This window comes from Miniopterus schreibersii, assembly GCF_964146895.1.
Source record: "Miniopterus schreibersii genome assembly, chromosome: 17".
NCBI classification, from domain to species: domain Eukaryota; kingdom Metazoa; phylum Chordata; class Mammalia; order Chiroptera; family Miniopteridae; genus Miniopterus; species Miniopterus schreibersii.
In genome coordinates, this window is record NC_138117.1 from 43,010,851 (window position 1) to 43,118,510 (window position 107,660).

At 56.7% G+C, this 107,660-nt stretch overlaps 1 protein-coding gene across 1 annotated transcript; it reads right to left on the bottom strand.

The window, feature by feature from the left end:
* Positions 1 to 9,823: 9,823 nt before the first annotated feature.
* TSNARE1 (t-SNARE domain containing 1) lies at positions 9,824 to 77,873 on the bottom strand. Its single transcript, XM_081116914.1, is given in 16 exon segments — positions 9,824 to 9,953; positions 15,076 to 15,175; positions 35,208 to 35,335; positions 39,285 to 39,343; positions 41,163 to 41,192; positions 49,138 to 49,239; positions 56,502 to 56,541; positions 56,545 to 56,581; positions 56,583 to 56,604; positions 56,607 to 56,713; positions 56,715 to 56,764; positions 56,768 to 56,832; positions 56,835 to 56,960; positions 57,763 to 57,900; positions 61,680 to 61,805; positions 77,819 to 77,873. Coding segments are annotated over 15 exon segments (1,164 nt in total). The 5' UTR covers positions 61,768 to 61,805; positions 77,819 to 77,873; the 3' UTR covers positions 9,824 to 9,881.
* Between the last annotated feature and the right edge of the window lie 29,787 nt (positions 77,874 to 107,660).

Genomic DNA, 107,660 nt, shown 5'->3' on the forward strand with positions numbered 1-107,660 from the left:
TATTTTGTTCTAATTTTTTTGGTTGTGATTCAGTGGAATCTTGTGTACACTGCCCATGGACGGCGTGAGGTGACTGTGACCTCAGTCTCCCAAACACAAGCGCTAATCCACAGCCAGCAGGCAGGAAACATCGCGGCGGCCTCTTGGAGATTCAGGGCTCCCAGAAGAAGGGCCACCCTGGGGCCCTGGGACTTCTGGTCTGGAAAAGAGAGCCAGAGCCAGGCACCATCAGCTCCCCGAAGAGGTAAGGGCTGTTCAGCAAAAAAGCCGTAAATGTCGGCATGTTCTGTTGGGGTCCTGCCAGCCTGTATTATTTCTGGTTTATGGACAATTCTTTCCGGTTTATGAACAACCTGCCCAGGACGCTGCTGAAGCCGTGGCACCCCGTTGGTTTGCCTCTGCTCCGCCGCGCCGGGCCCAGCGTCCGCGGAGCCTGCAGTCCCCTGACTAACGGTGCTGGCGAGGGCAGGACGCGAATGATCCCCCCCCCCCCCCCCCCCCCCCCGGGAAAGTGCATTCCGTTGTCTGCGGGCCCCGGGGCATGAGGCGGGACATTGCAGGTGAGCAGGCATGGGCCCTGCCTCTGCACAGACTTTGACTCTCATGAGCTGTGTGGCCCTGGAAAAGTGTCCTAACCTCCCTGGGCCACTAACTGTGACTACTCCTCTGCCTCGCTGGCTTGAGGTGAGAACTGTCATGAAAATGTCTAAACATCACCGTTGCCGCAGGTGCTCTGCGGAGCAGGGTATTTGACCAGAACTTGCCACGCCTGTGCCCTCCATGCTCACGGGGTGGGGCGTTGCTTCTGTTTGCCCAGATGCCAGGTACAAGACCACACTGTGGACTCAGGCTGAGACCCCACATGCCTCTGAGCCTTGACTTCCCCAGGCAGCAGGGGGCTGAGGGGCAGGAGGGCATCACTGGGCTCACAGCACTGCACACCAGGCTTGCTGTTGTCATCCCTTGGCAGGCCACACGGCCGGCCCCAGCACCAGCGTCCACCTTAGCAGGGCTGCCTGGCCTGGACGCAGCCAGCTTTCCTGCCAAGGAGCTGGGCCGGCCCCTTCCCACCGGGGCCCTCAGTCACAAGTGCCAGCATGGGTGGCTCCTGCATAAACACTGTCTGCTCCCTTCTCCATCTCCCCTCAGCCTGTCCTTGTCCTCCCCACTGGCTCCGCCTGGCACTTCTCAGTGACTTCAACCCAGGAGCCCCGCAGCCTGCCCAGCTCAGGAGGCGAGCAAGGGAGGTGCCAGTCCACTGGGGACTGGGCCGTTGTTCACAGTCATCAGCTGCTAAGTGGGAGAACTGGATTTGAACTCCACCTTCCACAGCTTGAAGGAGTCCCCAGGAGCGATTCTGGAAGAGGCCAGATCCTTCTGCCTTCCAGCCTTTGCCCAGCCTCCCCCCACAGAGCCTCACTTACAACATGACCGAACCACCCCAGTCTTTAATAAAACTGTCAGAACAACTGATCTGTGCAATATACATGGCTCTCTCGCTCGCTCTCTTCGTTCCTTCCAGATTCAATAAACCTGAAGTTGTTCCAAGAAGCAAGAGATTGATAGGAAGCATCAATTACACGTGAGAAAATGGGGCCAGGCAGGCAGGATGCCCTGTGCCAGCAGCACCATGCCCAGTGGGGAAACCCCTCGTAGAAAAGGTTAGACAACTGCTCTGGGCAGGGGGAAGGCCATGGGCCAGGGAAGCAACTCACAGGGCGCATGCAGGGGGTGAGAGAAGCTTCAGAGGATGTGTGCGATCAGGAAAGTCTTCCTGAAAGAGGAGACACCAGAATTACATCTTAAAGCATGAGCAGGAGTTTGTCCATGGAAAAGTCGGGAGAGGGAATTGCACACCAGAGGAACAGTGAGCACGCAAAGCCATGTGCCAGAGATCAGGGGCTGCCCGAGAGCTCTTGCGGTGACTGAATATGTGGCATATTGGGAGTCCAGTGGAAACCAGAGCTTGCACAGGGCCTGGATGCAGAGGTAAAGTCCCTGATGTGCATTTTGGGGTCACTTAGGGGCTTCAGGAGTCTCAGGAGGGGGGTTGGTATTAATCATAGGCACTGGGCCCAGGGAAGGGGGAGTGCCCCCAGCCCATGACCGGGAGCCTTGGTGCCTCCCTCAACTCAAGGAGAAAGTAGCCCAGGCCTTCCTCACACAGAGGACATGACTCCCCACATGCTGTCTGGGTGACCTTGCACTGCAGACCCGTGACCTGGAGCTGGGCCCTGTCCCTCTGCGTGCCTTCCTGGTGTCCTGTCCCAGCAGCAACTCTCAGGCTGTGGTACGTCCAGGCTATTCAGTGGGTGGTTATCTTGGATCATCCTGGTGCACCTAAATGTAATCACCAGGGTCCTTTCATGGGAGAGACAGAGGGTCAAAGTGAGGAGTAGAGGTGACGGTAGAAACAGAGCTCCGAGTGACACGACCACGAGCCAAGGAATGCAGGTGCCTGGAGAAGGTGGAGGAGGCAGGGAGCCATTCTCTCCTGGAGCTTCTAGAAGGAATCGGCTCTGCTGACACCTGGTTTTTAGCCCCTGACACTCATTTTGGATTTCTGACCTCTAGAAAAGTAAGAAACAAATATATAGTGTTTTAAGCCACTAAATTGGTGGTGATTTGTTACAGCAGAAACAAGAAAACAAATATGATGGTTTTGCATCCAACCTCACACTTCGTTTCATTGTTTTCCTTGAAATCTCAGTTCTCATCATAAAATCCTCCTGCTGTGGGATTTGGGGAGGGACCCCTGTCCCAGCTGACCCTGGGCCCAGGGTCAAGGACACCTCCTGTCCTCCCCGAACCAGTTGAGGCTCTTGTCAAGGTCTTGGTGGCAGCATTACCAGCAGTGACAGGTGTTTATGCTGAATGTTTAAGCTATTTTACAAGAGAGTTTGACACGGAGCATTAAGAACCATTGAGATCAGTCATATTTATTGAAGACATAATAATTGAACCCCATAAAGCTTACTGAGAAGCTGCCTGGTGTAAGGAGTCCTGAACAGACACCAGTTGGCCCCTGCCAAAGGGGGTGAGTGAGGTTCATGGGGCCTCCCTCGAAACAGAGACCCTCAGTAGGGACAGGTGCACCTGGACAGCTCTTGGCTCAGAGGGTCCTGGACCTGTCCAGAATCGCTCTCCATCCGGTGGTATCTTGGTCAAATATTTGGCTAAGGAATGGAGCAAAGGCCACAGAGATTAGAAATTTGATCCATGTGGCCGAGGGCATCTCATTGTGTCTCAGTGCTATGCTCTGAGTCCTGATCTTGGTCACATTCCCAGCCCTGACCTTGGTCACACTCTCAGCGCTGACCCTGGTTACACTCTGAGCCCCGACTCTGATCTGATCACACTCTGAGCCCTGACTCTGGTCACACTCTCAGCCCTGATCCTGGCCTCACACTGACCCTGACCCTGGTCATCAGACTCTTGGGTGTGAGGATCATCACAGGGGACACAGGTAACCCAGGATGAGTCCCTGGAACACACAGCCCTCATGAAGTGGGATTTCCCCGCCTCCCCAGGCCCAGGTGCTGGGTGAACGCCAATGTCTTGCCACCCGCTGGAAAGCTGTCCTCCCGGGCTCGTAAATCTGCCCCATTCCCCTCAAGCCAATACCCAGCCAGGCTGTCTGCACAATCCAATATATTTTACTTACAAGCTAGTCCATTACCCGATTCATAGCCAATCTGTCTCCCTGAGGGATCAATGTGTTCCTGGCATGTCCCATACATAACACCTGGTGCATAATTGAATCTGGCTCCCTAGCATCTCATTGCTCGAAGCCCCACTTGGGAGCCCCTCGGGCCCACTGCCCAGCTTGGAGCAGAAGTGCAGAGAAGGTGCCTCCTGGCTGCAGCATGAGGGCAGGAGGTGTGATCTCAAGGAGGACTTCCGGGGGTCACTTCAGTCCCCTCGGGTCCTTGCAGTTCTGTTGCAATCCCCACTTGGAAGGCCTCCGAGGCCTTCTCAGCCAGTCTGCCATGCCTGAGGGAACATGGGCACTCACCTGCTCCATGGACAGGCCCTCACCGTGCTGGGTGCCCATGGCAGGCAGGCACTGACAGACACTAACAGACATTAATTACCTACCTAAAGAGCAAATGGCATCTCCTCGAAGCCTTAGGGAGAAGTTCCCATTGTACAGGTCAGAAACCTGAAGTTGAGAACCTGACTTTCCCAAGTTGAACTGTCACAAAAATGACAGAGCTGGGCCTAATGACAGCATTAGGACCCAGGGCCATCTGCAGCCACTGCACTGAGCTGACCCTGACCATCTGCCACAGAAGTCAGCAGGCCGAGGGCCCACGGTGGACACCAGCAAAGTGAAACTGTGGAGACTGAGGCTCTCACTGGGGTTTGCATGCGATGGGGTGCATATTGGGTAGGGGGACCACCTAGTGACTGCACAAGGGGCTGCCCCATGCCCACTGCGGCCATGCCCTCTTGGGGCTCTTGCCTCCTTCAGCCCATGGGGTCAGCATGTTTCCCAGCCCAGTGGCTCCAATGTCCCAGCTGAGCTCACCTGGGGCCAATGCAGTGAGGCCAGCAGCCGCGGCTGGACGTCGTTCTCCACCCTGGACATTTCTGGAAGCCTGTGGGCTGGTCTTGCAGTGCTGGACTCAGCACGGGGCTCCCCTCCCTCGTCCCCACCCCCTTTCCGGCACCTCTGTTATTTATTCTTTTCACAGATGCGACACCGTAATGGAAATAGCATCTCAGCTTCCGTGAGGATCTATGTCCCAAAATAGCAAAAAAGTCCCCATTGTGAGAGAATTTTTCAGGCAAGGGCAATGCAGGAAGGAGTTATCGGCTGTTTCTGCAGGTGCCTAATATATGGCTACATCTATTCCTGGGATGCCAGGTAAATCTGCCCAGAGCCCCTGGGAAGCTGCTCATCTCCCTGCCAGGATGCCACCCCGAACTGTACACAGATTCACAGAATGTCACAGCTGCAGAGGCCCAGAGACTCTCAGGGCCACTTCACAGATGAGGAAACTGAGGCCCAGAGTGGAAGAGGCACGTTCAGGAATCCCCGGCAGAGGCGCAGGCCGTCAGAGCTGGAAGGGGCCTCCTGCCCCCTCCCTTCTGGGTGGGAAGTCCAGGGCAGGGCTGGGCAGGGGCAGGGACCAGTCCTATCCGAGCCCACAGATCAGAGCACCCACAGTGGAACCTCCTCTGGGGATACACTTTGCGGGGACTTCAGATCACAGGGTGTGGGCGGCTGGATGCAGGACAAAGGGAAGTGGAGCAGAGCCCTGAGGCTCAGCAGCAGCGAGGGCCAGCTGTGGCCCCGGGAGCTGCAGCGGCCCACCATCCCTCTCTCCTCAACGAGGGTGAGCTGGAGGACAATTAGTCTCAGAATCACCTCGGAGGAGAGTGTTAAGAGAAAAATAAATTAAAAAGAAATCCATTGAAGCTGTAATTGTGATACAGTGTATCATAGTCAATTGAATTGCAAATACAAGATGGTCCCTTGTCGATTGATTTCAGTGAGTAAACAATGTGGGTGTTTAAATTGGAAACTCACCAAGGGAAGGGAGCAGAGATTTGGTTAAAGGGAGAACTGAAAACTTCTGGCCAAAATTTGGCTCTGGACCTCTGATGATGCTGGGCAGCACGGGATTCTGGGCTGGAAGGAGGTCACATGTTCCTGCCCTGCCTGCAGCTCAGGGTGGCCTCCTCAGGAAGCCATCCTGGACCCCACCCAGAGCACCTGGCTGCCTGCTCTGTGTCACCTTTGTTCCTATGTGCCTCCCACAGCAGGTTGTGGCTCCTCTGTTTACACGTGTGACTCCCCACCACACTGGGAGTTTCTGGTGAGCAGGGTCCTTGTTTACTTCCTGAACAAAGCCCAGGTGAGAGGGGGCGCTTAGAACATGCAGCTGTTGGAATAAATGAATGGGTGAATGACAGGGGAGATGGATGGTTGAATGGATGAGTAAATGGGGGATGGTTGGGTGGGTGGATGGATTGGTAGATGGTAGGGAGATGGGTGGATGAGTGGATGGGAGATGGGTGCAAATGGATGAATGAGGGGTGGATGGGTGGATGGATGGGTGGGGATGGATAAGTGCAGGATGGATGGATGGATGGATGGATGGGTGGATGGGAGATGGGTGCAAATGGATGAATGAGGGGTGGATGGGTGGATGGATGGGTGGGGATGGATAAGTGCAGGATGGATGGATGGATGGATGGATGGATGGATGGATGGATGGATGGGTGGATGGGGATGGATAAGTGCAGGATGGATGGATGGGTGGATGGATGGGTGGGGATGGATAAGTGCAGGATGGATGGATGGATGGATGGATGGATGGATGGGTGGATGGGAGATGGGTGCAAATGGATGAATGAGGGGTGGATGGGTGGATGGATGGGTGGGGATGGATAAGTGCAGGATGGATGGATGGATGGATGGATGGATGGATGGATGGATGGATGGGTGGGGATGGATAAGTGCAGGATGGATGGATGGATGGATGGATGGATGGATGGATGGATGGATGGATGGGTGGATGGGGATGGATAAGTGCAGGATGGATGGATGGGGAATGGATGGGTGGGTGGATGGATGGATGGATGGATGGATAGATAGGCAATGGGTGCAGGATGGATAGATGATAGATAGATAGATAGATAGATAGATAGATAGATAGATAGATAGATAGATAGATAGATAGATGACAGATAGATAGATAGATAGATAGATAGATAGATAGATAGATAGATGATAGATGCAGGATGGGTGGATGGGGAATGGGTACAGGACAGATGGATAGATGGATAGATGAGGGATGAATGGGTGGATGGGTGGATGGATGGAAGGACAAATAGATGAGGAATGGATGCTTTCTCCAGGGCACCTGAGGTGGCTGAGAAGACAGTGAGAGAGAGGTAAGAGAGGTGTGGACTGGGGAGAAATAGAAGAGAATTGACTTGGATGCTTCAGATGCAATCTCCACCGAACAAATACCTCTGAGCCATCAGTTATGTGCCAAAACCCAGTCCTTCCATCACCCCAACCTCCCCAAAAGGAAAGTTCAACAATTCCAACCAACCTCTGGGTTCCCATAAATCATATCTGGCCTGAGAACAAGGAGATGCTTCTAATTGCCACTCTGCCCGACACTGTGTGAGAGGGAAACCGGATTTCTGTCTGGGTGTTCCCAGGAGGAGCAACAGGTGGGTCCTCCCACCAGTCCTGCTGGCTCTGGGAGCGGATACCGTGGTTACAGCTGGTCATACCAAACCCTACCCCTTCCTGTGACCCTAACCGCTGGGCACTCGCTGGGCAGGCCTCTCTGGCCGGGGCTGGCTCAGCGGGGACAGCCCCCGTGGCTCTCGGCCTCACGCGCTACACACAGTGCAGCTGAAAGTCACCAGACACCTTGAGGGGGAGGCTTGAGCCCGGCCAGGCAGTGGCATCAGCCTGACATCAGCACTGTTCTGGGCACCTGCCTTCTGGCCCCGCACTGGCCCCACACTGCCCTGAGTCTGCCAGCCTGAACTCCTCACCCCCAACAGCTGCTCCCACCAGGGCCACCAGAGAAGTGCTGACGGGCCAGCAGGGGTGCTTGGGTCTTGTGTGTCCCACAGGAGGGTTGGCTGGCCCCCCAGGATCTCCAAGGTCATGCAGCTCAGAGGGGAGCAAGGCAGAGCCAGGCCTGTGTCCTCCCAGCAGCACCTCCCGGCAGGTAAACCCATTCTCTGGGCTCAGTGTCCTCATCTATAAAATGGGGGCCACAGCCCCAGAGCAGGGACCTCAATTTACAGGACTCCAACCAGTGCCTCCACCACTTGGGTTTCCCAGGTCGGGGGAGAGAACTGGCCCTTCCATCTCCAAATCCAGGGCCGGCCTCCGCACAGCCCCCTCTCCGAGCCCCTCCTGAGCCTGGCCTGCACCTGCCAGCCTGTGGGCTCAGACGCTGAGCCGCCAGTGCCTGGTCCTCTGACTGTCCCTCATACCTGAGGCCCGGAGGTGTAAAATCCAATTTGCTCCTTGAACCTCCTGCAGACAGCCCCTGGGGCCCGGGCAGCTAGTGAGCCAGTGGCCATTGCAGCAAAGCTGTGGCTGCAGCTCCGCTGGGGGCCTGCCCCCGACACCCCCTCCCCCCAACTCCCCCCCAGTTCAGGCTGCTAGGCTGCACTGCACACACCTTACTGGTCCCTGGGGAAGAAAGAGCTTTGCAGAATCTTCAAAACCCTGAAGCCATGTCTGGGAAAAGCATCAGCAATTCCAAACATTTTAGAACCGTGCCCCAGCAGAGGACTGGGGCCTCGGCTGCAGGAGGGGGTGGCCGCCTGCTCCCGCCCACCTGAGCGGGAAGCAGCAGCCTGCGGACTCTTCTGGGGATGTGCCTCCCAGATGGGCTCACTCTCTCCCCGCCCCTGCGAGGTCTTGAGCTCTATGGGGACCTGGGAAGGACAATGCTGACCCTAGTGCTGTACTGATGGGGACCTCAGTCGGCCTGCCAGGCGCCCACTCCCCATAGCGAGAGGGGCTGCCTCCAGCCCTCTCCACCCGCAGCAGCTTCTCTGCCCCCCTCTTGTTTAGGGGCATCTCACCCACTACCCCTCACCCCTATAGGACAGGGTGTCTTTATTCCTGCCACAGCCAGGACCCGTTTATTCCTGCCCGTCCCAGGCTGGGCGTCAGGAGGCAGAGAAAATAGGATCTCAGGAGCTGCAGGGGCCTCAGAGCTGCCTCCAACCCCTGCTTTGTTTCCAGAAGGCCAGGGCTTGTACTTGGTCTCAGGGAGGAAAGGGCAAGGTCCCCGTATCCATCAATGCCGCAGGTCTCCCATGGGAGGGGTGGGCTGGGCCCCATGGCAGGTTACTGCCCTAGACTACCCCCATCGCACGATTCACACTCACCTCCAAGCTCAGCCAGCATGCTCGCACACACACACTCACAGACACGGAGCACTGAGGCTCACACACACACACACGCACACACACACAGGGACACTGAGGCTCTCACATACATACACACACATGGAGCACTAATGCTCAAACATACACATATTCACATTCACACACACACACTGAGGTTCACATACATACACACACTCACACAGACACAGGGGGCACTGAGGCTCACACACACACACACACACACACACACACGCTCACACACAGGGAGCACTCAGGCTGACACGCACACACGCGGAGCACTTAAGCTCACACACACATGGAGCACTGAGGCTCACACACCCACACACACTCACACACACACACAGGGACACTGAGGCTCTCACACACATACACACACACGGAGCACTAATGCTCAAACATACACATATTCACATTCACACACACACACAGGAAGCACTGAGGTTCACATACATACACACACAGGAAGCACTGAGGCTCACACACACACAAGGAGCACTGAGACTCACACAAAACACACACTCACACAGACACACACTCACACACACACTCACAAACATACACAGACACACACAGGGAGCACTCAGGCACAACACACACAGGGAGCACTGAGGCTCACACACATGCACACACAGGGAGCACTGAGGCTCACACACATGCACACACAGGGAGCACTGAGGCTCACACACATGCACACACAGGGAGCACTGAGGCTCACACACATGCACACACAGGGAGCACTGAGGCTCACACACACACATACACACACACACGGAGCACTGAGGCTCACATGCACACACACTGTCACACTCACACACTTGCCACCTCCCTCCCACCCCCACAGCCAGGTTCCATCTCAGAGGCCCCAGAGCCAGAAAGATGCCTCCCAGGCCACAGAAGGAGACAGACACAGCAGCGGGCAAAGCAGAGGCAATTTATTAGGGCAACACAGCCAGGGGCCGGTGCAGAGGTGGGAGTCAGCACCCAGGTTGGGGACAGGCAGATGCAAAGCTCTCCTGGGTCCATGCAGGCCAGGTGACAGCATCAATCTGCAAAACAATAGGCTCCATCAAGTCCCACTGAGAAAAGGGAGGCTCAGAGCAGCCGCCCTGCTCACCTGGGGCTGGGCCAGGCCAGGCAGCCCGTCCTTGGTGCCCTTTCCACGTGCCAATTTGAATGGGCCCCAGGGAGGTGGGCCCATTTCACAGATGAGAAAACAGGGCCTAAGAGGGAAGTGGCCGCCTCCCTGCCATCCCTAAACACCTGCCCCTGCCCTGCACTCTGGCCCTGCCAGCCTGTCCTTGCCCCAAAGCCCTGCCTGGGCCACTCCATTCTCTTCTGCTCTTAGTAGGGGCACCACCTTCCACCTGCCTTCAAAGCCACACACCCGGGAGCTGCCCTTAGCTCCTCCCGTCCTTCCCTGACCCGACCCCCATCTCTCACTGTCAGTGAACGGCGCAAACTCGGGCTCACTGAGTGCCCTCCTCCAGGTGCACCTCCTGCGGCCCCCATTCACAGGTCCCCTCCAACTACAGGCTGCCACGTGGCTCTGCATGTGGCCCTGTAGCATGTGGCCACGGACATGGGGTGGCTCTGTCACCTTCTCTGTTTTTTTCCATTTGTTTGAGGGGACATGCATCATTTTTGGACAAACAATAAATATACTTTCAAAAGAGAAAACTGAAGGCCTTGTAAAAGTCCAGCCAGGACACGATGCCCACTCCTGGCCGTGGGCGGTGGTAGCTGGAGAAGGGCTGAGGAGTCCATGGGGTCAGGAGGCCAGGTAGGCCTTGTCAGAGGAGAAGAGAGAGGAGGAATGGGGGACCCCGAAGGACCCCCGAGAATCCAGCTGTCCCTGTCGATCACACCAGGGCTGGGCTCTGACCCTGATCCCAGAGTAGCTTTCACAGTCACTGTAAATCGACTCCAGGGCCTCGAGGGGGAGTGAGGCTCGCTGGCACCATCCTGCCCACTCTGGAGACTCAGGGCCTCCGAGGCAGCAATGCTGCCCCACCTGAGTGGGCGCCTGTCCCGTGCAGGGTCACAGCCCTGTGAGCTCAGCAGGTTCTTGGGGGTGGCCGCACCCTCCCACGCGTGCACCCCACTCTTCAAGTCAGGGAGCCTGAGCTCCCCCTCAGAGGCCGCTTTTCTCTGCAAAAATAATAATCCCGTACGCTTAAACAGAGTCTTTCCGCCCTCCAAGCGCCGTTTCTACTCAGCCGCCATCTGCCTTTGTCCTCAGAGCAACTCAGCGGAGATGGAGAGGACACCCTCCTGGCTCCGCTTCTCTGCAGGAAACAAAGTCCCGGGCGCAGGGCTCCAGGCTCCCACAGAGCTCCTGGGAGAAGGTGCTGGGGTGCTGGGGCCGGTGTCTCTCTTTCAGGTCACATGCCAGCGACAGTGAGTCCCTTCCTGGGCTCAGGACTCCACCAGCCCCACAGAGCCCGGGGACACCCACACCTACAGACCCCACCAGACGGCCTGGGGTCTGGCATAGGAGCAGGACCTCCTGGTTTGTACAGGGTCTGAGCTGCCCTGCTGCCCTCTTCCTCCACCACTGCTCTCTAAGCTGCCGGGGCCAGAGTTCGCCTCTCTTGCCATCTGTGACCTTAGCCTTGCTGTCTCCCCAAAGGGACAGGGGCCATTGCTTATGACCAGACTGCTCCAGCTGGGGGACTTGCTAGAAAGGGAACAGCTGTCCCCACTGGGTCTGCAGGAGCTGGGGAGGGACCCCTGGGCCCAGAACGCATCCTTGGGTTCCCTCTTGCACATGGAAGGGGTCTCAGATCTGCCTGGTCCTGGGGTGGGGTCTGACCTGAATGTGCAGGGACTTGGGGATGAGCCTGAGCAGAGCAGAGAAGTGGGAAGCGGCTGGTGGCCCCAATCTCAGGAAAGAGGAGGGAGTTGGGGAACCTGAAGGGGAGAGGGTTCAGGCTGGAGGAGTTGGGAAATCCCTCCCACAGCTGGGCCTGCAGCTGGAAGCTGTCCCCACCCTAGATTGCAGGGACAGAGGAGGACCCTTCACCTGTCGTCTGGACCCCCAGGAGCTCTTGTCTGCTGGGCCCCCAAACACACCTTCCCATGCCTATCTTCCACCCCATAGCCCCTCCCTGGGGCCCTCTATCCTTCCCTGCCAGCCTCTTCTGTCCTTTCTTCTGACCTCAGCACGTGAGGGTGCCAGGCTGGGGGCCACACTGCCTCGCATTCTAGGGAAATCAAAGACGTTCCGCATCTGTCTAGCCCAGCGGCTCAGCCAGGCAGGGACCTGCCCACCTCTGGAGGCTGGATGAGCAGCCCAGGTAATACACGTGCAACACCTACACAGCAGGCTGACAATAACTGAGTCCCCCCCCAGCTTGTCCCCCATAGCCTATGCTCAGTGCAAACCAGAGCTGGCTACTTATTCTCCCAGGGGCACCCCAGCCCAGCCTCGGGGACAGAGCTGCCCAGGAAAGCCGCTTCTGAATTCCTGACCCACGGAAACTGTGAGGGAATAAGTGTCTATTGTTTTTGGACACTAAACTTTTGTTTTGTTTTGTCTTTATTTTTAAATTTTATTTTTGTTTAAAATATTACAGATGTCCCTTTTTCTCCCCAATGACCCATTCCACCCCATCCCATCCCCCTTCCCAGTCCCTCTCCCCACCATTGTCCGTGTCCTTGGGTTGTGCATATCTGCATATACATTCTTTGGTTACTCTCTCCCCCTCCACCCACCCGCCCTCCTCCATCCCTCTGACATTCGTCAGTCTGATCCATGCTTCCATGTCATTGAATCTATTCTGTTCATCAGTTTATTAAGTTCTTTAGATTCCACATATAAGCGAGATCATGTGATGTTTGTCTTTCTCTGCCTGGATTATTTCGCTTAGCATAATATTCCCCAGGTCCATCCATACTGTCCCAAAGGGTACCAGATCCTTCTTCTTTACAGCTGCGTAGTATTCCACGGTGTGAATGTCCCACAGCTTTTTATCCACTCATCTGCTGATGGGCACTTGGGCTGTTTCCAGATCTTAGCTATTGTAAACTGTGCTGCTGTGAACATCGGGGTACATATATCCTTTCTGATGAATGTTTCAGGATTCTTAGGATACATTCCTAGGAGTGGGATCACTGGGTCAAAAGGCAGCTCCATTTTTAATTTTTTGAGGAACCTCTGTACTATTTTCCATAGTGGCTGCCCCAGTCTGCATTCCCCCCAGCAGGGCACCAGGTTCCCCTTTCCCCACACCCTCGCCAGTACATGGCGTTTGCTGATTTGTAGATGGAGCCATTCTGACAGGTGTGAGGTGATACCTCATTGTGGTTTTAATTTGCATCTCTCTCTGTGTCTCTTGGCATCTGTGTGTCCTCTTTGGAGAAGTGTCTATTTAAGTCCTTTGCCCATTTCTTAATTGGGTTGTTTGTCTTCCTCTTGCTGAGTGCTATGAGTTCTTTGTACACTTTGGAAATTAGCCCCTTATCAGATATATCCTTGGCAAATATGTTTTCCCAGACCGTGGGGTTCCTTTTTATTTTGAGGCTGTTTTCTTTTGCTGTGCAGAAGCTTTTGAGTTTGATGTAGTCCCATATGTTTATTTTTTCTTTTGTTTCTCTTGCCCTAGGAGATGTATCAGTGAAAATTCCACTACGTGGGACGTCTGTGACTTTACTGCCTATGTTTTCTTCCAGGATTTTTATGGTTTCGTTACTTACATTTAAGTCTTTTATCCATTTTGAGTTTATTTTTGTGTGTGGTGAAAGTTGGTGGTCTAGTTTCCTTTTTTTGCATGTACCTGTCCAATTTTCCCAGCACCACTTATTGAAGAGACTGTCTTTACTCCATTGGACGGTCTTGCCTCCTTTGTCAAATATTAACTGACCATAATGTTGTGGGTCTATTTCTGGGGACTCTGTTCTGTTCCATTGATCTATATGCCTGTTGTACCAATACCGGGCCGTTTTGATTACAATGGCTTTGTAATACAGTTTGAAATTCGGTAATGTGATCCCTCCCACTCTGTTCCTTTTTCTCAAGATGGCTGCAGCTATTCGGGGTCTTTTTTGGTTCCATATAAATTTTCAAAAGGTTTGTTCTAGGTCTGTGAAATATGCTGTTGGTATTTTAATAGAAATTGCATTGAATTTATAAATTGCTTTGGGTAGTATGGACATTTTAATGATATTAATTCTTCCAGGACACTAAGTTTTAAGCTAATTGTTGCTCAGCAATAAATAACTCAGACGCCTGCCTAACATGCGGAGGAGACTCTGCACTGACACTCAAGGCACATTACCTGCTCTGTCCCAATTGAGTACCACTTCAGCTCCTACCCAGGGCCCCATGCTCAGGGAACACCCCACTTCCCAGCTCCCAATGTGCCTCAGTGAGGCTCCCTGCCTAAGTCTCCCAACCAGGGCCTCACTTTCTTGCTGGGGCTCCAGGAACACACCCACCACACAACCCAGCCAGCTCTGCTCCTTGACTGCCCAGGGGAATGGCCAGTTGTGACCTTACAGTGAGCACATACAGGGAGCTTCAGATTGGCCTGTCCCATGGCTGTGAGTTCCAGAAAAAGAAGGCCCCCATCTGCCACATTCCCTGCTGAGTCACCTGGGCCTAACCTGGGCCTGACACAGAGGATGGATGGATGGATGGATGGATGGATGGATGGATGGATGGATGATGGATGGGTGGGTGATGCATGGAGGGATGGATGGATGATGGATGGATGGATGGATGGATGGATGGATGGATGGATGGATGATGGAAGGATGGTGGATGGATAATGGGTGAATGATGGATGAGTGGGTGACGGATGGAGAGATGAATGGATGGATGAAGGATGGATGGATACATGGATGATGGATGGATGGATGGATGGATGGATGGATGGATGGATGGATGGATGGATGATGGATGGATGATGGATGGATGATGGATGGAGGATGGATGGATGGATGGATGGATGGATGGATGGATGGATGGATAATGGATGGATGGATAGATGGATGGATGATGGATGGATGGATGGATGGATGGATGGATGGATGGATGATGGATGGATGATGGACAGGTGGGTGATGGATTAAGGAGAGTGGGTGATGGATGAAATGAGGAAGGATGGAAAGACTAACGAGTGGATGATGGAGAGACAGATGGTGTAAGGGGAAGGTGGGGGCACTTACCACAGGTGGCATCGCTTTCAGATAGAGTGGTGATGATGAGGATGATGACCAGCAGAATGGCGACTCCAGCCAACAGGAAGTAGTACTTGTGTCTCTGGAGCTAGGAGAGAGAACAAGGTTGTTGATGTATCTCAGCTGCCAGCCTCTTATCCCAGGGGTGGGAATGGGGAGCACTTGGCTCATGCCTGCTGAGGACTCTGGCATGCAGGGGGCTGGGCCCACCCTGGAGGCAGGGTCCAGGCAGAACCTGTCCCTTGGAAAGGGCTCTGCCCTGAGCTGGCACACAAGCTCATTCAAGAACTGCTCTGGGCTAGCCTTGCAGCCAGGCCACAGGGAGGAGACTGCCCCAGCTCCAGAGGCAGAGAATGATGCCAGACTCCAGGGGGAAACATCTGAAAGCCTTAATTAAGATTATGCATGGCCCGGCCAGGCGTGGCTCAGCAGTTGAGCATTGACCTAGGATCCAGGAGATCGGGGTTCGATTCCCAGTCAGGGCACATGCCCGGGTTGTGGGCTCAATCCCCAATGACTCTCTCATCATTGATGTTTCTGTCTCTCTCTCTCTCTCTCTCTCTCCTATCCTCTCTCTGAAATTAATAAAGATACATTTAAAAAAAAAAAAAAAAGATTATGCATGGAGGTTACATAGCCTGAGGTCTGGCAAATACCAGACATGTAGACTTCATCAGATATTCTTATTATTCCTGTACATTGTTGGATTATTACTAATTTAGCAAGTTCTGAGGTCTACCATCAAAGGTCTCATAAAAAAAAAAAAAAAAAGACACAGATTTGTGCTAGGGACTCATTAGGGAGGGGTTGAGAGACCATGTGAAGAAAGTGATGCCTCATATAAGTCCTGAGTGGGCATCAAGGACTCACAGGCAGGCCAGGAGGTGGGAGGCCAGGTATCAAGGGAGAAACCAGGCAAAATGGAGCTTAAAATAATCGGGTAAGTCACCGAGTGGCTGGAGTGGGGGTAGGGAAGGGTAGGGAAGGATAGGGAAGGGAAAAGTAGATGGGCGAGACTGGCCTGCAGGATATGGAGGGGTTTGGACAGCACCCCTGAGATACCATGTAAGACTGAGAAACTGTAAGCCAGAGTGAAATGTTCAAGAGAGTGTTGGTGAAGAGGCCACTTGAAAACAAATGGGAGGATGGGTAAGAAAAGGGAGAAGAAACAGAGTGAATGGTTAGAAGGAAGACTGACCCATGGAAGGGTGGAGCCCAGAGCAGAGGAGAGAGGGTTAGGGGAACAGAGGCAAGACCAGGAGGGGAATCTTCAGAACCCGACTGTGACTAGATATGCGAGGGAGTGGAGTAGCAATGTCAAAGATGAGTACCCAGGTTGCCCATCGGAGTCATTAGGTGAATGTTGAGGCTTGTCATTCATTCATCCATCCATTATTCCACCCATCCATCCATCCATTCACCCACACTCCCCCCATCCACCCATCTATCTACCCACTCATCCTCCATCCATCCACCCACCCATCCATTCATCCATCCATCCATCCACTCATCTTCCACCCACCCAACCATCATCCTTCTACCCACCCATCCATCCATCCAACCATCGTCCACCCATCCATCCATCCTCCATCTATCCACCCATCCTCCATTCACCCATCCTCCACCCATCCATCCACCCATTTCCATCCATCTATCCTCCATGCATCCACCCATCTTCCATTTATCTATCCTCCACTCACCCATCCTCCACCCACCCATCCATCCTCCATCCACCCACCCATCCATCCATCCATCCCCCACCCATCCATCCATCCTCCACCCATCCTCCACCCATCCATACATCCTCCATCCATCCTCCATCCATTCTCCATCCATCCTCCATCCATCCATCCATCCATCCATCCTCCATCCACCTACCCATCCATCTATCCCCCACCCATCCATCCATCCTCCATCCATCCTCCACCCATCCATCCATCCTCCATCCATCCTCCATCCATCCATCCTCCATCCATCCATCCATCCATCCATCCATCCATCCTCCACCTATCCACCCATCCTCCACCCATCCACGCATCCTCCATCCATCCATCCATCCTCCATCCATCCTCCACACATCCATCCATTCTCCATCCATCCATCCATCCTCCACCTATCCACCCATCCTCCACCCATCCATCCTCCACCCATCCAGGCATCCTCCATCCATCCATCCATCCATCCATCCATCCATCCATCCATCCATCCTCCACCCATCCACGCATCCTCCATCCATCCATCCACCCATCCTCCATCCATCTACCCATCCATCCTCCTATCTATCCACTTTCTCAAGGTGGCCATAAAGTGGAGGTTGGTAGTAAAGCACAGCAAGGCAACCATGGGGAAAAGAAGAGATTGCTGGTGACAGGGGATACTGGAGAGTTGTTGTTCCTGGAGTAGGTGGGACTGAACTTGGGTTTGGGGGTTGGCATCCAAGTGTGTTTTGATGTGCAGATCCAGGTCTTGCTCTAGAGCAGGGTCTCATCTGTTGGGCACTGGTTGGATGACTGGCCCCATCCAGCTGCTTCAGTGTTTTTCCACTTTAGGAGGGACCCACACACCAGCCTGGCTTCCCAGTCCTGTGCTCCAGGCCAAAACACTGGGCTTGGAAAAGTTATGTGACCTGCCCATGGCTTCACAGATGGTGTAGGCAAATCTGAACCATACTCCTGAGCAGACATGCCAGCCATGTGCAGGAGTGGGGCATGGAGGGGTCAGGATGGGAGGCCCAGAGTGAATCTGCTCCATCCAGGAGCTCACAGATGGGGGTAGGCAGGTAGCCAGAAACCCACAGCCCTCCTGGGAGGGAGAGGGCTTGGGGGTCAGGCCACAGGAAAGGGGCTCTGAGCCTGGGAGCACTTCAGGACCCAGACAGCACCCACAGTCCATGTGCTGGGCCTGCGGGCCTGGTCCCTGTCCTTATGGCATGCCCACCACTGTCATCCCATCAGCAGGACAGCACTCTTCCCCAGCCCTTGCTGGGTGCCGAGCACCAGGTTGTGTGGATTCGCTCACCCCCACCCAGCCTTGAGAGGCAGGTCTTATGCACACCCAAATGCAGGTGAGGGCTCAGAGAGATAAAGTGACCAGCCCAAAACCACCAGCATTGTAGAGCAGAACTGGAATCCAGCAGCAAAGCCTGCTCTCAGCCACTCCCCGCCCCTCACAGAACGGTGTGCCCTGCATGTCCTTGCCCTCCTGCACTCCAGTTCCCTAAACAAAGGCTAATGCAAACTGAGCCCTGATGAGCCATCTGCATGCATCTGAGTGCCCAAGGGAGTCAACGGGCTAAAAGGATCAGGTGGGTCTGGCTTCAAACCGGTCATATATCAAGGCCTGACCAAGTGACTTGGGCGTGCTGCCCTGGCTCTCCCATCAGTGTGGCTCAGGCAGAGCCCAGCCGACAGGACCGCACACTGGCTTTGCCTCGCCATCTGTCAGAGTTGTGCCCACACCTTCCCAGCGTGGCCCAGATCTCCCTTCCTGGCACCATGGCATTGGCCCTGCGATGGACAGCAGCGGCGAGCTCCTGCTTGGGTGTGTGATCCACACTCAGGCCTTCCCTTCCTAGTCCCTCTGGTCTATCCTCCACCCCCACCCTAAGCTGAACAGAGGTGGGGAAGCTGGGAGCCAAGGAGCAGCCACAGGGCCTCAGCTGGAGTGGACGGTGATCCTAAGAGAAGCAGGACAGGTCACCTGGAGAAGAGGGGAGAGGGCACTTCCAAGCCTATGATCAGCTACCACCAAGCAGCTCCTTCTAGCCCCCTCCTCACCCTACCAGCAAACCTCACTGGGCCTCTCCAGGGACTTCAAGGGAAGAGGAGGGAGGGTGATGACAGGCAGGGCCCAGGGCTGCCAGATGCTCAGCTGGGACACATGGTGGAGGCGGAGACAGGTTTTAATGAGGTGCTTGCAGCCCCGGCCCTGCCAGCTCCCCTCCTGGCACAAGGCAGAGCACTCCCCAGCATCTCTGCTCCAGCCCCCAGCATCTGCACCCTCCCCAAGGGAGGGAGCTCCTGCTGTCCTCCCACCCCACCCCTGCAGACTTCATCCCTGGTCAGCCCCCAGCAGGGGAGGCAGAGAAGGAGGGGCCCAGGCCCCTCACTTGGCCTGAGGGGGCAGAGACCACACCTCACTCCACCAGGAGCACCCAGTGAGTTCGAGCCCCCTTCCCAAGCTCCAGCAGGCACGTCCCTGGACGCAGCCTGGACTGAGGCTGACCGTTCCAACTCCCTGATGGAAATGTACTGGCTACACTGGTGACCTGGGGAACTGCTGGGGAGTCTTCCTTCAGGTGGCAGTGGGAGTTTTCCTATTGAATACCCCATGTCTGACAGGGAGGGGCTTGGAAAGGCCCCTGGAACTGCTGAGAGCTGCCCCAGTCCAGCCCGTTTACAGGAGGTTGGCCTCGGTTTCTGAAGGTAGGGGGGCAGGGGACCCAAGCGGGGCCACTGGATGGATGGATGGATGGATGGATGGATGGATGGATGGATGGATGGATGGATGCGCCCATGTCCACATCATGCTTCACACCCTGTGCCGGGCAGGGACAGTGCTGCAGGGACATCAGGATGCCCATCTGATTGGTGCTGTGGGTTGAATATTGTTCCCCCAAAAATATGTTAAAGTCCTAACCCTGGGGACCCCAGAGTGGGACCTTACTTTTGAGGGGCCTTTACAGAGATCTAGTGATAGCAGGGTCACTAGGGTGGGCCCTGGCCCCATCTGACTGGCGTCCTTATGAGGGGGACGCTTGGACACCAGGACACAGGGAGAGCACCATGTGAACATGCGGATGGCAGTCTATAGGTGGAGGACAGGGGCCTGGAACAGACTCTCCCTCACCAGGGGGCCTCAGGAGCCAACCCTGCTGCCATCTTGGTCTCAGACTCCCAGCCCCAGATTTGTGAAGCCCTCAATGTCCCTGGTCCTGATCACAGCAGCCCAAGATAACAGATCCAGCCCAGTCCATCTCTTCCGCTGACCCTGGGGAGTGATGCCTCCAAGGTGGTGAGCCCCTGCACTGGGCATGTTGGGGCAGCAAAGAGCCGCAGTTCACTCTCTGGGAGCAAGGCTGGGTGGATAGCCAAGCCCCCAGACCTCTGCCCGGGGCCTGCTACCAAGAGGCTGTCACGAGGCCCCTGGGACTGTCCTGATGGCTGCCAGTCCTGGTCCCAACACGCTGGCCACAATCCCAGCGTTAGAAAGTACAGTTAGCCCACAGCTCCTCAGTGGCACTGGGACAAAGCTGCTCAGGGACCAGACAGGAGGGAGCAAGCAGGGAGAAGATACCACAGGGACAGGGGACAGAGTGGGGTGAAGGCCATTGTGGGAGGACATCAGCCTTGCTTCCACACCTAGGAGTGGCTCTCTGTCTGACCCAGCCTGGCTCCCCACACCCTGGGTGCCCCCCCCAGCAGTCTGTTGTGACTAATTATTCACAAATGACAGCCCCTCATTGAAGAAGGCTGGTGGGGGTTGCTGGTGGGGAGCCAATTAACCTAAGTTATGCTCTTGATTGGGGCCCAATTAGTGTCATCCGTGTGGTCCAGAAGCCTCCCTGCGCAGTACTTCTTGAGTTAATTCACTGGCTGAGGAAGAGCTCCACCTTCCAAGCCCAGAACCCAGGCTTGTTCCCAGCTGCTCCAAAGAGGCTACAGGCCTCCCCAGCTTGCTCAGCCCATCCCAGCCCTGTGGGACCCTTTCTTGTGCTCCTGCTGCCTTCTGAGCTCTTCACTTAGAGAACTCTCACTCTCTCTCCAAAACCAACTCCAGTGCCACTGCCTCCAGGATGGCTTCCCAGATGCTCCCCACTGCATTAGGCTCCCCCAGCCCCCTGCTTCCCTCTACATAAAACTTGCCTCTGTCACCCAGCTCAGCTTCTGCTTCCTTCCCACTAGTACTCTTGAAGATGGGGCTGTGTTTGGCCGACCACTGCCCTGAACTTGGTGAGGCTTAATGGAAACAAGGTGACCAAGAGGAGTGAACCAGCTGTCCCGATAGTGGGGCCCAGAGAAGGGCTCTGCAGACGCTGCCCTCGGGTCTCTGCGGGCTCAGTGTCCACAGCGAGGAAGGATGGACACTGGGCTGTCAGTCCAATGGGCCCACACACAGGTGCCACCTCTGCCTGGTCCCCTTCCACTAAGGTAAGGGTGCACGGTGTCTGAGACCTAGCCGGGCGAGGAGGGCAGGGAGGAGCAGGGCAGAGGCATGACCCCAGGCCCACAGAAAGCCTGGCTGAGAGAATCTTGGCCTACACCCCCATCGCCCCAAACGGGAGGACAAGGGAGTCACTCCCCTAGGACCAAGGCTGTTTTCCAGGAATTCACCTACCCTCAGGGAGAGCCTGGGGTGTCAGAGTTTCGGGGGGGCAGCGACACCAGCCAGGCTCACAGCACAGCTGCGGAGCCTCCAAAGACAAGAACACACCATCCAGCCAACTTCAACCTCTTAGGCCCCGGCCTTAAATATAAGCAGCCATGCAGGGACCCAAGCAGGTGAGGAAGACCCTCCCACAAAGGTGGGGAACAAACAGAAAGAAACCCAAATGGGACCCTGGGGCTCGGCAGCAGGGGCTCCAAGAGGAGGCTTGGGGATGACGGAGCAGAGATAAGGGGGGGCAGGGTGAGAGGGAGGTGGGGCTGAGGCTCCCTCCCCACACCTGCTGGTCCCTGAGGTCCTGGCAAGGTCCCCACAGCTCAGAGATGGGCAGGGACTCCCCCAGGGGCTCCCAGGGCGGGGACTGCGTGGGCACATGGGCGCTGGACTCTGACCCTCTGACCCACTGGGAGCCTCTGGCCCACTGGGACCCTCATTCTGCAGAAACCTCCCGGCCGACCCCGTCCTCAGTAGCTGTTTCTCATGTAAATATATTCAGAACACACGACATTTCAGAAACATCTATTTGTATATATTTAGACTCCACTTCAAAAGAATTATTCAAAATCAGAGCATTTGGGTAGATGGGTGTGGAATGGATTGTTTTTTAAGTGTTCACATCGAAAATGCCATGTTTTCTAAGTGGATTACAAATGCCAGAATTATGGAAACAGGCACTGGGAAAGTTATAGAATTGTGAGCTGACTTCAGGGCTCTGTGTCCTGAGGCAGGAGCTGGGCACCCACCCCAAGGATGGGGAATGGAGGCAGCAGAGAGCCCTCCAAAGTGATGCAAAGGTCCCTGAGCACCTCGCCTATGCCAAGCCGCAGGGTCCAGTGCAAAACTCGGGGCCTGTCCCCCAGGGGTTGCCTGAACCGCCAACGCCACCCTTCACCCACTCAAGTCCAGCCTGAAGACTTGCGCATGTCCTGGCACTTCGAGGGAAGGGGGGCAGCCTCTTTGATCAGGACGGATGAGCTTTCCTCCAAGACCACTCACGCCTTCTGGTGGGCAGGCTGTGGCGGGACCAGCATGTAAGGATCCAGCATGTAAGGTGTTCCTGGAGCTGCCCCATCTATGTGGTATGGCATGAAGGTGGTTCCCAAAGAACATGCAGGTGCCCCGCTCTGCCACTGAGCACCTCTGGGCGACCTGGCCCCTCTGAGCCTGTTTCTTTATCCACAAAAAAGGGTAACAACCAGGTCTTGTGGGATCAAGGAGGTGACGCCTGTGCTCCTTAGTGACTTCATGCTGTGAACACTCATGAGCTCATTCTTATTAAACTTCCCCAAAGTCGGGCATCGTGCTGAATAGTGTCCCTCTCGGGGACGCCACCAGTCGACTCCAACGGGAGCAGGAGGAGAAAACTTTGCAGACACTTCTTTCTGGCAACACCCAGGGCGAGGCCGCACCTGCGCAGCGGGCGAGGCTGCTGCTCTGGTGCGTGTGCCCGGTGGCTTTTCCCCGCGTCCTCCGCAGGGCAAGTGTCTGAGTCAGGGCGGAAGGCTGGTCCACTTCAGACAATCATTTGCTTACTTGCCCCTTCTCTCCTGTCCTGTCATTCGCCTGGGTCTTCATGTGTCTTACTGAGGGTGGCCGTGTGCCTGTCCTGCCTGTCTGAGGAAGCCCATCCATTTTATCTCATGAGGTGACAACCCAAGTGGCTCATTCATGGCATTTGTGCCCCGCTGGTCTTTATAGGCACCAGGATGCTGGCGTCTGTCACCCCCACCCCTTTCCGGCTGTGGGAATCGCCACCACCCTCACACTGGGTCAGGGCCGCGTGTCTGCGCACACAGGACGTGACTACAAACTGCACGGGAGAATGGGGCCAGCCCCTCCATGAGGCTGCTGTGAACTCAGTGTCACAGCCAGACAGGGTCAGGAAAGGAAGGAAACGCGGGGCCAACAGAGATGCCAAAGCCCTAGGCGAATGTGAGCGCGGCAGGCCCTTCAGTGCATGGAGCCATCGACTCTGAGCGATAGTTGCTGTTACTGTTACCGCTCTGGCCAAGCTGAGTCCCGTCTCTCAAGGGCTTTACTGTTAGGGAATCTCTAACTGGAGCTCAGCCCATGAACAAATTAAAGCAGAAACACTAAATAATCATCCAACAGGTAAAACAACTGATGAAACTGAACATCCACCCAGGATTTAGAAAAACAGAGCAAAGCTCTCGGCGCACCCTCAGCAAACCTGTCGGATGAGGAGCACGGACAGGGGGCTCGGACCCGATGCTCTTCGAGGGGTAACACTGCAGTGTCCCTATGAGGAACCAAACAAGGACGTCCCTGTCCCTGCCACGTGACACCTGCCAGGACTCCGGGAGCCAGGAACAGGAGCGGGAGGCAGAAGTGTGGAGGGGGAAATGAAACCGCTATTATCGGGAACAGCAGGGTCGCCATCGGAGGAAACAAGAGAACTCTCAGACAAAGGATCAGAAATGAGACTTTAACATTTGGCTGCCTGAACACTCACTTTGCAGAAATCACCCACATTTCCATCCACCAACTGCTGTTCTATATGCCATTTATAGGGACCAAAAATATCCATGCTTAGGATAAGTCTTTTAAAAGATATGAAGGCTATAGCTGGGGGAAATCATGGTTTGAGCATATGTAACACACTGAAGTAAGACATAAGCGAGCTGGGAGATGCACTGTTCACAGCAAAGGAGGCCCAGCGTCGTAGACAGCAGCTCTCAGCCAGCGGGCCCACGGGCCAACGCCCCTGCAACAAAAACGCTAACGGTTTGTTTCTGGAACCTGGCAAGGCGGTTCTCAAATATACACGGAAGGACAAAGGGCCAGGAAAGGTCAGGCACTCCCAGAAAATAGGGTGCCAGAGTCTACCTAGAAGATAGGGTCATTAGTACCCAGCGGGGGGCGACCGAGACAGTGAGGGTTCCACGTAGGAGGGGCAGAGACCCGACAGAGCCTGGGGTGGGAGCCAACCTCAGACACAGCCAGCAGGGCTGAAGCCCTTAGACGAAAACCAGACTAGGGGTGTGGGGAGCTCATAAAACCCCCACCATCCAGGGACCCCCTGAGGGAAGTCACAGGGAAAGCAACCCCAGGGTGATGTCTACAACCCCGATGACCAACCTAGTGTCCGCATCTGGACAAGAGCACGCTCATGTGTGTGCATGTGTGTGTGTGTATGTACGTTAGAAGGAAATAGACAGTCCAATTTTTAAAATGGGCAAAAGGCATGAACAGACTTCACAGCAAAGAAAACCCGTATAAACATATGAAGGATTCCACCTCATCAGTAACCAGGGAGATGTAAATGAAGGCCACAATTAGATGCTATTTTCCATCCGCCAGATCGGCAAATGTTTCGGACTCTGAAGACAGCAAATATTGGACAGCACTCAGGTGTCGCTGGTGAGAACGCAACAACTCACAGCACTGTGGAAATCAATTCAGTGTCCCCCGATGAAGTCGAACCGTGCACACCGCACCCCATAACCCCAGTGCTGAGTGTGGATTAGAGAGACCCTCCCTCCCACTCTGAGGCCGACAGTGCCCACGGGAGACGCTGCCCACGCAGACAGTGCCAAGGTCAGTGCCATCTGGCACCAACAAGCTGGCAACGCTCTCCGTCCTGTTGAGAAGAGAGTGCATCTTACGCGTCAGTGAAACTCTAAGCCACAGTGTTGCACAAGCACATGGGTGGGCCTGGGAAGGAAGTGGAAGGAGAGGCAAGTCTCGGAAGGATGCAGATAGTGTGCCTCAACTTTATGGCCTAAAACCAGCAAAACCAAACAATATATTGTTTAGCAACCGACACATTTTACCAACAGGGTCTGTATAAAACGATACCAAACTGTTTTGAACTCTATAAGGGAAGGTGCTCGTACACGTAATTTAGGGAAGAGAGTCCGCTGCGGTGGAAGCGGGGGGCTGGCTGAGCTCCCGCACGGACAGAGCAGGGACTTTCTGCTGTCAGGTGAGGAGACGGTTAAGGGAAGCTCCTCACAGCATCACACTTTACACAACAAACAGGGCATATACGACCTTGAGTGAGTACCGAATGCTCTGCTAGGAAAAGACCATCAAAATGACTTCTGAGGCTCGGTTTCCTGTAACCACCGCAGCACCGTCCTAGAATCCCACTGCACTGAGGTCCTCACAGGCTAACAGCTCCACAGTGTTTTTCGCACAGTGAGCTGCAGGCCCAAGTCCAGTGTAAGATGCTGATATCCTGACAGGATGTGCCCCCACTGCCAGGTCCCAGTCCCCACCCTCATGTCCAGGCCACCTGGCCTGTCCTTGCTGGCACTGAGGACAAGCAGGCTCCGCCCAGCACAGGGCACACCCTGCCCCACCCCTTGTGAAGGGCCTGGAAGGAGGGCAGAGACAGGGCTCCTCGGGAGGCAGAGGCCCCACTCAGACCAGAGGCAGACGCTGAGACTTGAGAGCGGTCAGGAGCAGGCTCCAGGATGGGATGCAGGGAGGCTGCAGTGCTGGGTGTGCTCAACCCCAGCGAAAGGAAACCTGGGCCTCAAGGAAGGGGCAGGGCACTGAGGCCCTAAGTTGGGTGTCCCCTCCCTAGGGGTGGACTGGACAGCTGGGGAGGGCAGGCCCAGTGGAGTGTGGAGTGACGGTCCAAACCTGGAGGGTCGCTGCAGTGGGGGGGAGGGGGACTGGGCCCAGCCCTGACCCAGGAGCAGGCTGCTTCTAGGAAGAGGAACCAACCCCCCCACACAAAACTCCGGGAAAGGAGGAGCAGAGTGGAGATTCCCAAGACCCCCAAGAAAGGCAAAGCCTGGACTGAGGCCAGGGTAGAAGGGGATGATTGGGAGCCGAGGAGCATGTTGAAGACGGGAGCGATTCAGATGGTCCTCACTGCCCTCCTTGCGCCCCCCTGCCCCCCCATGTCCCTGCAGGACCATGAGGGTCCGGGAGACGCTTTGGTCAAGGCTGTGGGGCAGAAGTGTCATTGCATCATCCAGACAGACACTTACAGAGCCCCGGTGAGATTCCTCCACCACTCTGGTCTCCACTGGGAGCTGGGTGAAGCCGAAAAGGGGGCTGCCCTGTTAGTCTGGGTCCTGAAGCCAAAGCACAGGCACAAAGCCACCTCCAACACACTATGGACAGGAGACAAGCAAAAAGCAGCCTGAGACAGTGTCATTTGTTACTGCAGCCAAACAGCGTGAGCTGACTGCTACAGTGGGGGCTGTGACATGCTCAGTTCAGCAGATGGGATGCTAAAGCCCACACAAATCCACTGTGCGGTCCCCAGCAGCAAGGCCGCTGAGGCCTCTCATCTCTTCTTCAAAGTGGAGTGGACAGCGAGACTCAGGTGGCCATTCCCACAAGGGAAGCTGGTACCGAGGGTGGGCTATGTCTGCCAGTCATTGATCCGAGCAGGTCCTGAGCCACTGAGACCCACACCGCAACTCTCACATTTACAGCCACATGCCTCCTAATTTCACATCCATTCTCCTGCCAGTGGCAAGAGCATTTTGAGGGAAAAATGCAAATTTGGGAGGCATGAGGGAGCTCTTCACCATGCTAAAAACGGAGCTGAAATGAGCCTCCCTCCCCTAGGGCAGAAGCAAGGCAGAGCCGCTCGTGGCCCTAAGGCGGAGAGCGGCGGGGGCCAGGGCCTTGGCCTCACTCAGGCAGCCTCCCTAGACCCACTCCAGGCTGGGCCAGAAGAAAGGGACACAGCCGTTCGTCATGGGCCTTGTGAGTGTGCAGGAGCCTGGCTCTCCGGGACAGCACTGGGGACAATCTAACAATCCCAGGGTCACACACATCCCCTTGTCCCCTTTGCTTTTGTTTTTTCTTTAGAAGCTTTTCATCTGTCTTGTTGACAGCGTCACTGCGGCAGCACCTGCGTATCAGGGGGATGGAGACCACGGCACCAGCGTGGCCAGGAAAGGCCGCAAGCCATGCTGCACAGGCCTAGAAACAGCCACCGCCTCCGCCTCCGCCACATGCACATCAGGGGACTCTGGTGGGAACCATGCAGAGACCTCACAGAGACCATCCTCAGCAACTGTCCTTCCCTCCCATGCCCCTCGCAGAGCGGCCAGGTGCACCACTGCTCCCTAGGCCTGGGGTCTGTGTCCAACGAAAGAGGGCACAGGGGACCCTGAAGGGTGGCCAGCCACCCTCCTGGAGAGCAGTAACCCATGGGGCTATCTGTGGTGCCGACGCTCAGGCCTAGAACCCATCCGTGGATAAGGGTGCCCATTTAAATGATGGGTAGGCTGAGGCCCAGGATCACACAGAAGGTGAGTGACAGGTCAAGCCCAGCTTCCCGCCCCCACCTGTGGCCAGACCTCTGTCCTTCACGCACTGAGCCATCGCAGGGACCTCATCCAAGGACGCCTGCTCGGGGCTTCTCTCGGAGCTGGCGATTCCCTGCAGTTGGGGCTCAAAAGAAGAAGCCAGACTACCCAAAATCACAATCAAGAAAAGACAAGGAGGTTGAGAGGGACTAAGGTTCTCCTGCTCGACCGTCCCACCCATGCATGGGCTGTGAGCAGCTCGCGGGCCGCACATCTCTCATCCCCGGCAGGGCTGCCTTGAGCCCTGCCTCCTGGAAGCATCAATGAGGCCCTGAGAGTGCTCACCCAGGAGACAGGCCCCACGGCTCATTAGAGGAGCAGCTCACATCTGTGGTGCCTCCTCGGGCAGGCACCGCCACACGCCACACGCCACACTCCACGCCACACCCTTCTATCTGCAGAGCACGCACTTGTGAGCGACCCTGTTTGATGTCTGGGTGGTGTGTTTGGTTTAATTTTGTTGTTTTTCTTTTCTGCTGTCGTGAGGTAAACAGACATGCTGTTCTGGTTCCTAGAGAGGCCAGATTAATAACTCATGAGCAGCAGGAAGGAGGGGGGGCTGGTTGGGCACCGGGCACTGGGGTCTTCATCCTGGCTGTGTCCCCGACAGGTTGTGTGACCCAGACAAGGTGCCAAGCCTCTCTGGGCTTCTTCTCCTCATGTGCAGATGGGGACTGAGGGTAGAGGTGGTGCTGGTGTTGAGTACTCTGGACAAGAAGGGGCTCCTGTACCCCACTTCCCACCCCACAGAGCAGGCGGGCCTGGGTTCGAGGTCTGTGCTGCCGTGGCCAACTTCATTGTGACTTTGGGGAGTGGCCCCCTTATCTGAGCCTGCTGGACTGCGCCTATGACATGGGGGGGGGGATGATCAGAGAGCCCAGCCGGGCGTGGCTCAGTGGTTGAGCATTGACCTAGGATCCAGGCAATCGGGGTTCAGTTCCCAGTCAGGGCACATGCCCGAGTTGTGGGCTCGATCAATGACTCTCTCATCATTGATGTTTCTATCTCTCTCTCTCTCTCCTTTCCTCTCTCTGAAATCAATAAAGATATATATATTTTTTAAAAATGATCAGAGAGATTAAGCAATGTGCTCAAGGTCACACCGAGTTGCTACTGAGAGTTGGGATCGGGACTCTGGGCCGAGCTCATCTGTGAAGCAAACAGCAGTGGCTGCCCCTGTTCAGTGCAGCTTCTGAAAAAGGGGCTCCTGCTCTGAGTGAGGACAAGATGCTGGGCCAACTGGGGCCTCAAGAACACTGTTTTTCTGAACTTGAAGGAAAATATCTCATTTGCATACTATTTGCATACAGCTGCTGAAAATGAGCCCAAATTCCCCACCACTTTAAAACCGCATTGTTTCTGCCTTGAAAGGGACCATCCCACGCAAACACCCATCCCCAAGTCACCCTGCCATGGGGTGGTGTCCCCTCGTCACCTCTTTCTGGAGCAGCCAGGGGTGATAGCAGGCAGAGCTGAGGACATGGGGTATGCTGGGCAGAGCTCACTGTGAGCCCAGGGCCCCTGCACAGCTGGCCTGGTGAGTCTGAACACTCAGGAACGCGGGGACTTCGAGCTCCACAATGATCCTGTCGGCCTCTCAAGACCGCTTCCATCCCCCCTCTCAGAGGCCTTTCCAAGTCGAACCAGACCTTGTTGATGTCTCCTCCACCCTGGCCTGGCCCAGTGCTGGAGTGTAATTAGCCACTAATTACAGTGGGTGGTAGATGGTAGATGTGGCAATTTCTCCTGGGCCTCAAGAACACCCCTAACCCTGGTCCATAAAATAGAAATGTCTTGGAGACCCCAAGCCACCATCCCCACCCCCCCGCAGAGCACTCCCAGCACCCAAGGTGAGCGCCATGTGCATGAAGACGCACCAGGGTAAGGGGTCAGCCCTGGGGCTCCACGACTACTCCCAAGGGAAGGCCCCCTTCTCCGTCTGAGCAGAGACCTGTTCTTGGATAAAGAGAAGGCAACAGGGGCCCTGCCTGGGAAAGGTTGAGGTCCTCTCTCGGCCTGGGAGGGAGCTAGAATGAAGGCTTATGTCATCCAAGCCACCCAGAGCCAGTGAGCACAGTCCCAGGACCAAGAGCCTGCAGGCTCCACACACCCGACCCAAGTCAGTGCCCACCAACAGCACAGACAGCAGGCATGTCACCCCATGTCCCCCATGTCATGGTGTATGGATGGGTGGGTGGTGGATGGATGGGTGGATGGATGGGTGGATGGATGGATGGGGGGGGGGGTGGTAGATGGTGGATGGATGGATGGATGGATGGATGGATGGATGGATGGATGGATGGGTAGGTAGTGGGTGAATGGATGGATGGGAGGGTGGGTGGATGGATAGGTGAATAGATGGATGGATGGATGGATCGGTAGTGGATGGATGGATGGACGGATGGATGGATGGATGGATGGATCGGTAGTGGATGGATGGACGGGTGGGTGGTGAATGAACTGGTGGGTGGGTGGGTGGATGGATAGGTGAATAGATGGATGGATGGGTAGGTAGTGGGTGGATGAATGGGTGGATGGGTGGGTGAAGGATGGATGGATGGATGGATGGATGGATGGATGGATGGGGGATGGATGGATGGATGGATGGATGGATGGATGGATGGATGGATGGATGGATGGATGGATAGGTGGGTGGATGGGTGGGTGGATAGATGGATGAATGGGTGGGTAGGTAGGTGAATGGGTGGGTGGATGGATGGGTGGATGGATGGATGGATGGATGGGTGGCCGATGGATGGTAGCCCCACTATCCAAACACTGAGTGGCTTCATGAAGATGGTGAATGGGGTGAGGAGCAGAACCTTGGACCAGGAGGACTTTGGGGCATCCACCACCCAGCAGGTCATACTGGACTCTGGCATCTTCCATGCAGTCCAATCCACATTAATTCCATTTGCCCAGTGGAGTAGCAATAATGCTCGTAAGAGACATGGCCACACCACTCACGTCTGGGAACCCCACCCCAGCACACCCTCCCTCACCGACTTTGCAATTCATTCTGGAGCCTGGATCAATTTCCAGAAGGGTCACTTCAGCCCACTGCAGAGTATTACAGGGAAATTCATTCTCTTTTCTAGGAGTGTTCTGGGAAGTGAAGCAATTAGCTGATCTTAAAGGGACACATACTATCAATTGTAATTCAATTACTAGGCTTAACTCTTTGGGAATGGGGCCCATGGCCAGGAAGGTGCTGGCTAGTGTGCAGTCTACCAGTGTAGGCTCTGGGATCTGCAGCAGATGGGTGGATGCTCAGTGGCCCCAAACCTGGGCCATATTCTGGGATCTGCCTCACTACAGCCTTTCCTAGGTGAGGCCGGGGGCTGGGAAGCCAAGCTTAGGTTCTGCCCTACGGTCCAGGCATCAAGCTCACAAGACAAAGGCTGCAGGCTCACCAGGTCCGCATACTGATCCCACCTCCATGGACTTCCATGTTCCTGCCCCAACCCGCCACACACCAATCTTGACCTGGGTCAGTGAGTGCACTTGGGCCTGCAGTGGATGGGGCCTCTCTCATGAGAGGCTGGTCAGGAGAAGGAGGCACCCGAGAAAGGGGCACAGACAGGCAGCCACAGTGTGAGGGAGCAGCACAGAGTGGGAGTGTCTGGGCACAGGCAGCTAGCTTGAAGCTGTGTCCCTCCAGCCACTGAGCTGGGCCCCTGGGGCGGGCCGGCCTCAGCTCCTCACACCAAAGGCAGGTGGGGCCTGACTCCCCAGGCAGCCTGGGGGATACACCAGAGGTGTAGATCCTACCAGGAGCAAGGATGGGAACCCAGTTCCAAGCAGAAGTCCAGTCCTCATTGCTGGGCTGTGAGCTCAAGGCGAGGCTGGTCAGGGGCCTGAAGGAACGGGGCCTGCACTGGGGGGCGAGGTGGCCTTGGAGCTGACTGGGATAGAGTCCAGAATGGAGTCCTCCTATAGCACCAAGCAGCCCCAACTGTGGTGTCCAAGGGTGACAGGTACTGGGAGCCATGTGCCAGGTGTGGGCACCAGAGAGAGGGCGGGACAGCGAGTGTGAGGAGGCGAGACTGAAAAACACCTTAGCTAGTAAATGTTTAAATCATGCAATTATTTCTTGATTGCTTCTAAAACTAGAACTCATTAAAAGCTCTCACAGAACCTTCTTTCTCTTCTTTCACTGGTACCGCGGAATAACAACCTTGCATGGGACATGATAAAACCTTGGTGCATGCGTGTGCGCCCTCTGAAAATACCACTGCATTTTCTCTATCACACAGTCTCTTCTTATAATTAGGATCTTGGCAACCATCCACCTACAGACGCTGGTTCCAGTTAATGGAACAAGCAAACTTTGTGTTGGCTTATTAGGTATTTATAGTTCGATACTAGCCAGATCAACCACCCCGCACTCCAGTGCACGCCAACGACAGGAGGGGAGCCACACCGACTTTGGGAGGGGGCTGGGCCTGGGGCTCTGCTCAGCCTGGAGGCTGCCTCCTGGCCCACTCCTTATCCTTAGCCTCCTCCCTCCTAAGCCTGCCAGGCAGCCATGGCAACAGAGCAGCTGGTGCTCTGAGCTCTGCACCTGGGTCAGGTGACACAATGCTCTGGAGGCAAACAGGGAGCACTGGCACTCACAGGTGAGGTCAGGTGACACGGGCCTTGCAGGGGGAGCCTGGCAGAGCTCCATGGACCAGACCAGTGCCTGGCAAGCCTACTATGTGACAGCAGTGGCTTGGGGCATGTGCCCATCTCATCCGATCTCTGCTACCCCAGGGAGATGGGGCACTGCATTACCCTGCAGACAGGAAGAGCCAGACTCAACCAGGGTAAAGGAACTGCCATGGGGACAAAACTGGCTCTGCCACTACCTGGTAGGTGACCTCAGTGACCTACATCCTTCTCATCTGGGAAAGAGGCCAGCGCAGGGGCAGGTGTCAGAGCACCGCAGTTAGGACAGTCCTGCTCTCCAGGCAGGCGGCCTGGACACAAGGCCAGCTCTGCTCCACAGGAGCTGCATGGCCTGAGTCAAGGCATGACTTCTCCAAGCCTTCAATAAAATTGGAACATAGGGGTCTCCCTCTCACAGGGCTTTCGTGGGGGCTGACAAGAAGATGCGTAGAGATAAAAACTGCAGGGCCTTTCATCAACAGAGAACTCATCCACCCCACCCTCCCCATCCATCCACCATGCAACCTTTGTTCAAGAAACAGTCACTGATGCCCCAACCGGCCTGGCTCAGTAGTTGAGCTTCACCCTATCCACCAAAACGTAGCGATTCTGACCAGGGCACATACCTGGGTTGTGGGCTCGAACCCCAGTAGGGGGCATGCAGGAGGCAGACGATCAATGTTTGTTTCTCTCTCCCCCTCCCCCTTCCTCTCTCTAAAATCAATAAAAACATATTTTTTTAAAAAACAGTCACTGAGTGCCCAGTGTCATGCGTCCTTTCAGGTGCTGGGAACACAGCAATGACAGGTAAAACCCCTCCCTCCGTGGGCTTACATGCTTGAGGACTGAGATAAACAACAAGATAATTAACTAAACAGTATGTCAGACAAAGCAGAAGGAGACTGAAGTCTTGCTGCATAGCCACAGAGACCCCAGATCCCCTCTCGGGCCCACAGGCTCAGCAGCAGAGGGCACGGGATGGAGGGCATGCAGCCTGGGACAGGCAGTGGGAACTCCACCCTGCAGCCAGGCCCCAGGCAGGGGAGGGCTAGGGCTCTAGCACAGCTGCAGTGGGCGAACAGGTTACCAAAGGGCAGCAAACAGGCCTGGGGGCAGAGCTGCCGGCCACCTGGCTGCCTGCTGGCCCACAGTGGGAAGTGTAACCAGGCCTGGGCATGACTTAATTGGGGGGCCAGATACCACCTGGCATGTCGACCCTGCATCTTCTACCCACACCCAGCCTGTTGCCACTGCTCAAATTCAGTTAGAGCTGGAGCCCTGTCACAGGATGGAATATGCCTCCCCTCTTCTCCACTCTAGACAGGGCTCTGGCAGGAGGCAGCAAGCTGCCTGCACTTGCCCCAGTGGCACTAACACCTGGCCCTTGGGGTCCTAGAAGGTCTGGGGCCCCCAAGGCCTGGCCCACCTGGGACAGTGTCAGGGAGGTGCCCTCGGCTGGGAGGCCGGAGACCAGCTGGCCTCTGGATCAGGGGCAAGGAGAAAGAGTGCGCTCCCACTGCTGGGACACCCCACCCCAGACCTGACCCTGCATGTGCAGGCCTCAGCTCAGCTGGGCATGGCCCTCCTGACGTACCTCACCCAGGAGGGGCCAGCAATGCTTGGTCAAATGCCAGGGCTGCCAGCAGTGCCCAAGTTGGGGGTCAGATGGCATGGCCCATCCTGTGGCCTCCAAGCCGGTAATGATGTCCTGCCTGGACGCAAGCGTGGGCCAGCCTCCTGCTCATAGGTCAACCACTCTGCCCTCTGCAGCTGCAGCGCCCTTCCCATCCCTCACCCCGTAGTCAGAGAGACTTACTGAGCCAAGCAAAAGATGGAACCGTCTCTGCACTTGATCCTGCTCTGGTCGTCTCCGCAGGAGGGAGCCTGTCTTCCCACACAGGGTGGGGTGTCAGCACAGGGTCTGAGGAGGGCCGGGTGCCTCACCAGGCTGACCCAGGGAGGGGGCCCTCAGAGTGTGAGACCTGCTGGGGGCAGACACGTGACAGGTCCTGAGCTGTTGACCTGCCAGGTCCCTGTTTTTTTAGAAGCTATTGCTTTCAGGGACCTTTGTTCCAGAAGCCAAGCCCCTGGGAGCTTCAGGGTGGGCAGGCCCTCAGGAAGCACTGCTCCAACCCCTCCTGCTGCAGGTGAGGGCCTGAGGGCAAGGGAGGAGGACTGTGTCACACCAGGTACAGGGCTCAGTCCCACCCAGAGTGCCGCACTCTCAATGCACTGCAAGCACACCGGATACCCACACACCAGTCAGGGCCACAGGCCTCTGGCAGTTGTCACAGACTATCTGTGGCTATAGGCACATTTGGCAGGCTGGACTGCACACGTGGGAACTTGAGAAGACAAAGAACCACCACGTGCTGGCAGCACCATGAATTGCAGGTTCAGAACCCTTGGGCCAGAGCGAAGCAGACTCCTGGAAGTCTCAGTGCAGCAAAGGAAACAGTCACAGGGACTGAGACTCACCTCCCAGAGCAGGCCCTAGCTCCGCCAGATGGCTGTGCCCTACTGAGAAACCCAGGGAGGCAGCAAGAGACATCAGATGAATTCTGACGGGTTCCCTGGACTCTGACCTCTCCACGCTTAACACAGAGGGCAAGGAGGGGCCATCCGCATGGCTCAGGCAGGAGACAGCCTCAGTCTGTTGACCACATGGTGAGTGTTGCCAAAACAGGGCTGGCCCAGCTCTTCCTGGACAGCCAAGAGTCACGGTACCAGGGGATCCAAGGGCACATGTGTACATGCACATACACACGCATGCTAGGCCCTCACCTCGATCTGCAGCTTGGCCTCCAGGTCCTCCTTGGTGAAAGTAGCGCCTGCTCCTGGCCCTGCCATGTGCTGCCACCCCCACTGAAGATCTTGTCGTCAGCCAGCTCAGCAGAAGGGTCCCGGGGAATCTACTGATGACAGACAGACCGTTACCATGGGTACACCTTGCTGCCACCAGACCCAGGCTAAGTCTTCTTTCCAGCTAGCAGCAGGCAGCTCCACCTTGAGGCTAAGCCTCAGCGCAAGGGCACCAGGAGCCTCCAGGAGTTTGTGCTCCCCACCCCCCACTCCATCAGCCTCCTGGGAAGGGGAAAGGCCCCAGCCTGGGCTCTACAGGATGCAAGTGTGTGTCAGAGGCATGTGCCCCAGGCTGGCCACCTCCTGCTCACAGGTCGACCACTCTGCCCTCTGCAGCCATAGCGCCCCTCCCATGCCTCGCCCCGTAGTCAGGGAGGCAGCTCCTGAGTCCCTTTCTTGGCTTGGGGGTGGATGGAGGAATGTCCCACCCTGTTTCTTGGGGGACATTCCCACAAGGCTGCCAGGTGCTGGGGCTCTGTAAATAGTGGGCAAGGATCAGAGACAGGTGGACATGGGGCCCCTGCCCCTTGGCACATGTGCTCACCTCCAGCCACCCCAGGCCTGGCTACACTGAGCACTCGGCAGGACCCGCAGTCCAGTCTCAACCAGGGTCACACAAAAGACCCTACAGAGAAGGCTCCATGTTCCTGGCCCTCCCGGATTGACTCCAGGGGGCTTCAGGGGACCCAATGAGGTGGGTGGCCCTGCAGACCCCGTGAACACGTCTCTCATAGGCAGCAGTTACAGGGCTATGCTTGTCCTCCAGCAGACCCGACCCCTTGCCGAGAACACAACCAGGAGAACACAACCTCAAGTCTCAAATTCTTCCCACACGCATTCAGGGGTGTGATCGCCTGCCCAGTGCCAGGCCTGGGGACAGAGCCACAGACAGCGAGAACCCAGTGCGCAGCCATACTTGCTGGGCACAGAAACCGAGAAATCCACAAATAAGAACTTCAGCACCATTGTGACAAATGCCAGGAGGGCAGGAGTGGCCACCTGCAGGAGGCCAGGGGGTAATGGCACCAGGGGCACCAGGGCCATTGGAAGGACAGGTGTGATGCCAGGAGCTCCTTCTGTAACTGTGCCAGGCTCCACCACTGGTTACACCCATTCTCAGTCACAGGACGGCTGCCCAGTCCCACAATGGAGTGGTGAAGCCCTGCTAACCCAGTCCTCCCTCCCAAGCCTGCCTTCTCCCTACGTACATGCTACTACAGGAGACACCTCTTCCCCCAGTCAGCAGAAGCCTTTAAATAAATTTGTGGATAGATGCATATAAAATTAAAGATCTAAAAAATCTGTTGACAAGCGCTACTGGGCCAAGGCAGCAATTATCACCTCCCTTCCGGGTGTGGGCGGGAGGAAGTGAGCAGTGCCTGGCGGGTGGGTGGGAGCAGGAGGGGGCTGGCCCAGCCTCACGGCCTCCCTTTCTGCAACTCCAGCCCCTCCGGAAGCTGAAGCACTCAGCCCCATGGGAGGCCCCGGTCAAGTCTCACACAGTCTCATGGCCTCCATGTCCTCACCTTTAGACTGGGAATACTGGTCCTCACCCCAAGGCCAAGGTTGCCAGCTGCTGTGCAGAGGTGTGGTGGCTGGGACCCCGCGTGCCCTCCCCTCCACAGGTACCAGGCTTCCCTCCCCAGTGGCTCGGGACAAGAGACAGGCCAGGAAGACATAGCTTAGCTGCTGACCCCACCACAGTCCTTCCCTTTTCTGAAAGGACCAGAAAGCACCCCTTTATTCTCTGTACAAAGGCCCAATTTGGGTCTTCAGCTCCGAAGCTGGGATCAGGAGTTGCTGGCACTGCATTAGGCCGGACGGAGGGGCCGCCTGTGATGCTTTTCCAGCTCCAAGCGTCAACAAAGGCGGCTTTCTCCTCCCTCCAGGGCCAAGGGTCTGGGTCCCATTCTGACACGTACGAAAAGAGCCATAGCCCAACGTAACTGCTGGAGAGCAGGGCTGAGTGGTTTCCCGTGAGAAAGATGAAGCCCTGAGGGTTGTTCCAGGAGGCTGGGAGGACAGCCCCACCCCAGGGCCAATGAGGAGCATCCAGGGGCCTTGGGGATTCTGGGAAAGAGGCCATTTCTCTCAGTGCTCCAACCTGGGCTCCATGCAGGAACATCCATAACCCTGTAGGAGGGCAGGGCCAGGGTGCAGGGCATGGGCCAGTCACACACTTGGGAAACAGCTCTGTTTAGCAGCCAAGGCCGGTCAACTTCTCTGAACAGCAACAACTCTACTTGCTAGCTGATGGAAGTTTCTGGAGACTTGTCAAAGCCCAGACCACCAGAGCTGGCATGACTGTAGCCATCCCCCAGCCCTGTATGAAAGGGGCACACAGCAAGGGGCAACTCTACCCCTGTGCCTTGCAGGGAGACCCCAGCAGGGAAGGTCCAGCTGGCCCAGGGGGTGGGGTTCACCTTTACTGCTGCTTGAGAGCACAGGGCAGGAGCCAGCCCCAGATGAACGCAGGACCCGGCTGAGGTTGTGGCCAACCTTAGCTAAGGTGGCCCACTCCAGGGAGGTTTGCTGCTCACTGCCACCCCAGCACTGGCTGATGAGAGAGGCAGGTGGTGGGCACCCTGGCTCCTGCCGGGACTGCCAGTCTGTGGACAGTGGCCCCGAAGTGGGGAGCATCAGCGCAGCAACAATCGCTGTGTGGAGCAGGGTGGTAGCGACCCCACTGTGCACAGCTACCATAATTCCTGAAAATTAGCTCATCTTTCATAAGTTCTCAGAAGTACTACTAACCATTCTCCTTTTTAAAAAAATTCTACTGAAACATAAATCTGCCGTTTCACTGGGTGTTGTGTTGCTGTGAGTGTTCGACATGACTTCTGGTGGAGAAATAAGGGCCTTTCTGCTGGGGATGCACCTGTGGTGGGATTGCAAGGTCAGGGGTGAAAAACAGTGTACCGTAAGATGTTTTCAAATAGTGTTCCAGGGGGGTACCACTTCCGCTCCCATGAGCAGTGTGAGATTTCCAGGGGCCCCCGCCGTCACCGCGCAGCACCGTCTTCGTTATTTTGCTGGGTGTGAGGTGTGGTGGGTTCACTTTGCCCTCTTCCCATGACACATGCTGAGAGCACGTCCCCTCCAGCCATGTGTCTGCCTGAGGCTTTTCCCCTTTTTGGTTTCTGAATTGAGCTACTGTTTTCTTATTGACTTGTGAGAGATCTTTATATATTATGGCTGTAAGTCCTTTTCAGATGTGTTGTGCAAATACCTTTGCTTACTCTATGGGCTTCCTCTTCACTCTCTTAAGGGTATGTTGACTTTAACAAAGTCAAGTTCAGCAACCTATTTCTTTATGGTCCGGGCTTTTTCACCTGGGTAACAAATGTTAGCACACCACAAAGAGGTAGGTGAAGGTAATTTCTTTAAGAGTTTTAACAGGGCCTTTCCACTGTTTTCTGGCTTCCATTGTTTCTTTTAAGAAGTCAAATGTAAGTCTTATTGCTCCTTTTTTAAATAATGTGACTTTTTTCTCAGGCTTTAATCAGCTTTTAAGATTTTATTTTTCCCTTTCTTAATCAAAATTTTATTATGATGTGACTGAGGGTGGTTTTTAAGAAAGAGGATAAATTTATCCTATTTGTCATAGAGCTTCTTCAATCTATGACCTGAAGCATTTGGACAGTTTTGGAAAATTCTCCATCACCTCTTCAAATATTGTCTCTTTCCCATCTGTCTCTCCCCCTGCCCTCATTCATCGAGGACTCCAATTATGCTCTTTTCTAGGTTTTTTACTCATGGGAGGATTGGTCTGATACAAGGTAGCCATGCTCAACAAGCGGAACTGCTAACCATTACCCCGTACCAAGCCCAGGACACAGGCCTAAGGTCAAATGTCAATGTTTTAAAAGATCATTTGTCCAGACCAACCCCTCAGACTGAGGCCCTGCCCTCAGCTCCTCCTGCTCTTGCCTGGAGCAACAGCTTGACCCTGTGCTGTCCTCTCACACCCACAGGCCATAGAGAATCTCTGGCACCCACCTGCTGTCTGCCATCCCTCTCGCCATGGGAAGAAGAGCTCAGGCCTTTTCCACAATTTTCTGTTGGAAACAGCACAGGAGGGATGTGGGAAGAACAGAAAAGGCAGAAGGAGAGGAGAAACAGTCAGACAGACATTACACATTGGATGATGATGGCCAGCAGAGCACACCCACCCCGGACAGTGCAGCCCTCAGGGTCTTGGGAAAACTGAGCATGTGGCTGGGCCCTGCCAGCGACCTGCGGGACAGCCTCATCCAGGCACCTAACTCCCTAGGTCTATTTCCCCACCCATCAGAAGGAGTGACACCTGGCTTCCCACCTCTTGGGAAGCTGTTATGCAGCCATCTCCTGGGCGGCACCAAAAGCTCACTATCCTTCCCTACACACGCCCTGCGGTCACACCAGCTGGATCCTGGTGACTGTCAAATGCCCACAGCTGGCCCACCCTCTGCTGTGGGGGCTGGGACCATACCAGCCCAAACTAGGGACAAGACAGCCAGAGTGGGTGCCCAACAGAGTGAGGCCCACCCACCCAGCTGGCGGTCTTGTCCTCCCAGCCTCCCCTTCTGCGCCACTCCATTGTATCAAATGGCGTCAGAGAGCCGAGTTTTTAGGCAGTCCAACTGAAGCCACTTCCACTGCAGAGGGACTGGATCTTAGGTGCAAGGCCTGGCCTGCCCCACAGCCCCTCCTCCCAGCAGGCTTCAGGTCCCACACTCCTGTGCTCTCCTGGCAGCAGCCGCATAGCCCCCCTTCTATACCTATCCCCAGACTTGCTGTCATAATCCCACCTCTGCCGTTAGAATCGGCTCATCCCCATTCACACCATCCCCGCAGATGCCAGCACAGGCTCCAAGACACGGCCAGCATCGCCATGGACACCAGCACCACCCAATCCTGCACACGACTTCAGCACTGACCACAGAGCCAGCACTGCTCCAACACAATACACTTGCCTGGTCCCTGAAACAACCCTCACAGGACTGTGGTAATCCCCATCTAAAAGCTCAGGAGACCTCAGCCTGAGTTCTAAGTGGCCTATTCAGGGCCACCACAGGGCCCACGCACCCAGCACTCAAAGCTGTGTCTCATCACCAGCGTCAGGACTGCAGCCATAAAACCATGCCTTCTGCCACCAGAACCTCAGCCCTTACACACGGCCTCTGGCCTCCCAGGGGAGCAGGCCTCATCTGTCCTGTTCACCCCCGCACCTCAGGTGACCAGAACAATGCCGGGCACAGAGCGGGTGCTCCAGACATACCACCAAATATGGGAATGGACCAGCCAGCACTGAGCCTGGCACTGCCCACTCTGGTCAGCTGTGAGCTCTACCAGGCCACCGGCAGCCCCAACCCTCATCTCTCACCACACACACCAACATAAAGCCACACTGGTCCCAGTATTCTCATGACCAAGATGCAGACACGAGCTCCAGGCCCGCTTCTGCTCCCAGCACCTCCTGTCATCTCCCGAGAGCCCTGGCCATTACCCAGACCCTGTGTCTCAAGTCACAGACTAAGCCCACCCCAGCATGGGGGCTTCTGTGTAGATCCAATTTGACCTTGGCCCCTCACCCCTCCACTGCCACCCCGCACTGCCATGCAAGCCCATGATGAGAAAGAGCCACTGAGGTGAGACCAACTTTGAGTGGACGCCTTTCCAAGGTCCTGGGCTTGCGGGCCTAATGGTCCCCATGTGGCTGCAGCTCTGTGCACATGCAGCCTGGTTCAGAGTCCAGCTGAGGTTCTCCTCATTGGCACCACAGCCTGAGCCTCTCGCACAGACAGATCTGCCCCACGCCACCCCTCCTGTCACTTGTTCCCACCCAGCTACAGGATGCCGCCCTCCCGTCCCCTCCTGGCCTCCAGGGGAACATACCCCGGAGCAGCCCCGCAGCAGCTCCGACATCTGCTCCATGGCACTGGTGCGGGCCGTGATGGTGTGGTCAGTTTCCTGCTGTGCCGTGTGCCTGAGGCGGGCAGGGGTGGAGGCGGGAGTGGGGAACCCGGGCAGGGAGACAGGGAGGAACGGCGAAAGCAGAAGGGAGGGCAACACTGAGAGGGTAGGAGACGCGGAGAGAGAAGAGGGGAGAGGGGAAAACCAGCAGGAAGGCAAGAGGCAGAGAGAAGACAAGGAAACCGAACGAGGAGTGGCCGAGGGACAGAGGAGGATGGGGAGAGCCAGAGTCAGGGCCAAAGGGACAGACAGATGGAAACAGAGAGCAAAAAGCAGAGGGTGGGGCTGGGAAAGGAAAGAAGGACTGGCGACTCCAGGTGAGGGGAGCCCATGCACACCGGCTCGCCACCACCAGGACCCTCACCCAGCCATGGCCACCACAGACCCTGCAGATGACCTCTGGCCTGAGTCTGCACCTGCAACCCCCACCCACCCACCAAGGAGGCCCCAGTCTTGAGCCCTCCCTGTGGCAAGGCCCCACTGGGGGTCAGCACTCATCAGGAACCTGGGGTGAGAACCTCAGAAGGAACCTGGGCCCACTCGGCTGGCCCTGCAAGTCTTAGGTGAGACCCCTACCACCACACTCAGGAACATGGGAGACAGGGGCCAGGGTCCCCTCAGCCACACAGTTCCTGATTCTGTATAACCTGGAAGGAACTGGGGAGACCCGCCCTCGCCTACTTGCAACTGATCACTACCCCTCCGACCAAGTGGCACAAAGGGCAAACCCCGCCCTCAGGCTTCCTACGGGCGCACACAGCAGGCCAGCGAAGGGGCCTGGCCTGGCTTTGGCCCCAGTGCATACCAGAGAAGCCTCCAGACCCTGTAAGCTGCAGCTGGATGCCCCCTCTGCTCCCTGCGGGACCCCCACATGCAACGCATATGGCTGACAAGGAGGGACACCCCTCAGGTACCGCAGCCCAGGTCCCTAACACCCAAGTCACAGAGCACGTGAGCACGAAACACAGAAATGGCTTTCACAGTGGGGAGGGCAGGGGTGGGACAGAAGGGACCTGAGCCAGCTTGAGGAGGCGGCCGACCAGGCCAGGCCCAGTCCATGCTTCACACCCCATCTTCGGGCCGCCTGTCTGCCACATGGGCTTCCGTGAACCCTCAGGACAGCCAAAGGGTCTGAGGCACCCCCCGTGCGGGACCCCATGGGGTTGTGAGCAAGAGCAAGCAGGGGACAGGTGGAGGGTGGAGACTGCCACCTGGGAGGCAGCCAGTGCTCCCTCCCAGAGTCCCTGCCTAACTCAGGGTGTGTCTTCAGCACCATCCAACATGTCACTGCCTTCTAGAACGTCCCATCGGCTTCCCGCTGCTCTAAATATAAAACCCAAACCTCTCAGGCACACGAGGCCCTCCTTGCTTGGTGGCAGCCCCTCTCCTTCTGGAGCCTCAAACATGCCGTGTCTGCTGCCACTTTAGGAGACGTAGCCATTTTCCCTCCCAAGGAGAGGTAGGGCCAAGCCCCTTCCTGAACTTGGACAGGCCGAGGTTACTCTGACCACAGAGGGCACCAGAAGTGACACTGTCATCAGCTGCAATGGTGATCATTGCCTTCCTTTCATGAACACTGGCACTGGAGCTAAGCCAATACACAAGACATCAGCTACCACAAATACGGGGTGCAGACGCTCCAGGTGATGCCCCAGCCGAGGTCAGCATCAGCACTGCCGATTGTGAGAGTGAAGCAGCTTCCACATGCTCTGGCCCCAGCTGTGGGGCACTGCCCCCCACCCCAGGCTAAGTGATCCCAGCTGAGACTGCAGACACCCTGGAGCCCCACGAGCCTCCCCACGGCACTAGGATTTAGATCCCACTGGCCTCAAGAGGGTCTGGTCCTAGGCTGCTATAAGGTTTCCCTGCAGAAAGGGAACTAAGCTTCATGTAGCATCCCCCAGGCCCAAGGTGACATGTAGGCACCAGCCCTGAGTTCTGGAGAAGTGGCCCTTTGCAGCTCTTCACTCATTCTGTGGCCCCAGGAAAACTCCTGCCTCTTGGCCTCAGTTTCCCTATGTGTTAAAGGAGGGACTGGGTTCAGTCAACTGGAAGGGCCCTTGGGGCCGGGCCCTTGGTCAGTGAGTCTCTGGGCCCCAGAGACAGCTCTGAGAAGTGAGTGTCAGATCAGATGAAATGGACCGTGGTCAGCCCAGTGATCAGAGCTAATTCCAGATAACAGAGGAGTGGCTGAAGGAGCACCTCCACCCCACTCCTGCTCTTCAGCAAACCCCCAGAAAGTCTTTGTGTGCAGTCATGGCTCAGGATCCTGCTGTCTGAGCTTGGGGAGGGGAAAGAGAAACAAGGCCGCCAGTGCCTGCACAAAGCTAGGCTGTGAGCACTAAGCCCCTCAAAGAGCCGTGGGCAGGCCAGGCAGCACTGTGCTGGATTAGCCTGATCCCAGCCCCTGATCCTCTCTGATGCCCAATCCAACATGTAAACCTGATGCCCAGGGAGGGAGTACTGCTCACAGAGCCAGGACCCAGTGCTGCTCCCTGGGAGTGCCTGGCCCCTGGCCAGCCCTGCTGTGGGCTGCCAGCTTTTCCTGAGTGCTGCAACACTGTCACCTCCTCCTTGAAGCCCCATGCTTGATCTCAGAGCATGCCCACCCCCCAGTCCTCCCACCTGCTCGGTGGCTTCTGCTCAGCTTCTTTATGAGTTTGGCCCTACACTGGCACCCACCTGAAACTCTGGCCCTGGTCCCAGCAGTAGATCAGGCCAGAGAGGGGAGCTCACTATAGCCCCAAGCCACACCTCAGGCCCTCCATGCTCCCCATAAGGTGCTACCAACACAGTGTGCTTGCTCCCCAAAACTCCCTCTGGGCCCCAAACCTGTGCCAGGACCCAGGACCCAAAACCACACAGACCTCCTGAAAGGGCTCATCCCAATCAGGCAGCATTAAGCTGCTGACAGGCAGCAAGGGTGAGATAGGGAAAGGCAAGGATGGAGGGTGGGAGAAAGAAAGGCCTCTTGAGGAGCTGGGGTGGGCCAAGGGCCAAGCTGAGAACACACCTGTGGGGGGGAAGGTAGAGCTCAAAAGTGCAATAAGCCCACCCCTACTCAGGCATTTGCCCTTTGGAGTACCAGGAAGTGCCACTCTCAGCTCTGATGCTATTTCCATGGAAACAGCAACAGAGATCCCCACCAGAAGAGGAGGCAGGAGTGGTCCCCACCAGTGCAGAAACATGCAGGAACCAGGGTCCACCAAGGCTGGGCATCATTGCTTCGTGCTGGGTGCTGGTTCCCTTCAGACCTCCGAGCAAGCAGGGCTGCAGGCAGCACAGTTACAAGCTGAGGACATGGGGCCCTGTCCACAGGCCACTTCCTATTGGGGCTCCTGGAACTTCATCCATTCATTCAGCTCCTACTGTGATTGGCCCAGCAGCACCCTGGAAAGCACCCCCAGAACCCAGACAAGCGAGGAGAGATCACCAACACAACCTGGGCCAAACTAGGAGCTTGTGCTGTGGGCCAGGTGGGTCCCCTTGGGGTGGCTGACAGAAATGACAGAGCCCACACCTATCTCATGAAGAAGAGAACAGCAGGTTCAACCCTGTGAGGTTCTTACGAAACTGAATTTATTCAACGTGAAGAGCTGTCCTCTCCTGAGCTCTAAGCCTGCCTTCTGTGGGCACGGCCTGTCTTCTTTCATGAAATGATGGCAATAACAAATGGCGGTATGCTTTTTTTTTTCATGTCCTTACTTGGCAAAATAAAAAAGCTGGCAACTATTAGTGTGCAGAAAACACAGAATTGGCAACTAACCACACATTCATCTCAAGTCATTTAAAAATGCTAACAGTCCAGCTGTGCACAAACTCCACCACAGACTGGGTCATGGACACTCCAGAGGCCACAACAAGCTGGTTAGGAGCTGCCCTGCAGGGAGGGGAGACAGGAAGGGGCTAAAGTGAGAGTTTCTGGACCTGAAGGGTGAGGCTGATGGGGGTGGGGCGGGGAGAGGGGGTGGCCCCGGGGATGCCAAGGCCTGTGTCAGAGAAGGTCCAGGAGACAGGTCTCTCCAAACCCATGTTGTGAAGTCATCCTTCCATCAGCCAGGCAAGGCAGCCCAGGAAACCTGGGTGGGCAAGGGCCCTGAAAGTGTCACCTGCTTGGCCCACGGGACACATCCCTCCAGGGCTCTAAACTGGAAATAGGCAGCAATACTAAGATTCACCAAAATACCGTTCCAGAGAACTCTGCTCACAACATTGAGAAGCGGAGGACTAGCCCAACCTTAGCACAGTGACTAGGCAGGTCACCAGCGTCCCCACACCTTGAGGCCATGTTTGCAGTGTGTGATGAGGGCCTTTTACTCAGGGTAAAAGGAGGGTCCAGAATGTTATTTGCTGAAATCCAATTCTATAAAGAGCGCATGGATTTGAGGAGGAGCTGGCAGAAAATACCAAAATGTTAACAGCACTCCTCAGACATCCTGCATGTTTAGATTTCTTCTAATGAGTATGTTACTTTCATAATCAGAACACAATACATACTTTTAAAAAAGGAAATAAAAATAATTAAAAACAAAATTGCACATCAAATATGCAAAGGCCCTCTGTTACCTCAAGCTCTAGAAGCCCAGACTTGGCAGGGCTTGTCTTAGCTGGTCTCAGGGAATGGACAGAGCGTGGGTGGGTGGGTGAGAGATGGATGGAAGAATGGAAGGGTGGATGGGCAGATGAATGGATGACTGCATAGATGGACAAATAGATGGACAGATGGATGGGAAGATGGATGGATGGATGGATGGATGGATGGATGGATGGATGGATGGATGGATGGATGGATGGATGGATGGGTGGATGGGTGGATGGGTGGATGGGTGGATGGGTGGATGGATGGATGGATGGATGGATGGATGGATGGATGGATGGATGGATGGATAGGTGGGTGGATGGATGGATGGATGGATGGATGGATGGATGGATGGATGGGTGGATGGATGGTGTGGGTGGGTGGATGGATAAACAAATGAATAGGTGGGTAGGTGGCTGAGTAGATGGGTTTCGTCTGTCAATTCAGAGAGGTGTAGCCTCAGCCACACATCCAACCACCCTTGGAGCCTCAGTGTCTTCATCTGTAAAATGGGAGTGACAGGTCACTGGCAGGATGCAGGGAGCTGAGGGCAGAGCTGAGTCCCCAAAAGGAAGCTGTGGGCACAATGCTTCCAGTATCACTAACTCCAAAGCATCGGAAATCATCAGGGCAGGAAACGTTAAACCCATGTATGACTGGCCCAGACCTCAGAGGTATAGCCAGCACCTGGCACAGTTCCCAAACCACGAGGCTCCTGCTGGGTAGGCCAGCCAGGTGCCTACAAGGCCACAGGTGGGTCGGGAAGGCCACGATGGTTCGGCACTTACTGATATCTAACAAGGGAAAGGTGCAGGCCCAGCAGCAGCAGGCACTGGCCCCCAAGGGTTCCTGCCCATGGGACTGGCCATCAAATGCCTGTTACCCACAGAACAACTGGGACAACTGCTAGTTTGCTTACAGCAAAGGTGGGGGGAGAGGGCTAGGGGTGGGTTCAACAGAGCCCCTTGCCACGACCTGCATGGTCTCCTCCAAGCAGGGACACCCACAGGTCACCAGAGTGGGTAAGGCAGGGAAGAGGAAGGCAAGGCTGGTTACAGTGGGGTGATACAGGGAAGGTCCTCGGGTCCAAGCATAGTGCTCAGTGGGACTCCACACCAAGCACCAGGCTCAGCCCTGCCCAAGCACCACAGGCCTCCCTGGGAACCCAGCGGTGCCTGGAGCCTCCTCTGGGCTGGTGAGGCCTAGGATGGCAGGCTACCTAGGAGAGGGTCTAGACCTCTCCAACAGATGTCGATGGCAGGAAGGAACACACAGTCTTGACTGCAGCCCATGCCCTTCGGAGAACGTCTAGTCTGCCAGCCCGCCAGCCCTTGCCCCAGGCTCAGAGAATTGGCATGAGCAGCCCAGGGTCCATGGCAAGGAAGTGGCCAAGGGAATAGGGCTTGGACACAGCCTCAGGCTCCCCCTCAGAGCACCCACCAATCCCATACCAGGCCCAGGGTGGCCTGAACACAGAGCTGTCCCTTGCCCCATGCAAGCCCACAAGGTTGGCTTCCTGCAGGGATCTCCTTTCTCCTCCCAGGGACCCAGCCCCCAAGGAGTCTTTCTGTCAGCAGCTGAACCTCTGAGCAGCTGGCCTCACTGGCCTGACCCAGGACAGGCCTCTGGGGACCTTGAAAGGAATGCCCAGTGGGAAACCGCAGGAGCGGAGTCAAACCATAAAGCCCCACTCTGCTCAGCCTCTGTGTCCACCACCTGCAACCTACTATGCAAACAGTATACCTGGCTCGCATCCTGCATTTGCAGGTGTGCTCACAAGTGTGCAGACCCTACTGTTGAGCTCAGGAATGTGGCAGACATGTTGAGGACAGTTGGTGGGGCAAAAACTGTGCAAGTAGACACATGGCTTGCCACATGAGTGCACACCTGTGTGCAGATGTGTCAATACAGCACAGCAGGTACATCTGGGCTTCCACATGGGGACACAGTACACCTGTGTACCCATCTGTGAGCCCAGCCTCAGGCTCCAAGCACAAGCCCAGCTGTGTGGCCCTCAGGTATGTGATATGTGCATGTGGTTAAGTGGCTGCCAGGATGGTATGTGGACAGGCTGGTATGGCAGTGGGCAAAGGGCACAGCTGTGCATACCCACATGCACTGCACACAGGTGCACACTCACAGGCTGTCCCGCAGCTCCTGTGTGTCACTTGGCCTCCCCAGGGACCAGAGGCTCTGCTACAAAGAGATCACTGCAGAGAGAAGGGGGACAGCCCAGCCAAGCGTGGCTCAGTGGTTGAGCATCGACCTAGGATCCAGGAGATCGGGGTTCGATTCCCAGTCAGGGCACGTGCCCAGATTGCGGGCTAGGCAGCCAATCAATGACTCTCATCATTGATGTTTCTACCTCTCTCTCCCTCTCCTTTCCTCTCTCTGAAATCAAAAAAGATATATAAATAAATAAAAGTGAGAGAAGGGGGACAGGTATAAGAAGCAGAAGTCCCTCCTCAAGGAGATGTCCCAAGGTGCATGCCCCACCCCCAACAAAGGCAGGCAGGGAGCCCAAGGACAGGTGGCCCAGGCCTGGGAGACCATCTGTGTGACTGTGCACCTGCCAGGACACCAGAGCTGGGCAGTGCTCTGGAACAGTGCTGGGGGCTTCACTGCTGGCACAGCACAGTCCCATGTCTGTTCAGTCATGCCTCCAGCAGAGGCCCTGGGCAGGTCCCTCCCCAGCTGTCTCAGGACAGGCCAAGGCCCATGTGGGGTGCATGGGCTCCTGAGTGCTCTTCCAGGGGGCCCCACCCTTAGTCTGTGGAGGGGGCATCTCTCCTCTCCCACTTTTCTTCCTCTCCTGGTCAGCGCTCTTACTGACTGATCTCAGGGAACAGAGGCAAACACCCACCCTCACCCACATGTCCCAGGTCTGCAGGAGCTAGCCTTGTGGACTGTGACTCTCGCCCCAACCCCCAGCCTTGGTGATCAGTGAATCAACCAGCCAGCCAGGCTGAGGGAAGCTTCTGACTCGCTCCTTCCCCCTGGGGACTTGTCCCAATCACAGAGGGCCAGGATATCGAGGGGCCCAGGAGGCAGAGCTGAGGGAAATACCTGCTGCAGGAGCCCAGTCACAGAGAAGCACTGGGGTCAGGAATAGAGGCTGGGGTGAGGGGGGCAGGGCAGCCAGGGAAATAGTCACCCACCTGCCCTCCTGTCCTGAGACACCTGAGCCTAGACTGCAGGGCAGTCTAGTCGGGGGGAAGGCCAAGGGCACAGCAACCACTCTGTGTCACTTCGACCCTGAATGGCACGCTGGGTGGCCCAGGACAGCCAGGCCAGGGCAGGGCTGGAATGCAGACTCACCATTGGAGTTAATGCGGAAGACACTGGCTACCGTCTCCTGGAACAGCTCCTGCAGGTCCCTCAGGTCCACTTGGGTGGCCACAAGAAGACAGGGAGGGAAGGGCACACATCAATGGTGTCTGCGGAGCCCAGCACCACAGAGCACAGGGGCGTTTCCAGAGGCAGGAGTCTGCAGTCACTACCATCCTGGCAGGCGCCCTCAGGTGGGACAGAGCATCCAAGATGGAGCCAGCGCCCGCCTGCCCATGCGGCACTCAGCTGCAGGAGAGAGAAAAGCAAACAGAAAGGCCAAGCGGCCAGTACCACCCGTCTAGGCAAGCCCACTGCCAGGCACACTCACGAGAAACAAGAACCCAGGTCCCCACCTGCACACACATGTTCACCCACCACAAAGCAGAAATACCACATCCATCAGTCACGACAAGGTGAGGTCTGTCCCAACCACGGAATGTCACTCAGACATGGAAAGTCACCAGCATTGCTACAGCGCAGCTGAGCCTCACGCACACCGCCAGCAAGGGAAGCGCAACACACAGGCCACGCACACGAAGTGTCCAGACCCACAGAGGCAGCCAACAGTCCAGAAAGCGGACCTGTGGTCACGAGGGGGAGGGGGGGGCATGAGGGTGACCGCTAATGTATGCGGGGTTTCTTTTTGGGGTGACAAAATGTTCTGGAATCAGATAATGGTGATGATTGCACAACACTGTGAATGCACTAAAAACCACTGAATTTAACTAGGATGGGTAAAATGGTGAATTTCACATTGCGTGACTTTTGTCTCAATTCAACCACCATTCCGAACGTCTTGTGGACACCACCAAGTCCTGGCAAGGACAGAACACTCACACATGGCTGGGCGAGTATAAAACAGCAGGGTCACTACAGAGAGACCTGCTGCCCCCAAAGAGACCAGATATCTACCCGCCCGTGGCCCAGCAGTGCTACAGTGAGTATTATGCTGAGAGGCAAACATGTCCACAAGAAGCTATGTGAAACATACACCGTGGCCTCGTCCTCAAAGCCTGGGAAGGCACCGTGGCTCACGGACAGACACACAGGCACAGGGCCCTTCCTGTGATGGAGCTGCCAGAGGAGTGACATGTAACACAGGCAGAACTCAGGAGCCTCATGCCAAGGAAAGCAGCCAGACACCAGGGCACACAATCAGGCAATAGGGTCTGATTTATATGACACTCCAGAACAGACAGCAGGAACCGAAGGTGCCCCAGGGGCTGCAGGGGCTCCAGGGTAATCGTCTCTACACCAGGACAGGGTGTGGGTCACCAAATACACACATTAGTCAAACCCCCACCCCAAGTGACACCGTGCCCTCAGTGGCCATGCAGGGCTCTGGAGCTTGCAGGGATAGCTCCCTGGGGACCTGCAGAGACGGAGCCTCTGAGACATCCAGTCTGGTCCCTGGCCAGTGGGCAGATGCCAAGGCTCCAAGGCAAGCCACCTGAGTGCCCAGGGCATTGAGCAGTGATCACAAAGGGCCACGTCTAACAAGCTAAATTTGTGTTAGGGGTAGGCTACTCTAGTACCCTAAAAGATTTTAAAACAAGCCTCGAAAAGATCAAAGTGACCCACAAGTAACTTAAGTGCTCCGGAACAAAGTACATTTCTCTTCAAAGGAAAAAAATCCAGCACAAATGATATAACATTCACAATTAAAACTCACTGGACACACGGAAAAGCAGGGAAATGGGACCCCTAACCATGAGACAAATCCATCAACAGAAAACCTGACCCAGAAACACAAAGAGATGACAGAGTATGTACAGAGGAGCATGTACCACAGTCAGGAAAGTGCCCAAGGATGCAGAGGACACACCTGCCAAGTGAGGACACAAAAGACCCAACAGTGCCTCTGAAGATAAAGTGGAACATGGGACCTGAAACTTCCTGCTTGGGGTCAGCAGCAGATTGGACACTGAGAAGGAAGGAGCAGTGGACTTGAGGACGAGTGACAGAAGCTAAACAAAAGGAAACAGGAAAAGACCACAAAGGTGACAGAGCCGTGGGACTCTCAGTGCGGCAGCAACCATCACACAAGCAGAGCGAAAAGAACAAGAAATAAGGGCCACAAGTACCCAAATTTTACACAATTATAAACTGAGTTCTAAGTCCCAAGCAGAATACATATTAAAAATAAAAAGCCCAAGGCACATTATAGTCAATGTTGCAGAAAACCTGTGATAAAAAAGCAGCTTTAAAGGGGCCCAGAATAAAACACACGTCACCACGCAGAAGAACAAGGTATGAGAAGGGCTCCGTCCCTCCGTCAGAGTCGATGGAAGCAAAGACTACGCAGTGACATCTTCATAAAGTAGCAAGAGAAAGAGAAACTTTCAGACAGAATTCTATACCCAGTGGAGAAATATTTCAAAAATAGAGGCAAAATACAGATTTATTTTAGACAAAAGAGCTAAGAGAATCTGTTCCAACCAGATGTGCACCCAAGGGCTTGCTTCAAAAAAGTCCATTGGGTCGAAGAAACAGTAAAAGGAAACTCAGATCTACAGAGGAACCGAGGAGCCCGGACGGTGAGTGCGGAGGCCAATGAAAAGGACACTGTGTCTCGCTCCTAACTTACCTAAGAGATGATGGTGACAGCAACATGCGCTGCTACTGACACACCTGCGGTAAGTGCATGAGAACAACCCCGAGGGCAGGAGGGACACAGGAACCAGGGGCTGCGGGATTTGCACATCACAACAAAATAACAATGCATTTGCAGCTAGGCTTGAAAAGCTAAATATGTATATTGTAAACTGTAAAGCAAGCAGTAAATAGCAACACAAACAGGTACAGTTCATAAGCCAACAGCAGAGGCAAAGGAACATTAAACAGCATCCAATAACTCCAAAAGAGGAAGAAAGAGAGAAAACGAGAACAAAAGGAAATATAAATAGCAAATGTCAAGGTGGGAGATTTAAACCTAAAAGCACTGGTATTTACACTAAAGGTAAATGATCTAAACCCGAGTCATCCGAACCTGTCCACACGTGGCCAGTGGCGATCACACTGGCCGTTCCCATCACCCAAAGTCCTGGTGGAAGGCACGGTGCACCCTTTCCAATCAGAAGGGAGGGGTCAGGTGCGATTGAGAGCAAACTCCATTAACACTGAATACAGGACACCTACCTCATAAAATCAGACAGCACATGTAAGTAAAAGGATTGGGAACTGTATCATGACAACAGTAACCACGAGAAAGCTGGGGTGGCCACACTAACATCAAAGAGAGAACTCAGAAGAATGCACATAACGGTGGAGAGAAGGGACATTTTACAATGATAAAGGGGTCAATGGGTCAAGAAGACAAACCACTCCTAAACAAGCACGCCCCTCATATCACAGCTTGAACACACGACACAGAAACAGAGCCAGAAGGAGAAACAGGCAACTCCACAATCACAGCGAGCTGTCAACATCTCCCTGGGAGGTTAACAGAACAAGCTGACAGAAAATCAGTGAGGATGTGAGGACTCTAACAACACTATCCACCACCTCAACCTGGACGACATTCACAGGGCACCCCACCCAACAACCATAAACGCACACTTGTCAACTGCACATGGAACACGCCGGGGTTACGTGGTATGCCAGGCGTAAAGCCCCTCTCTAGACAAAACAAGAGCTGAAACCACACAAGAGACAGTCTCTGACCACCACAGACTCCAACTACAGATCAGTAACAGAAAGCTATCCAGAAATAGAATTATTTGCAAATTCATACTTCTAAATAGCAAAAGAAGAAATCACAACTAAAGCTAGAAAATATTTTTAACAGCAAAAGCACAATGCATGTGAATTTGTTTAAGTGAAGCAGTGCATGCAGAAAACATATAGCAATAAACACTTATATTAAAAAGATCTCAAGTCAATGATCTAACAAGAACAGATTAACCCGGACGTAAGAGGGAGGGAATAACAGATGAGCAGAAATCAATTACATCAAGGTTAGGTAAGCACGAAAGTAATGAAATCAAATCTGGTTTTCTGAACAATCAATAAAATTGATAGGCTTACAGTCAGACTAATCAAGGACAGAACAGAAGACAGACGAGCCATCTTGGGACAGGAGAGGAGCTCTCACTACTCAGACAATGCGACAGGAGTATCATGAACAACTTCGATGAAATGGGTCAGTTCCCTGAAAAACCCTTGAGAAGAAACAGAAGCACGCAGCGCGGCCTAACATAAGCAAAGCTGCAGTGTAAAACCTTCCCACAGTGAAAGCGCCAGGCTGAGGGCTGCATCCTGAATTCTGCTCTGCACACGCTCCCTCTGAACAAAGGGCCTGGGGAACGGCCGAGCGCGAGGGTAACTCAGTGGGAAGGGGCAGTCTTCAGCGCACTGCTGAACAACGCTACCCGCTGGTGCGACCCCAAAAGTAGCCTAACTCAAAACTAACCTGACGCAGACCACAGACTGAAACATAAAGGCTGAAACCATGACTGGAACCAGGCTGCGAGGACCAAAACCACCAAAGAAAACAACAGCAACATGTACAACTTCTGACCTTCCAAAAAGATACAGTTAAGCAGATCAAACACAAGCAGAGCCTGAGTGAAAAGAGTTACCAGACAGGTGTCTGGCCAGCCCCGTGTCAGGAATCGAGCCAGAGCTCACTCAGTGAGCACAGTGGATACAGATCAGACGGTAGATGTGAACAGACACCACACCCAAGACGGACATCCGTGATGAGGTCCACCAGCTCAGCACCCTCTGGGCGGCCATGGTCATAGTGACACCCATCTGAGCGCAGGTAGGAGCAGAGCCCACGGAGCCAGTGTGGGGTCAGGGCTGACCAGGCACCACCACTTTGGAAAGGGTTTGGCATTTTCCTAAAACATTACACTTACTCTCAGCAAATGACTAGCAATTTGACTCAGGTATTTATCAAAGCCCCTAACAACCAACATATGTTTCTATACAGAGGTTTTACACAGGTGACAAGGGAACCGTCGTCACGGTGGACGGGACACAGACTGTGAGCATCCTCCCCTGAGCAGGAAAGGACGAACTACTGACACATGGACCAGATATGGGCGGTCCTCACCAAGGGCTGAGGACCAGTCTGATCTCGAGAGCAGACTGCGGACCGCCACTCGGGACACTGCAGGAGACACCTCACCCACAGCAGCCAAAAGCAAGTTAGCAGCTGGGCTAAGGGAGTGGAGGACACAAGTGCCAGGAAGGGACCGGGTGCTCTTCACTCAACTCGGTGGGGGACAGTGCGGCCAGGCACCCCTCACTGAGTCTACTGACAAAGCAGCACCCCCAAAGGAGGGCACAGAGGAGAACCCTCATTCTCCAGTGCCCCCAACACACCACAAAAGGAGGAAAATCCACTTCAGAGATTCGTCTCCTCCCCTCAACGACTCCGCTCGCACTATAGGTAGAACAAAAATCAGCAGAGCTTGTCAGGGCTTTTCTCAGGGGCCCAGCCTGCCCTTTGCGTCCACTGTGCACACAGATGATGGGACTTCTACAAGCACAGGACAGACAACCAGCCTCCACCTGGCACCGTTGCTCCCACACTGCACTGCAGCCGATGCTGGTGGCGGTTATATCAGGTCACAGGCTCCATGTCCGCCTGCTCTGTGAGCTGCCCTGCACTTCACCAGGTCCCAAAGGCACCTGCAGCAATGACAGGCTGGGTCACCTGCAGGAGGGGACCTGGCAGAACCCACAGAGCACTCCCTGGTCGGCACAGAGCCTACAGCACCCTGTGACCTTCCCCCGAGCTCAGTGATCTGAGGAGCCTGAGTGCACTGCGGTCACGGGAAGAGGTAGCCTCCTCAGGCCACGTGGAGAGCAGGCGTCTGGATAACCACGAGGTCGGGGCCTGGGCTCTGCCTGGGCCAGTGAGGAGCAGCCCCGTGGACAGGCCACAGACGCCCCCCCCGCCATGCTGCATGAGGGCCCAGGGACATAAGTTCCCACAGGTGACAATGGCCGGAAGGAAAAGGCAGAGGGCAGGGCCCGAGGAGGCATGCTGATCACTGCCCTTGCCCGGGCGCAGTGTACCCCACTCGCCTGGCATCAAAAGGGGACAGAGCCGGTGCTCGCTGCTAGCTTTGTTTTAAAGTTCTGGCCCTGTTTCAAGGTCAAAGGCTATGGGAGGAATTAGAAATGCCCCTGGGACCTAACTCCAGCACCCACCTGAGACCAGAGGGCTCAAAAGAAAGTGACCCACACACACCCCTCGTATTCCCCTCACCTCCCCCCAACTCCACCCCAACTGCCAAGAGGAGAGGCTCTCCCAGCAAAGACTCCTGGGTCTAGACAGCCAGCACACTCCTGCAGGAGGGCAGCCTGCATGGCCTGGGGCTGCCACTGTGCCCGTCTCTCCTGGGGCCGCACAGGAGGCTGCAGCCTGCAAACACAGACACCCTCGGCCGGTGGGGGGGCCTGCTCAGACGCTCACCACCTCCCAGGCACCGTAGGTTTTGTGGTGCCCAGCACATCTCAGTTCTTGCTGCACACTGGCTGGGCGAGAACAGATCTGGGCCGTTTCTGGAAGGGAGCAAATTCCATCTGTTGCAGCCAAGGCTCTTGGCCAGTCCCAGGTGCTGTGACCTATCTGGGCAGCTTCCACATGCAGAGGACTGATGCCTGAGCAGTGGACACAATGTGGGGACTGCAAAACCCTCATCCTTCAGCGCCACGGCTGCTGCAGCCCCTAGTGCTACTGGGACCAAGTGCATCACACTAGCAACAGGCCAGGCATTCCAAACCACAGGTCTGACACCCAGGTCGTGAGAGAAGCTCAGAAAGTCAGCACGAGTACTTTATTTAACAGAAAGGACAGGAGAGCACAGGGCAGGGAGAACAGGGGATAGGACAGCACAGAGTGGGGAAGGAGGGGGGACAGGGCAGAGAAATGTCAGGATGATGGGATGACAGAGGGTTAGTCCCATTTTGAAAACTACGTGTCACACTGGCAGCAAAAGAAACTATTTCTTCACTGCAGCCACGGTCCTAAGGTAGGACAAGGTGCTCTGAGAGAAGCTGTGCCCCGTCTGTCCAGCCAGCTCTCGCTCTGCAGCGGGTGAGGGATGGACCTGAGGCAGAACTGAGGAGGAAGACAAACTCAGTGAAGCGGTTGGGTGCGTGGGTGGATGGACAGATGGATGGATGGACAGATGGACGGATGGATGGATGGATGGACAGATGGACGGAGGAACGGATACAGGGTTGGGGACAGAGAATGAACCCACAGGAAAAATTCAGATGGCCGTGGGAGGGGAGCAGGGGGAGTCCTCTGCAGGAGGAGGAGCCTGCAGCAGCCTAGACCTGGAGCCGGGTCTCTGCCCTCCATTTACAGGTGACCTGGGGCAGGGACTCACCTCTGGGTGGCTCCAAGACAAAGCCCCCGGAGGGCAGGGCCTAGCAAAAGGTCTTGGCCACCATCTGCTCCAAGGCATGAGGCCAGGGCCTGGGGCTGTCCTACAGGTCAGCCAGTTTGCACAATGGCAAGCGGGTCCACTTGTGCTTGAGATCCATGAGGTCGCACTGGCAGTAGCCCAGCGCATTCACAGCCTGCAGAACGTGGCTCCACGCGGTACCTGCGGGTCGGCTCAGCCTTCAGCAGCCCTGAGCTGAGCAGCAGCTAGTGGTGCTTGCTGACCTTGGACACCAGCACCTCTGTCTCCTGCGGGCAAAAGCTGGGCTTCCTCTCTTGGCCCAGGAGGTGCTGGGCCCCACCATCTGGCCATGGCCCCTGGCTACCGAATCCTTCCTCAGGCTGGCAGTGGGTAACAAGGTGGGCTCCGGCATCCCTCCGCCTTCAGGGACAGCCCCTGGCCCTGGAAAGGCACTAAAAGGCAGATGTTTAAGGCCCGGGCCATGAGAGTGGGGTGGCAGCTCCAGGACACTGCTGCCCACTCTCGAACATAGGCCACCACCCCTCCCTGCTGGGTGTCGAGAGGTCTGAGTCCAAGTCCTAGACCACCACTGCCTGGCTGGGTGCCATTCAGCAGAACACTTCACTTCCATCTCCAAAGGGGGCTACACTGGCCCTGCCTGTATCCCAGAGCCACTGTAAGGGACAAAGGAGCAAGACAGGCCAGGCAGCTGTCCCTGGGGCCAGGGCTGAGGCTGCTTCTAAGACATCGCTTGCCTGGGGGTGGCCCTCACCAATGACACTCCAGATGCCCTGGCCAAGAACCCTGAGGGTGCTGCTGACATGTGCCTTCTGTCCTCGGCGTGAGTCCTGGCCTCAGAGCAGGAGGGCGGGCAGGTGGCGACAGCCTGGTCTCAGATGCCCACTCCCCCTTGTCCTAAAGTACATCCCAGGACCCAACCTCCCTCACCCAGGCTGTGGGGTGTGAAGGGGCCAGATGAGCAGGTCCAGGGGCTGGGCCTGGGCCTGGGCCTGGATGTCACAGCAGGTGACATCCCTCCTGGCACGGGTCCTGCCCCATTCCAACATTCACAGTCCTTGAGACTAGTGGGGCTGTGGAGATGGGCTGGGCCACGCCACAGCTTCTACCCAGGCTCCCCTGGCCTGAGCCCCTGGCTTCCCACCCACTGATCTTCACTCCTCACTGCTCAGTATCTCCAATGGCCTTCCCTGGGACCCCAGACCCAGCATCCCAGTGGAAGTACCTTGCTTCCTGGCCCTTGGGCCTGATGGTCCTAGATCACAAGTCTTGTCCTTGCCCACACAGGGGTCCTGCGGGTTGCTCTCTGGCGACGAGCAGGGGAAATGGCAGATTCCATACTCCATCCAACATTTAGTGTACTCTACAGACAGCAAGGGACATCACAGTTATGCCCAGCCTGCCCACATGGTGGCTCAGGGCACCACTGGCAGAGCAAGGCCCACGCAGAGCAGCAGGCACCTCAGGTCTCCAAACAGCTGTGCGAAGAATCGGCTCTGCAGGTCTGAGTGTCCAACCCTAAGCCTCAGGAAAGGGCCCATCTCCCAAGAGGGCAGGGCCCACTGCTCTCCCTCTTTCTGAAGGGCTCTGTGGGAGCCTCCAGGAAGGGCCTCCTTCCCCGACGCCAGGCAAGGCTCCCTGCAGGCATACACTCCTGGTCCAAAACCCAAGCCTAGTGACTGATGCCCAGACATCAGTGTGTAAAAAGGAGGCCCCGCCCCGGCCAGGTGGCTCAGTTGGTTGCAGCACCGTCCCATACACTAAAAAGGTTGCGGGTTCAATTCCTCATCAAAGCACATACCTATGTTGTGAGTTCAATGTCTGGTTAGAACGAATACAATAGATGTTTCTCTCTCACATCGATGTTTCTGTCTCTCTCTCTGACAGCATCTGCTCAGGTCACCTCAGAGCCTCTCCTGCAGGTGCAGGGAGGCCACAGGCCTGACTGGCAGCCCACATTGCTGCCCTGTGACTTCACCAAAGCAGCATCTGGTCACCAGAAATCCAGGCCCTGTTCGCCTCCCCCTGGTTACTCCACATAGCCGCCAGACATCTGTGGAGGGGCCATCTGATCTGTGCTCTGGAATCACATGACCCTTGAGTTTTGGGGGGAAGTTGCCCAGAGACAATTACTGTTTGTTTCTGATTATTAGAATAATACACACAATTGCAGGAAAACCCTTCAATGCAGACAATCACCAAGAAAACAATAAAGACCATTTGCAGCCACAGCATCCAAGGTGAGCAGGGTTGACACTGGGGGCAGGGACACTGCCCAATGGGAAGACTATGGACGTGGCTCCACTGTCATTCCCCACGTCTGCTCCCATGTCTGTCACTATGCTGGATAGTACAGAAGTCGCCCCGCATTCTTCTACAACCAACCCTGACCACTGCCTCGCCTCCCATCATAAGTGAGGCTCACTCCTACTGGCAGCATTTCTGAATTTTCTCTTGTAAATCACGCTACAGCCAGCACCTCGGCAACGTTTCCGATGGGGTTTCCTCACAGTCCACGGCAGGGCCAGAAGCAGCCCACACAACCCGGCCCCACGCGGCACTGATGTCACTCCCCCTCCCTGGGTCCCAGGGAGGCTGGACTTCTCAGGCCCTGAGACATCCCCATTTCCTATCTCCTCACAGCGCTGGCCCATTTCCAGGAGATCTGGAGTGTTTCCTCCCATTTATGAGTTCTTTATGTGTCAATAATCTGCCAGTTGTCTTTTTGTCGCATCTGTGCCCAGATTTACTGTGAAGAGCTCCCCGCAGCTCTGCATCATTACCTCGGGTCCCGTGCGCCCAGCCCTGCTTGGGGCACAGCAGGCACAGGTGATGGCAGCTGCTTCTGCACCCAGAACGTCCCTCCCAGCCCCGCCTCCCGGCAGCCTTCCTGGGTCACCCGCAGAGAGGAGTATCAGGGACCAGGACCACACCCAACATCCCAGAAGCAGCCCCATCTGAACAACTGTCCAAAAATTGGGACAACGCAGATGCTTTTCTGAGAGAAACTTGGTAAAGTCAGAAACCATTTTGAAAAGACAACCAGGAAAACAGCATGTTTGAAAATGACCAACACAATTCTAAACAAACCCTGGGTCAAAAACTCATAATGGAAATAAGAAAATACTTGCAGCTCATCATTAATAAGAATACTACACATATTTTCAAATGTTTGACATTCACCTAGAGCAGTAATTTTTTAAATAACCTTAAATACTGTTATTAGAATAAAATAAAAAGTAAATATGAATGAGGTAAATAAACATCCAACTCAGGAGTTAGGAAAATAAAGCAGCTCAATGCAAAGAAAGGAGGGAAATAAGAATATGAACAGGAACCAAACTTTAAAACTAGCACAGAACAGGAGGGACTCGAGGAGGCCCAAAGTCAGTTCTTTGGAGAAGCTTATAAATGGCCATGTCTCTGTACACAATGATTACAAAAGAAAAAAAGAGGGAGGTAAAATAAATGGTATCAGGAAATAAACAGGCTGTGACGATGTAAGAACGGCAGCCCCCCAAGGCCCCCAGTGCAGCCCTGACTGCGAGTACAGCCCATCCAGGTGGTCGGGGCACAGCCAGCAAACGGCTGCCCCGCCTTATAGTCAGCTACTCTGTACAATCTGATATCAGTAAACTTGATCACTGAGGTGAGCGGACAAGTGACCAGAAAAACGCAATGTAACAAAGCTGACCCAAGAGGAAACAGAGAACCTGACTGTTTTTCACAACTAGAAAAATTAACTGGCAATTGAAAATCTTACCACAGAGAAAACTAGGTCCAGTTCTTCCAAAAACTGATACAGAATATAATCACCACTCCCACTCGACATGGTATAGAGGTCCCAGCTAGCACAGGAAGAAGGAACAAGAAATAATGGTGAAAGCAGTGGAAAAGAAGAAAAAACTGTCCTTATCCACAAATGATACCATCATGTCGACAATAAAACTCAAGATTCTATAAATTATTGCATTATAAAAAAAGTTTATAGCAAAATGCCAGGACATAAAGTCTTCGGACAAAATCCATTACACTCCAAGGAAAAACCTGGTTTCTTCCAGAAATAAACTTTGGAGGGGGGGAGATGAAGGAGAATCCACAGGGACTTACAGGGTGTAGCAATGGACTGGGTATGGATCTCACTGGGACCTGTGGGCATGGTGCTCTGTGGTGCAATGGGACCCTGACTGCTGCTGGATTGGAAGTGTGAGAATGGAGTTCTGGTCATCTGCAAAGGGGTCCCTCTCTCAGGGACACCAGCTGACTGGAAGATTGAAATAGGAAAACTGTGTCAGCTTTAGAGGAAAGTACAGGTAAAATCATTATCATCTTGCCAAAGAATTTAAAACTAGACAGAGAAACACAAACCATGGCAGCAGTGACTGGCCACTGCAGGTGTTACACTGAGGCTCCTGTCCCCGGCAGGCACCCTCCTGCAGAGCAAACCCAACAGGGGGAGATGTTTGCGGCAAAGCTGACATGGCTCTGACTGCCAGGACACACAGGACAGCATGCAAATCACTAACAAGACAAACTCAAGAGAGAATCAAAGAGTTAACTGTAGGAGAGGTCCGAATGCCTACTAAACAGAAAAAAATGATCCATCCCATTAGTTTCAAGAGAAATGCAAGTTTTAACCAGAAGAGACCAGTCCACACCCACAGGCCCCAGCACTGCCCTGCAGCAGGGCCCAAACAGGCCACCGTGACCGACCCTTGCACCGGGACCAGGTACAGAAACCATGTTTCACTCACACAGCCAAACACACAGAGCAGAGAAACAGAGGGGGCGTTTCTGTCCCCGTGATCTGCTCCTCCTCAAAGCCATGCCCTCTGTGACTCAGGAGCAAAACCAGCTACAGAAAAAAGCAAACCATGCAGTTCCATTAAACAAGGTTCCAAGAGCCGCAACCTCAGCAGGTGCTGTGGAGGGTCAGACACACGGAGCAAAACCAGGCAGAAAAGGCTGACTCCGCCCAACACCTACAGCCCACCCCCACCAGGGCCAGTGTCACCCTGGTCACAGGCAGCACTGCTCAAAGGGACAGGACCCAGCTACGGCCACCAATACACGTGACATGGCGGAGCCCTGCCCACTGCTGCCCCCCCTCCTCCTAACCCACGCTGCCAGCGCTGTCATTACCTAGGGGCTGATGGTCTTGTCTCGAGGGTCCCCCAAAAGGGCCACAGCTCTCCAGCCCGCTGCTGCCAGTGATGGATCCATATGACATCTTCTTACAGAGGGGAGGGCTGCCGCCTTCTCATGGAGCTGGAGGAAACATAGACACCAGGTTAGGGAGGGAGAATGGTTAGTGCTCAGATTCTGGGTGCACACCGAGTGCACACCGGGCCCGGAGCCGACCCCTCTGCTTCTTCACCCCAGCCAGTCCATGCCCACATCTCAGCTCAGTGAGCCCCTTTCAGGTGAAACTCCTGTCCAATGTCTGGTGTGGAGACACTGAGAACAATGCTCCCGCAGGTCCCCTCTCAAAGACCACAGCGGACCCCACTGGAGCCCCAGCTCCCCTGCTCTCCCCTGAGCAAGCCCGCCCTGCCTGGCGCCTGAGACTGCTGGGTCCCTCCCTATACACTGGTCCCCATGGCACCGCTAGAGCTGAGCGCTGCACCAGGCTCATGCCACCTGCCGAACCTCTGTCTGCAGCTCTGAGAGCCTGAGCCACACAGGATGGCAGGAGGGCAGGGGGCAAGCTGCCTGGGGCTGAACCCACCTCAGCTACTTGCTGCCTGCACAGCCTGGACCAGCCACTGGCCCTCTGGGCTCAGCTCCCTCCTCTGTAAACGAGGGACGGAAGGCTGGCCCCTCCAAGCGGCTGTGGAAGGGAGCTGACATGGTGCTCAGAACAGGGCGACAGGCAGGATCCTGAGCTTGCTGCCAGGCATGTGCCTGCCCGGCCTGCACCCCCATGAACTGCAGCTCCAGGGAAGTGGGGGGGGGGGGACCTCTCCAGCCTGAAAATTATCACCTGTGACCTTCCAGTGTCACCAGTTTTCTTGATGTGCCTATGCACACACCGCAGGGGACACCCAGGCCCACGACCTAGTGCACGTGAGGCCTTTCTGGCACTGGTCTGCTCTGCCACCTGCTAACAACTTCAGCGGAGCCCCGTGCAGGCCAGGCTGGGCTCTCAGCACTTTATAGCCCCTGCTCAACTTGCCCTCACGGAATCCTCGGCAGAAGGCAGGCTTGCGGCCACAGTGAACACCAGGAGCAGACCCAAGCTCTGGGTCCAGCTGGGCCACCAGGACCCTGGCCCTGACCTATTCCTGCATAGCCCGTGCTGCTGGCCATCCAGAACAGGGCAGGAGGCCATCTGCATGGTGGGCCCCAGCTATCTCAGTCCCCAGCTAGGAATTATCAAGGATCCCAAAGAGCTGTGGTTTATGGGGATTACATCCATCGCTATTCATCACACTAGAAATGAAAATGAAGTTTTTAAAAAATACTTAATTCATTTAAAAATAACAACAGTGCCTGGCCGGGCATGGCTCAGAGGTTCAGCATCGACCTAGGATCCGGGAGATGGAGGTTCGATTCCCGGTCAGGGCACATGCCCAGGTTGTGGGCTCGATCCCGTCAGTGGCATGTAGGAAGCAGCCAATCAATGACTCTCATCATTGATGTTTCTATCTCTCTCTCTCCCTCTCCCTTTCTCTCCCTGAAATCAATAAAGACAAATTTTAGGAAATAAAGAAAAGAAAAATAACAGTAAGCTCATTATCTGTTAACATATATAACATCTCTTCATGAAAAATAACTCCATTTTCCCAAACAAACCACACAGTGCAAACAGCGAGTTCTTACCCTCTGTAAGTCCATAGGCAGGCTGAGCAAACAGGCTGTGCTCTCAAACCCCTCCCATGCAACACTGTTCTGGGTGGAGCATGTGAAGAAATCTGGCCCCATGGGGGAGCTGGCAGAGGGAGGACCTCAGGGACCCACGGGGATCCTCAGAGCACAAGCTGGGGATCCTGATGGATTCTACAGAAAGGGCATCGACCTAGGATCCAGGAGATTGCATTTCGATTCCAGGTCAGGGCACATGCCTGGGCTGTGGGCTCGATCCCCAGCAGGGGGCGTGCAGGAGGCAGCAAATCAATGACTCTCTCATCATTGATGTTTCTATCTCTCTCTCCCTTTCCCTTCCTCTCTCTAAAATCAATAAAGATATTTTTAAAATAAATAAATAAATAAATAATCAGTCTGAAAGCAGGGTGGCAGCTATGGGTGTCTCCCCAAGCGGACAAGACCCAGCACCATCCTCCAATCTCCAGAGGGTGGCCCTGGAGAACCACCAACTTTGTCCAGGTTCAGGTGGACCTCAGGCAGGCACAGGGACCCAAGAGGACTGGGTCCAGTTCCATAGACACACCTGCATACCCGCTGTGGACCAGGCACTGTGTCCAATGTGGGCGAGGTGGGCCTGGGCCTGGCCTTGGAGACCTGAATACTTCTCAGAGTCAGCTGCAATATACAGGGACGAGGGCTCTGACAGGAGCTTACAGAGACCTGGGGGTGCAGCAGGAGCCCCAGACTGGGGGGGGAGGGGCTTAGGCAGCTCCCAGAGGAGGCTGCAGGATCTGAGCAGGGGCAGGAAGTAGGTGGCCCAGCTGGGTCTGACACAAGAGGGGCAGGGGCACTCTGGAAAGATAGGAGGAACAGCAAGGGCAAAGGAGAGACCAGGGCCAACTGGAGGAAGTGACAGAGGCTGGGTAGGCAAAACTAGGGGCCTTCCCAGCCCAAGTACCCACAATTCGCCTGGCCACAGGCGGAGTAGCCAGAAGGGACCGAGGGGCAAAAGTGGCAAGTGAAGGGTAATGAGCACACTCAGTCCTAGAGGGTGGGAGCGAAGGGGGATCCCAGCCCGCTGCCCCCTCGGACTTGCAATCTCACTTCGCTGCCTGGAACATGTGGATAGCCCGTGTCTGTTCAGCACATGGAAGCCCCAGAGTTGCCCCAGCCAGAGGGCACTATTGGGAAGAGGAAACGCCAACACGTGTCTCCTGCCTGAGGCTCAGTGTCCACCTGCTCAGCACACTAGAATCCAGAAGCCAGGGGCCATGGGGCACTCAGCTGCCAAACCAGACTCCATGTTCCCCGTGTCCTGTGCCCAGGCTGTGCCCTCTGCTCTCTCCTGCTGCTCCCGCTCTCCACCTGCAGCCAGGTCATGCCCTGACTTCACAACTGAGCTGTCCCCACTGGCAAGGGCAGGCTGCAGGCTATAGCGGGGCCAGAGGGGAAGGAGGAGGGGGCAGCTGGACAAAGGAGAGGGCAGCTGGCAGCCTGGCAGGCGGAAGCCACAGTAGGACCAGGCCACAGGGCTGGGCAGACGCTGATCGGCTGTGGTGCCCAGGAATGGCCCCAGACTGCCCCAAAGCTGCCAGACAGAGGTCACAGGAACAATGTCCGCTTCCTAGGAAACCTCCTACTGAGCGGCTTCCGTGACCGCCCACCGGGGCTGCCAGCCTGCTCCAGCCTTGTGCCCTGGGCTGGCGCCTGGCTCTTCCCTGGGCACCACCCCCAGCAGCCTGAAGAGAGCCATCTGTCCTTGTGCTGCCCAGATCCTGTTCACAGGGCAGCAGAGGAAGCGAGGGTGCCAGGGAATGCCCCAGCAACACAGCCAGCCCCAGAACAAAGCCCCCAGGCCACAAGAAGGGAGTACCCGGATACGGCTCCAGGCTGCGCCCTGCTGACCTGGCTCCAGGGCCAGGGCAAGGCTAGGACAGGGTTCTGGGAGTATAGCCGTCCTGTCCTTCAGGGACTAGGATGGTGACATGGCTGAGTTTGCTCCTTCTGGGAGGCCTGGGCCACTGTAGCCAGGCTGGGGCCACTGTGTTCACTCACATCCTAACCAGGCCACAGGCAGACACGTGAGGCTGGACAACTCAAGTCAGTGTTGGCCTGACAATGGCCTCAGCCCCACGACAGACCCCCAGCTCGTGGCCTATGGTGGCCCAGCCCCACCCCTGGGACAGGGACAGACTAAGGAGTATGTGAACCACTGCTCACCAAAGCCTGCCCTTGGGGAAATGTTTTCTAGGGCAAAATGAAACTGCCAAGTTAGAGGAGAAAATGAGCCCCCATGCCTGTGGCTGCAGGAGCTGGTGGGGTGCCCACCAAGGCCAGCCGCCCACAGACCCTCACCCCCAACACGAGGCACCTCCCCAAGCATGTCCAGGACAGAGGCCCACCCTGCCAGCCCTCCACCTGCCACTCAGTGTGTGACCTTGCAGCCCCTCTACAGGTTAGAGCTAGAGGACAGCTCAGGAGGCTGCACCCTGCCCAGGTTCTCGCCCCCAGGCAGACCAGGCTCCACTGCAAGGTGCTCCAAACCTCAGAGATCAATGTGACAAGGGCAGGTGTCCCCTGCTTGGCTCTGCAGACTTCTCTGATGACAGAGTACACGGTCCAGTCCCAGCCTGCCCAAGCTGGCCTGTGTCCCCACCAGTCTAGAGCCCAACCCTAGTCTCCTCCCCGTAACAGGTACCAGGGAGGGCAGCCCCAGGGGAGGGCATTGGGATCCTGAACAGGTGCTTACTAGAAACAGGTGCTGGCCCCTCAAACCATATGTCACCTCACTTCCAGGCCCCTCTGCAACAGCCCTGCTCCCACATTAATACCTATAAGTCCCAAAGGGCTCCTGGGCTCCAGCCACCCTCAGGACCCTCCTACCCTCCCTCCAAATGGCCCCTAGACCCTGCTACATGCCTAGATGGCCCCACAGGGGGCCCCAGAGACAACCCATCCAAAGGAAATGTGGGGGCCTGGTGAGGGGGAGCTGCTAAACCCTGGGCTGCAGTGAAAGTGCCCAGCCTTGCTCCAGGTGAGACGGATTCATCTGCGTCTGGTGTCCTCCAGGAGGGACCTCAGTCCAACACGTACAGAGGCACCCATAGCAGGCCACCTACACCCCAGTCCTATGAGGGAGGCCAATGCACCGTCATGGGAACCTCTGAGTCCCACACTACCCTCATCCTTACCCACACCCCCCTTCCCACACACACCTGTCACTGCTGACAGCCCTCAGGACCTCACACTCTCCCCACATTCTGGCCAGCACTGGGGCCTCCTCTGGGTCTCTGTCCTTCAGCCTTCCGTGTCCTCTGTCCTCTCCATGCTGTCAACCCCAGGTGCCCCTCCTCAGTCCCGCCCCAACCCCTGCACAACCACAATGCTGGGTAACTGGCTCTCGGGTAAAATTGTGCTGCTGGGCAGCCCGTCCACCATCCCAGGGCCCAGGCAGGTGCTGTGGGCTACAGCATGCTCACCATCACAGCCCCAGTCCCCTCACCAGATGCACGGTGAGCCCTCTCCAGGTCACACTGCCAGGCCAGGAATACGCAGCGGCTGGGCCATGGGCTGAGATCTCATGTACATCAGGCCTGACTCCAGGGATGATATTTAGTCTGTCTCTCTGGAATCCCTGTCCTTTCTTATTCCCTCCCTGTTCCCTGGACCAAAACAAGCAAGAGGACTTTAAGGGGGTCATGCCCAAACACCTAAACTGGGCCATGCCCAGGAATGTGCCAAAGACTGAGGCCAGTGACAGGCCTCACATCCTGCATTCCTAATGCCTTCCCTGTGTGAGGAATGGTACAGGAAAAGAGGGAGGAGGGAGGCAACCCAGGAGGCTTCCTGAAGGAGGCAGGCTGGGGGAAGAAGAGGATCCTGCTAGGTGTTGCAGAAGGAAGGAGCCAGGGCCTCACACACTGCCTGAGCCTCCTGCTGTGGCGGCCTCAGCTCACCTGGAGGCCTGCTGGGAAATGACCTGCAGTGACACTGCCCCTGCCCAGAGCTCTGCTCCACCCTGGGCCCAGCCACCAACCCCACCTCGGAGGCTCCAGGGAGGCAGGAGGCCCCAAGGAGGCAGGAGGCCCTGGGCTATGTTGCTTAGAGATGGTAGTTCCCTAGGAGGGCGGAGGACAGGAAAGGCGGCAGTGGTGCTCCCGCCACCGGAGCTATTCCAGGTGATTCCCCCTGCTAGGCACCTGCCCCCGAGGCCATGGACACCATGAGTCAGTTATTCAGAAGCCCTCAAGCTGGAATGATGCCATCGGGACCCAGAGTTCCCTCCACTGGCAGCTATCCACGTGTCCACCAGAATGCTTCAGCCACATGAATGTGACCTTGGGGTGGGTGCCTTGGACACCCTGGATGAAGGTGACCACATTGCTCAAGACCAGGCCGCCTGACAGACTGGGTCCCGCGTCTGGTCATACTTAGCACCAAGACAGGAGTATCATGTGGAAAAGATGTCTGGGATCTATTTGGGGTCACAGGGTAGATGACAAACATCTGCCATGGGTCTGGGGGGGCGGGCATGTGGGCAGACACACCAGTGCCAGGTATTCCCTTATCCAGTTCAAACCCCAGTTTTTAAAAGGAAATTCAGAAATGGAAACTGACTGAACCAAAGTTAGAGAGACAGACCAGACCTAGGGCAGCAGCTGACCCGCCCTTGGCTGCAGTCCCTTCCTCCCGGCCTCCTTCCCCAACACTCTGCACCAGGCACTACAGCCTCAGGTCTGCCTCACTCTGGTCCTCCCCACTGGACCAGGAGCACATGTTCCTCACTCCTGTATCGCCCTACCCCTTCCCCTCCTCCTTCCCCAGGTGGCACCCCTCATTAGAGCCTGGAGGCATCAGTGTGAGTTCTGTTTCATCACCTACCGACAGGGGCAGACAGAACTACACGCGGTCAGACCTGACCACATACAAGCACACTCGCTCACACAGCTGTGCACGTGGGTGACATTCACTACCTGCTAGCTTTGTCCACTGAGACACTACGACACGCCACAGCAGTGGGCACCCCCAGCACACAGATTTGGGTTACAAACCAGCATTCTTCACTCAAAAGAATTACAATTGCTTGGAGTAACAGCTGATTCCAGGGTGGGGGTCAGAGAATGTAAAAGGTAAACCTAAAACATCTTTTTATGTAAAAGAGTAAGGAAGTGCTCAAGGGAAGGAATGTATCTCAGACGCACACAGGGACCAGCTGGAAGAGGCTTCCACTGGCCAAATCTGGGACAATTTGAACATGATAACACGTAACAGTAACAAAGAATTACAACCCATCGAACAAAATAAAAATCCATGAGTCCACAGTGTTATACATGAATAAATAAGGGAAAGGGGGGAAATTCCTTCCTCAGAGCAGAAACTGATCACTGTGGGAGGAAGGATGGAGTCAGCAATCATCACAACAGTAACCGATTCAGGCAAGAACGTCCAATGGCGTTGGCGGTAGTGGGTGAATCTGTGAGTAGCAGGATATTCACAGCCTCAAAGTATCTTCCCCAAGATACTTATTCATTAAAAATGGAAAAATAGTAACTTTGCAGAGGAGAAACTTGGCAGACATTACCTTAACCGATAGACCTGAGTCAGCAGCATCAGCGATGGACAAGCCAACATCACGCCTCCCGAAGCAGCGGACGGAGAACACGATGCGCAGCTGTGATGCTCCCGCAAAACGTGTGCCCGTGAGAAACATCAGAAACACCCGCACAGGACAGTCTACTACAGACGTCAGCATCGGGAAGCAGAGAAAGACTGCTGAACTGTCCCTAAAGATTAAAGGAGGCTAAAGAAGATGACAGACTTTGGAATAAGTTTAACAGGAAATGGCGGAAACTTCTAAGACACTTTAAAAACCCCCAGGAAGACAGAGGTGGAGTGATCAATAGAATGACATCCCTGCTCTGGACAGGGGACCCTGTTTCACAAAGGTGTCCGTCTCCTGCCCAATGAAAGGCAACCAGCATTTTTGTAGTGCTGACAAGCTGACGGGGAGCTCGCGTGGGGAGCTCGGTAGAGGACACTCAGGAGAACCCCACACACGTGATGAATAAATTCTAAAGACCTGCTGTTCAATGGGGCACCTACGGTCCATGGTGCTGCATTGTACACTTACAACGTGATAAGAGAGAGATCTCACGCTAAGTGTTTTCATCACAATAAAATGCATGTTTTAAAAATCTAAATACAAATGGGAATTTAAGGCATGACTAAATGAGACCCCAAAAACACTGGGGGAGAGCACACAGGACCTCTGGACATCTGGAAAATATTAAAGTAGACCCGTACCTCACATGCACATGCCAGGATAAAAGACAAATGGATCAAAACTTTAAAAGTGAAACAGCAAAAACTTCACGAAAATACTAGATTTCTTTTTAAACTCGAAGAAAAGAAGCTCTTGCTATGACTCAAAATCCAGAAACCACAATATATGCACCGACAAACTGGACTCCGTAAATCTGCTACATGGCAGAACAGGACAGGAACAAAGCGAGGGGCCCATGATCTGAATTCATCTGGCACTAAAGAGCTGATTTGCATAATCCACAGGAGAAAGATCAGGAATGCAGGTTTTAAAAATGAACAGAGGAGCAGAAAGCACAAAGAGAAGGAAATGCAAAACAGCTCTCCGATATATTAACAACACCAAACTCATTCATGGCAAAGGAGAGGCAAGTGTGTCCCGGTCTGAAGCTTGACCACACCCCATGTGGGGATGGCTGGGGCTGGCGCTCACACCTCCCACGGTGCGTGACTGGTGTGTCCCCTCAAGGGCAGTTGGCATGTGCGTCATAATCAGGAAAGCGTGTCTCTTCTGACCCAGCCTTGCCCTAGGGAGCACTTACCCTACTTAAATGCACCAAATGACATACCAACAAGGTTATTCATCCCATAATTGGCAAACATGCAAAATAACCTAAATTTCCACCAACAAAGGACAAAACTGATTCTGCAATATCCACACTTGAAATATCCTGTAACTATCAAAAGAAAAAGAGCAGCTCTCTATGCTGATGTGGAAAGATCTCCAGGGTGTTTTGGTTTTAGTAGGGAGAAATAAACACCAAGGTGCAGAAATGTGTTATAACCTGACTTGTGAAAGAAAAAGTTAAAACAAAAGTATACATTTGCATCTGGCTGATCTGCATGTGGTAGGGTGCAGCTGGTTAACCTGTACGTGGTGGGCCTACACCATTAGGACCTCAGCCCTCCGATCACAGCGGTGCTCCCATCTGGCTGCCTGACTTCACGCCTGCCCCGTAAGACAGCAACCCGCATGCTGCCCATTGGGCGCTCCCTTCCACTGGCCTCCAAACCCCTCCTGCAGGTGGGCAGAGGCCCAAGAGGTGGCGGGCGCTCTGCCCTGTTGTACTATCAGACCAAACGAGGCAGGGCAAGGCAGCACCCACCAGAAGCAAGCCGCTCTGGCCTCTGGGTCCCCACGTGTAAAGTGAGAGCTGAGCCAATTTTAGGGCTGTTCCTAGCTACAGAATCCCTTCCTCAAACACAACGGCACTCAGAAGGCTCAGGTACACAGACGAAACTAGAGCTGCGGTGGGGGAGGAAGGGTGCAACACCTGGCGGAGGGGGTGGGGGACTAGACCCCCCGTTCCCAGGAACCACCTCAAATCCACTGGTTTAGTAGCTCTCCCCAATCCAGGGTCCACAGTGTGGTGGCAGCGTGGGAGAGACAGAGCCTGGGTTCTACGTGAGACTCACGGCTCTGCTCCCGGCCCCGCTCTGGGCTCGCTTTGCGTTCTTGGGGCAACACAGGCACCCCCAGTGCTCCAAAAGGCAATGACCCCCCTTCCCTGCTCTGATCAGTGGCCATGTGGCAATGCTCCCCAGGGTCCCTGCAGCACTCCCCACATGCCCCCACCTGCCAAAAGCCTGTCCAGTCGGCTCTCTAACCTGTACCCTGAAGCAGTGAGCTGCAGGCCCTGGGAGGCTCCCCATCCTGGCAGCAGAGTCCCAAGGCATGCCGCCGGCCTCTCTGAGCAACTGTCTCCCTTCCGCTCTGAGCAGTGGGTGCCACATTTGTGAAGTACCTGCTCGGGGCCGGTTACCCAATGCCTTCGGTGCCCCTAACCTCTGCCGGCCACCTGGGGATTTGGAGGTGGCCCCAGCACCTCAGAAGCCCAGCGGACAGTGCTGCTGGCTGAGCAACAGTTCTTTCCAATTGTAAGCTTGAGCTTGCACGAGTGTTTATGGAGCACCTATTGTATGCTCTTCCTGTCCTGGGCCCATAGGGACAGAAAAGACACATGGGAGCCTTACACAGACAAATGACCACAAGGCGATGAGGAACCTGCCACAAGACTGCGTGAGTCTGCAGTCCTCCCAGTGCCCTGACAGCTGAAGGACTCGAGCAAACAGGAGAGGCAGGCCCAGGTGCCAGGCCCTGTATGCACAGCAGGCTTCCTCAGGGCAGCCCTGGCCAGGTGGGGCTGACACCCGGCCATTCCAGGCCAAAGGCAGAGAGCTGACACCCAAGGGCTGGCTTAGGCAACAGAGACAGGACCAGCAGGTCAACCAGAGGCTGGAAAAACAATCAGCGTGAATCTCAAGTAGCTGCAAATGCCAAGTGAGGGAGGCAGCGCCCTGAGCTCCAGGGTCAGCAGGAGGGACCCCGGAGCTACCTCTTAGCAAGGAGCCGGGCCATGAAGGGTAAGAAAAGGGGCCAGAGCATCCATCCCAGCAACTGAAGGCCATCCGGACCCCGCACCAGGCAGCAGCAGACCCCTCCTCCCCATGCCCACCCTCAAAGCCCTTAAGTTCATTAGCGCCCTGGCTAGGGGCAATGGGAGGGTGAGGAAGGAGCCCCCCTAGAGTGATGTGCCCAGCTCCTTATTAGCAGCCAAGCCAGGAAGAGGCTGCTGTGCTGTTAAGGGAAAGATGGATTCTGACTCCCTTGCCAAACACTTGGCTAGAACGGATTATAGATCCCATTGGAGGGCAGCCAAAGGTGGCTGAGGCACAGGGTGTGGGGTTGCACCCCGCCTCCTTCTGGCCAGCTCTGGCCAGCACCAGTCCCCTGAACAGAGCTTTGATGCCCCTATCTTCCCCAGACGACATCCTACCCCTCATTCACCACCCCACACCCCCAATGTTCAGCTTCCTAGCCAGTGTAAGCTCAGTCTGCACCCCTCAGACCATACCCAGGGTCTGGCTTGGGAGACAGGAGGACAGAGAGACACAGACAGATGAATATCTGAGCATGGCATCTAGCCCCAAAACCCCAAAAATGCTTGACTTGATGACCAGACACCTTTTCACAGGTCAGAGGGAGCCAGCCACAGCCCAAAGGTGAGCATGTTCTACCCACCTGTCACCCAGCCTTACAGGGACAGGAATTCCGAGCTCAGCCAGGGCCACCCTACCCTCTCTGTAAGAAACATTACACTTCCAAATCTGGACTCCTTAAACCTTCAGCCTTGGCCCAGCTCTCTATGAGGTTGGCCCAGTAAGGGAGAAAGGTCCTGAGTTAAATCTTTATTAGCATAATGACATCCTCTAACTCACAGGCATCTTCTGCTGTGCAAGCTCTTCCAAGCTGGTCCTCCAGGGAGCAGGAGTGCCAGAGCTGAAGTGCTGGGTTCAAATCCTGCCAGGTCCCTATGGGTCCAGGACGCTATTAAGTTACTCATCCCTCACCTGAGGAATATACAGAACCTGGCAGGTGCCTGGCAGATATCCGATGTCAATAAACAGTGGTGACTATCACGGTAATAGTACAGATGGTGATGATGGTCAGTTCTCCTACATTCCCGCTAACCCACCTCAGAAGCAGGCCATGCCTCACCACCCAGGCAGAGCAAGTGGGAGTGGAGGCAGTCCAAAGGGTCACTCAGCAGAGGGGCAGCTGTGCCCTGGGCAGTCCTCCCACACCCCAAGAGCAATGTCTCCAAAAGGCCCTGAACCACAGTGTCCATGTCTCTGCACTGGCGCTGATGCCACCTCTAGGATGGCAGGATCAGAAAGGTCAGGGCTGATGAGGGAAATCGGTCAGGATCCTATGGCTAAGATGCTGCAATGCTGTGTCAGGGGAGCTCACTCTTTCTGTACCAGGGCACTAACACAGTGCGGGCCAGGGCCCCATCCTTCTCTCAGGAGAAATCAGAGGCACAAAACAAGACAGTCTTCCATCGATCCAGTTAAAGAAAACAAGAAAGGCTTATGGGGCTGGAGCTCAGGGATGGGCTCCCAGGGTCAGCATGACTGCCTGGCTCTGCTCTCCCATGTCCCCCACTGGGACAGCTGCTCTCTCCCAGAGGTGGAAGCCCAGGGCATCTAGGTGATGAGCAGCCCCAATCCCCAGAAAGACCCAGTTGTCCATGGAGGGGTCTGCAGCACTGCTGCCACCAACACAGACCCAGCCACCTGATACTGAGCCATAGGGCTGACAGGCCTGGACCCTGCAGGCTAGGGGGTAGGGGAGGCGGCATGCCTCTCAAGGCCAAAGGCAGCCTCTAGCCACAGGCCCTGGGTGCCATCCCACCCAGACACTTGGTCCCAGCTTCTGCAGCCCTGTCTCTAGCCTTCTTCAAGGGACCCTCAGCACCGCTCATGCTGGCCCTTCCCTGCTCAGGACCAAAGTCCAGGCCTCACCTACCTCCCAAGGCCCTCGCAGCCTGGCCCAGTCAGACAGTCCTGTGGGGAGCCCCGTACCCTGTGCCCTCCTCTGGTCTCCTGCTACCCAGAGTGGCCTTCTTCCCATCCTCCCAGGCTAATGCTCAGTTTTCAAGACTCAGTTCAGGCCTCACCAGCATCCAGGACCCTTCCTGACATCCACTCAGGCCTCTGGACCCAACCTCAGCCACACACACAGTGGGGGCCCCTCTCCACACCTCTCACTGGCTGCTCGCTGTGACCGCCTCTGGCACAGGCACAGCTGTGTCCCTGTTGGGACCAGGAAAGCCTACAGGGCAGCTCCACCCTGCTCAACAAGCACCCTGATCCTCTGGGCAAGGGCTGACCTCAGGAAGTTCTCACGGAACATCCACATCTCGGAGGGTAGCCTGATCACAAAGGCCATGGCTGGGCCCTGCCAATGACCCTGTTAAGGACAGGCACCCGCCCCAGCAGGCCACCCTGCTTGCCTGCAATGGCACCTACCTACAGCCCACCAAGATGGCTCAAGTCCCAACAGGACCTAACCAAGCCCAGGATGCACCTAAAGCAGGGAAGGGCTCCATCCGGTATGGTACGCCTTCATCCACTTCACACCTGTCCCGGCCCCAGCAAGACTCGGCCTGATAGGGACAATCCCATAGCTGGGATAAGGCCAGGTAGAACAGCTGTGACAGACTTCTGAGGACAGCAGACAGGGAGGACACTCTGACCCAGCCCCAGCCCCCCAGGAGATGTCACCATCACCAGCAGCTCTGCAGCTCGGGCACCTGCAAGGCATCTGGCTTGCCTGTTGGTCGGTCCAGTCTTGTCCACCAGGACTTGGGCCAAAACGATGCCCTTCCTATGGAGGGTTCCACTGGCTGCATGGGAAGGGCTAACAGGAAGCGTGACAGAGTAAGAACACGAATTCAAGTCAGCACTGTCACAGTCCCTCTCACTTCAACAAGCAGGCACTGGGTGCCTACTGATTCAGGCCCCCCACATTCAGAAATGTGGCTCCCAAGCAGGTGGGGAGGCAGACGGGGGCATGGGTGTCTGCGGCACTGCCTGGGAACCCCAGCTCAGGACACAGGAGGAGCCTTCACTGAGCCCCAATTCCTTGCCTAAAAATGGGACTAGTGCATTACTAGTCCCAGGCCAGCCTCAGCACACAAAGCGGGACAGCGGGACAGGGACACTCCAGGCAGAGTGCCAAAACACCTGCAAGAATTAACACTGAACAACTGGAGGTAGCGTCCCCAGGGGAGTCAGGACAGGCCCACTCATTCTTCAGCTCTGCTCGTCCTCTCTTCCCTTTAGTCTTCCCCATCACCCTCCATTCACGGGCCCACCAGACACTCAGGAGTCAGGCAGTGCTGGGCGGTCTGGTGGAAAACAGACGAATCCAAGAGGAGGGCTGCCTTCAGAGCGCCAGCAAGGCTGTCATTACTGACGTTGCATGAAGCACACTTTAAAGAACATAATGAATTACAGCCGACTGAGCCTCACAGGGAAATCCCACTGGTAGCAGACAGCACAGCCAAAACAAATCCTGCGGCCCCAACAGGCCTGTGCACAGGAAGAAAAACAAGACAGCCCAAGCCCTGGCCACCTCGTCAGGCACCCAACACCAGCCAGAGCAGCACATGTCCAACCACCTGGGATGCAATCCACACATTAAGGGTGGAGTGGATGGCATCTTAGAACTCCGCAGTCAGGGGACTCTGGCAAGCTCTTTTCTGTGCCTCAGTTTCTTCAGCTGTGATATGGGGTAATAGCAGACCCTCCTCCTGGGCTCACTGTGAGGGTGACCCGAGTCACTAAGCCTAATCTAATCATCTGGGACAGAGCCCAGCACCCAGGGAGCTGCATGAGCATGGCAAGTCTGATCAGTGTCATCACCCCCAGAACACCCTTTCTGACAGACCAAACTTTGCCTTGCTATTGGGCTCAGATCCCACATCCTGGGAAGGCCTTCTTCGGGACCCCACAGCATGTACCTGGTCGGTCCTTGTCATTAATGGCCCAGCAGACCCCTGCTCACAATTTGAGTCTTTTCTCCCCAGCTGGAAGATAAGTCCCATCTCCCTGTGTCAAGCTGTCCACATTGTGAGCAAACCCCTTGCCACAAGGGCATGTCTCCCCACATCCTCCTCCCTGGCTCATATGTAGTCTACTCACTTATCAAAATCTGCTGCGTGCCCACAGGCTCCATACACTGGACCAGGTGCACAAGATACAAGGGTGACCAAGACAGAGGTCCCTACACCCCAGGGGCTCCCAGTCGTGGTGGGAGACAGACACAGATCATGTCACATAGCGCAGAAAGGCAAGGTAAGCACACAGTGCTATGGGCCATGGGCATAAATGTGGGTGAACCTACCCCAGGGGAGGCGGGAGACAGGAAGGCTTCCAAAGAGACTTGGGAGTACAAGGGCATTACAAGCAGAGGACCTGGCATCGTCATGCTCATACTGGTGAGGAAACACGTGGGAGGTGCAGGAAGAAGGACTTCTGTGCTGTTGGGGAGCATGAAGCAAATCATAGAAGATGTGGCTGGAGTGACGGGCAGGAGCCAGACCCTGACCTTCACCCTGCAGGAGAGCCAGGGAAGGACTTATGGATCCCTGCCCACCCACAAAGCCCTGAGATCCTGCGCCTAGGCACCCACCTCAGGGCCTGCAGAGGAGCAAGCACGCAGCTGAGTTGCCTGGACACAGTCAGGGCAGCCAGGCCAACAGAGGAAGAGAGATGTGTTCGTCTGACTAAAGCTCCACCTCCTCCAGGAAGCCTTCTGGGATTTGCCAATCTCCCACAGCCATTTGCAATCACAACTTACCTCCTGACCTGTGCTGGACGTGGCAGGCATTTGCCCCACCAGATTCCTACCAAGGACCTAAAATCTGTGAGGCTGTACCACAGGAAAGCACTGTTAAAATAGGACAAAACACTCCAGTAACAAACTTCATCTGTATCCTTCACCCTCATACTTTGTCCACGCTGGGGTGCAGCAAGGAACAACCCCAAATCTCGCTTCACAGGGACTAAAAATAAAGCAGAACAGAAGCAACAAGCAACAGTGACAGGACATGAAACGCTAGAAGGGAAAGGAGCCTGAAGCTGAGACAGGAAACAATGCAGGGAGAGGCTGGTAGGAAAAGCGAGCCAGCACCGCTCAGAGGACCCGGAGTGGGCAGGTGAGGAAGAAAAGGGCGCCAGGTGTGGCTGGGGTGGCTGCAGGCCACCGTGCAGCGGCCTGGCACACACAGCTTTCTGTGGTGGCAACAGTGTTCCATGCCTGTGCCACGTGGGGCCGGCGCGCAGTCCCAGGGCCCGAACAGAGTGTGACGTTGGTCTACCAAGAGGAGACCCTCGAGGATGTCCGGGTGGAAGCACAAATGAGGGTCACCTGGAAGCTCTGTGGGCGCCAGGCTTGGCCCCTCTCAGTACCAGGAGGCACCTTTCATGCCAAACTTGGAGGAAGGGCAGGAAGGCGCAGAGAGAAGCGCCAGGGTTCGGCTTTCCCTCGAAGTCTGGCTCCCACGCGCTGGGGGCTGGGGACCGACCCTCGCGCCCAACGAGTGGGCGCCGAGGCCTCAGGGAAAGCGCGCGCCCGCCGTCCTGGCACCCTGCGCGCTCAAAGCCCGCTCCTGAGGGCAACCGGGAGCGCGCGGCCTGGGCTGGGCCCCCGCGGCTCGCGCGCCCTCGGAGAGGCGGAGCCGAGGCAGAGCCGCCCCTCCCACGGTGGCCCCGCCCACACCGCCCGCCGCGCGGGCCCCGCGTGGGGCAGCGCGCGCTCTCCGCTAGCCCGCCCCAGCCGCCCTCCGGGCGCGCCGCGGCCTCACCTGGACCCCCGAGGCTGGGCGCGCCCCGCGCGCTCTCGGCTGGAGGGGCGGGGCGAGGGCGGGGCAGGGGCGGGGCAAGGGGCGGGCCGACGCCGAAGCTCCTGCGACGGCCCCTCCCGGGCTGCCGAATGCGGAGAGGCCACGCCCCGCCCGGCAGGTGGGCGTGGGCGCCAGGCGTCAGCCAATGGTTGCGCGCGCTGCGGACGGGGGACGGCGTGCGCCCGGGACTACAAGTCCCAGAATGCCCCGCGCTGACGGCGGGAGATGGCGGGCTAGACCGCGAAGCCCTGTTGCCAGGGCGCTGCAGCCCCCGCCCGGGCCGCGGGAGACGGCTGGTCGCTCTCTCGGCCAAGCCTCGGTCTCTCCCCGTCGATATTCTAAGTGACGCTGAAGGCGAAGTTAGACGAGGCGCCCGCAGGGCTAGACCTCGCGTTCTCTTCCGGAGCTGGCCCCTGCCCGGGCCGAGGCCCGCCCCGCAGGTCCGAGTGGAGGAGTGCGGGGCCCGCCGCTGGGCTGCCCCGAGGCGGCCGTCGCCCCGACACTGCGCTCTCCTTCCGGGCGCCCCTCCCCGCTCTGCCTGCGGACGCGGGGCGGCCAGCCCCGGGCCACCCTCCTCCAGGACTGTGCCCCTCGCCCTCCGGCGACACACCTGGGAGCCGGGCTGGGAGCCGGGGCCCGCACCCCGCTCGGCCACGTGCGAGCCCGTCTCCCGCGGGTGAACCGAGCGCCGCCGCTGGGACAGGCCCCGCCGCCGGCCGCCGTTGCCCTGCTCCCCCGCCCAGGTCGAGGGCGGCCTTCCCGCAGCGCCCGCTCCCGCGGCGGGGCCGGCGGAGCGCCCCAGGCCGACCCGCTCACCCTGCGGGGCCGGAGGGATGGAGCGGGCTGTCCCCACGCGGCAAACCGCGTCCACGGAGGGCTGAGCCCGCAGCCTCCCGCCGGAACTGAGGGCGCCCAGACTGGCCATCGCGGGAAAGCCAGCCCTGCCTCCTTCACTCCCAGGGAATGGGGGCATCAGGACGGCACGCGGGCCCTGCAGGTGTGGGTCCTGCCCCCGGAGGACGGGCTCCTTGGGAGCGGGCGGTGTATTTCGTCGGCACCGGCTCCTATGGGGTGCCTGGCGGTCGGTGTGGCCAGGACCGGTGAGGAGGGAGGGAGGGGGCAGGTAGGCTGACTCCGGGCTACCTCTTCACGTTTCCCTCCTGGAACCTAGTCTTTGTTCCAGCAACAAACCTGCCCGTTTTGCTGCGTGATGCTGACACGTGACACACCTGTTCTGGGGACCATCCAAAGCTTTGATCGGGGAGTTGACAAAAACCTGCCCAAGCCCCAGCCCCGCAAGGGCATGCGGGAGGGTGGCCCACTGGTGGCTCATCACTGCACGAGGGTGAAGTCAAAGGGGGGTGCATGCTGGTTAGGGGCTGGCACAGGCTTGGCACACATGGGGCTCTGACCCAAGCAGGCGCCTGGCCCCCAACAGTTCAAGACCAGCGGTGTCACACCGCTAGGCTCTTAGAGAACCAATGGTAGCATGAGCTTGTAACCGCCTCCCCAGGTATTTAACACCAAGCAGGAGCAGCAAGAAAAAAAAAGTAAAAGAAAATCTGACAGGAGCGTGCAGTATTCTCTGCTAATCACGTCCTCAGTGGAGTAGTTTGCTGCGGTCCTGGGAAATGGCACAACCTGCTGGTCCTCTGTCCCAGAGGGAGTTGGCAGCTTTACACCCCAAGGAGCAGCATCTGTATGCCACCCCGACCACCTAGGCTTGCTGCCTGGCAGTGTGCCCTCTCCTCTCTTGACAAATTGGATCTCATCCTGTCCACCATCACTTGTTCGTTCAACAATCTTTTCTTCCAGTGTCACAGCGTGCTAGGCCCTGGGAATACAGCACATTATTCCTGGAATTTTGGAAAGGTTTTTCGAAGAAAGAGCGTTTGTCCTGGCCCAAACCAGCTCTTCCTCCTCCTCGATGTGTGACCCTGAGCGTACCACTCCACCTCTCTGGGCCTCAGTTCCTCAGACAAAGAAGCATGACACCAAAGCATGACGGCATCGCCCCACCCACCACCGTTGACCACTTTAGAGCCATTATCTCGTGACCCACCACAGATTATCTTGACCCAGGCACTGGGGCAGCAATGGCTGAAACCAGTGAAGCCCGCCGCCTCCCAGGGCGGGTGTTGGGGTAGGAAGACCACACAGCCTCCACCTGGAGCAACCATTTCTCTGCAGGGAAAACAAATCCAGAGGCTCCAGTGTAGGAAATACAGTTTCATTTGCACCATAACCAAAAAGAAAGAAGGGGGTGCCAGCCCTCCAAATGGGGAGGGGACATGGGGTCTGTCCCTGGGGTCTGGGCTGAGGATCTTCAGCCCCTCCCCAACGGCACTGTCTCTCTGCCCTGGGTCCCCAGTCACAGGCCTGTGTGCTGCTCACAGGCCTCTCCCTGGTGACCAAGGGCCAGCACTGGGGGCGGGAAGCGTTGGGCATATTGACTGTATTTGGTGATCATTGCTGTATTTATAAGGCTTGATGGGGATAAAAATAAAGTGAGGAGGAGCCGCGTGAGTCACTGAGCCTTTCACAGTGTGGGCTCTCTCCCTCTCCTGCCTGAATACAGGAGCAGGGTCCTCCCACCGCTGCCCTCTGTGCCTCCTTCCCAGACCTCCCTGTGGCTGAAGCCAGACGGATGTCCAGTGAGGTCAGGGTTCAGCCTGCGACCAGGGTCAGGGCTCAGAGTGTGGCCAGGGTCAGGGTTCAGGGTGACCAAGCTCAGGGCTCAGTGTGCCCAGAATCAGGGACAGTGTGTGACCAGGGTCAGGGCTCAGCCTGCACCCACAGGTAAGACGTCTCCTGCAGTCCTGAAACCCCAGGCAGGACCCGTGCTCAAGTCCTGTCTGGGAACCTGCACTATTGACAGTGTCCCCATCGGGCACCCAGGGTTGGATCCCCTCCATGTCGCCAGGCTGTCTGAGTGTCTTGCAAGCTACTGAGGCAGTGCTGTACAGAAGATGGGTACCCAGTGCAGGTCTCCCCAGCCCTGTCCTCTGGAGAACCCGGCCTCCCCAGCACTTTTCAATTGGTGGTCTATTTCTGCTTGGAGTTCAGGTCGTGGCCTATGGAGGCAGAGGAGCAGCCTCCTCACCTGCGGAGAAGGCTCAGGAGCAAGCGCTTGGTGGCCACGCCGGCCCCTCCCCTGTGACACCTGCAGTGGCTTCCATAAGACCCCTGAATTCTCCTTCATGCCTTGGCACCCCATTCCCTACCAGCTCCATCCTTGGAACTGGCCATGGCGAAGAAGCTCCCCTGTCACCGGCAGGCAGCCCACACCCTGGCAGTGGCTGATGTGCACTGGCTGCAGAGGCTGGAACCCCTAGGACCCAGTGGGTCCCCATCAGAGTGAAACAAAATTTATGTTCACAGAAACCTATGCACATGTTCAAAGCATCCTTCTCTGTAATAGCCCTAAATTGGAAACTAGCCTACGTCCTTCAACAGATGACAGTTCACTGGGTACACCTGTGCCTCGGACTGGGACCCAGCAGGAAAAAGCGCAAACCTGACCCACACAGCCACTCAGGTGGAGCTCGGCAGCGCCACACTGGGGGAAGAAGCCAGCCTCAAAGGCAGCTGCAGGCCAGCCGGGTGGTTCAGCTGGTTGGAGCCTCGTCCTGATGCGCCAAGGCTGTGGGTTTGATCTCCGGTCAGGGCACATACAAGAAACAACCAATGAGCGCATCAATAAATGGAGCAACCAATCAATGTTTCTCTCTCTCTTCCTCTCTTTTTCTAAAATCAAAAATTTTAAGGCTCTAGCCGGTTTTGCTCAGTGGTTAGAGTGTCAACCCAGGGACTGAAGGGTCTCGTGTTCAACTCCCGGTCAAGGGCACATACGTCGGCTGCAGGCTCCATCCCCGGCCCTAGTCGGTGCATGCAGGAGGCGACCAACCGATGTGTCTCTCACATCAATGTTTCTCTCTCTCCCCCTTCCACTCTCTCTTAAAAGCAACAGAAAAAGTATCCTCAGGTGAGGGTTAAAAAAGAAAAGGTGGGATGCTATGGGACTCCACTGACATGACAGTCCCCAAAAGACAAAACCATAGTTTTAGACACAGGGTGGGGGCCAAGGTTAGGGGTGGGGAAAAGTGTAACCACAGACAGGTAACATGGGGGAGCCTTGGGGATGGAGAAACTGCTCCTATCTTGATTGCGGTGGTGGTTAAACAAGTACAAAAACATGCTAACACCCATGGGGCTCCATGTGGTATCTGGTATGAGGGCCTCAGGCTCAGAGGTGGCCTGGTTCTGGGTGTGGGCAGCGGTGCCCTCAGAGACACAGGTGTTGTTCTTTTTTTTTTTAAATCCTCACCCAAAGATATTTTTCCATTGCTTTTTTTAGAGAGAGTGGAAGGGAGAGAGGGAAGGGGGGAGAGAGAGAAAAAAACATCAATATGAGAGAGACACATTAATTGGCTGCCTCCCACACGCACCCCGACTGGGGGCCAGGCTGGAGAATGAACCTGCAACCCAGGTACATGCCCTTGACTGGGAATTGAACCCACAACCTTTCAGTGCGTGGGCTGACACTAACCACAGAGCCACACAGGCCACGTCGGCACTGGTATTCTTATGATGACATGGCAGATGGTGACGCTCGAGCCCCCTACACCGCTCCCTCTCTCTGGCATTTAAACCTATTGCTTCCCTGGGCTCCCACTTTCGCACCTCCTCCCTCTGGCTATTCCCTGTCCTCCATCAGGCTCTCTGAGGGCAGAGTCCCCCTCCCCCCATTAGACTGACAGCTCTCCAAAGCACATAATCGATGGAGACTGGTATTTACTGAGCACCTACTGTGTTCTGATCTCTGCTTGGTGCTGCACACACCACACCCTTAAAGTGGAGACATTTGCCCACTTCACAGGTGAGGCCAGCTCGAGGCAGTGATGGGATTTGAACCCAGGATGGCCTGAGCTGGTGGCCACCCCTCCGACACCCCGCTGTCCTTCCTCTGTCTCTGCCTTGCCCTCAGGTCAGGTCTGCACCAACTCTGCACCATCAGAGGGCGCCTTGGAGCCTGGGTGGGAGTGAAACCAGGGCAGGAATTTTCCTGGGTCCCAGCAGTCAGGCCTCAGGATGGGGGTGACTGCAGAGGGGCCCAGACTCTGGCACCTGTTTGCCAACTACTCATGTGCAGCAGTACAGCTGGGCTGTGCTAACACTCCCTCCTGCTACAGAGAAGGACTTGCTAATTGATTAAGTGACACTTTGGCTCCCTGCATAGCCAGTGAGTGAGAATGGCGCCCGCCCCCACCCCCGGAGTTGAGGATCTGGGGCAAGGCAAGGAGGGCAGTGTGGGCGGAGGGTCAGGCTAGGAGGCCGGGCCCTCTCGGCTAGCCACGTGGCCACTTCCAGCTCAAGCAGTCACCTGGGACTGTGAGGGACAAGACAGAGGATGAGGAAGGGCTGTGTGGGTGCAGATGAGGGCCGAGGATGCTGGGTTGCCCGGCTCTATGAGGTGAGCCACCCAAGGACAAATTTACCACGCGAGGATGAGGCAAAGCAGGAGGCTTTCAGGGAAGCAGAGCTGGGAGCCTAAAACCACAAGGTCCAGACGTTCCATCAACAAGAGTCAATCTGCTCCCCTTACAGGTGCAGCCAGCCCAACTGGGTTTTCTGTTACAGGCCCTAAAATGTTCCCAAAGCATACTGTGGGGGAGACATGAGCTGTGAAAGGGTGGGGCTCAGTGTCCCATGGGATCAGGGTCCAGAGGAAGGGTAGGAGCCTGGGGCAACAGGGAGGGAGGGGTGAGGACACTCCAGATCATGGGGTGAGGGCATGCGGGGCTGGGCATGGTGTCTCCTGGACACAGAGGGCGTGGAACCTCCGAGAACCTGGCAGCCCCTGGTTGCCAAGCCCAGGATACTTAGCCAGTCTCCACTTGGCCCAATTTAATTCACAGGTAGCACCTCACACCTTCACTGGGAGTGTGAAAAGCACAGCATGACCTTTATGCAATCCTGAGGTTTATTCATGGCACCAGCAGAGAGATGGCCACTCATCCCCCTCCAGCCACATGCAGTGACAAGCAGACACACATGTGACAAACAGGTGCATGTGCACTTATACCCATGAGGTGTGCACATAGCTTGCATGTTTTTATTCACATGCATGTGTGCACCCCATGTATCCATGTGTGTGCACACCGGGTGTGTATAAGTGCAATTCTCTTATACAAATGTCCGTGACCATGTGTGCATATGTGTAGATAAATGCACATACATGCACATGTGCGGTGTGCATGGGCTTGTATACATCTATGTGTACAAATATAAACATGCAGGAAATACTGCCCTTAGTGTGTACACATGAGATGCACATGCACATGAGCATGTGTGTGTATACACCAGCACACATACATGTAAACATGGATTGCACACATAGGCAAGTGCCAATACATCTACTCTCCAAGATTTAGCAGTGAACCAAGCATTGGAGGGCTCAGGGTGAGCCAGGGCCCAGCCAGACCACTGCCCTGCCTGTGCCTTGGGCCCCACTGTGGCAGAGCTGTAGGGGTCTGACCAGAGCGGGGGGAGGTCAGGGATCCAGCTTTTGCTACTTGCCAGGCAGTGCCGAAGCTCAGGCCAGCCCCTCAGCCAGGCCTCATGGCACTTGGTCTGAGAAATGGGCATCCCACCTTTCTGACCCTTTGGAAGCAGGAGGAGGCACCAGGCAGGGGACACAGGAGCCCTTCCTGCCCCACCTCACCAGTGCTGGGAAGCTGCCTACCCCCTCAATTTCTGAAATGAGGCTCCAGAGGCTGGGAGGTTGGCATGTAGACATCTCGGGACCTGGTGGTGCTGAAGCCCCAGAGGCTCCCTGGCCCGGATCTCAGCTCTGGGAGAGAGCAGGAGGTCCCTTCCCAGCACTCAGCACCAGTGGGGGTCAAGTGAGCAGAGGCCTCCCCAGATTCTGCCTTTTGACAGGTTGGGTCCGGACCACACTGGCTGCACTGGAACGTGAGGACACCGGACTACAAGGACCACATGTGACTGGGGGTGGGGAAGTGCCCAGTACCTACGGATCAGCTCTGGGCTGTGACCACCATCCTGAGCCAGGGAGGGGCAGGGGCAGGGGAGCAGTCCTGCGTCTTTTCTCCTCTGGGTTGTTGGGCAGTAGCCTTTCCCCCCTTCTCAGGGTTTGGGGAGCTGCTGTTCTTCACTCCGTCTAAATCTGGGGCCACAGGTGCCAGCGGCCGTGGGCACTAAAGAGGTCAGCCCAGGGGGGACGAGCTCCACAACCAGGGCCCTGTTAGTGACCCGTGTCACTGGCCTGCCCCACTCTGGGCATTGCAGGAGGGTGTGCTGGTGCAACCCTGGGAGTGTGGGTGGGCATGGGTGGGTGCTAAGACTCACCTCCTTTCACCTACGCACCTACATCCTGGTATGCTGTCCTCATAGCCACCCTCGGGGCGTGCCCCAGACACCCTCCCTCCCCACACCCCATCTGAGAAGCTGGGCTCTGGGCCCTAGACTTGTGGCAGGCAGGAGCCCACAAGGCAGCCTCTGCATGTAAGGCCCCGGGTGCCCACCCAGCACAGGATCTTCTCCAGTCATACCTCTGTCGCCTCTGTCCATCAGCTCCACCAGTAACACTCTGCCCTCAACAAGGTCTCTCCACCCCCAGGCCTTGGGGGGAATGTTCCAGCTGTGTAAACATGACCTGGAGAAGTAAAGAGGTTGGCCACTGGCGCCATGACTTTCAGGGACCAATGCTGGGGTCTGAGCCTGCCCCACCTGGCAGAAGATACGCCAGGAACTCCCATCACCCACCTGACATCAGCATCACCCCAGCCACCTTCAGCACCACAGTCACCATCTTCCCAACGCCATGTCACCCCCCTCCCACCCAGCACAGCACCCCCACCAGCCCCAGTACCACCACCACACCTTCATCCCAGCACATCACACTCGTGGCCCCGGGAGGTCGCCATGCAGCAGCCAGCTCTCCATTTCATGCTCCATCAGCGGCACCACTGTGCCTAGGCTGCCATCAGCTGCCTCTAAGAGCGGGTCTCAGCTACAGTCACACTCTGGGACCTGTGTCAGAGGCCATGTGGGCCTCACCCTGCACCTAGCCAGCCCTGCTCTGGTCCCCACCCCATGCCCAGGCCTGTGTGGGCTCCGCTGCCCCAAAACCTGCATGGCTCGTGGTCCCAAGCCATCCCCTCTGCCAAGTCCCTGAATGCATGCTAATAGAACCTGGTGGCTTGTTGGGCTGGTTTTTGTTGCCTATTTATTTTTTCCCTCTTCGAGTGTAACTTCTTTTTTCCCCTCTAAATTAGCCCAACGTGGGAATTCACCACTCGCTCTCCTGGTTCCCATTTCAGCACACTCTCCTCTCTGCTGCCTTAATTATCTAATTTGTAATATTTCATCTCCCCTTCCTTTCATCTTTCCTTGAACACCCCAACCAGTTAAAGTAAATATGTATTTTTAATTTTGAGGTACCCAATTTAATCTGGCAGGCAATGTTCAGCCAGTCAGTGGCACACATCTTGGTCTGAGTGGCATTCTGGGTAACCAAGTACACTGGCCGCCTGCCTGCCCTGCCAGCCTGCTGTGTGGGAGGGGCTCTGGGGCCTGCACCCTGGGAGGCAGGCCTAGGATGGGTGGACAGGGTCCTGGACCCGATGGTGTCCTTTCTGGAGAGGCCACGGAACACTGCCATGGGATCCTGCAGGAGGCTCCGGGCCCTGAGCATCGGGACTCAAAAGTCCACTTGAGCCTTCCGGTGCCACCCACCCTCCTGTCCAGCACCTGGCTCGGGAGGAGGAAGGCCAGTGTTCCAGGGAGGGCCTGCTGACAGGTGAGGGGATGGAGGCCCCTGGCACATAGCAGTTGCCCCTTCCCGATCAACATGGGGCATATTTCTACCCCTCATGTCCTCTGTTGGGCTTGGTCAGCACAGCGGACCCTCGTCCCGCTGTCCCTCTCAGAGGTTGTTGTCATCTCTGCATCACAGCCCCCCACGGCATCACCGTCCTTGCACTGACCTGGGCCTGTCACTCTGCCCTCTCCCCTGCCCCTAACACCAGTCCCTGGCCATGAGCTCCACAGGTAATGGGGCTGCACCAGGCCTGTCACCTGTTCTGCTTGGGGCAAGGGTACTTTGTGTCCCCTGGCTAGGCCTCACCCAAAGCCCTGTTTGTTAGAGCCGGTTACCTCTAACTTATTGGTTGGAAGTGATTTTAACATCCCTAAATTAGTGAACATCTTGCTTCATGAGGTCTTCCCCAACTAGTTTTTCATTCACTCGCTCACTCACTCGCTCACTCACTCATTCACTCATTCACTCACTCACTCACTCATTCACTCACTCATTCACTCACTCACTCACTCACTCACTCATTCACTCACTCATTCACTCACTCACTCACTCATTCACTCACTCACTCATTCACTCACTCACTCACTTAGTCACTCATTCACTCACTCATTCACTCACTCACTCACTCATTCACTCACTCACTCACTCATTCACTCACTCACTCACTTAGTCACTCATTCACTCACTCATTCACTCACTCACTCACTCATTCACTCACTCACTCAGTCACTCACTCATTCACTCATTCACTCACTCACTCATTCACTCACTCATTCACTCACTCACTCACTCATTCACTCACTCACTCACTCATTCACTCACTCACTCACTCATTCACTCACTCACTCACTCATTCACTCACTCACTCACTCACTCATTCATTCGCTCACTCATTCATTCACTCATTCATTTGAGCATTTGCTTGTTCATTTATCTTATCCAGAGCACCCTTGCCTGGCCAGGTACGAGGGATTCCAGGGACTCAGAAATGAGGTGCATTAGGAGACGAGTTCCAACATCAGCAAGGGCTGGCGGCAGTGGGGTCTCTCCCACTGGTGCTCATGACGAGGTCCTGAACCGGGTCATGCCCAGATGAGAGCCTGGCCTCCACGGCCACTGCCTCTGGCCCTTTCCTCTGGCCTGTCCCAGCTTGCCCATCTTTTGTCCCTTTACCTCTCAGCCTCCAAGGCCAGTGGGAATATCTAAGGAACAGAGGAAAACAAATGGAAACCAAAATGGAACACCCATCACGCCCCCTGCAGGACGGGCCCAGTGACTAGTGTCATGACAGCTATCACCAGGTGCACCCAGGGAGCAGCCCAGTGGAGAGCAAGTGGGCAGCACTGAAACAGTTGACACTCAGAAAGGGTCCTTGTGCAGCCACAGCTCCCTCCCTGGGAGTGAAGCCATCAGGGGTTCCTGCAGAGGCTTGGGGATGGCATTCAAGGTCATGTGGAATGCAGCAGGGTGAGCAGAATCCTAGGTTCAGGAGAACAGACCTGTGGGCTGGCCCCACTCTGCCTGGCTGTGTGATCCAGGCCCTGTGTACCAGGTTGTGCACATGTGTGAATGTGTGTGCTTGTGTGTATGTAGGAGGGCTGGTGTTTGTACGTTTGTGTGTACACACGTGTGCTCACCCAGAGGCTGAGAACCTGTGGGATTCACAGCCCAACGGTGAACCTGGTGCTAGCATGAGGACAGAGGAGGCGAGAGCAGATGCCAGCCTGGCTAGGGACAGGGTGATGGGAGGTAGGAAAGAGGGCTGCAGAGTGAAGGAGCTCTACCCCATGGCTTACTGTATCTCCACATCTGGAGTCATTCAGGCATCACTCATCAGACAGTACTGAGTAAGGCAGCCCTTGGGCCCAGCCCTGAGCTAGGGGCTGAAATCGATGCCAAAATAAGGATGCCGTAGGCCATGCCCTGAGAACTGGGGAACAAACAGCACTCCAGAAGGGGCTGTCTGGAAAACAGGATATGGGACAGCACTGACAAGGGAACACCTCTCCACCCTCCCAGAGCTCCAGACTGGAGAAGGGGAGCGGAGTAACCACTGCAGAAGGACATGGCACTAAGTCAGCCAGTCACTGGCTCTGGAAGTATCAAGAAAAAGCCACACAGATTCTTGTTCCTGGAGCTGTAAGCCATCCAAATCAGGCAGAGCTAGTCTCTTAAACATCATTAAAATCACCATTGTCATCACCATCACCACCACTACTGTCATTATCACCTTCATCACCACCACCACCACCACCACCACCATCACCTCAATCACCATCACCACCACCACAGTCACCACCACCATCACCACCACATCATCACCACCACCACCAACACCATCACCACCATCACCACCACATCATCATCACCACCACCACCAACACCATCACCACCATCACCACCACATCATCATCACCACCAACACCAACACCATCACCACCATCACCACCACATCATCATCACCATCACCACCGTCACCACCACCAACACCATCACCAACACCATCACCACCATCACCACCATCATCACTCATCATCACCACCACCACCACCACTACCATCATCACCATCACCACCATCACCACCACCACCATCACCTCAATCATTACCACCATCTTCCTTTGTTAGGTCTGGGCAAAGGACTGTCTAAGTCAAATTGAGGCTGGTGACTGAAGAACCAAACCTACTGGGGAGTCAGCTGAGAAGAGCAGGAGAGGATTTTCAGGACCCAGATCCTTGCCAGGCTACTTGCTTGTCATGTCACCTTGCAAATTGACTTGCTATGGCTAAGCCTCACTTTCCCCACCTTTAAGAAGGAAATTATACTCCCTGACCTCTCTACTTTTCAATGTTATTTTGAGAGTAAAATAATTTGAAATACTTGATTTTGTTATGTAAATTGTAAAGTGCTGAGAAAATGTTATGCATTATTATCACCAGGTAAAGCCCATTCCCAGTCAGTCCCCCTCTCGGCCCCCTGTCCCAGCAACCATACATTTGCCAGGTCTTAGGAGGCTGCGGTTCCAGGAAGCAACCCCAGGAGCTGGAAGATTGATTCCACCTGTGACTGGAATGCAAATAATATGCAAATGACATGCAGATTCCCTCTGTTCCTTCAGGAGATCCCAGGCTGGTGCAGGGCTGCCCTTCCACACTTCTGGTTCAGAACAGATGGATGGTGAAGGGACAGGGCTGTGGGGGTCAGAAGAGGAAGGAAAAGGTGTGGAAACATCAGCCCTTGACTTAATATTCTCACACAAAATGTCAACATGTCTTTATAGAGGTGTGAGCTTTCCTTCATTGTCTCAAATGTCAGCATCTGTCTCATCACTCCTCCCTCTCTCTCCTCCCTTCCTCCTCTCTCCTGGGTGCCCCTGCAGTCCCTGGATTCTGTCTCCACCAATGGCACATGGGCTTCAGGGAGAGACAAACAAGAGGTGACCCTCACAGTCCCTATCCTGCTCTCGCCTCCAGGAAAGACAGGAGTCCTTCTCAAATGTAACATGGTCCAGGAAGCCCAAAGGGAGAGGGTGTCCCAGGCAGAGGACACAGCAGACAGGGGCTTCCCTGAACAAGAAAGAACCTGGCTGAGGTAGGGATGGGCAGGAGAGATTAAAAGAGGAGAAGGATAGGCCTGTCTGTGCTAGGGATGAGGCAGGTAGTGCCCAGGGGACCAGGACAGGCCTGGGGCTGGGACTGGGTTGGGGTTTCTTTGGGAGGAAACGGGGAACCTCTGAGGGCTGCGAAGCCCAGGACAGAATCAGTCACACCTGCCATTGAGAAGGATCTCAGCCCTGGGAGGCCAGGCTTGTGGAGGACAGAGTTCATCTTAACAGCCCTGATGATTTGACCCAACTCTCAGTGAACATAGAAGGGAACTGAGGCCCAGGCAGGGAAGGCACTGGCCCATACCAGGCTTCAGGACGCCCAGGTCCCGCGTGCTCTCTGCCCCTCCTCAGGCAGAGGACACCTCCTGCAAGTGGGCAGGTGGGTTGACTGTGGGGATTCATCCACAAAGAGAAGGATTCGAGGGCCGTCTCGAGCTGCCTATGGGTCAGTCACATACTCTGTCCCCCACTGTGGCAGGGTTTGGTGTGTATGCCACAGGCACAGGCCTCATGCCCCACTCTGATACCCTCCTCGCTGGCTGGTACTGGAGCAAAGAGGTCACTGCTGGCCCCACATCGCCTAGGCCCCAAGCCTGTCATCAGCCTCATCCAGCAGGGCCAGAGCACAGAACAGGTTTGGGGGCTTCCAAGAGCCTGGCCCAATGGGCTGGAACTCCATGACTGGAACCCATCCTGTAGGGGCCACAGCTCATGTAAGGGGCACCCTGAAGGGGCATTGCAGCCTTAGCACACTGAGTGGCCCCAGTGCACAGGGCTGCCTTGGCTGCGGCCCTACTGGGGCAGGCTGATGGGAACCGATGACCACCAGATGGCAGGGAGGGCTCAGGACCCAACCTTTCTCCCCTAGGTGGATCTCAGACCTCAGGGCTGTGAGGACCCCTGGGGCCCACCCCCAGAATGTCACCTCTATGGGCCCCAGGGGACTGAGACCACATTTGAGGACCCCTGATGTGGAGGTGGTGTGTCTATTGTCTTCTGCATGTCTGTTTGGCCACCCCCACACCAAGGCTGGGCTGTGTCCTGGGGTGCCCAAATCAGGACCCCACCCAATGATAGCTAGAGACAGTGAGGCCTCCTGGTGGGGCTATGGGGGTGGGACATCAGGACCTGGAGTGTGGGGAGGCCCACGGAGGCCCAGGCCATGTCCAGGGTCCCTGTGGACAACTAGGGCCTCTTTGGGGCAGACCATGGTGAGCACACAGAGGCTGTTACTGTGTAAGGCACACACACCTGTCTTAGCCGGGGGCCTGGGCAGGGCACTGGGTGGGGCACAAGAGCACCTGAGAGGACAAGAGGGCCACTTGGAGCTACTGTATCGAATATGGCAGAAGCATGTGGGGCCTGCGAGGCCACCTTGAGCCTCTGCTCCTGTTGGCTCCCTAATCTCTCTGATTGTATTGACTTTCACCATGCTGATTATTAAATGCTTAATTTCCTGCCACTGAAAGCTCCCAGAGCTTGCTTGGCATTGTGCTAAGCCCAGAGGGAAGGCCTGATGGGGATGCTAGGGCAGCTTTTGCACCAGCCTGAAGTCCACACGGCCTCTGCCTTGGGAACCAGGGCAGTGGGGGTGGGTGGGGGTGAGGGTAGGGATTGGCCTGGTGTGAGCAGGGTACCAGGCCCCATAAGATGGGCTAAAGGAAACTGGTCAAATGTTCATCCTCAGAGTATGACCAGAGTGTGACAAGGGTCAGGGCTCAGTCTGTGACAATGGATCAGAGTTGAGTCAGATCAGGAATCGGCATCAGTACATGACCAAGATCAGGGCTCAGTCAGTGACCAGGGATCTGGGCCAGCATGTGACCAGAGTCAGGGCTCTGTCAGGATGCCGTGAGGACTGGAAGCAGTGCTTTGGAAGTGTCCAGTGCAGTTCCCGGCCCAAGGCAGGGACTCTACACATGACAGACTCCCTTCCCTTCCTGCCCTGTCAATCTTGAAGACCACCCTTAGAGGACAAGCCCATGACTCTGGGTCCCACTCTGGTCAGAGGGAAGGCTTTGGTGTTAATCCTAGTCCCTGGCTGTGTGGCCTTGGGAAAGTCACAGCACTTCTCTGAGCCTGTGTTGCAGTTCTGGGATGGCACCATACCCTCAGCCTCTGGTAGTTGCCACGAGGGCCAATGAAGATAGGGAATGAAGTCAATTTGGCCGGGACAGCTGCTGCGGAAGTGTCAGGAGACTGCAGGGCCTGCTTCACATCTGCAGGGGCCTGGAAGGCCCCAGGGGTTCCCCAGCCCAGGAAGCACCAGCAGAACTGCCTGGTGTCACCTCGCATAACCCTGATCTGCATTCCCTCTGCCCGGCCCCCCAGGGGGTGTTAGGAAAACCCGCCACTGATGCCTGGTTCTCACCCCAAGACTTGTGAGAAGAATAGATGAAAATAGCCTGAAACTACCCCAACCTCCCGCTCTCCAGGGGCGGGCAGGGCCACTCGGGTCACATAAGCTCAGCAGCCAGTGCTCCTCTGAGAAGGCTGAGCACTCAGAGTCAGTACCACAGCCAGGAGAGAGCCTGGGCGAAGGCCCATACGGCTCTGTCAGACAGGCCTTGGTCTGTGGGGCCTGGTAGGACCTGTGAAAGGCGGTCTTTCCCGGGCCTCCCAGACTTCTCTGGGGCCCAAGGACGGGATGGGAGAAACTCTTCAAAGAGCTTGGTCCTGAATCCCCCTCCTCCTCCCACAGCCTGCCTGGGGTCCCACCGATGAGGACCTGCTATGTGGCCTCGGCCAGTGCCTTCACCTATGAGCCTTTTTCGTAGAGCACAGTAATGATGCCTGGTCTCGACAAGGGCAGACACAGCCACAGATGTGGGCTCACAGAGTCCAAAGTAGGACTGGCCGCTCTCCTCCCGCCACCAGCTACTACTAAGCTCTCTCCCTCGCTTCTGATCCATCAGGCAGCTCCTGGGGGCCCACCCTCCAGGGCCCCCGTGGGCTGCGACACAATCCACGCAAGCAAGCACCCTACCTGGTTAAAGGGAGTTCAGTCTTTCCAGGCCTGGTGTCCCCCAAATGACCCCCCTCAATCTGTGAGGTGAGGCATCACCCTAGGACGAGGGGGTCCCAGAGTGTCTGACTTCATGGATGGGCTGAAAGAGGTGCCTGTGATGTGCCTGGGACACAGGAAGGGGCCATGCTTGCCAACAGGGAGATAGGAGGGAGGACTTCCTGGAGGAAGGGGCACTTCTGAGCCTCACCTTTTTTTTCTAATCCTCACCCAAGGATATTTTTTCTATTGTTTTCAGAGCGAGTGGAAGGGGGGGGGAGAGAGAAACACTGATGTGAGAGACACACTGATTGGTTGCCTCCTGTGTGCGCTTTGATGGGGGCCAGGGATCGAGCCTGCAACTGAGGTACGTAACCTTGACTGGAATTGAACGCAGAGCCCTTCAGTGCGTGAGCCGACACTCTAACCACTGAGAAAACCTGCCAAGGCTGAGCCTCACCCTTTAGACCCTCGAGGTTAACCAGAGGAGCTGAGAGGGTGGTCCTTCCTTCCCAACCCGCCCTCCTCTTTTCCCTTGGGTCCCATTTCCACAGGACTTAAGGGGGGCATGGAGTACCTGAGGGCAGAGCCAGCACAGTGAGGGCCTCACTTCTGCTAAGTGCTGTATTCCTGACTGGAAAGTTCGGTGCGGCAGGGCACATCCACAGTTAGTTATCCTGCTTGTGAATCAGCTACTTCCTCACTGGGCTCAGGCCCACCCCCTTTCTGCCTCCGGCATGCAAAGTTCACTGAGTGGTTGGAGAGAACCTAGGATGTCCCTTCCTCCCCAGCTCCAGGAGGCTGAAGGGCCTAGGAAGGGTTGAGGATGCTAAGGACCCTACTCTGTCCCAGAGCCTGGAAGTCAGGGAGCTTGGTCCAGCCGGCTCCTCACATGATCTCAAATAACCCCTCCCGGAGCCCTCACTTCTCCCTATGAGGAAGAGATGGTCCCAGGTAAAAATGGTTGGAAATACATAGAAGTTTGAGGTACACTTTGGGCTGCTCCACCCTGGGGTTCTCCCAGACCCCCATGTTCCTCTGTTTTCCATTCCTTTGGGATGCCTTAGAGTCTACGCAGCCTTGGGACTAAGAGCTGGATTTGTAAAACTGCCATGGGGTCAGGGCTCAGAGTATGACCAGGGTCAGGACTCACAGAGTAACCAGGGTCAGGGCTCAGAGTGTGAGCAGGATCAGGGCTCAGAGTGTGAGCAGGATCAAGACTTAGAGTGACCAGAGTCAGTGATTAATGGGTTCAAAGTCACTTAGAGGTCACAGCTGAGTTGATGACTATGGTCAGGGATTGGTTTATGGTCATGAATGGGGCTTTCAAGGTGACAAGGGCCATGCTCTTCTGGGGCTGAGTGAGGAGGTCCTCGGAGCTGATGTCCTGCTGGACAGGATTGGCCCAGTAGGTGCCCTTCGAACTCCACTGCCTGTATTGAACCTGCCCCGGGTTTCCTCAAGCTGTGGCCAGGTCCCCAGGTCTGGGTGGAAGATGGCACAGTGGTGAGGGTCAGCAGTTTGAGCAAGTGTCGTGGGCGGGGCGCGGAGCTGGATGTAAATCTGTAGAAAATCTCAGGAAAAGTGGGCATTGGTTCAAGTTTCGAGAATCCTGGAGTGTCTTGGCTGTAAGAAACCTTGAAAACCTTTAAGGCGAGATACTCATGAACCAAGAGGGAAACTGAGGCTGCAGCAGGTACAGGTGACCTTCATCGTTTCCAGACAGTCAGTTGGGAGCTGAGTGTGGGGTCATCAGCAGAATTCCGTACATCTGATCCCAGGCCCAGCTGACTCTTCTCCCTCCCTAGGGAGGAACATGGGGGGGGTCCTCTCTGCCCCTCCTAGAGCGGGATCTGGATCAGGAACTGGGGCAAGGGCACAATTTTCTAAAAGAGGCAAATCAGAGAGGGAAGCAAGGAGTCCCCAGAACAGGGAAGAGGAAGGCACAGCCCTGCTGAGAAGCCCCGGTTGCTGGGGACACTACCTGCCCTGGATGGCCTGTCTGGAGGAGCCCCAGCCCCACCCGGCTCGCGCGCAGAGCAGCCGGCAGGGCGGCTCCCTCCCCCACGGCAGAGCCGCCGGAGTCCCGGCTGCGGGCGGCAGGCAGGCACCCTCGCCGCTGCTCCGGGCCTAATGTCAGAGGCCCCCTGGTGGCCACAGGCTGCTAGTGCCGCGAGGTCCGGCCTCCAGGGCCGCTGCAGTGAGGACCTGGGCACAGAAGGATGGGAGGGCTCAGCTGCGGGTTCTCAGGGGCAGCCCCCAGGCACCACCTTGCCACCTTCCTCCGGACTTGGAGAAGACAGCCCTTCTCCTAGAGGGAGGGGGCAAAAAGAAGGCTTCCCAGGGGGTTGGGCTGGGAAGGGGGCCCTCCCCTCCCTCCTGACTGCCTCATGGTATGTGCCTCTGTGGCCCTTCTGACCAGCCCCTCAGGACACCCCCAGAGGTACGGGCCACAAGTTGGCTTGCAAGAGGGACTGGTTTGGACAGAACTCCACCTGATGACCCATGTGCCTGGGCGCTGGGTTGATTTGAGTTGCCCTCCCCCTGCCCCACCCCCAAGGTGGTTGGTGCTGGTGGTGGGGCTGCTGCTGATGGTGATGGTGGTGACCGTGATGGTGGTGGAGTGCCACTGGTTGCGGGTTATGGTGATGGTCATGAGAAGAACAGAATGGGGATGAGTACTGACATTCAGGCTGAGGATGGTGACAATAATGTGAATTAATGTTTGATGGTGACGCTGATGACACCCGGATGGAGCTTCCTGCTGGGTCTGCTGAGAAAAGCCGACAGTTGGACCAGATGTTGGGCTTGGGCAGCAAAGGGGTTGGTGGACTGCTAACATGATGAGTGTGTAAGGTATTGGATATTCAGGCAGAGGAAGGGGGATTTCACATTCAGAGTGGACCACAAGTTATGAAAAGAGCAAGAGGCTGGAGGCAGAAGCATCCTAGTAGAGAGGGATCTGAAGTAACCTCCCTGAGGCCATTCCTCCAAGATTCGGAATTTCACTCTAGAGTCTCTCAGAAGAGGGGCTATGGATCTTTAAGATGGGGGATGAAGTAGCTTATGGAAAAGCAAATCCAAACATGGGAATGGATGTCCCCACTGTCCCCAAGTAAAGAGGGTAGCCAGAGGGTGAGAATGGGGAGAGGGTGGCTGAGGACAGTCACACAGGGCAAATGGTGGGCTACACCTCACTTTCAGACCCACCTCCTTGTGACTCCTCTGCCAAGCTCCTCCCTCAGCATCTCTCAGGAGCCCCCCTGAAGCAAGACTGGACAAAGGCAACCTGGGTAGCTCAAACTGGCCCTCCCCACCCCCACCAACCCGACCCTCTTGGATGAGTTCTGCAGTCTGTGCCTCTGACTCACCTGCCCATCACCCATTCCACCTTCAGCCCACTCATCCACCTATCCAGGCACCATCCTTCCATCTGCACAGCCCACCGGTGTCCTCAGCCCTCCACTCGTACGCCACCCATCCATTTACACAGCCACCTACCCTGTCCATCCTCACTGCCTCATTCCTCCATCGGTCCTCCCACCCTCCATCCAATGCTCCACCCATCCATCCGACTGTCCATCCTTCCATCCTCCCACCCTCCATCCAGTGCTCCACCCATCTGTCCGTCCGTCCTCCCACACAGCTCTTCCGTCCACAACCACTTACCTCACTCATCCTTCCACGCATCCCATCCTCCCCTGCACCTATATTGCTTAAGCACAACCCCTTGTAACTTCCCTCCATTCATCTGCTGTTTGTCCGTCCACCCATCCACCCACCCATTCCTCCGTCAGTCCACCATCCACCATCCAGCCAGCAGCCGGCCTCTCCTTGGCTCCTGGAAGACGCAGAGAGCAGAGCCCCAACTCCTGGCTCTCCTGCTGCCTGGGGCAGGGGCCGGGCTTTCCTCCGCGTGCGCTCGTGTGTGCATTTTATTTGCCCCCCCCCCCCCGTTATCTCGCTCCCCTCCCCCACACCCCGCCCCCCTGCTCGCGCTCCCCTCTAACGTGTGATCTGGAAGCTCTATAAAGCCTGATGTAATCCGTAATGCGGTCTCTAGCTCCCAATTCGGGATCCAGTTTCAGAGAGCGAGAGATTGGGGAGCGCCGGCAGCCCGGTGGGGGAAGCGGCTCGCCTCTCTCCTCCCTCCTCCTGCTCCGCGGCCTCCTCCTGCCCGCGCCGCCCCGCCCCCGGCTCGGCTCTGCTCCCCCGCCCCAGGAAGGGGGAAAAAGGCGAGAAGAGCGGGGCCGGCGACAGGAGCGGCGGCGGCGGCCGGAGAGGGAGCGGCGGGCGAAGGCGGCAGCGGCGGCGGGCGCGGCGTTGGCGGCGGCCCGGCGAGCAAGCGCGGAACCGGCGAGCCGGGAGCGCAGAGGCTGCGCTGCGTCCTGACCGGGCCCGGGCCCGCGCGCCCCGCGTCGCCTGCAGCCCGGGCATCCGGACCTCCCGGCGTCCGCGGGGCTCCCGCAGGCGGGGGGAGGGGAGGGGAGGGGAGGGGAGGGACCCGCGCGCGCCGGCCCGCGCGCTCCGGGGAGCGTCCGGCTAGGCCCGGAGCCGGCCGGGGGCGGCGGCGGCGGGAGGAGCACCCCCTCCGGTCGGGCGCGCGCCTCGGCCGCCGGCGACCAGGGCGCTCCTGGGGATTTGCAACTCGCCGGATCAAGTCTTCGCCAGCGGGTCCGCCGCTGCTGGGGAAGGTAAGGAAGGTGCGGGCTGCGGGCTGGGGGCGCGGCGAGAAGGGGCGCAGCGAGGGGGGCGGGGGAGGGAGGGGCAGGAGCCCGGACTTCCTAACTTCGCCGCGTTTGGGGCTTCAGAGCTCCTAGGTTTGCCTTGAGAGCTCGCGAGTTTGGACCCCCACCCCCCACCCCCTACCCCCTTGCCTCCTCCAACGGCAGCGACGGAATCTGGCAGGTTTCCGAGCTCCCGCACCGGGCCAGCTGAGGAGGGGGCGACCCCGGGCGTGGGAGAGCCCTTCCGAGCTGCTCACCACCCCCCAATCCGCACGCACGAAGACTGGTCGTGCTGGCTAGCTGGGCTGGGGGAGGTGCCCCCTCCCATCACATGCACAACCCAGGGCAGGCTGGGGAAGGCGTTCCCGTTGTGTCCCCAGCACCAACAGACGCTAGCAGTATGGGACCTTTGAGAGCCCCAAATGTGAGCCGCACAGCCACACTTAGACCCAGGTAGGCTGGGGAGAGACAGCCCAGGCTGCCCCCCTTCTCCTAATCATACCCGGAGACCCCTACAGACGTTTTGGGGCCCGAAATGTCTTTCCCCCACTCGCAGAGCCTGGGGGCTTGCGCAAGAAGCTCCGGGTCTCCCTCGAAGCCCTCACCGCTAGACCCGACACTGACGGCGGAGACTCCCCGGGGTTCTCCCCCGAATAGCGCCCCCAGCCCCAAACACACACAATCGCCCTGGCTGTTACCTTGTCTTCTCCTTCCACTCGGTCGGACAGGCCGCACGGGTAAGCCGCTTCGAACTTTGGGGCGGCGCTGCGCCCTCCGCGCGCGGTGCGCGAGGCCAGGCGCCGGCGTCAGCGGGCCCGCCGGCCCCCGAGGCCACCGCGCTGGCTCGGAGCGGCCCGGGGCCGCCTGGAGGAGCGGGCATGGCCCCGCGCCTCCCGGGGAAGCCGGGCTCGGGTCTGGAAGGCGCCCTCTCCCCTGGTTCCGCCGCCCCCGGGCCGCGCAGAGCGGGTCTTGAGCCTCGCGAGGGGGCGGCGTAGCTGGAAATTGCGGGTCCGCGGCTGCGGCTCTGAGCGGGGCCCCTCCGCCGGCCGCGGCGGCTCCTGCTGGGTCGCTTCGCAGGCAGCCCGGAGCCCAGACCCCGGGCTGCGGGCACCTAGCCCTTCACTTTCATTCTGGGCTTCCAAGTTTCCAGGAGCACAGGGACCCAGGCTGGGACGGGCAGGCCCGAACCCACCCGTCCCCCAGCACCCCTTCCCTCTGCGCGCTCCCCACCGCGTCCCATTCCCCCGAGCTTCGGGGGAGGATTCCTTAGCGGCAACTCCTGGCGAGCTGAAAGGCGTGAAGGGGTGTAGGTGGGCAAGGGGCGAGCACCCCCATCTCCGAGGAGCCCCTGGGCATGCGTGTTGGGGAGGGTGCTGGGAGGTCCGCGCTCCCTCGGGACCCTAGGGGACCCCTGGCGCCCTCCCCCACCGACTCAAACCCTCCCCCCTCGGAGCAGGAGCCCCTGAGGGGGATGGGCAGCGGCCGGGCGGTTGAGAGGCGGGGGTGGGGGGAGCGGGTGCGAAGTTGCGGCCCCTTTGAACACCTCCGAGGTGAGTGAGGTTGGGGAGGTGGCCATAGCTATGTCTTCTAGGACCCCGAAGCCTTCCCATTCTTCTGCGATCTCCACAGCCGCGGGGGCGGCGAGGCGGGTGGAGGGAGGGAGCCGCCCCCTCCCAACCGCGCGCGGCGGCGAAACTCCGAGCCCGGACGCCCGGGGGCCGCCGGGGCCGCCTTTGAGGACCCTAGCAAGGTCAAGCAAGCAAAGGAGGGGGCGGGGGCTCCCGGGCACGTCCTGTCGCGTTGCGCCGGAGCCTCGGGAGCCAGTGCGAGCGGCCCCCGGGACGGCTCCCAGCTCCCGCCACCGCGCGGGTCCCGGGAGGCGGACGGCGCGCGTTCGGCAGTCCGGGAGCGCGGTGCCCAGACCCGGCTCCCTCCCGCCCCCTCGCCCGCAGCGCCTCCCTGCCGCTTTCAGACTTGTTGCGCGCGGGGCTGAGAGGCGGCTGCCGGCCGGGGCGCCCCGGAACCCGGGGACGCGGGCCGGGCCTCGAGGCCCGCGGGATGCGCCCAGGCAGCGCGCGGCTGCGCGGGCGGGCGCGGCGCTGGGGTCTCGAGCGGGGAGTTTGACGCCTCCTATTCTAGAGAAAGGTGTTTGTCCCCTTCGCGCTCCTGCGCGGGGGTGGAAAATGCGATTCGTCGCCCTGGGCATCATGCCGAACTCCCCCGAATCATGGGCCTGGGAGGGGAAGCAGCCAAGTTGCCGGGCCCTTCCCTTGTCCGCAGGCTCTGCTCCCTCGCGGGCCTCGGCGGTCGCGTCTGTGAAATGGGGGTTCAGGTTATGCCCTTGGAGCCCTTCCGGCCCAGGCCCCGACCCGGGATCCAACGTGCCGGGCCCGCAATGTGCTGGGTCTGCAGCGCTCTGGCCGGCCGGGTGGGAGGCAGGTCGGCGCGTGCGGACACGGCCTCGGGCCTGGAGGGAGGCGGCCCCGGCAGGGCCGGGCGCGTGGCTGCGGCGCGGCAGCCTCTCGGGCTCTCTTGCCCCCTAGCTGGCCAGCATGGGCCGGCCCGCCTCCTGGCCCTGAGCTCGCTCCCTGGGGACACCTCCGGCTCTGGGCCCCGGCCCCGGGCGCCGGGCGCCGGGCTGCGGTAGCGGACAGAAGAGGGCGGCGCGCTGCCTCCGACGGCCGGGAGAGGGCGCACGCTCCCACCCGCGCCTTGCCCGCCCCTTCCGTCTCCTCTGCCGCGGGGGGCGCCGGCCACATCCTGGCAGCCCCCGGGCTCGCTCGCGCCTCCCTCTCCCGCTAAGGCGGTTCGCTCGCGGCTCCGCCCGGGCCCCAGTCACTCCTCTCTCCCCAAACTCGCCTGGCCCGGTGCAGCTGTGCCCAGGCGTGCGCGGCGTGTGCGTGTAGATGGGCGCATGGGTACATGTGTGCCGCTCGCGCACGTGCTTGTCCCGCGGCATGTGTGTAGACATGAAGCTGCCACGTGTGCCTTGAGCAGTGCGGGTCTTGTGTGTCCCCTGGATGGCAATGTTCAGTGGAACCCTGTTCTCCCTGTGGTAGGTCCTGTGTCTGGAAGCCCTGGGAGTAAAGCTCTCACCCGGAGCCTGGAGGGTTCTGTTAACCTCCTAAGTGCCAGCAAACCCACTTTCCCACTGTCCTCTGGACGCCCAGCCCCAGCCTCCCTGCTGCAGCTGTGCTGTGGGCAGAGCCCTGTTTTCTGGGTAAACACAGAGGGCCCCAGGAGCATCGTGCAGAGACCACATGCACACACATACTAAATGTGTGGGTGCCCACATATACACACTCACACTGGGGGTGAACCGCGTACAAGGCTAAGGGCATGGTCTCCCGCCACAAGGCTGGTGGGAATATGGGAGGACAGAGGCCCTGACAAGCTCCATGAGTGGGTTCTAGGGTGGAGGACAGCCACATGCAGGAGTCCAGAGGTGGGGCTCCCCAAGAGGCTTCCACAGAGGGGTGGGCGAGTGGTGGTAAAGGGTCAGAAGGTTCTCCATGGAGGGAAGAGTCATGCAAAGGGCCTGTGGAAGGTGAGTGTGCAGGTGTGAGGACCAGACAGGAGTTTGAGAAGAGAGTGACTGGCAGGAAGGGGATGGGGGTGAGAGTGGGGGAGCTTCAGAGGAAGCAGGACCAGAACTCAGAGCCCTGTAGGCCTCAGGCTATGTCCTGGGGGCAGGTGACCTGGGAGGGTCTTAAACAGGGATGGTAATTTGGCCAGATGGACATGCCAAAGAGATGGCTCTCAGGAGCAGCAGTGTCAGGGGAGGCAGAATACACAGGGGTCAGCCCCGCCCACCCCTACACTGTATGCACATGTTAACCTAAGAAACACTTAAACCTGTGAAGAATTGTGAGTTTATTGAGCCAAACTGTCGACACATGCCAGGAAGCAGAATCTCAACAGTTTGAGATGATGCTCTGGAGAATGGCAGTTTTGCAGTTTTATACATTATAATCAAAAGAGGAGACCTAAATGGGTTACGTGAAATCCATGGGTGAAAGATCAGGGAGGTGGGAGAAGGAGAAGGGGGGAAGCTCTGGGATTGGATAGGAAGTAAAATGATGGACACACAGGTCTTTGACTTAGGCGGGTGCAGGACAGTTAACAGTCAGCAATTAACTCAATAACAAGGAGGGGATTTGCGGAGCTTGTGCTTTGAAGGAAAATTACTTTGCTTTGCAAAGGCATGTTAATCAGGTACGATATCGAAGATGCAAAAGACAAACAGGCTCAGTTAAGGTAAAGATTGACCTTTGTCAGGGAAGATAACAGCCTGGGACACGACTACCCACCGTAAACTGCTTTCAGTTTAAAAAGTTTTAATTTCAGACCATCTTTTATGGTTACTTTAGGTCTCTGAGTTTGCAAGGTTGCCATTCAGGCCTCCCTGAGCCTGTCTGATTAGCATGTGGCCCCTTTTCGCCCACACACACTTCATTCATCCCAACCAATGGTCACCGTCTTGATACCCCGCCCCTACCCCCACCCCATCAGCATAGCCTGTAAGCAAACACAGTGCAGCACACCATCCCATAGAAAAGGGAGGCACAGCATCCAGGCTCCACTGTCTGGAATCTGGCCCCCCTGAGGATGTTCCCATTGTGGGGACATCAAGGCTGGCAGGGCACAGGAGAGCCCCTCCTCCCACCACTGCCCATGACAGTTACCGGGGAAAGTGAGGCCTGAGAGGGCAAGAGCTTCAGTTGGAAGTATGACACCCCCGCCTCCACAGTGCAGGTGACAGGGGCAGGAACCGTCCTCCGCCCAGGAGACCCTAGGACTGAAGCTAGATCCGGATCCCTCCGTGGCTTCCCCTGCACCTCAGTCTCCTAGGCTGTATGGTAGGGTCACAGTCTCCTGTCTCGGGATAAGTCAGGACCAGAGCCCTGGGATAGCACACAGAACAGCTAGGAGGGGCTCCATATGTCCTGCTGTGTGTCCCCACCCTCCTTTCTCATGTTAACTCAATTTCTAGTGACAAGTGGCAAGTGGTGGGAACAGCACCAAAGGACTAGAGTGCAAATCGAGTCTCCTTCCACCCCAGACCCCAGGTCCTCCCATCCTGTGGAACTCTGTTAATGGTTCCGTTGTCCTTCCAGAATGTTCTGTGCCTCCACAAGCCCAGTCCTGTGCGTCTGTCCCATGAATGGTTTCAACAGATGGAAGTGTTCTGTGTTCCCAGGCACACCTGGCTCACCCACCCTCAGCCCACCCACCCCTGTCATCTTTCCCACACCCCCACCATTGCCCCCACCCCATCTCATCCCACTCCCTACAGCCCCCAGAAGCCTCCCTGCCCTTTTGGCACCTCTGTCATCTTCATTTTCATGCTGGTCCCACCACCATCTTCCTGGCCTTGGAAGTCTATGGGCATCCTTGAGGGCTGGCTCAGAGGGATGCAGACAGGGACCCTGAGGCCCCTGGGCCCTGCTCATTGACTGGGATCCCAGCCACAGCACCACCAGAGACCGGGAGAGGCCCCCAGGGCAAGTGGCCAGAGTCAGGCTCGAGCCCAGGCAGTTCCCTGGGCACTCACAGGCAGATTTGGGGATGCTGACATGGCTGGAGGTGGGCTAAGGGTCCCTGAAATGGTGAGGAGGCAAAGGAGTGGCGAGGACGTTGACACCCCAGGTGCTGGTGAGCAGGGCCTCGGAGGTCTGGAGGGTGACACAGAGGTGGCCTGGCCTGTCACTAATCCAAACCCAAGTGGGGATGGAGGGAGCACAAAGCCCAGGCCCACCCCCTAGAGTCTGTGCCCCCCCTCACTCTCCAGGGCCCTGAGCCCCAGGGAGTCATAACAAGAACCGCCTCCCACCTTGCAAGGCCACTCTGACCAGGCCCACCCTGCCTTCCTCTGCACCACGCACTCACCCACACCCCACACACATACTGGGGCACTCACACGTGCACACACATGGTCCTCAGTACCCGGCTGTCCCTGCTGAGGGCCCTACAGTCCAGCTCTGGGTTGCAGGTCACTCATCCCATCTACACCTGGCCCAGAGCTGAGAGGTGCCCTCTGTTGATCCCCTTCGCTTCAGCTGTCCCTGACAGAGGGCAGCAGGCACCCAATGGGCATTGGGCCCAGGTTAGGACCTGCTCCCCTGGGTGCAGCCTCCAGCTGAGGAGCCTGGCTCCTCTGACCACTGGGACAGCATGCCTACCCTGCCTCCTTCTTGGACAGGCCAGTCCTGCTATAGCCGTGTAGAGGCAGGTTGGGAGTCATTGGGAGCCAGGGACCTGGCCTATGTAAGTGCGTGTCTACTCCCATCCCTGCACGTGCCAGGCCTGCACAGCACACCCCTGGGATCTCAGCGCCTCCTGCCCTGGGCAGCCCCAGGACCTGGCTGTGCAGCCTGCCCATCCTAACTGCCTCTTCCGATCTTGACGCTGTGACCTTGGGCAGGTGACCTTGGGTGAGCCCCTTCTGCTGGGGACCTCAGATCCTGGCATGGCATGGAGTGTGGGTGGGGGTGTAGTTGTGGGGCAACAGCTGGGCAGGCACAGCAGCAGAGCCTCTGCCTCAGGGCTTAGGGGCTTACTCTAGGTACCGAGCAGGGGCACAGTGAGAGGAGAGGACAATGGCATGTCACGCCCAGGTTCTAGGAGCCTCCCCTCCTCATAAGAGTCCCCCACCTCCACCCTGCGAGGAGGCCCCAGCCCATGGGACAGATGCTGTCACCATCCTCGCTTGGGCTCTCTCCAGGAGAGCATGTCTATGTACACATGCTTATTTGTGCTTTTGCATGTGTATGCGCGTATGGACATGCATTCACGCGCTTGTGCATGTGTGTGCATGCTTGGAGGGTGCAGTGGGAGCACAGGGAGGGGTCACATTCACTCTTGGGAGGCTCTGCAGGCTCAAGTAAGACTTTCTCAGGCAGTCACCTTACCCCGTGTTGAAGGAGGAGCACCGGGCAGGGGCAGGGGCAGGGGCAGCCTAAGATGGGGGCGTGGTATGCGCCAAGGCTCAGGAGCTTGAGTTCACGGAGTGTCTTCAAGGCCTACAGCTGGTTTGGGGTGACAGGGTCCTGAGGGAGAGGAAGTATAACGAGGCCTGAGGCCTCCAAGGCCCATCAAAGAGCTAACCATTGACTCCAGGGCTAGGTGGCCCGGGGCAGTAAGGTGGGATGAAGGGTGACAGTGTCACTCCACGGTTACCTGGGATCTGTCTGCCGCCTTGTAAAATGGAGGCAATGCCCATCTGGGCCTCCCTGGGTCGGGGAGCAGGTGAAGGTGTGTATGGGCAGCCCCAGGAGTGGGCCTTCCAGGGGTCTCCTCCTGGGCAGTTCTGACAGATTCCCCCAGTGGCCCCTGAGCCCAGGCAGGCAGGCAAAGGAGACCTCCCATGGGGCTAGGCCTGGCAGATGTGGTGCGCAAGCTGGGCCCTGATGGCAACCCAGCCCAGCCCTGGCATCCCCTCCCAGCTCTGGGGGATGCCTCACTGGTCTGCCCATGTCTTTACTGTGAGTGGACTCCTTAAGGCTAGCTCAGGACTCCCCTTAGGTCAGCCAGGGTGGTCACTGGGGCCTTGTTGGCACAGGCTGAAGGTGGGGCAGATAGTGGCCTTGGGGAGGGGAGGCGGTCTCTTCCAGGGCCCACCTGGCTCTGTGCTTATGGAAGGAGGCCTGCAGGGATCTCCTGATCCCTCCTTGTGGCCCCAAGCCCCTGAGACACTCAGACTGGTAGTCCTGGGCCTGCCTCTGCCTCCCAGGTGACCAGGCTGCCTGACCTGCCACGGCCCGGGAGGTATCAGTGTGGCCTATGGGGCACCTCAAACAGGGGCATGGAGGAGAGGCTGCCCTGGGCTGGGGTGGTTGAGCGCCCCTAGGTGGCCCCTCCTGCTTGCTCTCCCAGCCCCTGCCCACCACCAGCCCCTGAACTGTCCTTGATGCCTTGGTGCCCACCCCGCCCCTCCCCCAGCACAGCCTCTTCCCAGGACACACAGGCAGGCACTGTTCGGAGGCCAGGCAGGACGACAGAGCGCCTTTTGTGGGCTGGTGTCTGGGGATGCCATTGGCAGCCTGGGGTGGGTGGGGAGGAGAAGTGGAGGCTGGGCCTGGGGAGGAGGGTCGGACGGGATGGATGAGGTGAGGCACGAGGGGCGGCACCCAGCCCCTGCCCTTGTCGTCAGGAAAACCGAGGCACCAGGGCTTCTAACTGTGGGGCATGGGTTGCAGCTCTTCGCACATGTGGGGATACGCCAGGTCAGGGTGGGAGGTGGTCACAGAGGCCCTTGGCTGATGGTGACCCCGCGAGCCTTGATGTGGGGTCAACTCCTACCTTGAGATGAGGCCGTAAGATTAACAAGGGAGGGAGAATCCCGAAAGATCTCAGACCTGGCGTATGGTTGGCGCTCGGTAAACGGCATCATCGTCATTCTTTCTCCTTGATTTCAGTTCCAGCTCCTTGTCCCCACCTGGTGTGGCTGCTCTCTCAAGTCGCCACCTCCACTGTCATCCCTTCTCTGTCTCTGGTGGCCTCCCCACAGCTCCCTGCCCAGTGCTCTCCTCTCTCCACCCAAGACACCTTGCAGGCCCTGGGAGGCCGTGCAACAGGGACGGGGCCGAGCTGGCCAAAGGGATGGAGGCTGGACACCAGGAAGAACTTCCTGGCAGTGAGGGCAGTTTGGCCCTGAGAAGGTGACGGGAGAGGTGGGGTCCCCACAGCTTGAGGGCTAATTGAGCACTGTCCTTGGGACTCCAGGAGGGGAGTGCTGCTGCAGGCCTCAGAGATCCAGGCCAGGATGTGGGGAACCAGTCACCAACAAGCGGCCTGTGGTTCGGGGGAGGAGACAGTCACCATGTGAGAACTACAGAGAGAAGTGACCAGTGACCACATGAACCCCCAGCACTGGGGTCAGCACCCTCCAACGTCTTCCAGCCCTTCACCTTTATCCAGCAGGCTTGGAGAGCTCTGACCCCAGTGGGGGCCTGGGCACTGGGTGTGGCCAAGGGGAGGGGTGTGAGCCAGCCTGGGAGCCCAGCACAGGAGGCTCTTGGTGTGGAGCCAACCTTCCTTCTGCTCGGTGGACCTCCTCTTATGGGGCCCTACTTTGGGCTCCTCAGGGCTCCAGCCTGGCCACTGGGCTCTCATTACAGGTCCCCTCTGATAGGACCTCCCCTGCAGCCCTGGTCTCCATCCTACTGCCCACACATCCCAGCCCACACTGAGCTCAGCTCTCCTTCCTGCCTCGTGACCATGGACAAGCATGCTGCATGCATTCACACACACATGCACACGGGCACATGCATGCACACCCAGACATGTGTGCCCACACATGCACGTGCATACACAAAGGCACATGCATCAACATATAAGTGCTTGTACATGTGCACACATCTGCTCCGCCCGTCAGTGAGGGCTCCCACCACCCCCTTGTCCAAGCTGGAAGCCTAGCCATCTCCCTGACCCCGTCTCCCCTCCCACCCCGTCTCCCCTCCTGGCCCAGACACCACCACCCCTGCTCTGCCTGCTCGCACCCCCCGTAGTCAGAAAGACCCTGACCCCATTTATCCCAGGGCCCCGCCCACACACTGCCCCCTCCAGGACACCACCCTGGGTCAGGACCTCCCCAGCATGCCCCTACCCTATCTCAGATT